The sequence below is a fragment of the Bidens hawaiensis genome, unplaced genomic scaffold (assembly GCF_021521415.1).
Source record: "Bidens hawaiensis isolate Kalapana, Puna unplaced genomic scaffold, B.hawaiensis_p1.1 tig00014335_1, whole genome shotgun sequence".
In the NCBI taxonomy this organism is placed as follows: Eukaryota; Viridiplantae; Streptophyta; class Magnoliopsida; order Asterales; family Asteraceae; genus Bidens; species Bidens hawaiensis.
Window position 1 is genome coordinate 212,245 of NW_027492233.1, and position 144,179 is coordinate 356,423.

At 34.5% G+C, this 144,179-nt stretch overlaps 11 protein-coding genes and 2 pseudogenes across 14 annotated transcripts; 8 read left to right on the top strand and 5 right to left on the bottom strand.

Moving 5' to 3' along the window:
* Positions 1-20,098: 20,098 nt before the first annotated feature.
* LOC143546365 (uncharacterized) lies at positions 20,099-24,001 on the top strand. Its single transcript, XM_077038045.1, has 8 exons — positions 20,099-21,022; positions 21,184-21,493; positions 21,625-21,702; positions 21,802-21,882; positions 22,248-22,313; positions 22,595-22,660; positions 22,811-22,879; positions 23,581-24,001. The coding sequence occupies exons 1-8, from the start codon at positions 20,742-20,744 to the stop codon at positions 23,719-23,721; spliced, it is 1,092 nt and encodes a 363-aa protein (XP_076894160.1). The 5' UTR covers positions 20,099-20,741; the 3' UTR covers positions 23,722-24,001.
* Positions 24,002-24,907: 906 nt separating this feature from the next.
* Positions 24,908-25,951, top strand: LOC143546377 (uncharacterized). The gene has a single exon (XM_077038059.1). It carries the CDS (start codon positions 24,908-24,910, stop codon positions 25,949-25,951), a length of 1,044 nt encoding a protein of 347 aa, XP_076894174.1.
* A 2,311-nt stretch (positions 25,952-28,262) lies between these two features.
* LOC143546378 (secreted RxLR effector protein 161-like) lies at positions 28,263-28,838 on the top strand. Its single transcript, XM_077038060.1, has 2 exons — positions 28,263-28,625; positions 28,698-28,838. Exons 1-2 carry the CDS (start codon positions 28,263-28,265, stop codon positions 28,836-28,838), a joined length of 504 nt encoding a protein of 167 aa, XP_076894175.1.
* A 32,225-nt stretch (positions 28,839-61,063) lies between these two features.
* Positions 61,064-64,868, top strand: LOC143546395 (protein NRT1/ PTR FAMILY 1.2-like). Its single transcript, XM_077038076.1, has 4 exons — positions 61,064-61,154; positions 61,309-61,526; positions 62,420-62,967; positions 63,697-64,868. Exons 1-4 carry the CDS (start codon positions 61,082-61,084, stop codon positions 64,637-64,639), a joined length of 1,782 nt encoding a protein of 593 aa, XP_076894191.1. The 5' UTR covers positions 61,064-61,081; the 3' UTR covers positions 64,640-64,868.
* A 1,067-nt stretch (positions 64,869-65,935) lies between these two features.
* LOC143546396 (putative CoA ligase CCL8) lies at positions 65,936-69,796 on the bottom strand (annotated as a pseudogene). The gene is made up of 13 exons (XR_013137583.1): positions 69,556-69,796; positions 68,798-68,967; positions 68,532-68,705; positions 68,368-68,443; positions 68,222-68,272; positions 68,029-68,136; positions 67,856-67,954; positions 67,096-67,188; positions 66,915-66,992; positions 66,735-66,830; positions 66,573-66,663; positions 66,414-66,487; positions 65,936-66,319 (listed from the first exon to the last, which is right to left on the bottom strand). The product of XR_013137583.1 is annotated as a putative CoA ligase CCL8 (transcript).
* Positions 69,797-71,396: 1,600 nt separating this feature from the next.
* Positions 71,397-75,607, bottom strand: LOC143546366 (putative plastidic glucose transporter 2). 2 transcript variants are annotated; one of them, XM_077038048.1, is made up of 14 exons: positions 75,499-75,607; positions 74,708-74,810; positions 74,538-74,605; positions 74,319-74,451; positions 73,956-74,055; positions 73,764-73,876; positions 73,587-73,680; positions 73,264-73,417; positions 72,612-72,755; positions 72,453-72,526; positions 72,132-72,220; positions 71,842-71,956; positions 71,556-71,745; positions 71,397-71,444 (listed from the first exon to the last, which is right to left on the bottom strand). In XM_077038048.1, the coding sequence occupies exons 1-13, from the start codon at positions 75,605-75,607 to the stop codon at positions 71,566-71,568; spliced, it is 1,476 nt and encodes a 491-aa protein (XP_076894163.1). In that variant the 3' UTR covers positions 71,397-71,444; positions 71,556-71,565. The 2 variants fall into 2 exon arrangements, with proteins under 2 accessions (XP_076894163.1, XP_076894161.1); XM_077038046.1 differs by having other exon boundaries at positions 71,398-71,745.
* Positions 75,608-78,064: 2,457 nt separating this feature from the next.
* On the bottom strand, positions 78,065-88,723 carry LOC143546397 (golgin candidate 5-like). The gene is made up of 17 exons (XM_077038077.1): positions 87,897-88,723; positions 87,741-87,812; positions 87,580-87,651; positions 87,362-87,476; positions 87,161-87,222; positions 87,018-87,065; positions 86,662-86,946; positions 86,289-86,348; positions 85,767-85,850; positions 85,635-85,700; positions 85,459-85,557; positions 79,773-79,991; positions 79,530-79,641; positions 78,988-79,151; positions 78,788-78,847; positions 78,367-78,480; positions 78,065-78,222 (listed from the first exon to the last, which is right to left on the bottom strand). Exons 1-17 carry the CDS (start codon positions 88,689-88,691, stop codon positions 78,112-78,114), a joined length of 2,538 nt encoding a protein of 845 aa, XP_076894192.1. The 5' UTR covers positions 88,692-88,723; the 3' UTR covers positions 78,065-78,111.
* A 1,507-nt stretch (positions 88,724-90,230) lies between these two features.
* Positions 90,231-92,296, top strand: LOC143546367 (glyoxylate/hydroxypyruvate/pyruvate reductase 2KGR-like; annotated as a pseudogene).
* Positions 92,297-93,171: 875 nt separating this feature from the next.
* LOC143546379 (uncharacterized) lies at positions 93,172-93,885 on the bottom strand. The gene has a single exon (XM_077038061.1). The coding sequence runs from the start codon at positions 93,883-93,885 to the stop codon at positions 93,172-93,174; it is 714 nt and encodes a 237-aa protein (XP_076894176.1).
* A 2,640-nt stretch (positions 93,886-96,525) lies between these two features.
* On the top strand, positions 96,526-97,245 carry LOC143546368 (dynein light chain 1, cytoplasmic-like). The gene is made up of 2 exons (XM_077038049.1): positions 96,526-96,746; positions 96,903-97,245. The coding sequence occupies exons 1-2, from the start codon at positions 96,609-96,611 to the stop codon at positions 97,050-97,052; spliced, it is 288 nt and encodes a 95-aa protein (XP_076894164.1). The 5' UTR covers positions 96,526-96,608; the 3' UTR covers positions 97,053-97,245.
* A 3,265-nt stretch (positions 97,246-100,510) lies between these two features.
* LOC143546398 (uncharacterized) lies at positions 100,511-103,119 on the top strand. The gene is made up of 3 exons (XM_077038078.1): positions 100,511-101,732; positions 102,278-102,463; positions 102,640-103,119. The coding sequence occupies exons 1-3, from the start codon at positions 101,268-101,270 to the stop codon at positions 102,919-102,921; spliced, it is 933 nt and encodes a 310-aa protein (XP_076894193.1). The 5' UTR covers positions 100,511-101,267; the 3' UTR covers positions 102,922-103,119.
* Positions 103,120-104,418: 1,299 nt separating this feature from the next.
* LOC143546400 (protein disulfide isomerase-like 1-6) lies at positions 104,419-109,004 on the top strand. The gene is made up of 12 exons (XM_077038079.1): positions 104,419-105,004; positions 105,405-105,534; positions 105,619-105,784; positions 106,486-106,601; positions 106,697-106,777; positions 106,864-106,953; positions 107,041-107,112; positions 107,198-107,266; positions 107,786-107,866; positions 107,954-108,088; positions 108,545-108,598; positions 108,686-109,004. Exons 1-12 carry the CDS (start codon positions 104,511-104,513, stop codon positions 108,791-108,793), a joined length of 1,596 nt encoding a protein of 531 aa, XP_076894194.1. The 5' UTR covers positions 104,419-104,510; the 3' UTR covers positions 108,794-109,004.
* A 1,408-nt stretch (positions 109,005-110,412) lies between these two features.
* Positions 110,413-112,713, bottom strand: LOC143546369 (staphylococcal-like nuclease CAN1). Of its 2 annotated transcripts, XM_077038051.1 has the most exons (8): positions 112,555-112,712; positions 112,401-112,456; positions 111,565-111,688; positions 111,356-111,466; positions 111,106-111,287; positions 110,963-111,022; positions 110,575-110,734; positions 110,413-110,502 (listed from the first exon to the last, which is right to left on the bottom strand). In XM_077038051.1, exons 1-8 carry the CDS (start codon positions 112,669-112,671, stop codon positions 110,455-110,457), a joined length of 858 nt encoding a protein of 285 aa, XP_076894166.1. In that variant the 5' UTR covers positions 112,672-112,712; the 3' UTR covers positions 110,413-110,454. The 2 variants fall into 2 exon arrangements, with proteins under 2 accessions (XP_076894166.1, XP_076894165.1); XM_077038050.1 differs by having other exon boundaries at positions 110,446-110,734; positions 112,555-112,713.
* Between the last annotated feature and the right edge of the window lie 31,466 nt (positions 112,714-144,179).

Here is a 144,179-nt window from a genome sequence, read left to right on the forward strand (position 1 = left end):
GCCTCTACACTAGGTCACCTCAGCAAACACCGCAACGTTCGACTTAATTAAGTACTCGTAAATATACACATAAGGTCGTACTCTCTGCAGGAGAGCGTCCTACGACCAAGGGTGGTGCGATCATGCCCATACATCGCATAGTACCACCTATGTAAGGATCCAGACATACGTATACCATAGCCTGAGGGCTAGGTTTATACCCATAGTTATAACGGTTTTAGGAACACATAGTTCATTGTAAACAATTTCACATAACAAGTTTGACTCATTTTGAAAACAAGTTTAAAATTTTGGGGCGTATTCACCTTGTCTCTTTAGGATCGGCTTCACTCACCGTCCAAGGGTCTTTCCCTTTCTTTATCTCGCACCTATAGTACGAGTATAAATATTTGTTAGTCGGATACACGATCCGGCTTAAGACCTTTAGTCTTATATCTCAATCCTCGATTGAACCTTTAGTTCAATTATTTGTTTACTTAAAAACTTCCAGTTTAAAAGTAAATTATAAACCTTTAGTTTATATTGAAAACCCGACGTTTCTTCTTCTCCAAGAAACGTAATCTTTTCCTTTATTATTTAATAATACTCTTTATTCATCAAATAATATTCTCATAACAAATAATATATACATATATACTTACACACATATATATGTTATCGCAATATTCAACAATCATACTTTCATTCGTTTCTTTGTTATGTTTTCTTTTCTTTTCTTTTATCGAGGTATCGAGTATAACCTCGACTTAAGGCTTAAGCCTTTAATATAATATTGTATTATATTGAATTCATTATTACGCCTAACCTTAGTGGTGTATAGAAACTCTAGGGACTTTGAGCAGCTCTTCAACACCGCTTGATCTCTTTGGTCGTCAACCGATAACACCAAACTTCAACTCTCGACAACACGCTTATCGAGATTCATTTCCATTTCAACAACACCTTCTTGGTATGTGGGTGGAGATAATACAAACTCAAAGGAAACGTCGGTACACAAACGGAATATTCGAGGCACGCTTATCGAGGAAATCGTGGCACGTTTTACGAGGATTTTTAGAGAGAGAGTGGTATTTGTAGAGAGAGGTTAGAGAACTGATTTTGGGATGCTTGGAATGAGATCCCATGGCCGCTATTTATAGGCATTTTCTGATGGCCCATCGCGGTACGCGATGGGCTCCTGGGCACCAGTCGCGTACCGCGACGTAGCCCAGGTGAGTCACAACTCACAACGTAGGTTTGCCACATGTCGCCACGTGGCAGACGTTGTGCCACGTGTTGACAGGTGGCGGACATTGCGCCACGTGTGGCCACGTGTCTCGTTGTCAGACGCCCCATCGCGGTACGCGATGGGTCTCTCTGATGACCTATCGCGTAGCGCGATGGGTAGAAAAATCAGAATTTTCATTTTAACCATCTAGTTTGGAATTTGGCAATTTCAGTCCCTAGACTTTGGAAAGTTGATACTTTGAACTCGAAATTTTCACGTTGTTACACTAACTTACTATCTTAGGCGTATAACTCATTTGCCATTCCTGTACCTGCATACACTTACTTTGCATATACAATAAATACATTGCAACATAAGAACACACTAAGCGTTCTTCACATCATTCACTTAACAATCATACTCCTTGTCGATACGCGAAATATCTGAAGATCGTTCACGCCCCGACAAGCATTCATTCATAACGTTCACACATCATCCATACATTACATATAATATTCATATATTTATTTATAACCTGACAGTACGCGCAATATCCGAAGATCGTTCACGTACCAACAAGCAATCATTCTTACCTTTCACATATATCACATATGGCATACACTTATCATATAGGATAAGTGTATTAACAATTCACATCGAGTATGCACACAGCCCTGAAAACATAACAAGGAAGTGGGGCTAGAAACTCACCTGAATGCGATTATTTCTTCTGTTAATGGTTATTCCTTCTTGAGCTGTGTGCGACTAACTGTATAATAATTACATGCATCAATTAACTATTACTAATCATATCGTCTTTCTAGTCTCAATTATTACCCACAACGAACGGGGGTCCGGGAGCAGCACCCCTGGCAGCAGGGTTCTAGGGGCGGCAGCCCCTAGCAGGGTCCAAGGGGCAGAGCCCCTAGCTGGGGTATTAACACATTTTCCATTATGATTTTAAATTATTATCTAATTCGTCATCTCATTTGCTATAACGAATTAAGCCTAATTCGTTATCTGATCACAGTCTATTTCGTTATCTGTTTCGTTGTCCTGATTCGTTAGCTTAATTCGTTATTCTGGTTCGTCATTTGGTTCGTCATTCTGATTCATTATCTGAACATAGCGAATTGGGCAAGTAACGAACCACTTGATTCGTCTGATTCGTTATCTCAGTTCGTTAGCCTAATTCGTTATATTGGCGTGACCTGATTCGTTATCTTAATGTAACGAATGGGTAGATAACGAATTAAAGGCTCATTCGTTATCAAGTCACACGAATGAGTCCCATTCGTTAAGAACGCGTAACAAATTGATCAATTATAACGAATCATCCCTTTTCTTATCCAGACTTTGACTCAGAGGTCAAAGTCAAAATTGATAAGAATAATAACAGTCAATCAGGTATTAGATCTGCAATATTCCTTCGTTTCTTAACCAAATATCATGATTTAGGTATCATTGGAATCGTCTATGCAGCGCCTACAAACCCCAAGGGTCCAATCATCCAAATATCCGCGTTTGCATGGTGCGATTTAAGCATCTATAATACAAGTTTCTTTAGGTTAACATTTAACCTATCAAACGTTAATCAATTTCAGTAAGTTTGGCTTCGTTGGGTTCGCTTTTACCTTACTAAAACAGATCTATGATTTCTAGACTAAATCCGAACCTAAACGAACAAGTTCTCGATATAAACGTACCTTAAACGAGTAGGCTTACGAACACGGTCTAGTCTTGATGTTGTTTTGGTTCGTCACAACGATCTAGCATCAACAAGCTCGGGTTTTAGGATGGTGTTCGTGTGTGTTTATCAAGGTGTATGCTATGATGTAGAGGATAAGATGGATACAATGGAAAATAAGTTTAAGGGTACTTATACTCCCTTAAGCCCATGGACCTAAGGTCCATCTTCCCTTTTGGTCCATATTTAATTCCATATGATTAGCCTACTTAAACCATCTTTATTATTTTATTATTTCTCTACTCATTTCAAGTAAACTTTTCCATCGTTAACGAATAATACATTAAATACCATTCTTGAAAATTTCGGGATGTTACACCAGCAGAAAACCCTCAGGTCTCAACTGGAAAAACTTCTTATCAATTAGCACAACTTGAAACAAATTGCTTCGCTTGCGACTAAAACCAATGACCTTTCATAAGAAAGTCACACGGCTCCTGCCCGATCATTTGCGCTTTGGTGACCTATTCCGATTGTGATAGTTGTTTATTAAATATAAAAGAATAGTCATATTAATATATATATATATATATATATATATATATATATATATATATATTACACTCTTTGGGTTTTTGGTCAAAGTGATTATTATGGATATGTCCATAAATTTAATGCAGTGTGTTATTTAATATGAGTTTGTATAATAATAATGATAATAAATAGATATAAAAAAGAAAATGAGTTTAGTGGAGTGGGGATAATGATGGAAGAATTGACGGAAGTTAGTCCGGGTCGGGTAAAAGCATTATAAGCATGTGAGCTTTATTGGAAAGAAGAAACCAATTAGTGTGCAGTGCAGGCAACATACACACACACTTCACCAACCAAAGTCCCCATCTCCTTGTTTTTTAAACAAGTTTTTTCCTACGACTTTCATTAATAACTAACAATTTTTGACAAGTGCATAATCTTTACTCTATAATTAAAGATTCCAGCACACTTATATATAGTGCATAAAAGATCGCATTGTGCATATATATTAATGGTCTCTTGACTTAGTGACATCAAGTTTAAGTTTCTATCCCTACCAACAATGGCGAAGCTTGGACTAAGACATCGAGGGGGCCGGACTCAAAATGTATAAAAAATTTCACAAACGAAGGCGGATGGGCTCAAATTTTTGGCCAAAAACGGCTAAATTTACACTACGTATAAAAAAATTCGCCCGAAAACTGCTAAAATTTACAATACGTATAAATTTTCGACCGAAAACGGCTAAATTTACACTACATATAAAAAATTTCGCCCGAAAACGGCTAAAATTTACACTACGAATTAAAAATTTCGACCGAAAACGGCTAAATTTTACACTACATATAAAAAATTTCGACCGAAAACGACTAAATTTTACACTACGTAAAAAAAATTTCGGCCGAAAACGACTAAATTTACACTACGCATAAAAATTTTCGGACGAAAACGGGTAAATTTACACTGCTGTGTAAAAAAACAGGGGGGCCGGGGCCACCCGGGCCCTTGAGAACCTTCGCCACTGCCTACCAAAGTGGTACGGTCGAGTTCACAAAGTGGGCATTAGATTGATTTAGAAGTAGATTTTAGGGGCAATGCGTGTTCGTTGTTAAAAAAACTAAACCGTATCATATATTGCAATTTATTCCTAAAAGTGAGCGTTAGATATTTACGAGAGAATAACAGTAAATATCCATTTTTATTAACGTAATATGTACAATTTTTTTTACTTATTTTATATATTTGTACGTCTGTAGTTCAAAAAATATTTATACGTACGTGTGGCTTTTAAATCATACAAAAGGGAAAACACATATGTAAAGATATATTATTTTGTTTTTTTCTAAATAACAAAGTTTACATAATAAACTTTTCATCTTGTTTCAAGCTAGCCACGGAATCATAGAAAATCAACAAAATATGGCATATGCTCAAATTAATACAACTTATATTTTGTAATATGTAAAATAGGGCTATTGATTTTGAACAAGGTAATCTTTTCGAACTTTATCTATGTTGTGAATGGGTTATGTATTCACGTTTGATAACCTAATCACATTTGACCTAGAATTACCAAGGTGCTCACTAAAGTTGCATCTGTAAAAAACAGTGATGATTGATTGGTTGGTTTATGTATTATGGTTGTTCAAAAATGTATAATTTATGTATAGAGTTTCAGTGTATATACGTTTGACAGATTGTAAATATACATCATGATGTGTAGGCCTTTACAATAAAATGATACTAGCTGATGGCTCTGCTAAACTTTGTAAATATAAACTTGTTTTCAAACAAGTGAATTTTGTAAACACTAGTGGTGTTTAAATATGGTCGGATTGTGAATGAAAAGTTTATAGCCCATTACAATATTACTAATTTACCTTATCTTAATTCTCTTTTTCATGTTGCTTTGAGGACATAATTGTAAAGTTACAAATTTTTTTCTATATTTTTCTTCCGATCAAACTCAAGAATGTAATTAACACTTTTTTTTTTCTTTTATTTTAACTTAAAAATGTTTCTTAAGTATATAATTTATTTTCTTATCTTCTCCTATTAAATCTTATTGTTTCTTGTTTCTTTTTCTTGTATTTTTAACTCAAGAAACATATCATTTTTGTTATTTTTTGTTTGTTACACACTTAACGAATGTAACCATTTTACCATAAATAATTGAGAAGAAAAGGATGAACCAGAGCAACGTGGGCCCACCTTCACGAGCGGCCTACCGTTGATACAGTTTAATCCATATTTTTCATGGAAATGAACCAACATTCTGAGGCTCCACACACTCCTTTCTATTTATATTCCTTTTCCACTTTCAACCTCTTTTTCTTGTAGCACATATTTATGTATAAATAATAATTCTCAATAACACTACATGTATATTCGAACCTTTCATAATTCTATCACTATATGCTAATTAGTTGATATGTGTAGTGTAAAGATGGCAGGTGTGGGTCAAATCAAACACGATTCAACCCACGATAAAATAATTATCTTGGGTATATGAGATGGGTTGGAAGTGTTCGTTCCACTTGTAGGTGTCGGGCGTGTCAATATGTCATTGAGCTTTCCACCCTTTCAGTTGATCTTCATCCTATGACAATTAGACTCGTCCTCCGTTCACCTACGTACTCATTCATGTGCATAACGGTAAAATGACCTACAACCGTCAAGTACAACACAAACACGTAGAAAACTTAGTATGTATCTTTCAAAACTATTCAAATTAGTAAATTACTCAAAAAACAACTATTTTGAACACATGGTGATCTAGTATCCTCCATGAAAGTTGATATTTGAATATCACTTGTACTTATCTCACCAATGACATCAAATGTCGTTGCAAAAATGATCCATCTAGTGTTTAAGGGAGTGGAATAAGTGTAATAGGCCTGTGTACATTCAAAGAGTATACCGATTAGCACGTTCTGAGATTGATACATGTTAAACCTACCTTTCACATCGAGTGAATTATTTTTAATGCGTATCATGACGTACTTTCATACGTTGTGGGAGTTTATGTCACCCTTAGTGGGACTCAATTTTTATTTTTTAAGCTTGAAGCTTCGGCCATAAGCTTGAATCCGTTATACACATTACATATAAAATAACTATAGCTTGGTTGACCCACACCATATATACTAGGTCCGTCAATAAACACACGTCGCAGTTCTTGACCGTATTAGTTGTACCACAATGTTCTAAATTTCTGCCTATAAAAATCTTGTTGCTGTAATCACATCATACACTGAATATAATTTAACTGAGGGTTTTTTCTAATCATCTTTCAGTTATTTTAATGTGTTCGTTTTTTGGTAAAAACATAATTTTCTATTAGAAAAACGCGACGATACTAAAAAAAAACGTTTAGTCGTGTAGGTTCGTTTGACATGGGCCTCGATAAGATGTTACAACGAAATCATCTTTTGGACACTTTTGGGCTTAATATGGATCAGTTAAATATGCTCGAGTGATTTAACCCATTAATAAACCCAAAATCTGTTGGGCTTTCATTGGGTCGTTCAAACACTTTCAAATTTTCAATCAAAAGAATTGAAATCTCTATACCTTCACGGCTTCACCAATGGTTGTGGGCCTGTTGCCACCTTTAAGTTGTAACTTGTAACTTCTTTAATAAATTTAGAAACCAAACATGATCATTTTGTCAACCAAACGAACTAACAAATTACAATTCCATCAAATTTCAATTTCAATGATAAAATCTAATTTACATACGCTTTAATGACATCCCGATCTTTCAAAAGATGTTGAACGTTTATTAATTTATTCACATTTTCGGCTAATAAGTGAATGAACTTAAGAAAGTATTAGGGCCTCAAGGAAGGTCATTAGTATAAATATATAGCCTTAAAATAAAGAAAAAACCCTTCATCATAATTCACCATTTTCAATACTTCATCTTTCAAGAAAAGCAAGTCATGAGAACACGGAATCAAGATCCAATCATACCAACGCAGGATCGTTTCATATGGATTCGGGTTTCATTAAAGGTATGGTCTTGTAAAAAACTTCACTTTTGAAGGTAGAATTGTATGGAAAGCTCTATAGTAACTAATCAAACTCCCTAGATTACTAAAGTACCAAATTTGATCCATAAGACTTGGGACATAGTTTCACAAAGAATCAAATCCGAGCAGACTTTGGATTCGCAAGTAGGTGACTTTGCATTCTTGAATGATTCGCAAAAAAGGCTGAGACACAGAATAAGTACTTTGCTTAGTGACTCGCATAAAAAGTAATATTTCGTATGTAGTAGTATTTCGCAAAAAAGTAGTAGTGCCTTTATAGTAGTTTGCATAGGTAGGTGATTCACATATATAGTGATTCGCATAACCATCCATGCAAAAGGATGTCCATGCGGATAGCCTTTATGCGAAGTACCTAACCATGCGAAGTGTCTAAAGTAATAAAGTATATCTGTGAAATGCATATCATGCGAAGTGTCTTAACATGCGAAGCATCCTTTATGCGAAGTGTGAATCATGCGAGGTATCTTATATGCGATAAAGTACTCCGTTTCTTAATTTATGTTAGTTTTAATATTTGAATCTGGCAGAGTTGTTCAAGAGTCCAATTCGCTCGAAGTAGCTAGACTAGTTGAAAAGTGTTAGCACCCCAGTTGAGTTCTAGATCCCCTCTTTTAAATGTTTTGGGGCTGATGTGCATGCGTAAATGTGTTGGTGTAAAGGTATAGTTAGTAAGTTTTTTGTGTTAAAAGCAATTAGTCTCTTTGTCATGTTTGGCCTTTATATGGGTACAATATAGACCCCTTGTATGGGTACCACAGTTAGGCCCTTGTATGTGCACAGTCTTGGCAGCACCTTAGTGGCGTGTGTCGGTAATTTCAATTTCATATGTGAGGGACGTATATACTTCGGTCATGTCACGATCAGTGAAGGTTAGTATGATTGACATATTAGATTGATTAACTTTAGACATGATATATGATAAGTTAAGTATCATTAGATACTTATGTTTTGTTTTTTTGGGCATGCACGTATGATATTGTTATCTTTATAATAACTATTAGTGTAAGGATAGTAAATATAGAACTCACTCAGCGATGCCGACTTTTAAATGCACATCAGGTTGATAGGTATATGTTGGAAATAAGGAATGGCTGGCCTTTGGATGGGTTATCTGAGCAAAAGATAAGCATCCAATTGAGTTGATTTTTATTTTAGAATTGAATGTTTATTTTAAGACAAAGTACTTTTGATGTTAAAGATTAACTTGTGTAGAAATTTACGCTGCATGTATGTTATATTCGAGGTTTAAGAACTATGTTGCATGAGACGTAAAGCTAACTTCAAAGACACCCTGGGTTCAAGGTGCTTCATTTGAATTTAAATTTATATAAGTTTTAATTAATTTTACATATTCCGGTTTCATAAAAAATTTTGTGAACCAAGCGCTTTTGTTGTTAGACTCAAATTTCTTAAATATTGCAATCACATTAGGAAAATCTTATGTTTAGCCTAGCTATTACAAATGCAATGTATTAATTAGAGGATAAAAGATGTTGAGGAAAAACTTGTGAGGCATTATGAAGAGCTGGACACAAGAAAACAACGATGTTGGATACCGACAAATGATGCTCGAACAATTTCCCAATTTAACAATGAGATGCCAAAGCTATTAAAAGAACACATAGGATGGTACAAATGTTTGAAGTCGACATTTTGCACATTTATTTTGCTTAGGTTTGGTGGTTGAATAACTGGAAAGTACACATTTCATTTAATGGTGGGACCTGTAAATGACTTTTATCACCTTCTTGGTTTCTAACAAGTTAAAGGTGTTACATCTGAATAAAGAGAATGATTACACTTACTAAACAAGGAATGTACCAATTGAACAAGAGTGGTACATGTTTTTCCAGGATGGACTGAAAATAAGAGACTGATATTAGTCAATAATGATGGAGTTCTTCTACTTTAGCTAGCAGCTAGCTTGATCTTTTAAATATGAACATATATTTGAAATGTCTTTTCAAATATTTGAAATTGACCACCACATAATTAACTTCTGAAGTTAAATATGTAAATAAGTGAGTAAATTAAGAAGATGAAGGATTTAGGCATTCTTACACCGAATGGGAAAGAAATGGATATTGCAAAACCGTACCAAGGAAAAAGTTTTAGTGATGAAATCAGAGTCCCATATGATGAAATTTTTGGTTTGACATTTGGGTCCCGTAACTCCACTTGTGGCCAATTTGTACTATCTTTATATTTTGCACCGTTCTGTCTAGTCGCTAGTTGCTTGTTATCAAACCAAAATAAATAAACCAACTAAATAGTCTATTGTTTTGACCAAAAGCCGTTTTGACATACTCGTTTTTTAACTTTTTAACTAACCACCCAACCCATCTTGCCATCTCTTGTCATGTTGCCTCAATGATTTTAAAGATATTTGAGGGTATGTTTGTTACAGTCTAAGAACAAGGTGAAACAATTGTTGTCATGCAAAGATCAGCACCACAAACTAACATTCAACAGAAAATGATACAGTGAAAAATAAAGGCAAGTGTAGTAGCAGCCTTTTTATTTAAAAAACATGAGAAAAGATAGTGGCATAAGGTGGCCTTATATTTATATACCAAGAAACAAATATTCCTTCTGTGAATTTATTTAGTGCGCTCATGATTAACATGTTACATTGTGCACATTTCAATTCAATAATAGTACTACTTATTACTTGTAGAAGTCAAACTCCCTCTTTCTTTTTGCTACTTAAAGGAACTAAAAGAAAGTGAAAAAAGTGTTTATCTTTTTCAGCATTTTGTGTGGATTGCTAGGTCTTATCAGGCTAACTAGACGCGTGCTAACACTACTCGGGTTTTTGTTTTACTTAACGCATCAAATGGGCAGAAAGTAACGTAGTTTGATTGTATTTATAACTCATACAAATTTCTATTATGGTTGTATTCAAAATAATTTGACAATTATATTGAATAATCCAATTTTTGTAATTATAACTAATTATTCTGAAAAAATATTTGAAAAAAAAAAAACAATTTGACCCGTTAACCAACCCGTATCACTGCTCCATAGTAAATCATGTTTTGGGTTTGTGTTTTATCTAATGGCTCAAGAATGGTAGCCTTTAGATGCTTCTTTGGTTCCTTTTTGGTTCTTTGGTTGTGTATGATGGGATAGGTAGGAGTGGGAGAGTGATGGTTTTAAATAATTTGGCTTTTTTGTTGCTTTATTTGGTCACCTTCCTCAAGTTGGAGTTATTTATAAACTATATGACAATACATTCAAGTGCCCCAACTTTTCTAGATATGTTCCACTTGTTGAAGATGGGTTTTATGAAACTCATGGGCGGTTTAACAGTTTTGAGGTTTCTTAATTATCGTATTTATGGGTGTGCACAAAACCGAAAACCCAAATTGAAATCGAAAAATTCAAATAAACTGAACCGAAAAACCAAAGCGAATTAGAAACTGGCTGTTCGGTTTTGAACTTTAACAAAAACATAAATATTGGTTTTGGTTCGGTTTTGTATATTGTTAAGAACCGAACAAAACTAACCGCACCAAAATACAAAAAAAATAAAATTCAAAATAACCATAATATCTTAATCGTAACCATTAAAACAAAACTATCAATGATATTTTTAGCATATGATTAATAACAAATATATTTGGTTTCTACATATGATTAATAACTAATAACACTAGTATTTTTAGTTTTGATTTTGAATTTAGATTTGTAATGCATCTTTTATTATCTTTTAATATTTGAAGTTCAAATATTCAATATTATATTAATTATCATGCCCAATTTCAGTGTTTTGGGTCAACTTTTTTTTTTCCCAAAAAGTTTTGACTCAAGTAGCAAAACCAAAAAAACCGAATCCAAAACCAATCCGAACCCCAAAAACCGAACCGAAAAAACCAAAACCAAACGGTTTTAAAATCCAAAAACTGAAAGTTTGGTTTTCAATTCGGTTTTAGTAAAAAACCGCATCGAACGGCACAACCCTAATCGTACCCCTTCGGACACAAAATAAATAAAACAATTTGTTGATTAGTATGCAAACCTGTGAAAGTGAGGAAACTTTGTCGATTCATTTCACTATAACTTTTAAACAAAGGGGAAGCATGGATGCAATGGAAAAGCTTTGACAAAGCATATTTATTCTTAGGAAATATGTCTAATTTTACACTATAAGAAATAAAGATACCTTTCTTATTTGTGTAAATATATAATTCAAACCTATGTCATCTGTTCCAAGAACCGAGCAAAATAAGAAGATTTAGTTGTTTGAGACGCTATGTCGTTTAAAATAGATTTTACTTCTCTAGAACATTTTATTTTATAATGTACAACAATCAGAACAGGGGTTACCGACGAATAAATTCATGAACGAATTAATCTGAGTTGTGTTGAAAACCCAGGATGTCTCCGTATGTTGTTTGATTATTCCTATGAACTATATAATTAACTCGCAAATTACAAGCAAGTGTTAAATGTAACGTAAGTTCTTTTTAGAACACACACGTAAGCATAATTCGGTTGTAAGATAACTAAATAAATATAAAAATATATTATACTTGAATGATTGATATGTTTTTGCGTTGTCATATAATATATTCGTACTAAAGATACAGATAAAGCATTCATATATAATATTTTAATAATTTCTTAAAAATAAATTTCCTTTTTCTCTATACTTTAATGTACAACTTTTGACCTTTTATAATGTGATAAAAGCTAGATAACGATTTTCTAAATTCTTTTTTTGATGACGATGTTTATGCATTGATTAATCCAATTTGTATACTTTTCACCATTATCGTTATAATTTATATATTTTAAACATTGTTTAAAACTCTCATTGCAAAACTTTTAGAGAATATTATGGAAATAAGTTGAAATGAACATCGTGGATATAAATTCTTATATATGTTCATGACTTGCCAAGATCACACGTTTCAGGTTTGTAGTAATGGTTGCGGATGAGACGAGAACTACACAATTAAGTATGCTCGGGTTGGAGTAATACCGTGGTATTTTCACTCCGGTCAACAAAAAACAAAATCTTTGAGCTTCTCGTGGGTATAACGAACAGTGTTAATTGGTTGATGTGTGCTAGATTTTATAAATGATGCTAAAGTCGATACTAATAGGCTATTTGCGATGGTTGGCAAACTTCATTGGGACGATGAGTCCCAAGGGGTGTTTGTAACACCTTAGGTAAATCTAATATCGTTTTATTTCTTTCTATACAGAAGAGATACTGGACCATAAGAAATTTCTACCCAAATATCATAACGTATTTTGGGTTACTAAATACGGATTAAAGAACTTCATAATTAAGCGTGCTCGAGTAAAAATAATACCATGATCATGATCTCCTAGGAAGTTTTTACCCTCTAAATAATAATAATAATAATAATATCCGTAACATTCTTACGGGTAAAAAAACATACAATATCGGCCTATGAGAGACCGGATCTTAGATCACATATGTACATATATATCGTGATCTATTTGATAAACAGATTAGTTGTTATTCCACTTAGCTACACATGGCATGTCAATATGGAGATATTTCTAACATGTCAGTATATTTTTTTTGTTATGTTTTTATCATCAACTTCTTTACGGTATTCAAGTGATCATGACTTTCATTTCGGTATTGAGATGTTTGGAAAAGGGGCAGTTGCTTATAGGCCAACCTTTCATAACCCAACTCTTTACAAAATTATTATAAAAATAAAAATAAATAAGTAGTCCCAACTTTTCTTTTGATAAATAGATATTAAAGAAACCAACCTTTTTTTTTTCTTTTACATAAGTTTGATAATAACAGTTTATTAGTTAAACAAGAATAATGATAAACGCAAAGAATAGATTAAAAGAAATCTGCCTTAAAAGAAGGTTTTGTACAAACCACTCACACATAAGTGGTTTGACAAAATAAATATGCGTGGTTTGCATAATAAATAGCAGATTTTCAAGGGCTGAAGTTTTCAGATGTTTAAAAATCACTCAAAATTCTTTTATTTCCATATAATTAGTCCGTTTTTATTGTCACTCTTCTTAATGTTTTATAAGTATTAATTAATTTAATAAAACTATATAGTCTTCTATATTGAAATATATATTAGTCGTCTTTGGAAGTGATTTTTTTTCTTTTTTCAAAATTAACTTAAATTAAACAATTATTAAGCTTTGTAAATTTTATTCGATCAGTATTACCTTCTACTTCAACCTAAAAATATAATAACTAAACATGCATTAACTATGTTTCATATAAGTTCCATTTAAATAACTTAATTTTTCTAATATTAACATTTGTAGAAAAAAACTTAAGACTAGGAGTGTCTTTAGATAACAAAAATGCCTTTTAGTTACTTTAGTAGACCTAGGTCCGTCCAAACCGCTCGTCGCTCGAAATCGCTCGCCGCTCGTTCGAAAATTGCTCGGAACTTGCTTGCTCGTTTTTTCGCTCGATTGTAAACGAGCCGCTCTGCTCGGTTCGGTTTCCAAACGAGCTAAGCAACGAGCAAAGGTCTGCTCGGTTCGGTTCGGCTCGAATATTTTTAATTTATTTGATATATAATATATATAAATATATAATTAGTTTCATAATTATCTTCTATTTAAATTTATATGAAAGATACACACCTTTCATATTTAGTCCTTTGTTTTTTAAAAGGTTTTGTTTTGGTCCTTGAATGTTTTTTACTCTGCGTATGTTTTGGTCCCTAAATATGTTATCTAGGTTTTCCTTTTCCACCCATCCACCTACCATTATTTTCTTCTACGATTCCCACCCCCACATAGACCCTAAAAATTCTCTTCAATTCAACCCTGAACAAATACAAGAAGTCAAGAACGAGGAAGATACTGCATATATGAACGCTTATTGGGCTACTGGAACTTCGTTCCCACATACCCCTCGAATCAACACTAGCTTGTGAACCCTTATATGTAATTAATCCTCTCAAATCGTCACTGATTACATCAGTTGTCTTTGCAGCAACAATGGCGCTAATTCTGGTCATGCCACATCTTCGGACTGGGTTTGGAATCAATGGTGGACGAGAGTCACCATTTTTCAGAAATCGTGAGCGAGCAAAAATGAGCAGAACCGAGCCGCTCGATTGTAAACCAAGCGAGTTCGAGCAAGGCTTTTCTGCTCGTTTCCCTATATTCGAACTGAACCGAGCCGCTCGATTTCAATACGAGCCGAGTTCGAGCAGACGCTCGCTCGGTTCGGCTCGGTTCGTGAACATCCCTAAGTAGACCACTTAATACTAAGAGTATGCGTAGTTAAAACTAAGCACAAGTGGATATTTTTTGTCATGTGGAGCCTATTCAGCTTTTGAGAAAATGGGTGTAGTGAGAAAATGTCCCTAAAAAGCCTCTCTCTTGTAACATTTCGGAACCTTTCATATTTGTTTACCCATTCGGGAATGTAATACGGATCCTTCGTATCAATAAAATCGTGCATGTTTTAGTAATTTATTGTGTTTAAGCTTTTATAACTTTTTATTATGTCAAATAGCCCGTAGTAACTCTTAAAATCGTTTAAAATGACTAAAATATGCATTTTTGGAACTTCCAAGGTTATTATGCCAAAAATCAAACTCTGGACAACAAGCACCCTACGCGTAGCGCGAAGGGGCACTCCCTGTTGGTTCGCGTAGCGCGAAGCACCATCATATTAGCCAGAATCGTTTAAGATCCTCGTTTAATGCTAAATTTTCCCTAATCAATCCAAAATCACAAAAATTGGGCTCCAAGAAAAATAATCTGATATGGAATAGTGTCTAGGTTCATTCCACCGTTTTTCTTTGTTATTACATTGATCCAAATGCTCGATTTTGTCATCAATGCAATATTCGTTAACTTGTCGAATCGTTTTCTTGTACAATAAGTTAAACTTCTAGTTATTTAAACAAACCACACCTCCAAACCCTAGAATGTTACTGAAATATCATCCCTCCACCATTTCCCTTAGTCACCATCCTCCATTTTTAGGATTTCGTCTTCAAGAACAAGCTGACGGTTGACTTTGATGTTTCATGAGCTTTGACTCAGCATTACTTATCATTCTAAACGTCTCCCGGGTAATTTGTCTTCTTTAAATACGTCCATAATTATCCACTAAACAATAAACCTCAATCAATTTCTGTGATTGAGGGGATTAAACGTATCAATTGGACTCCGACCCGTTTAAGGGCAATTTGGTCAACAACTTTGACTGATCAATTTCTATCACTTCTGGTCGGAACTTGCTTTCGATCCAGAAGGCTTTTAGACTCCGTTAAATTTTGAGTGTACTAACCAAAACCCGATTTCCGACTCGTTGTTCGGATTCTGGTCAGTACCCGCTTGCTTATTTACTGAAAATCTCATAACCAGAGTTCTGTACGTCTGTTTGGATTGATTATAGCGGCGGTATTCGCGGTTTTAATTTTAGTTTATTATCACTAAGTTTCAGGTCTGTTTAGATTATCTCAGTCAACGCATTAAAGTTCGATTCTTCGTTATCTTATTACTTTCTAATCTCGTTTAAGTGACAAGGTGATAAACCATTCCGCTTTTTATTTACTATTTTCAAACATATTTTGAGAACGTATGCGTACTTACAATATTTATGTATTATATTGTACACTAGCAAACTATCATATATTATGCGTGTATTCAATTAAATGACTAACTTTTATTTGATTACTTGATTCTAGCAATTCATAGGGGTCCAACATAATCACATTATAGTATGATTATATGACGGTCATAATAGCCATAGTCCGTGACACTTGGTCAACTGACGCTTTTATTGTCTCATTGTTTAATTGTTTTACATTCACAATAACAGTTTTGCCTTTTGTTATAGTTATCATTGATCTGATGATTTTCTCACTCAATCATGTGTTAACAAAACTATGTTATTTTTACGCATATGCAGGTTATCAGTTGGTGTGGAGCTAGGTGAAGAGACAACTAGCAAGACTTTAAGAATAAGATTACTAAAAGACTATTTAAGTTATTTATTTGTTTTGATATGTTTGGATAAAATATGGATTGTTTTGGTAATTTGCTCAAACTTGATGTACTCAAATGATGTTTTGGTTATTTAAAAATAATTAAATAGATATTGTCATTCTATATTGCATGATAGTATATTGTGGGGTGTGACATATCTTCTCCCCCCTCTCTCTCTCACAAAACCTCAAAACATGAGCAATCACAACATTATGTACATAACGTTGCACACCAAAACAACATGCCTGGATGGGTGATGTTCCCAAGCATTATGGCACCAAAATGACACCATAATGTTCCCACCAAGTATGGTCTAAGATAATTTTTGTCAAAGGAAATTTGAACAAAGGTAAACCAAAAGACAGATGGCAAACCGACCATTGCATTTAAGAAAAATACACCAGGCCATTGATAGAAATTCATTGTATTTAAGAGCATATTTTTTATTAAGACTAAGTTACAATTTCTGACCTCTCTCTCTCTCTCACAAAACCTCAAAACATGAGCCATCACAACATTATGTACATAACGTTGCACACCAAAACAACATGCCTGGATGGGCGATGTTCCCAAGCATTATGGCACCAAAATGACACCATAATGTTCCCACCACCTATGGTCTAAGATAATTTTTGTCAAAGGAAATTTGAACAAAGGTAAACCAAAAGACAGATGGCAAACCGACCATTGCATTTAAGAAAAATACACCAGGCCATTGATAGAAATTCATTGTATTTAAGAGCATACTTTTTATTAAGACTAAGTTACAATTTCTGACCTTTAGACTACTGAAATATTACGAAATTAATCCTTTAAAGAAATGATTTTCAGTAGTTATCCTTTATATGCAGAGTTGTCACCGTTACAATCATTTACACTTACATTCATAAAAAAACTCAGTTAAGTGACACCATGTACGAAACATGTGATAAGCTTACTGGGAATTTTAGACTGCATTTTTTTTAGAAATTCTGCTTTAACTAAAATCCGCATTCATCTATATACTTTTTTTTTTTTGAAGATTCTTGAAATGCAATACCAACTTAAAAATATTTTTAAAGTGATAGTATTTACCAACTTTGATGACACTTCATGAAGTAAATTGAAGTGGATACTACATTCTCATTGTATTATTCATTATAAGTTGACCAGAATCTCGCGTTTCATAAAAGAGACCAAATCTACACTCTAGATAAAAATTTTTATTTCTTATTCGGGTTATTTATTAAAATAAACTAAATTTTCAATTAAGAACAGTAGCAATCGCAAACCACAAACAATCAAACCTTATCAATTGATCATACTATGTATGATCATACCATATCAATCGAACAATCTCTCAGTTGGCAATACCCAATTAATTGATGACACACCCGGCTTCATGAATCTTGGTGTATAAGCAACATTGGTACATGTTTTGCAAATATATCAGAGTTTAAGGTTTTAAAACAAAAGTCTTTAATTAAATATTATTATATTCAAAATTTCATGAATTAGGTGCCCGACGTGATTACAAAAGAGTTAACTTGTAATGATAATATAATTTTTTTTACGTTATTAAAATATATCACCTGAGCCATCAGATCATCTAATGGCTATCCATCATATCCAATCACATATTCCCGATTACATGTAAAACAGTTTATAAAATACATTAGCAACACATGCTGGTGAATATGTTGACTTTAAAACATTTAATTCATACTCGAAACAACCAGCTGCCCTATAGACCGGGGTATCAATTATATCACATTAGTTAAGCCCACACGACCCTAAAGACTGGCTTAATGAGAGGGGAACATGTACCATGCATGGTGTGGTATGTATACATATGTAAGGATCTAAACACACATATGACTAGTCAAAATGCCAATAGATACTAAAATTTTAGGGATATATTATTCAATGTAAACTTTGGTTTATGGGTAATTGACTAGATTAATTAAAGAGATTCATAAATATGTGCGTATTCACCTTTGTTTTGATCAACGCTTTCACTGATTTATGCTTTGAGTTATCTCAGACCTAGAGTATGAGAATAACCTTTTGTAATAACTAGATCAACGATCTAACTTCAAACCTTTAGTCTATTTGCATAACTTTATCCTTATCAAATCATTCGTTTGTATAAAATATTTAGATCTTTGGTCTTTCTGTTTATTTACCAAGTATATGATACGTTTCTTCTTATAAAGAACATCAATTTCACTATACTCTTTGTATATAAAACTTTGTGTTTCTTAACTATAAAGAAACATTATTCTAACAATAACCTTGGCTTATGAAAATCTATGTTTAACTTATATTTGATCAAGGTATGAACTATACTCCTGACTATGGGTCTAAGCCGATATACTAAAATACTTAAGCGGAACCTACCTTGATACAAGTATATGGATGAAATGCCTAGGCTTTGAGCGGGCAACATTTCTACTAGTTGCGGGTGTCGAGGGAAAACAATGTTGGAACTTCTATTGCTTTGCACGTACGTACTTCGGGAAACTAGGCTCGTTGGATCGTCGAAACTTAATTGGCATGCAAACCAAGGTTAAATTTGTGTGTTTGTGCCTTTGTCGTGTGTTTGGGGATGTTGTTGAAACATGCCCGGGCTCCCCTTTTATAGGCAAAGTTTTGGACACATCGAATATTGCGATGGCCCTTTCTAGCGGCCATCACATAGCGCGATGAGTAAGATAATTTAGGGGTTTCCACGTAGTGACGCGTATCCTGGTTACTTAACCTTGTCACTGCGAATTATGGGGTTGGATCTCAACTTGCCCACGGTGATGCGTGCAAAGTGTGCCTGTCGCTTGTACCTGTGCGTTTCGGGTGCTTCGCACCCTCGCTAAGGCCTACAAGTGTCTTGTCAATAGACAACATGACTGATCTTCTTTATTGTGCAATGCACATGGTCTGAGTTAACGAGAAAAACTAACTGAGTTAAAGTCAAAGGATAAACGGTTGTAACATTTGGAAACGTAAAGTACAAATTAAAAATGTCAATTTTGAAGATAAATGACAAGCGATCGATGAAATCTGATACAAACATAAAGGACAATATATGTAATTCGGTTTAATTTGTTTTTATTCATCAACTTTTTTCATATCAATTTACCAAAGTATCCATCATGTGACTTGTGCATGGGAATGGTTAATAGCAGGAACTAATAGGGTTAAGTAGTGTTGCAAAAATTGGCCTAGGTGCCTAGCCTTTAATTCAGCGCCTCGATTTTAGCTAATCGGAGGCTTTAGGCGCTAATCGGTCAAAATTGGTCCTATTCGGTCAAAATCGGTTATAGTTGGTTAAATTGGTCCTAATTACCCAACTTGGTATTGGTCAAAATCGGTCTTAGTCTGGCCAACTCGTCTAATTCTTGACCCAATATGTCCGAAAGCTTTTTAGTGACATCCGGCCTAACAAAATCAGCCCAAATACGCCTTGACCTAGATGATTAGACCAGAAGATTTTCAGTACTTTATATGTTACGTTAAAGGTTAAATGTTTGAATTTTAAACTATACAACATTGTGTTAAGTGATTGAATGTAAGTGAGAATAAAACCAAACTAAATGACTAAAAAGATAATAAAAAAAATAATCCTTTGAACTAAAAATGAAAATCCAAGTAAATCGCTTAGACTAAAACGGTGCTTAGCTCGATCTGTAAATTATGAAAGAAACAAACAACATTCTACTAATAGTGCAATGAGGCTAACCCTAACCCTAATAATGCTATACTGAAAGAAAAGAAAAACCTCCTACTTAGTTTAACACCCTCAAATCAAGGAAACAACCAAACTGCATTTGTTTTGTACCAAAAACATTTTTCCCCACCTTTTTTTGTGCCCCACTTTTTTTGTAATACAGCTAAAAGCTAAAGAACAATATTGTATTTTATTATAGAAAACAAATAAATTATTAAACTAAAGAAAAGATATAGAACTTCCAACCCCACTGCTTCAAAATTTACTTTGTTGATAGAGACATATATTTAAGGGGTGGGGTATAGTGACCAATTTAATCTCATCTAATCTGATATGAATGATGACTTGAAAGTAAAACAAAAACCCTAAGGCTAACTTGTTAATTTTGATGCTAATTAAACAAGGAAATTATTAAAGATTTTATGACAAAAGTTTTTTCTTTAAAGCAATAAAGAAGTTTTGTTTTTTTGTTTTCTTTAGACAAGGCATGGGTTTAATCTGTTATGTTTGTAACATCTAGTTTTTAAGAGAAAAAAACAGACATAAAAAGACAAGAGAATCAGTGTGTTGGAGATGATGGGAGAAAACCCTAATTATTGGTGGAGCTTGAATGGGAAGCTGCAATTACCACCACCACCCTCTCAGCAGGCAGCTTATACCCCAGCAGCTGCTGCTACTTTCTTATCAACACCACCGTTACCGTTACCGTTACAGCTGCCACCTTCATCTTCTATCTTGAATCCTTCATATCTCTTTGGATCTTCTCTACTTGTGCCTGCTGCTGCTAACCCTAATGCTTTGTCTGACCATCATGAACACCAAGATTTTCCAGTCTCATGGAGCCAACTACTTATGTAACACATCTTTAAATTATTCTCCTTTTCATCATCATAATATTATTCATGCATGCTCCCCACCATATGTTTTTAAAAATTAGTTACTAACTAACTATGCAATGATTAAAAAAATATATTTTTTAAGTTTTAATTATTATTGATCCCTGACATGTTTTCAGGAATGGATTAGCTAATGATCAAGAACAACACAACCTAAGATCAGCTGCACATGTTGGTGATCAAGTAAAGTATGGATATTTGGATACTAATCAACAAAGCAGACAACTTTATAATTACAGTAATATTAAAAATGATAATCATGGCAACAATAACACTGAGGAAGATCTACAAGCTTGTAGTTCTTCTTGGTCATCTCAGCTTCCATCTGTTGGTTCATCTTCCACCATGAGTTTAAGCACCACCACTATGTTCGATTTCTCGAGTAAGATCGAAAGCCGAAACCAACATGCTAACCAATATTCATCTCAGGTAATTAATTGATTGATTACTAAACTTATATATAATTAATCTAACCAAAGAGTGTATGTCATGTCAGTTCTTAACATTTTTGATTTCTTTGTTAATTAATTTCTAATTATGTGGTCCTATATATATCAAAGTATGATGATACATCTACCAGCAGTGTATCGAAAAAGCCGAGGTTTCTATCATCTAATTTGACACGCCCTTCTTCCATGGTATGTAACATTCAACTTGTTTTTACTTTCATGATTTATTGTATACTACAAATATAGAAAGATAACTATTGATGAATTAATTTATTTCATGAAATTAAGGAGTGTAATGACACATTTACAAGTGGAACTTCTAAAAGAGTTAGACCTCAACACTCATCAATTACCCAAACCCCTCTAAAGGTGACAAATCTCTCTCTCTCTCTCTCTCTCATAGTTTCTAAAAATACATATAACTGCTTTTCATAGTGTTAATGTATTGATAGAGTTTTGTTATTCAAGGCTATATGTTATAATGCTTTTACCTCACAAGGTAGCATATTTTTGTAACTACAAATTGAATCTTCACCTACAATTAGATGTGTGGGACTGTGGTCCATGAACCTAGCTAGGCTTTTCTATAAAGAAAGAGTTACTTGATCCCAAGACTCTATATATCTATCTATCTATATATCCGTATAAAGATGAAAAATCTTTACAAGTTTGTTTGATTACATGAGGTGATTAAATAATCAAATAGCACTAACAATGGCTATACATATAATCAGGTAAGGAAGGAGAAATTAGGTGACAGAATATCAGCTTTGCACCAGCTTGTTTCTCCTTTCGGGAAGGTACATAAACTCTTCCACGCGTTAACCGGATATTTTTATTGTATGTTAGCGTAAAATAACCTATAAAATCTTGTTTAAAACAGATTTCTAGTTCCATTAAGCTTAGGACCTCTTATTTTGATAGCATAAAGTTATAAAAATACTATCTGCAGTCTAACCTGAGGACCATGTATGAAATGCAAGCATAAATGCTCTATTATTTAACTAATAAACAGTTAACTAAGTTTTAAAGATTCAAAGCTGAAAAAAGAGATAATTTTTATGGGTGGGACTTTTTGCAGACTGACACAGCTTCTGTGTTGTTAGAGGCCACAGCTCATATCAGATTCCTTGAGGGTCAAATTGAGGTGACATATTTTTTATCTTTTAACAAATTATTAATATTATTAATATTCATAGCAGTAGGTTATGTTTTTACAGACACCATTTTAGAGATGAGCGTGCACTTAAAAGTAGTTACTTTTTTCAACATTCCTTAACTGAAAAATAACATGCAGGCACTTAGCTCACCGTACATGAACTTGGCCAATAATGTTTCAGGAGGCACGAGACACCAACATTCTGCTGTAAGTTGCCCATGCTTTCATTTTCTCAAATACCAATGCACTCAAATTATCTCATATTAATTACAAATAATTTAATCAATGCCACCTTCTTAAACCAAATTACTAATTAGCAAGCTAATTTAAGTCTAGCCTTATACTCTTATGTACTCAACGCGTTTTGAGCACTAAATGGTTCTGGTTAATCTAACATGTTCACGGTTACACCCTTTAGGTATAATACGAACATATTTGTCTTATAAAGATTTGTATTTTATAGTAGTAGCATGTGAAAAATCAGCCTAAACAGTCATGTCCAGGTTCATTTTTATGTTCATGTTGATTTTGAGCTAGTTTAGAATTTTTGGATTTGTGTCAACAAATTAGCAATCCTTAATATTAAATGGATAAAGAAAAGGAAAAAGAAAGCAGCTATGTGTTTCGTGATGCTCTATTGGATCCATCACTTATTAGCCTATTTAAAGGATTATTCAACACAACGTGGCAGACATGATTCTCAACTTTAATTTGATGATTAATATATTGAGAGGTTTACTTAATTACCTCGGGATTGCATCAATAAAAGTTGTTAATTATTGCTTAATTAATATAAATTTTCAACCAAGTCTTTGGTTGATCATCATTACATGAAAAGAATGGAGCTTAATGTCTTGGTAACTTTGTACGAATCAAACGCACCCTAACTTTTATGTTTTTATGTATAGGATGGGAAGGCACTACCGAAGGATCTTGCGAGTAGAGGGCTATGCTTGGTTCCGGTAGCTTGTATGGATCATATTGACACCTCCAACATGACCACAAATGGTGCTGAATTCTGGACTCCAGCACTTGGTGGTGGATTCTAAGCTAGAACTTGGTGGTTTTTGAAGTCAAATACTGGTCAATTTGAAATGCCCGAAAAGGAAAGAACAGATCGAAGATTAACTATCGCATGTTAGTTATGTTGCGATTTTAGTTTCTTGTTCTTTTGTTTTCGGGCATTCCTGGTGAAGTTAGGGGAAAGCAAAGACTATATCTAGTACATGGATGTAAACTTGATTATGCAATATTTCTACAATCTGTGAAATTAATATGTGAAGTTTAGTGAGCAGAAATGACACATCCTTGTTACTAATTAACTTTGTTTAATCATCTTAATTAAGTTGATGTTTAGCATTTCCGATCTTTTTGGTGTAATGATATTATATTTATGTTGTTTAAATTCCAATGAAAGAACGAAAACCTTGAAAATATATAGAAACAAGTAGCGTTTTCTTATTTTGATAATAATATTGTCATGTTTATGATCTACTTTAAAATTATATTGTAATAATAATTAATTTAGTGATAGCATATGATTTACTTGAATGCTTCAATTCTAATTACACAATGTTGCACGTTAAATTATTTTGTATTTAATCCTAACAATATATATATTACATATTTACAAATATACACATTCATTGTTGGATTAATTTCTATTCCGGGTCACAAGTCGGTGAACCGGGCCTAAGAGGTTTTAACAAGTCGGTTAAAGTCTAAGGGGTATTATGAAACATTCCATATGCTTGGTGGCCAAGTTCACCTTGTTGGCCAAGTTGACCTTGATGCCCAAGTTCACCTTGGTGGCCAAGTTGAGTGGTAACCACATATTATGCTTTGTGACCAAGTTGGGTTACTAGTATAAATACATGTACAAAGTTAATGTTAAACACAACAACACAACAAACACAACAATCACCACCAAAGTTATTGTAATCAGTTTTTTGAGTTATATTTTCTGGTTATAATATAAGTCGGTTATTTCTAAGTTGTGCGTTAATTATCGTTTATCATTCTTGAATTGGTATCAGAGCCCGGTTCAAGAACGTGATAATTAACGGCCAACAAAGAAGGTGTCTCGATCGAACAAGTTGGTTTGATTTCCTGAAGAAGTTGTTATCGTGGTTGATCGAACAAGTTGGTTTGATCTCCCAAAGAAGTTGTTGTCATTGTCGATAGCATAGTTCGTTCAATTGTTACTTTATTCAAACAAGTTGGGTTTGAGTAGCCATGGGTGACACGACTCCACCGCCGCCGCCAAAGGGGAAAGAGAACGAGCCATCTTCCGTTCAATGTCCAATGTTAACTGCAACGAACTATACCGTGTGGGCTATGGGGATAAAAGTAGTCCTAAGAGTTCACAAAGTTTGGGACACCATCAACTCAGGTGTCCCCGATGAACACAAAAATGACATGGCTATGGCCTTGTTGTTTCAATCCATACCTGAAACCTTGATAATGCAAATTGGAGATCAAGAAACAGCTAAAGCCATGTGGGATTCGATTAAAACCCGGCACTTAGGTGCCGAACGGGTTAGAGAAGCACGTCTCCAAACCTTGTCAATGGAATTTGACAATATGAAGATGAACGAGCCAGATTCCATAGATAACTTTGCGGGCAAGCTATCAAGCATTGCCTCGAAATTAGCGGCTCTCGGCGAAGTTATAGATGAAGCAAGGTTGGTAAAGAAGTTTCTCAAAAGTCTCCCAAGATCGAATTATATTCAAATGGTTGCTTCGCTTGAGCAAATGGTGGATCTCAATAAAACAGGATTTGAAGATGCTGTAGGCCGACTCCGAGCCTATGAGGAGCAAATCCGAGAAGAAGAAATTCAAGGGGGTGACCAAGGTAAACTTTTATTCAGTAAATATGATTCATCAAGTCATAGAAGTTTTGAATCTAATGGGGGGCGAGGACGAGGAGGTCGAGGCCATTTTAACGACCAATACCGAACCCCTAGTACCGAACAAGGGTCATCAAGTCGGGGGAAAACAAAGGTGAAGAAAGATCGGTCAAAGATTTTATGTTACCGATGTGACAAGTTTGGTCACTTTGCATCAGGTTGCCCGGACCGAGTTCAAAAGGGTCAAGAAGCAAACCAAACCGAAGCCCGAGGAAATTTTGATGATGCGGCGTATATGCATCAAGTTGTGTTCTTAAATGAACAAAACCTAATACCAAAGAAATACGAGACCGAGCGGGTCGAAGATGATGTATGGTATTTGGATAATGGGGCAAGTAATCATATGAAGGGAAACCGATCATATTTTTAGAGTTAAACGAGAACATAACCGGGAGGGTTAAGTTCGGAGATGGGTCATTTGTTCAAATCAAGGGAAAAGGCTCAATTCTTTTCCAAGGAAAATCGGGTGACCAAGACTTGCTAACCGAGATTTATTATATTCCGGAGTTAAAAAATAATATAATAAGTCTCGGCCAAGCAACGGAGTCCGGATGTGACATTCGGATGAAACATGATCTTCTGACCATGTACGATGAGAACGGGAGGTTACTCATGAAGGTCAGGAGATCCGAAAACCGACTATACAAATTACGAATGAAAATTGGAGCTCCCGTGTGTTTGCAATCAAAGATTGAAGATGATGCATGGTGTTGGCACGCAAGACTTGGGCACATCAATTTTGAGTTAATGAAATCGATGGCTAAGAAGGATCTTGTACGAGGTTTACAACATGTTGAACACGGAAATCAGGTGTGTGAATTGTGTTTGGTGGGTAAACAAACGAGGCGTTCGTTTTTGGCTACATCCTCGTTTAGAGCATCCCAACCTTTGGGGTTAGTTCATGGTGACTTGTGCGGTCCAATAACCCCATCCACTATCTCGGGTAATAGGTATGTCTTTGTTATTATAAACGGTTACTCACGATACATGTGGACGTTTTTATTGAAAATAAAAGGTGAAGCGTTTGAAAGTTTTAAGAGGTTTAAAGCCCTGATCGAGACGGAGGCAGGTTTACCAATGAAAACTCTCCGAACCGATAGGGGAGGAGAATTCACTTCACGTGATTTCAATCGGTTCTGCGATAAAAGTGGAATTATTCGGCATTTAACCGCCCCGTACACGCCACAACAAAATGGCGTGGTAGAAAGGCGAAACCGGACTTTAATGGGGATGGTGCGGAGTATTCTAAAGACGATGCATGTACCGAATTATATGTGGGGAGAAGCGGTCCAACATTCAACCTTTTTAATCAATCGGGTCTCAACCCGGGCCTTGGTTGATCAAACTCCATATGAATGGTTCAAGAAAAAGAAACCGATTATTGAACACGTTCGAGTATTTGGGTGCATGGCGTATGCTAAAGTTGATAGTGTACATCTAAAGAAACTTGATGACAGGTCAAGACAACTCATTTATCTCGGGTCGGAGACGGGTTCAAAAGCATACCGTCTCTTCGATCCGAACACCCAAAAAATTGTTGTTAGTCGGGACGTTGTGTTTGACGAAAACAAATGGTGGAATTAGGAAAAGAAAGTCGATAAGAATGACTACGAGCCGGGTATGTTTTCTATTGTTTGGAGGGGTGCGGTTGACAATGGAACTGGTCAAATCGAACCCACCATTGAAGAAACGTCTGGAAGCAACCCGGGTAGCCCAAGCTCTGAACCTGCATCATCAGTTCAACCTGAGTCCAACGACTCAACCGAACCAAGTCATATCGGGCCTAATTCCTCAATCCGCTCTCAAGTTCAGTCAACGAGTAATGGGTCACAGGTACATTTGGGTGAAAATGAGGCCCAAATGGGTCTAACACGTTCAACCTGAGTCTCGGTTTTACCAAGAAGATTACAAGAATATTATGTGTTACATATTGACTCTGATTTTCTCACAGCAAGTGGTGAACCGAGTAGCTATTTTGAGGCTAAGTCGAACCAAGAATGGGTTCGTGCTATGAATACCGAGATCGATTCGATAAACAAGAATGAAACATGGAGGTTAGTCGAACTTTCAAAGGGTGCAAAATGTATCGGGTTGAAGTGGGTGTTCAAAATCAAACGAAATGCGGATGGAACGGTAAATAAGTACAAAGCTCGATTGGTTGCAAAGGGTTACGTGCAACAACCCAGGATTGACTTTGATGATGTTTTCGCTCCGATAGCCCGAATCGAGACCGTTCGGCTACTAATCGCATTGGCTGCATCTAACGGGTGGGAAATTCACCATCTTGATGGAAAGACGACATTTCTACATGGTACAAGCTCGAGTATAATTTCCGATTTCCAAAAGGGTATGGTGACCAAGTTTGAGATGTCGGATCTCGGGAAGTTGACCTACTATCTCGGAATCGAAGTAGTCCAACAAGAGGACGGAATAGTAATTACACAAGAAGGATATGCCAAAAGGATTCTAAAGGAGACCGGTATACAAAACTGTAATCCGTCTCAAGTCCCGATGGATCATGGTGTGAAATACTCAAAAGCCGAGAATTAAGTCGAACTCGATGCAACCAAGTATCGAAAGGTAGTGGGTTGCTTACGGTATTTATTACACACTCGTCCGGATATGGCATACTCTGTAGGTATTGTTAGTCGATATATGTAAAACCACGAGAATCTCATGGTATGGCAATACGACACCTATTGAGATATTTGAAGAAAACGACGAGTTATGGGATCAAGTACGGGAAGAATGGGTCCAAACGACTTGTCGGGTATAGTGATAGTAGTCACAACATAGATGAGGATGATGGTAGAAGTACCACGGGGCACGTGTTTTATTACGGGCAATCTCCAATTACATGGTGCTCACAAAAGCAAGCGACAGTTGCACTCTCATCGTGTGAAGCCGAGTACATGGCGGCTTCAGCAGCTGCATGTCAAGCTGTATGGCTCCGAGAGTTGTTGAGCGAGTTGACTGGAGAAGCATTACAGAAAGTTATGTTGAAAGTTGATAACACGTCTGCAATAGCCCTTGTGAAAAATCTGGTTTTTCACAACCGAACAAAGCATATAAAGTCTCGCTTTTATTTTATCTGAGATTGCTACAACGACGGCGAGGTCGATGTTGAGCATATCAGCGGGAAAGAGCAACGAGACGATATCCTCACTAAAGCACTCACAAGAATCAAGTTCACGGAGATGCGCGAGTTACTTGGAGTTGAAGACCTTTCTAATCAGAATCAGAAATTAGGGGGGTGAATGTTGGATTAATTTCTATTACGGGTCACAAGTCGGTGAACCGGGCCTAAGAGGTTTTAACAAGTCGGTTAAAGTCTAAGGCGTATTATGAAACATTCCATATGCTTAGTGGCCAAGTTCACCTTGTTGGCCAAGTTGACCTTGATGCCCAAGTTCACCTTGGTGGCCAAGTTGAGTGGTGAACACATATTATGCTTGGTGACCAAGTTGGGTTACTAGTATAAATACATGTACAAAGTTAGTGTTAAACACAACACAACAAACACAACAATCTCCACCAAAGTTATTGTAATCAGTTTTTTGAGTTATATTTTCTGGTTATAATATAAGTCGGTTATTTCTAAGTTGTGCGTTAATTATCGTTTATCATTTCATGATATGAAATTACTCATTCTTCGTATATAATTTGAAAATCAATAAGACACTAACAGAAGATCAAATGCAAGAACATGTTTCGGTTATGAAACCGGTTCCGGTTTTCGTGTATACTCTGCAAGTTCATACTCGTCTTAGGTGGCGGTGATGATTAATACATATACAAATGAGTGTTTATATGCAAGTTCACTGCCTCACACTCTCACTTAAATGATTTGTTAACAAGGTGAAGGTGATCATTATCAATTTAGACAAAAAGGCCAACTCACAAGTTGGTGAGTTTGGAGGCCCAAGCCCGAGTAATGTGTTATTTGTGTTAATGGATTTAAGGGGGTTTTAATATTAGTTTTCTTGTTCACCACGTTTAAAGAGTATAAATATGTGTGTACACATATTAGAAGAGAAATTATTATTAAACTTTCCCAAAGTTATATTTCCTTGATAATAAAAAATGAAAAAAACTCTATTTTCTGAGTTTTTTTCCGGGTATTGATTTGGTTTTTAAGAGGTTGCACTTTTTAGGGGTATTTTTTTAGGTATTGATCGAGTATTTGATAAACTCGGTTTCAAGTATTAGAAAAACCATGTTTAGGTTATGGAACCGGTTCCGGTTTTGTTGTATTACCGGGTACAAATCGGGTCCGGTTCCGAGTATGGGTTCTGGTACTTGCATACCCTATTGGTACCCTATGGGTAGAGTCGGGTAAGGGTTCAGGTATTAAAAACCAGGGTATGAAAAATCGGTTCCGGGTTTTATTATCGGGTTTGGTTCCGAGTTCGAGTTTTGTGTGCACCTCTAAATAAGTTGGTTTATTCATTTTGGTGAACAATCCAATTCTTATAATACGGCCTGATCTTAGGAAGCATCAGGCCCAATAGAAATTACTAAACAACAGGCCCAGTTCTTATAAAACTAGCCAGCTTATGGAGTTATTTAGTTCCTCAAAATAACACGAAAGTAACAAGTTTAGCAACCGAAATACCCACTACCTAGTAGTATAGGTGTATAAAACTGGTTTTTTTCCAAACCTAACTAGTTTGGGTTTTGCATAGAACTAGTCAAACTGATCCCAACAAGTTCTGTTCGGTTTAAATCGGTTTAAGAAAAAAAACGGTTTCAAGACCGGTCTGATTATGAAATACCCAAATCGCTATACCAACAGGCGGTTCGGTTTGGTTTGAGAACTGGTTTGACATAAACCGGTTTTAGAAACAACCGGTTTGATTCGGTTTCTGGTTAACTGGTTTTGTTAACACCTCTATCCATTAGACAATAACACCAATGCGTTAATTAATGGGTCTGGCCTAATGATATCTTTGTGTTATAGATCTAACTATCTAAGTATTTAATTGTAACTTTGTGACTTAGAACTTACCATACAAATCATATCACACTTAAGAAACTAAAACAATTTGACCGACTTGTCAGTTTGAGACCTTTCATATTCACCGATAAAACTTTTGAGTTTATTAATGAGTCAACACACCTTAGTATGATTCTTCTAAATTTCAAACATTCGTATGACTAAGGCTGAGCAAGATAAGGGTCGGACCCTTAAAACCCGGTTACCCGACTCTTAAAACCCTTAATTAGACCCAAATAAATAATATGGGTCGGGTCAACGGTGTTTAAATTTCACCTTAAAGGGTAAAAGGGTTTCAAGGGTCCGACTCTTTTTCAAACCCTTGACCCATTTACTAGATAGATATACATCAAATTCACGATTAATCTGAAATTTTATGAGATGTATTGTATTTCATATATGATTCATCAGAAATTTCCCAACTACTAAGAAAAATAAAATTAAAGAGCCATACAAATGGAAACATATATATGGAAATCATCGAATTGTTCTCTACATGTAATTTGTGAATGTGAATATTGTTTGCATCTGTTCAAATGTTTGATAAACTTTCGAAGTTAGATTTTATTATGTTATTAAATGAAAGTATAATTGTTTTAGGATTCAAATATTAAAGTCATATATGAGATATGCAACTAACAAATACAAAAAAGAAGATGCGACTAATGTCTTAAAGGGTAAAGGGTTGGACCTTTGAAACCCTTATTTATACCCGACCTTTTTATTGTTTAGAGGGTAGAGTCTCGGGTCCACATTTCTTCCTAAAAAGGTAAAGGGTTCGGGTAGGGTATTAGGTAAAAGGGTCGGGTCTTACTCTTTGAATAGTCCTACGTATGACTATGATGATTGTGTGACTACAACGATAAAACTGTAGTTTCGCAAATAAGAGCATTCTCAACCCATTCTCTAAAGTTGTCAAACCCATATAATTTAGGGTAAATTTTAAGAAAACCATCAAAATCACCTCTCCAATCCATTCCCTATTATATGGATGAGTTATATGGTAACTAAAGTAAAACCCCAAATATAGGGACTCATTTTTTATCCATACCATATAATATATCACCTATCTCCCAATCACCATTTACTATATAACAAGACAAAAGAGAAAAAAATAATAAAGAATTAATTCATGGATGTAGACGGGTGCCCGCGCGATGCAGCGAGAAACACATAATTTGATAAGCACGTAACAGATTTATGGCCGTTTATTGTTTTATTTGAAACAGTGAAATCGTTTGTTGGTATATGTAGACGAATAATTCTTATTTTAAACTCAATTTATTATCGAAATCGGAACCAAATCGTTGGTAATGATTCAGTTTGGTTTGTTTCAATTTCAACGATCTGGTTTCAGTTTTCAACAATAAAATACCATTACTAACGATGTGCCTCACATTTTAATTCAAAACCATCAAAAGCGGACCACAAACACCTATACATAAAATACTATTTTTAAAACTTAAACAAACTATGGCAATATCATACTCAAATTAAAGAGAATAAAATGCTCGTTTTTATAGTGTAATTTTTTTAAAAAATTATTAACGTACGAAAAAGTTATGCCCGTTTAAAAATCATGGGGAAAGTTGGGTTAAAAGTGAAATTTAAAAGAGTGGGTATATAAAAGATAGAGGTTGAATTTGTAACTATTCTTTACATTTGCATAAAGTTGATTAAAGTAGAGGGACTAAAATTGTAACTATATTGGTAAAATAAGAATACACGTGATATTTGTGTTTCAAATTACCACTTTGTCCCTCTTCAAACTTGTACCAAATGCTTAAGAATTGTAAAACCCTTAAAATAATCGTCTTAATTTGCCCTTCACTCGTATATTATATATAGTAAAAATGAATAGAGAATAGAATGTGAAATAATTTTGAAAAATGATAGACAAATTTATGAAATTGTGTTTTTTTGCTAAATTATATGGAAAAATATATAGAATGTGTTGTGAATGCTCTAATTGAATTAACTGAACTGAAAAGTCAACGATGTTATGGTTAACCGAAAATCATGGTTTGGTTTTGGTTTGTGTTTGCGGCATAACTAAATTAGTTGAATCAAACCAGTTGTACACTTAGCTATTGAAAATATGAAATATAGTAGTGCCATTTTAGTTTCGGAAATACCTTCTTATATTTTCATGACTTTTATACTTTTAATAGTTGTAACGGCAGCAAGATTTTATTATAACAATTACAATTTGTTAACTGAATGAACCGAACAACAATACCGACGCACATTTTAATAACAAATAGCCAAAACCGATCCGTTATCAATTTTCAATGAAAGTATTTGGTTATGGTTTCGGTTAATCAGTTTTAGATATTAACCTAATCGAATCAACCCATATTTACTGGATATATCAACCAGTAATAACAGTGTGTTCAAAACCAAAGGTGATTTAGTAGTTGCAATTAACAAAACTGATACAAATGTTCACATATAGACAAAGATACATGAATAAAGATCCTAATATTAATAGAAATTAAATTTGACTTTGTGATGACATCGTATATATTAAAGGATGCTTTTGTCATGGTTAGGCAGTCGAATCCTCCTTAACACTTTCTCAAGTCACATAAGCAATGATTAATATGCTAGTTAATTGGTAATGATTTGAATTAACCACCACATGATATGACGCAAATTAGAAGCTAAATGTCAATAATCAGTTGATGATGTCTAACCTATAAAATGCATAAGTGATCCAGTATGCATGCAATTGGAATGATTATTCAAGGACTTTTAATTGGACACTAATTGTGTTTAGGATTTTTGGATTATAATGATGGTAACTTGTAATGCACGTATGCATGCATAATAATAATTAGACTCAAACAACTTTTAAATAAATTGGAGCATGATTTAAAGTTGTTATATGATTTATTACAAATGTTTGTAGCTAAAGAATTTATTGTACTCCCATGTGGTCAAGTTTGATATTAATAGTTATATGACTTATATCTTTATGCCGGTGAGTTTAGTGTTTTTTTTATGGTTTATTATTTTTACTCTTCTTTTGTCTTCGAAGTGAATTCTATCCATTGAGTATTATGCCATGATCGCATGATTACAAAATTTGATTCTACCACTGTATAATTTTTCTCTCGGCAAAAATATTTGTTGAATAAGATTGACTAGTTATTTAGTTTGAGTTCACTTTTAATAGTTTTACATACACAAGATCTAAGTATATATATGGTCAAGCCGATAAAAAGGTTACAAGGACGAGTGTTTTTATCGCCAAATGTTACCATCGACAAAATGATATGGTTTTTTCTTTTAGCTGTCAAAATTGAATCCGAAGCCTCTAATATAAATGAGAGTCTTTATATCGGCATTCTACTTCTAACTATATGAACTAAATACACTCCAAATTCATTTATTCTCTTCTTGTGTTTTAATTTTTTAATTTTCTCTTAAGTTAATAACATAAACTTCTTTTATTCTTTCTAACACAATAACATAACAGTATACTTTTCTATTTATAAGACAACGAATTCATTTATCATTTAAGAAGGGCTAAAGAGTCTTAGGCTCACAAGTATACCTTAACGTCAAGTACGTTAAAGCTGAGTTGACAAGGGTTAAAAAGTGGCATATCACTCTCTTTATGAGTTAAGGGGCGTTAAAAGCAATGTCTGATAAAATGTTAGCAGATTTTAAAATCCTCTACACACGCACACAAAATAATTTAAGAATTAATTCACATTAAACAAAGAGAGGTAAACATGATAAGGTAGATGATATGATAACTATGTAAAGTGAATAAACGTGAATGTATACCCCATAACTTATGACACCGAGTTCATCTATCATATAAGAAACATTGGTTAAAGAGTAGTCTTAGTTTTGGTATGTTTTTCTCCCCTTATTAAATGCAGCCTGCGAAATTTAGGGAGTGAAAGTGGGCAATAATATAGAGAGAGAAGATTGAATAGACATTACTAATTGGAGACATGATTACAAATTGGAGCATAACTGGGGTGGTGTACGGCGACGACGGTGTGGTGGCTGAGGGTGGTGGGGGGCCATCATAAGTCATGATCGAGGTTGGCATCACTTTTGGTAGCAAAGCGTTTCGTCCCACCATGTGCACACACAACAACACGAATATTATCATTATTATCATTTTTAAACCAATGTTACTTAATAATTTGTTTATAGGAGCAATATAGCCTTTTAAACTGGTAGCAAAGAGTTTCGTCCCACCACCTCCCTCCTTTTGATTGCTTTTATAATTTTATATAATCTCCAAGAAGCCGCAAATACATTAGCCTCATCATTGATTTTCATATTAGAGCCGGATCAAAAAGAGAATTTAAGTAAGAAAAGTAAAAAGGACAATTTATGACTTTTTATCTAGTTTCATCTTTTTTTCAAATTACAACATTTTATATACTTCGTCGTTTAAAAGTACGGTATATATTTTTTAAGGGGCTGTTTGTTTACATCTGAATGGAATCATTCAGATGTAGACATCTGATTCTGATTCATTCAGACTTTAGTCTGTTTGGTTCCAAACAAAAAAACATCTGAATGGTTAAAATTAGGTCTGAATCATTTAGACTTGTTGTTGCCTCTGAATGGGACAGAAGTTCATTCAGACCTGACTCATTCAGATCTGAATAAACCAAACAGCCCCTAAGTATGACATGGTTATCCATTATAGTTAAAAGCGACATTTTTTTAAAAAGTTGTTATAAGTTGTAGTTATGGTGCGTGATTATTTATATAAGGTTGAATGATTATACATATATGGTTGCATGGTTGTAATAAATATCCAGACTAGACGAGAGCAATTAATCCCACTTAATTCAGATTAGTCGCTAGTCTTCACCTTATCACCCGACTATCGATTATTACAACATTGGTTATATGAATATTTTCTTTTTTAAAATAGAGAGGAAACCTTGTTACTATTTTATGAAGATTTTCTTTTTAAAATAGAGCAAATGTCATACAAAATATTCATAATTTTGTTCAAAATTACTAAATGAATTTTGATGTGCAAAAATCATTAAAGAACTCCTTGAGAAAAAAATAAAAAGTATGTCGTTCTCTTATGATATTTACCTTCTATTATTTGTTATGGAGTAAAAGTAAATTTGCAAATGTAGTGTGTGAGCTAGCTAGGGTGAGGGTAGAGGTATAGACTCTAGAGGAGGGTGGGCAAGGAAGGAATGCACCAAGGTGGGATAAAAAAGGTAACGTGAGGAGAAGGTCAAACAGGGAAAGACGATACATTATTATTATTGTGTATGGGCATGTCCCCCTTTTATCTACTTTTTCCTTTTTACTTAATTATAGTAAAAAAAAACTTATATTATTGTGACATCTTTCTGAGTTTGGATGTGATCGAATTTGTGTGTATATATTCGCACGTTTTAATATGCATGTATGAGTTTGTGTGTGTTCAGCAGATTTGTATTCATTTGTAAACATTTTTATGATATACTTGAAGTGGGTGTCGTATACTAGTATGATTGTAGAAGTCAATAGGTGTTTTCAAATCGATTGACGGGAAAGTCGCAACTATGTACTCAGTCTAGGGGGAGCAATCAGACATGAAAAACTATAAAAAATTTAATTTTCTGGAAATTATATATATATATATATGTGTGTCAAATATCATAAGTTTTATAATATTATAACAAAATTTATGAATATCAATATAAATAATAAAATATACTCCGTACATGTTTAAATAGTAAAGTTTTATAAACATTAATAATCTTTAATTAAAAAAATGATATTTTATTATTTAATATTATAAACATAAGGATCATATTGTATTTTTTAATGTCAAAATCGGTTCGATTTAACTGGCTAGCTAAATCCAATTCTGGCTGAGATTGAACCAATTTGAACAATTTCGAGTAAATAGATGGTGTTAAAGAAAGTCGTTTCGACACCATACCTTTTAGAAATTACTTGGCTAGTATCGGTCTTCTAAATCTACTTTTAGAAAAAAAAAAAACTGGGTGTAGTAAAAATCAAAATTATATATTGCAATAAAAATCAAGATTACATATTGCAAGTGAGTGTAGTAAAATCCTATATAAATCAAATTTGTTATATATATATAATTCAAGTTTCTTTTATCTTGCATCAAATAAGGTTGGTGGAGGGTTATTTTGAACCCTACAAGAAAGTGTGTACGAAAACCCTGAGTTACCTACGAAGAGATCGTGTCAGAAACAAAAATATATGTTTGAATTTGAGTGTGAACTCTGACAGACTACAATAGAATAGGGTAGATTTTGGAAATAATTGAAGACTTGTAGCAGTGTGAAAACCATGATAATCAACTTCTACTTTTACTTTTTTATACCCTCTATCTTTAGAGTGTGAAGTGTGAAAACCCCTCAATTATTCCCATTTTCTACATCCATAGATTCACTACACTGCTTGTTTCTCTTATTGGTCAAAACAAAAATAAATAAATTTTGATTTCACAATTTGTGTTCATTTAAACTTGTTGAAACCATGATCATATAATCAACATCAACATTTATGACTAGGGATAGAAATAGTCAAATTTATTTTATTGTATATTTACAAGTTCTTGACTTTTTAAGAAGAAAGAAAAATCAAACATTGACTTGTGGGTTTCTGGTTGTACGTACTTGTTCTTTGGGTAGCTACTTCCCGTGTTAATCTAGTTTGGTTATGTGATTCGTTGCTAGACTTGATCATCCGTGAGACTGATTCTTAGTAGTAACTGATCATCGGTTATAACCATGATCAATATATTATTTTGTTTAACATATCATGCAAATTACGTATTATACAAAGCATGGTGTAAAATATGCGTTTGAGGTATCGTGGAATATGTCATGGTGTGTTCGTATAATATTCGTTTATTTCTCATTAAAAAAAGTCAAAAAAATAATTAGGATAATAAAATAATTTATAGAATAGAGAGCATACATGCATTAAATATGGAGAATAAAGTTAAGGAACCGCCTCTTCAATACATATGTTAATTATACATCATCTAGTGGTATGGTGTTTGTGTCAATTCGAAAATAAGGTGGTTGGTTCAAACCCATATAATGCAAGGTTAAAGGGATTTCGGATGAAATAATTGCTCTAAATAGAAATAAAGATGTAAACTTCATTAAGCATTCACAAGGTTTGCTCTCATTGTAGCGTTATATATGTTGTTTGAACTTTGTCGGGAAAGGCAGGCTTGACTGGCATTGTTTAAGTGAAGATTAGCTTAGGCTTGTATGGAGATCGCAAAGGGTGGCCATGTATCTTTTTTGTTGAATGATCAGCTAACCCTAATATATAATATATGTTCATTTCTTGTACTATGTAATTCCTCACAAGTGAGACGAATAACAAAAAACGAATTACCCTAGTTGCAACTCATTGATGTAGGTCATCTAGCTAGACCAACCGTGTAATTCTCTCGTGTTCATTCTCTTGTTTATTTTCTTGAAATTGATTGTGTGTGTGTTTTTGATAATGGAACCCCTAACAAACTAACCTATTTAGAGATTATGACAAGCTTGGTAAATGTAATTCGATTAAAAATCTTTGATTTCTTTAAAAACACAACATATAACAACTTGTACCGAAGCAAGACCAAGAATATATAAATATGAAAGGCAACTAGGTAATGGGTCAAGTTATTCTACGTAAGGTAATAAAAATGAGAAGTGTGATAAGCCATAAATAATTGACATGTGTCAATTGGGGATAAAAAAAATGGTATAGAGGTAATTGTACACATTTTCTCTCTTCACATGCAAGACACATGTTAATACTCCCATCATTTTATATCATTTATAACTTTTTCGTATATATTTTTTTAAAAAAAATCATCATAATAACAAGCGTTTTTTTATCTTTAATATGAGTATGATTTTTGTTACATAATATTAAAACAAAATCACGTCATTGTGTCTTTTCGTTTATCTTGTGTCTTTTTTCGTCATTGTGTCTTTTCGCACACCATTATGTCTTTTCGCTTATCATTGTGTCTTTTTTCCTTATTGTGTTTTTTTGTCATTGTGTCTTTCAACTTATCATTATGTTTTTTAAATACTAATAACACCGTTGTGTAATAATAATATGTAAAATAATGATAAAATAACAACAAATTATCTAATACATAAAACACAATGATTAATACATGTTACACAATAACTTGAAACGTAAAACACAGTGGTGAATATGTATAACACAATGACCTAAAACGTAAGACACAATGGTGAATACGTATAACACAATGACCTAAAACGTAAGACACAATGGTGAATACGTATAACACAATGACCTAAAACGTAAGACACAATGGAAACAACATATTACACAACTGACTTGAACGTAATATACAATGAACGCAATGCTATTTTTCTCAAATTAAATGAATTTGTCATATGTCTATCCGAATAAAATACAACGAACGTATTACACAATGACTAAAAGTTAATGACGAACAAAACGACACAATGACGTAATCTTTGTTTTAATTTTTGTCTTTAATATGCGTACCAATTGAAAAATATAATGATCAAAATCTATAATACAATTCATATGAAAACTTAACTAAAAGACACAATGAACAACAAAAAAACATAATTAAAAAAACCCATTAAATTTTTTTATATAATAATATGATACTCATATTAAAGAAAAAAAAAAAGCTTATTATTATAGTGAATTTTTTCAAAAAAATAATGTCGTATGAAAAAGTTATTGACATTTTAAAATGATGGGGGATTTGACATGTGTTTTGCATGTGAAGAGAGAAAGTCAACAAATGTGGGTTATTACTTTCATGCCATTTTCATCAATTTTTATTTATTAAATTAATCTCAGTCATTCACATGTAAGATTAATAAACTAGATTCTTTATCACCTTTCTCATTTTTGTTGTCCTTTGTATTTTAACGTTACCCCTTGATAATTTCTTTAAAAAATCCAAAAAGAAGAACCGTTATTTATGTATTAAAAAGAAAACATACACGCATTTATTGCAAGAGAAGAAATACAAGTTTGATGACTTTGAACTATTTGTAAATGTACTTTGAAGGTGCTTGTGATAAAGATGTGAACTTAAGTCTTCACAAGGACTTCCCATAATTGTAGGGTCTATATCTTGGTTTTTTAATTACTAACAGGTAATTGACTCATTCGATCGTCTTTATTTTATATTTAGGAGGAAACCCATCATATACGAGAAAAGCTCATGGTCCAACCTGAAACCCCTTCTTATTATTCACATGTGGGACTCGAAATTAAGATCTCCCTCTCTTTAAATTGAAGTGTTTTGGTGTCTCAACTCAATGACTTGAAACGTGGATCATTGGCGTCTAATATATTAGTTGAACTAGGATAGTACCCGTGTTACACACGGGTTGAAAATCGATAAATAACAAAATCAATATAGACAACCGTAAAATTTCATAAATAGATAACCATATATTAAAATTAGGATGGCCTAAACAAAATCTTAGAGAGTAACATTGTCTACATAAAAAATTAATAATTACACAAACTTGTCTATATTAGCAAAGTCATGAAAATATTTAAATCGTATTGTCCCAGTATTAACTTAAAAAATTTTCATCCAAAAACAAAAACATTTTTTTATAGAACCTGAAAGGGAATATCTCATAGAATAGTAAATAAGTCTCAAAAGTGTTCCAACTAGGTCGCTTATGCATATTTTTCCCAAATCGGGTCACTAAATCTTCAAATAAAGTCTCACTGATTCTCCGCCACTCAACGTCAACATAAAAAAAAAGATAAAAAGAGTTCATATATGAAACAAAAAAGATAAAGGCTAAAAAACATGTTAAAACCTTTAATTTAATAAAATATAAAAGTTGAGTGGCTTAATTGAAACACTTTTTAAGTTGAGTGACTTAATTGGAACACTTTTGAAACTTTGTTACTATTCTATGAAAACAAAACAAACCATGCAACATGATTAAGTATTAAACTAAAATGTTAATGTATGTCATAATGAGTTTATTTAACATTAATGTCTAGAAGATTATGTAAAACTAAAAACAAAATGTGTGAATGTAATAATTATCATATAAATATAGAAAACCATAAAATTTCACATGAAAACATTAAGAAAATCATAAAATTTAACATAACTTTATAACCACAATCTTAGAAATTTAGATGTTTAAAAAAATGCAACAAACTGGTCATCATAATCATAATATTTTTTCACTGAACAATATATAAGACATTTCTTTTTTATAAGAATATACTAAAATTATGTAACAAAACAAACTGTTATGACAATCAAAAACTTAAATTTAGTCTTTCATAATACTATAATTAATTGATCTTTAAAATGAAGTTTTAATCAATATTCAATAACATGTTAATTTTCATTCAAGTGTTTGACATATAGTTGGTTCCTGATATATATCATTCAGGAATAAGCCAAAGTTTTCTCATCCATTTTTTATAACTCGTTTGTGGATAAATTATATTAATTATTATTGAATACATATAAATATAATAATAATCTAATATTGTTTTTATAGATTGTGCTATTTAGCTTTTATGTTTTTTTTTCAACGTGTATCCGTTTAACTCGTTTTCTTTGTAGCTATACTATTTTTTACCCATTTAGATAATTGAATCTACTTAGGAGATTAAACTTTTCGTCATATTTCGTACATGCTAATTTAGTAGTGATGAAAATAGAAATTTACTTTTATTAAACTTTAAACATAGAAATATTTAGAAAATGCTTATTTCCTTATGGGAATAATATGAATAATTAAATAAAACATTCCATGTTCACTAATAGTTATTTTACGAAAAAAAATGTATAAATTGAGGAGAAAACGTTTTTTTTATTTTTAGCAACCACTATTTGTTTGACAGTTATGCTAAAATCATTTTATGTCTCATTTTTCGGTGTTTAAAAATAAAATAATAAATGTAAATTAATAGTTGTCAACTTAAGAATGAATTTGAAGTAAAAACTTATATTATGCCAAGAAAAGTATTATCCTTTTGTACAATAAACATAATGATTACAATACAATTTAAAACATAAATTAGTATATGATACATATGAATATGGTTGATGACTATTAAATAAACTTTATAATTAATCTTATTTAAATAATTATAAGTTAAAAGTTACAAATAATTTTTATTTTTAGTTAGGAATAAGGTATTGATATAATTTTAATAACATAATTAAAAGTGTAACGGTTACTAAATAAAGAATTAATTAGTAATTGTATTTAATATATCAATAATTTTGGTAATATAATTATTATTGATATAAACTGAACAAATGAAAGATTAATATATTTAAGGGAACGATTATTATTGATATACTCGTTATTATTGATATCTAGATTAGAGCCCGTGTTACACACGGTTGCAAATATAAAATCAATAACATAAGAATTTGTAAAAAATATACTTAGTTTTTCAAACCTGGGTCATAGTTCAATATGGTTCCAAATGCTAGTATTTGAACTAAAAATATATTTCAAACCCGTGTCATATTTGAAACGAAAGTACGAAATAATTCGTAGTAGTTGTAGAGATTATAATTTTGAATTTAAAATTGAAATAGATTGGAAGATATTTTTGAATTTCGGTTTGTTAATATTAACAAAATTGTAACTTATAATTGACTGGTCAAGATTACTAAACTAAGAAAACTGTAATTATGCTAATTTTAGTTTTTTTTAAATATAGTCAAAGTCCAACTGTATAATATATTATTGTAAATTTCATATAAATGTTGAGAATTTGAATTTGAAAATTATTTAACTTTTTTTTTTTGTAAAATATCATATAAATAGAAATGAGAATAAATTATTATTATTAAAATTATAATAATTTCCAAATTTACCAAATTTAAAGTCAAATGATTAACCTATAAAAATTCGATTTTTGAAAATATGGTTAAAATCCAGCTGTATAACATATTATTGTAAACTTCATATAAGTGGTCAGAATTCGAATTTTAAAATGGTTTATATACATATATTTTATTATTCAAATTTAGGAATAAATATATTAAGTGATTTAGTTGAAATCGACATTAAATTCATAATAACTTGAAACATTTTGAAATGGTTATTAAAACTAAAATCTTATTTATTTTAGGCATGAATACTGAAAAATTATGAAATGGGTTTATAATTATGGATAATATTAAAAAAATTAAGAATGTTTTCAAAAAATTAGTCAAATTCGTAATAAGAATTAGGTTTAAATATATAAATGTTATTTAAACATATTTAATATAAATGGTCAAATTAAGTCAAATGGTTAATATGAAATTTAGTAAAATCCGGTTTTTAAAAATATAGTCAAAGTCAAACTGTATAACATATTTTTGAATTTGAGTCAAATAATTAATTATTAAATTATTAAAATTATAATAATGTACACATTGTTGCCAAAATTAGAGTCATCATTAATTATCAAATAAAACCCAAAATAATATACTAAAACTGTATAACCTAAAAAATAAAAAATAAAAAAGGGTTGAAATCATTATTATGGATCATTAAGTATAAAATAAAGGTTTAATTATACAACAATGATGTATACAATTACCGTAAAGTTAATTTGAATTTGAATTGGGGAAAATAAATTGAAATTATTTTATAATTCGTTAATCAAAGAACTTAATCTTTTATTAAGGAATTAATATAAAATGAACTAGCAAAATATAAAAACGATTTAGTATGAATGGTCAAATAGTAAATCCGGACGAAAATTTATTCAAGTTTTAACAAAAAAGTAAAGTATAACTATATAAATTGTAATAATGGGATAATTAAACTAAGTCAAACCATATAAAATAAAATATATATTTAATTATTTAGATTGGAAAGTTTAATTAATTGTTCATTCGATTATTTAAACAAATAAAGAAATTCAAACTATATAAATTGTATTAATGAGAAAATTAAATGTGTATATAATTTAAATTAATGTACATTATAATCTTACAAATATAGAATATACATGAATATTCAAAAAAGAAAAATACATCAAAATAAAAATTTATATATAAATCTTAAAAACTAATGATTAATCCAGAAAATAGGTCATATGAGTCGGGACAATAACCTGAAATGATAAAGTCGAATATTAATTCATATTATGCAAGATTTGAATTATAACTTATAACCGGAAAATTTGAATGGTCTTACCGGAAAAACGAAATGGTGAGAATGACCATGGTATCTCGGAATTTTTTTTAGAATTTAAAGTGAAATTAGTTTGTATCAGTCGGGACATTGACCTGAAATTATAAAGTAGAATATTAATGTTGATATTATAGAACATTTGATATTTAATTTATAACCGTAAAATTTGAATGTCTTACCGGAAAAAACAAATAATGATAATAACCATGGTATCTCAGATCTTGATTTAGAAGGTAAAATGAAATATCCCTTACATCAGTCGGGACAATAACCTGAAATAATAAAGTTTTGTTATAACATTGATATTATGGAAGATTTGAATAATAATTTCTAACCGGAAAATTTAAATGGTCTTACCGGAAAAACGAAATAGTGATAATGTCCATGGTTCTCCTATTTTTATTTAGAACCTAAAAGAACAACATGTATAACAAAAACACAGGAAAAATATAAAACAACAATTGTTATAGATATAACACAACACCGAAAAACTTACCGGAAAAACGTAATAACGTTCACATATCAATTACATCGTCGTTTTTTATTTACAACATAAACTAATTAAATAAAATCATATAACAATGAAATCAATATAAAGGTTAGAGGAAAACATTACCGGAAAGAAGTATAGTCTTGCCGGAAAAACATATATCAACAATCGGAAGTTTATTATAAAATATAACCTTACCGGAAAACGATTAATACAATATAGATCTAGATGAAAAGAATATATGAGATGGTGGAAGAAGAATCCGTCTGGTAGAGAAAGAGAGAAAATATGTTTAGGGTAAAAATTTGTTAATTGTTAAGGTTTAAATATAGGGTAGGGATGATTTGGCAAGAATATGAAAGGAAATTGGTGAGTTGGCAATGATGTAACATTCTATGTGGACACTCTAAAATGGTGACATGTGGAAATTACTCATTGCTTTAATAGTATATATAGATGCACTTGTTTAGATATTATTACAAAACTTTATTCACATCATTATATATATGACGACATGTATCTAAGCAAAATGAAGAATACAAGCACAAAAGACAACCTAAGGCTAGTTTGGATTTGTTAATTATATGATATTAAATCACCAACCTAATTAATCATTAGTTATCCGTGTAAGTTTAAATCGAATTATTAAACCTTAAATGCATATCATTATATTTTTTCCTCTTTCAAATCGCCTAGACTTTTGCTTTTAATTGAAAGGATCTACACATATTGGATTGGACTACTTGGACCCCATGACTTTGAGGCTATTTCTTATTCTTCTAAATCATGATCAATAATATATTATATGTAGTATATGTTATAATATTAGCTTTAATTATAACAAGATTATTGAAATGATAATTGATCTTTATTATATCTAATAGACAATAGAGTGAATAGATATATGAGTTGTTAATTCTACTGGAATGATATTTCATTTCCATCGTTGTAGTATTTATACTACACAAAAGGTAAATGTACAGGAGACGAACATGACCATTAATTACATCTTGAGTGTTCTTGTGGCTAATGTCTTTTGACAAAATTGAAATGTGTCATTCATAAATAGTGTCGGTGGTTCACAACACTCCCCATTGGATGACACATTTTCAAAACTTCGAGGTCTTGAAGTACTGCCTCATTAAAAACCTTGCTAAAGAAAAAACCCAATGGGATTTTGCTTTAGCTAAGGGAAAAAGAGTGCAGTATATAGCTCCCCCTCAAATTGCAGGTCGTTACATTGTTCGTACATGGTGCATGCCAATATCATGAACATGTTTCCTGAATGTTGCTGTGGGAAGTGCTTTTGTGAAAAGATCAGCTGAGTTGTTGTTGGACTGGACATATCTCATTTCAACCTGATTGTCTTTAATAAGGTCTCGAGTATACTCAAAGTATCTTGGTGGTATATGTTTTGTTCTGTCACTTTTGATATATCATTCATTCATTTGCGAGACACAAGCTGCATTATCTTCATAGATAGGAGTTGGAATTCGATCTTTCTCTAGTCCACAAGAAATCAATATGTGTCGTGTCATAGATCTTAACCATACACATTCTCTTGAAGCTTCATGCAATGCAATGACTTCAGCATGATTTGAAGATGTTGCAATGAGTGTTTGTTTCTGAGAACGCCATGAAATCGCAGTTCCTCCATTCTTAAATACATATCCAGTTTGAGATTTTGCTTTATGGGGATCAGATAAATAACCTGCATCTGCATAACCAACTAACCCTTCTTTTGAATCGTTAGGATAAAATAAACCTAAATCAACAGTTCCTTTTAAATACCGAAAAATATGTTTAATGTCATTCCAATGTCTTTTAGTAGGGGATGAACTGAATCTTGCCAATAAATTAACTGCAAAAGAAATGTCAGGTCTTGTACAGTTAGTAAGATACATAAGTGCTTCAATTGCACTGAGGTATGGTACTTCGGGACCAAGAATCTCTTCATTATCTTCGCAAGGACGAAATGGATCATTGTCAACATTGAGTGATCTAACAACCATCGGTGTGCTTAAAGGATTTGCTTTGTCCATATTGAAACGTTTTAAGAGTTTCTCAGTAAGTTGACTGATGCACAAGTATCCCATTATGCATATGCTCAATTTGTAAACCAAGACAATATTTGGTTTTTCCAAGATCTTTCATTTCGAATTCTTTCTTTAAAAGAGCAATTGCTTCATTAATTTCCTTTTGTGTCCCAATTAAATTTAGATCATCAACATACACAGCTATGATCACATATCCTGATGTTGTCTTCTTGATGAAGACACACGGACAAATAAGATTATTTGTGTATCATTTGTTTATCAAATAATCACTCAAACGATTGTACCACATCCTTCCAGATTGTTTCAGTCCATACAAGGATCTTTGTAATTTGATGGAATACATTTCCTTAGGCTTTGAGCTTATTGCATCGGGGAGTTTAAATCCTTCGGGAATTTTCATATAGATGTCACTATCTAGTGATCCATACAAGTAAGCTGTGACAACATCCATAAGGCGCATCTCTAAATTTTTAGAGACTGCTAAGCTGATTAAATATCTAAACGTAATAGCATCCATGACAGGAGAATACGTTTCTTCATAGTCAATTCCTGGCCTCTGAGAAAAACCTTGAGCTACAAGTCTTGCTTTATATCTTGTAACTTCATTTTTATCACTTCGTTTTCTCACAAAAACCCATTTATATCCTACAGGTTTCATTGATTTTGGTGTAATGACAATAGGTCCAAAAACCTTTCGATTGTTTAGTGAGTTTAATTCAGCTTGCATAGCATCTTTCCATTTGTTCCAATCTTGTCGATTTTTACAATCATTTACAGATTTTGGTTCAGGGTCATCATTTTCTTCCATGATATCGCTTGCCACAGAATAAGAAAATATATCATCAATATTTTCCATTTCATCTCGATCCCACATTATATGTAATTTACCATAGTTTATTGACAATTCTTTATTGGAATCATTTATTTCTTCCTGAGGAAATGTTATATCATTTATTCTTTCCTGAGGGAAGGTTTTGTCAATCATTCCTTCCTTAGGGTCAGTATCCTTCTCAGAACCCTTTCTTTTTCGAGGATTTTTATCCTTTGAACCGATTGGCCTTCCACGTTTTAAACGTTTTTGAGATTCATGAGGTGCATTATTATGGTTTTGCTTGCTTGGAATCTCAACTCGAGCTGGAGCATTAGCAGCTGGTATATGAGATTTAGTGACCCTGTTTATATCAGTAAATGCATCAGGTAACTGATTTGCAATTTCTTGTAGATGTATTATTTTTTGAACCTCTGTCTCACTTTGTTTTGATCTTGGGTCTAGGTGTAACAATGATGGCACACACCATGATATATCTCTTTCTTGCTTTTTCATTTCTCCCTCTAATGTCGGGAACATTGTCTCGTTAAAATGACAATAAGCAAAACGTGCTGTAAATACATCACCTGTTAAAGGTTCAAGGTATCTTATGATGGAAGATGTTTCATATCCAACATATATTCCCAACCTTCTTTGGGGACCCATTTTTGTGCGTTGTGGTGGTGCAATAGGAACATACACAGCACAACCAAAAATTCTAAGATGAGAGATATTTGGCTCATTTCCAGAAACAAATTGTGTGGGAGAGTATTTATGATTTGCACTTGGTCTCACGCAGATTAATGATCCAGCATGCATAATTGCATGACCCCAAATAGAAACAGGGAGTTTTGTCCTCATTATTAATGGTCTAGCTATTAGCTGTAGGCGTTTGATCAACGACTCGGCTAAGCCATTTTGTGTGTGTACATGAGCAACAGGGTGTTCTACAACAATCCCCACAGACATGCAATAATCATCAAAAGCATGTGATGTAAATTCTCCCGCATTATCAAGCCTTACTCTTTTAATGGTATAATCCGGAAAATGTGCACGTAATTTGATAATTTGAGCAAGAAATTTTGCAAAAGCAACATTACGAGTCGATAATAAAGAGATATTAGACCATCTGCTGGATGCGTCTATTAAGACCATGAAGTATCTAAATGGTCCACATGGTGGATGAATTGGTCCACATATGTCACCTTGAATTCTTTCAAGAAACATTGGTGTTTCTTTATCGACTTTTAATGGCGAAGGCCTTGTAATTAATTTTCCAAGAGAACAAGATGTACATTGAGGCATTTTATCTATTTTGTGGATCTTTTGACCTTTCAGTGGATGCCCATGTGTATTTTCAATGATCCTTTTCATCATTGTGGATCCTGGATGGCCTAATCTGTCATGCCATAAGTTTATGATACCAGAATCGCAACAATTTTCTTTGACTGCCATATGTGCTTGAGGCACATTTATATATGTATAATGCAAACCAGAATGGAGCATTGGCAATTTTTCCAATATTTGATCTTTGTTTATGATATGCAAATATTTTTCATTACTAACAGTCCTTGACTGAGTATCATATCCATTATGATATATGTTTCTGAAACTCAACAAATTTCTTGTTGATTTTGGGGAAAATAAAGCATTTTCTATTTTGAGCTTTGTACCATTTGGTAATGCTAAATTAGCTTTTCCCACTCCTTCTATCAAGTTTGTAGGACCTGATATTGTATTGATGATCCCTTTTGTTGGTTTCAGTTTATAAAAATATTTTTTAGATCTAAGTATAGTATGTGTGGCTCCACTATCCGCTATACATATATCTTCTTCATTTGTTTGATCTTGTGCTCCGGTGATTTTCATTTTAAATCTTGAAAAATATTAAGAAAAAAAAATAAGTGTATAACGAAGACATATGATATTTTAATAAGAACTTTATTTAATTGAAACACAAGTAGTACATGAAAGAGAAACTACATAATTAAAGATAATGAGAACACACTTAATAATTGCATCTAATTATAGTAGTCAAGTAACTTTGTTTCAAAGTTCCACCCCAAAGTCTTCAACGCTCAGCTCAGCATTGATATTATTAAAGTTATCAACATGGTTCACTTCTTTCTTTTTTCCTTTTAGAGAGGCTTGGTACAGTTCACACAGATGTGGAGCTGTGCGACAAGCCTTTGCCCAGTGGTTTGTACTTCCACATCTAAAACATGAAGTGCCATTGTTTTCGGACCTACCAGCTTCATTCCATTTATTTTGGTGGTTGGAATTGGTATTGTGTGGGACATGATAATTATTGGTTCTCTGGTTACGACCACGACCACGGCCACGACCACGACCGTAAGAGTTATTGTTCCATTTGAATGGATGCTTACGATCATTAAAATGCCTTTTGTCAAAATGACCACGTCCACGTCCACGGCCTCGTCCTCGACTTTGTTCCCATTTATGATCAGAATTTTTATGAGAACTTTTGTGAGCAACATGTGCTTCTGGTATTGCTAATGAACCCGTGGGACGAGATTGATGATTTTTCATCAATAATTCATTATTTTTCTCTGCTACAAGGAGTAATGCATTTAGATCAGAGTATCTCTTAAAATTCTGCAAACGATAATGTGTTTGCAAGTTTATATTTGATGCATGAAACGTGGAGAAAGTTTTCTCTAACTTTTCTTCCTCTGTTACGGGATACCCACAAAATTCTAGCTTTGAACAAATTCGGTATAAAACAGAGGTGTAATCATTTACCCTCTTAAAATCTTGGAACTTAAGACTGTTCCATTCATCTCTAGAAGTAGGAAGTAAAACTTCATTTAGATGACCGAATCTGCTTTTCAAATCTTCCCATATCATATATGGGTTATCATAATTAAAATACTCATGCTGTAGTAATTCATCAATATGTTTATGGATAAAAACATCAGCTCTTGCTTTATCCTGGTCAGAGCAATCATTGTATTCTTGGATTGCGTCTAACACATCCATAGATTTTAAATGTCTTTTGACATTTGCTGTCCATGACATATAATTTTCTCCAGAAATGTTGAGTGCAGGGAATTCGAGTTTTGCTATATTTGACATTTTGTTGCTAAACATAATAGAGCAAATAATAAGATAAATATTAGAATCCATATATATCAATCAACAATGAGATACAATACATTGGTAGAGCTATAAACATATAAAAGAAAAAGAAAATGCCGAAATCTTCAGATGGGAGATTAAAAATTAGAATGAGAAGTAGTATAAGCATTATAGTGACCAACATCAAAACCGGGTGAATCATTTTGAGAATTTTATCTTGGATAAATTTAATAAGAAGAATGTTTGTTGTAAATGAAATGGGGTTAATGATTGGTTATTTATAGTGAAAGTTTATAACCCATTTATAACGGTTATATTACCGTTTATAACGTTAACATTACCGTTTGTGTGTGTGTATATATATAATATATAATATTAATTATTTTAAAGTAAGATAATAAATAAGATATTAAATACAGTTTATTTTATAAAATATATATAATTAGTATGCACAATAATAAGAATAGAATTGTTAGTGTAAATAAATCTAACTTCTAAAATAGTTATCAAATTTTAATAACAATGTTTATACACATTATTGCTATTACTCAGTATATTAGTTAGTATATGTATATGCATAGATATATATCTAATGTACATAATTAAAGAAGTGTTTATGATGCTTATGTAGATACCTTTGTGTCTATTACTTTTCTTGGTTAGGATATAAGCGGCTCGTGCTGATAACGTGTTATAATATTAGCTCTAATTATAACAAGATTATTGAAATGATAATTGATCTTTATTATATCTAATAGACAAGAGAGTGAATAGATATATGAGTTGTTAATTCTACTGGAATGATATTTCATTTCCATCGTTGTAGTATTTATACTACACAAAAGGTAAATGTACAGGAGACGAACATGACCATTAATTACATCTTGAGTGTTCTTGTGGCCAATGTCTTTTGACAAAATTGAAATGTGTCATTCATAAATAGTGTCGGTGGTTCACAACAGTATACAATTATTACAACAATATTTTAAAATTCAAATAAAATAAGAGGACAAAAAGATAAAGACAATGGAGTCATCCTCATAGCATTTCACGTGTGCTTTGGGTCCTCTTTAACTTGGTAACCAACTTGATTGAATCCGTTCATTGTTTCTCTTTCATTTCATTATCGTTTATAATACATTAACTTTTAATAATTCTTGTTATTTTTATGAGTTCAACATTTTAAATTGTGCCCAACTATAAACCTTTTTTTATGGTTTATGATGGACATATAATCTTTAAGTGACTATGATAGAAAACCAGTTAGTGAAAATCAAATGTCATTACATCACCCTAGAAGGTGTATTAAAACGTCTACTTAAATAGTGCGCGATTTCTCTGAATCTTATAATATATTAGAGTTTAGACGATATAAAATTTTGGACTTTAATAACAGTATTTGTTAAAAATAGAGCGTTTAGTGACAACTGACAACATCTGGGCTGGACGACCCAAAGGATAAAAGGTTCAAAAGTTAATGGCATGCTTCATGTGTACTTCTCATGTCCCACTATTATACACTACTAAACTAGGAGTTCATTGAACGACACGAGTCTAGTTAGATGTACCAAACAAATACATATTATTCAATCTTATAGCGATAAATAGACAACAAATAGTATAAGATCACACAGAATCATTGTTGGCCCATCGTAGAACCTTAGTGATAGCAATGTATATGCAAATGGAAGTGCACGAGCGTATGATGTTCTCAGTTTGTGTGATCACAAGGGTTTGCGTGTAGTGTCGTTGTTATCGAGCCATACATCAGGATGTATACCAACAAATAACATAAAAGAAGTGGGATCCATGAAAAAGGATACGACTTCAATTGACCCAAGGATTGATGAGGGTTCAATAATGCAAGAATTGACCACGATGAGTCGTGACACTCTAAATATGAAGTGACACCTTACCTAATTCTAGTACTTTAGCATTTGTATCGAAGTGTTTGGTTTCATTTTCATTTCTTTTTACTCTTCATTTGGTAAATCTTTTATCATATACTTATATAAGTATACTGGTGTCAGGAGCCAAAGGTCCTATTTGGTTCAAATCTAAAAACTACCCAAGTAAGAAATGTGACATTTTATTTATTGCATAAATATGTTTGATACGTATAAGGCATCAAACTTTAAGAATAAACCATGTCTTTAGTGAGGTTATGAGATAGTGCATCACAAAATAGGAACATTCGACTAATCTTATTTGGATCGGGGGCATGGTTTTCCACACTCGCTAACTAATGCCTATCAAGATGTTGTCTCTCAAATCCGTATAGATTTTGCTAGAAGTCTAGAACGATAATTTAATTTGCTCGATCTTAACAATACTATACCAGTGTTTATTATGAGGCTTGAACTTTCGACCTTCAACGAAGAGAGCGCCTTATAATGAACCAATACATCACTAGGTCAAATACCCGTTGGTCGTCGAGATTGTCCTTAGCGATCTTGCCATGTTAATTTTCACCCAAAATGATTCCTAGCTAGGAGTGTTTTTCAGAAGGAAAAAAAAAAGAATAATTAAGGTTCTTTTGGGAGTAACATTTCTTAGGGCTCATAATATTGTTTAGTTATGATATATTCTACGTTTTCTTTTTTCCTTTTGCTACACCTGGCTAGATTTACAAGTGTCGAATATATGTCGTTAAAGTATTATTGGGCATCATCAACGACATTTTTGCGTAAGAATATTATATTACGGTTTACTGAAGAATAGCATTAAAATCTATTTTTTTTTCTATTTACGCAGTTGCTAATGATTTGTCGCTAACATACGTGTTAGCGCTGGATATTTGTCTCCATCAGCTGGATTGGATTTCCGATCAACTGTCCAAAAAGGGTTTCCAACGGCTCATCCGTTAGAAATCAGACACTTAAAAAATATACAACCCCTGTAAACAGATAACTTTCTAGAATGATATCCGGTTTTTGTCGGTAACATTGCCTGCATAAATTTATCGGTTATGTTCTCTATTAAAACCAATCTCAGTTTGTTTCTAAAAACCGTAAAGTCTGTAAGCATCCAACGTTGTACAAATCAAAGATTTGAAACCTATGAATGGCAAACTCTTCTTCTTTCAAAATATGGAAGGTTGTTGTTTGTGCCTATGTGTGCCTAATTGTAACATCCCCAAAATTCCAATTCAAAAATGACATATTAGTAAAACTAAAGGGGTTTAAAAATAAAAATCCTGATTTATTGACCCATCGCGGTACGCGATGGGCATAGCCAAAGAGGCCATCACGATACGCGATGGTCCTTGATGACACATCAACACGTGTCACCTGGATGTGACACGTGGCATACGTCACGACACGTGGCAGAGCGTGTCTTAGAAAATGACACGTGTCCGCCACGTGGCAACACGTGGCAGAGGCTGGTTAAGACAGTGACACGTGTCCGCCACGTGGCGACACGTGGCACTCTCTGAATAACGCGTGTCATCGCAGTACGCGATGACAAAAAAGAAAGGTTCCATCGCGGCAAATTTCAGCTATAAATAGGACGTCTCATGGCTCATTTCATTCACACAACTCCACACTCTCTCTAGAAATATTTTCTCTATCTAGAATACTTTTTCTCTCTACCTCGATTTCCATGCCACAGACTCGACAACTATAACATCGTAATCCGCACCATATACCAACGACGCCTCGAAGTTCGTACCAACAATCCCGACAACCGGCACACCTCGTTTTGCGTGCCGACCTCGAAACGCGTGATGACCCCGTAAACCGTGTCACCTCGAAACGACCCGACATTCCGCCTCGAAGTACGTGCACGAACCTGCGACTCCCGAACGTTGCCTCGATTTGCGTGCTGAGGAGTTGTTGATCAAGATTCTCAAAGTATGTGCAAGCGTCGAAATGCTGCCCGAGAATCTAGAAAATAATAACCTAAGCAAGGTATGGGTTCTGCCCAAATAAAATATTATTATTCCAAAGGCTTAGACTATCGGGGGTATAGCCTAGACCTTGATCAAAGAATTATAAAATACAATGAATAAATTAAAATAATGTTTCTTTGAGAAAGATGGAATTTTTAATATAGTTAGTACACTATTTCTTCATTAAGAAACATAAGATATTAACAAAGGATAGAGATAATTTACGTTTCTTCTTGAAGAAGAAACATAACATATACATTTCTTATTGAAGAAGAAACATAACACATAGTTAGCAAATATAGAGAAAGAAATTCATATCAAAATATTTCATTCAATTCAAACAAAAGATCAATCAAGGTTTAAGTTATCAAAACCAGACTAAAGGTCTGTAGCCGGATTAAGAGACGATCCGGGTATTTATATAAACCTATTTTATTATAGGTCAAGCATTCAATCATTCATTCATTCACAAAAGGTTTTCAAACGAGATCACCACATCATTCAGAACAGACAGTCACAGGTGAATACGTTAAACTTTTTTCAGTCGAGATAAACGGGTTGTTTATCTTAAACAAAGACAGTCAAATAAAGATTTAAGGGATTATATGATCCCTAATATTTACAAGATAGAAAATAAAAGCAACTCAGACTGAGTACACATGTGTCTGGATCCAAACATAATCAATCTAGTCTATCAGTCAAAGCTACGTGGCCGCAGACTAGAGGTCATAATAAAAGTTCTACAAAAAAGTATCAACTCCCGGAGAACCGTAATTGTGTGTGTATGGCAGTGGCACAATCCCAAAAATAATAGACGTGTCTGCTGAGATTGTTTCATGAAAACTATCTTGTCAGTCAAAGAAAGATTTATAAATGTTTTTAGAGTCAACGATTCACCAGCATATCGCTGACGTATTCCCCCCCCCCCCCCAATATTACAAAAAATAAAGTTAGCACGGGTAGCATGGAATTATAGCCAACTCATGGAGATAGATGCTCGCAAGGTAGAGATGGCTCAATATTTTAAATTATTAAAATATTGCAAACAATATTTAAACAAAGTTTTATAAATAAAACAAAGGTTTGAAAATCAAACTCTTGAATATTTATTATTCGAGAAGCTTTATATTAAATCAAATATTTTGTTATATTTTACAAATAAACTAAAGTTTCAAAATATAAATTAATATTTTATTATAAACTAAAGACTTCCGCTAAAACTCTGATATATTTTCAAAACAGGTACCAACTATTGGTCACACGCCTAGGCCCAAAGTGCGGGTGTGACACTAATCTCTTGATATGATGTTAGATTGGACTGAAATTGATGCCAAGCCGAACCCTGTGTGTCACTTTGAGCCATTGAAGTTCGTGGGAACAAAGAATGGAAATAACGTGAAAAAATTGCTAGGGTCCCCCCCCGATGTCTAGCCATGTGCACACGATTCTGTGTTACAGTTAACAACAATTTTCATCTTAATTAATTTGTAATGTATGTAAATGTAGGAGAAAGATCAAATACAAACAAGAAAACTGTTCTAAACGTGCAAACCAAGTAAAATCACGGTGGCAAACTCGTAATTAACATACAAAAGCTGAGAAGTGAAGGAAACACAAAAATTAAGCGATGGAGAAACCCAGTTTGTAATCAATTGTTATTCTTCTAACGAAATCGATCAAAACATATTTGTTTAGCTAACCTAATTGATTAAATCGGATTAACTGAAGCTTTTTATTGATGAATTGAAGCTTGCAAATTATATTTGATTATTCAACTAAGCCTTACAAATCAGATTTAACAATTATTTTGTAGTTACGGTGATTTTTGAAGACTGGACAAACCTAATTGATTTATTGAACTAACTAGATCTTGTGAATTAGACTAATCGAAAAGTTAAAGCTTATGAATCAAACTAATTAATCCATGGAAGCTTTGCGAATCGAATTAATTAATGACTAAAGCTTATAATAAAAAAAGAATGGAATTACAGAGTGTTTGTGACGGTTTTATATAACCCGTGTTTCAATAATTACTCTACTGATAATTACTCTAATTACAAACAACCATAGAGTAATTACATAGAGTAATTACATAATTACTCTATGGTTGTTTGTACTCTATGGTTGTTGTAATTAGAGTAATTATTGATACACAGGTAATTGCTTGTATAAGTAGAGTAATTACTTTTTGGTGTGTGATCAAATACTTTTTTTTGTAGCTTAATCAATTTATAACTACAATAGTTATTCTTATATCCGATTAGTCACCAATAGTTACATAATTACTCTACTTTTATATATAATTACTCTATTCTATAACTAAACTATTTATATTTGTTTAATAACCATATTTGTTGTAACAAAAGTTGATTTTTATAACTAGAGTAATTGTTCTTATAACTAGATTAATTTATATTGTTTAACAAGAACAATTCCAAGTATGTCCATAACTTTTAGATGTTAAATATGCAATATGTTCAACTTAAATATGTTTATGCAAATGAATAGACTTCTACGTTATGACAACGATCTAACAAGAAACACCAATATCAAATCTGGTTTTCAACCTACTTCATATTGTTTTTGAGTCAAAAGAAATTTATAAACATCAATTTACAGTTTTGAGTTTCAATCGGGTTCTTCTATAAACTATTATAAGTGAACAATAATTTACAATTTTTAACTTAACAATATTCTAATACAATTTTAATTTTAGATCAAACAATTTATACAAACTAATTACAATAAATAACCAGCTTGAAACATATTAATAATTACTGTACTTATACAGACTAATTACAGTAAATACAAAACAACTATCTATGATAATTTCTATAGTATTCAATGTAATTACACTATAACCACTTAACATAGTTACAAAAGCTAAATACAAACTTATTACACTACATATGAAACAACTTCTTTCCCACATCCTTCTTCACTATATTTGTCTTTTGTTTTTTTTTCTTCATCGTCATATCCTTCTTAACCTCCTTTTCTTTATCAACACCATTTTTTGGTTTTCTAGTAGAAACACTTTTGCTTCTTAACCTACATTTCTTCAACACCATATTCGTCTTTTGCTTTCTAACTTCCTTCACAACAATAGGTTCTTCTCCCCCATCGTCTAAAACAATAGGTGATGATTTATCACTGAAGTATCCACAAGCCATCGTTATTGTTATTCTTTCGCTCTCCATCCTTTTCACTATTAAATTAACATCACAAACAACTAATTAGAAACATATTAATAATTACCCTACTTATACATACTAATTACACTATATACGAAACAACTACTATAACTTTGATAATTACTCTAGCTGTGAAAATAATTACACGACAACCTTAGAACAAATTACAAACGCTATAAACATACAAATTAACATTTCAAACAGCTAATTAGAAACATGTTGATAATTACTCAACTTATACAAACTAATTACACTATGTACGAAACAACTATTATAACTTGGATAATTACTCTAGTTGTGCAATTGGCCTTCTGGCACAATGGCATGAGAGTGATGGTTAAGACTTGGGATCATTGAGGTCTCAGGTTCAAAACCTGACTCAAGGGGGTTTTCTCACAGTGGTGGGTTTCCTCCTTGGTGGTGTTCTTGAGTGAGTCAGGCCTTGAGCGCCAAAATCAGTATGGGCGGTTGACATCCCGTCTCAGGAAGGCTCACTCAGGTATTGGCGGTAGATGCAAACGCTATTAAAAAAAAATTACTCTAGGTTGTAAAAATAATTACACTAGAACCTTAGAACAGATTGCAAAATCTATAAACAGGGAAATAACATTACAAACAACTAATTATAAACATTAATAATTACTCTATTTATTCACACTAATTATACTATGTACGAAACAAATATGTAACTTTGATAATTACTCTAATTGTCAAAATAATTACACTACAATCTTGAACATATTACAAAAGCTATAAACAGACAAATTACACACATACAAAGTTAATTACTCTATTTAATTACACTATATCTAGTAAACAAAGTGACAAAGAAATTAAGCAGACTCGTTGAATTCAACTATGATAATTACACTACTTGACAAAATAATAAAAGCAATACACATACTAGTTATCTATTTTGGTTCGAAGCAAGGGTCTATCATGATTCTTTTTGTTATTTGTTCACCATAAACTGGTGTTCATTATTTGTATTTGTATGCATATGTTGAAATTGCGTTAAAATTGAGAGATTTGAAATCAATTTTTTTCGATTCAAACCCTAGTTATACGAGTATACCAAACAACACACACACAAGTGATATGAATAATGAAATTTACCTTCAATCACCCTTGTTAGTAGATGATGTAGCGTATGAATAGTGAAATTGATTGATGATCGTAGGTTTTGAGAGAATCGTTTGGAGGTTTGATGAAATGAATTTGGATTTAGACGATGAATTTAGGGGTTTATGTGAAAAAAGAGATTTCAACTTATTTACATAATTGCCACCGTAAAATTCTTTTATTCGCACGTTTAGTATGGATTTTTTATTTATATGTTAACCTCACCCTGTAAATGTAATGCAAGTTATTAATAATTTATGCTACGAGCTTGTCGGTATGATAATGAAATAGCCAAAGTAAAAGTTTTTGCCTAGTATGAGCTATATATAATTGGCTAGTGGCTAGAGGAGTAGTTTCCATGACTTGCAAGTGGAAACATGATATGATGATTTGTATTTCATGTATAACAAATAAACAACTTTTGTTATTGTGGTACTCCCTCCGTTCCATAAAAAGTGTCATGGTTTGAAAAAAATAAATTATAAGAAACTTTGAATTATTGTATTTTTTGCTTAACAAATGACTATAATGCCACTTACATATATAAAAAGACAACATTTAAAAAGTTTCAATGATTGTATTTGTGTAAGGGTAAACTTAGAAATTAGTTAATAAATTTTAAAAGTAAATGTTTGCAATGGACAAACTAAGATAGAAATATAGACACTTTCAAAGGGACAGAGATAGTATAAAGTTTTAGATGTCACAACGGTCTGTAAATGTAAGGCAATTTATCTGTCACCTTTTGAAATGCAATGTAATTAAATGTTACTTACATGAATTAATTCTATATTATCCATTTAAGCATAATTAAATTCCTTAAACCTAACCTGAAACATAATTATTTAATAATTAATTAATTATTCAATTAATTTAAAAGTAGCAGTGATGTGGAAATAATAAAGTTACGGGTTTGCAAGATGGATATGATAACGTCCTGGGTAAAACATATATGCGTGTGAAAGAATGTATAAAAAGCTGGCATGACATGCTGACAAATCTTCATAAAAAATGAATGATCGGTAGCGTTACGGATTATCTAAATTAAAAGCGTTTCTATCATAATTAAACAACAAAATTCTATTGTATTTATTAGTAGTTATTATATTTGAATTTGGAAACTAATTATTGAAGTGCAAATAACTGGAAATAAACCTAAAAGTACCAAAATAGTATTATCTAAATAGAAATATTTGGTTGAGTTCGAGGCATAAGGTGGTGGGGACTGAGTATACGTACATGCACATGGATTCAGGCCCATGTGTGACCCCACCAGTAAAATCTCATTTACATATTATATTATGAGAGGGATATTACTATTACTATACAATAATAAATCGTACATAAAATAGTAAAATCGATTTTATTCAGAACTCTTGCGCATATTTGTTACAACTTACAACAAAATCACATGAATGATCAAAAACATGTTCGACTTCTGATTGAGAATTTGTCTTTACAGAAAAAGTTTAGTACAATATGATAATATTTCATGACATTAACTGATTTCTCAATAAGTCTATCATTTTATTCGACGTTGGGTGTTACAACTTGGTTTTTATTATCAACACCATCGTTGAAAAAACATCTTGGTTTTTTATTCTGATTTCTTGAGTTTCAACCATTGGCCATTGAGTTCTTGAGTTTCAACTTGAGTTTGATTTGGCTTCTATAATTGAGTATTTGAGTTCTGATTCCTTAATTATATTTATCTTTTAATAACAATGGTACTTTGGTCAATTTACAAAAGGTTATCACAAAAAAATGTAACGGAATAAAAAAAAAGTTGTAACCAAATTAATTGCAATATTATTTTTGATAAACCATAGAAAAGATAATAATAATTAACTCCAAATAAAATTATAAAATTGTAACCAAATTACAATACTATTTCACTAAAGTTACCACTAAAGCTTCTTTTCTTATAAGAATCGTTTAAGCTACAACATTGTTTCATTGTCGTAACGTTTCTGAATGGTTAAAAACTTAAAGTAAATCAGAAACAATGTATTACTATTTATGGAATTTCTTTTTCGTACAAGTAAAAGGCTGAAAGCAATAAGTACTAGTTTTATACTTGTTTCATTCAAATTATTCACATTTATATAAAACTTCACATCAGTAAAACAATACTAAAATTATTACTTTTTTATATTTTTAAAAATTGAGTAATTTTCAATGATCTTTAGCTCGGTTGGCAATATTTAGTCAAGCTAAGTGTAAGGCAAGTCAATGTACCAAGGTTCGAACCATGCATGCGACAAGAATTTTGTGAGAACCTCTTACGAGCTCTAGTTTGATTCCAACAAATGCATGCCACTAATAGGGTAAAACACCAATCTACAAAGGTGATAAGCTTTTTAGAGTCTCCGACAACCAGTTACACTAAATCATTCAAAAATTATTTTATTTCATTAAAATAAAAAGAAAAATTGAATCTTGCATCTTCTTACTCTTAAAAGTAGCAAGTGTTACTTGAGATTGGACTTAAAGTTGAAAATGAAAACCAACTATTCTCTCATTGTTTTATAAACATTTTTTCAAATTAAAAAATAAACACTTTTTTCTCCATTTAATTAACCAAAATAAATTGACCCATATCTATCACCTGTATATATATATAAACTGAAAACCCACACATTCTTTGTCACAAGCAAAATGGGTGAGCAACAATTGAGCCATGAAACGACAAGAAAGAAAGGTGGTCTAGTCACCATGCCTTTCATCATAGGTATGTAACATTGTAATGTCATATTGTATATAATTATATATCAATCTTGAAACTTTATGTGATTTTACATCATGGGTTGTTTAAATCTTGAAGTTTTGAGCTTAATCTGATCTGGGTTTATAATCTTTTTGTTAAATCTTGAATCTTTTTGCAGCAAATGAGGCCTTTGAGAAGGTGGCCAGTTATGGGTTGGTGCCAAATATGATTCTTTATTTGATTAGTGATTACAAGATTAGTGTTGCTAAAGGCACAAACATACTGTTTCTTTGGACTGCAGCTTCCAATTTTGCCCCTGTGTTGGGTGCATTTCTTTCAGATTCATATCTGGGTCGGTTCCTCACCATTGGTTTGGGCTCTTGCTTTTCACTTCTGGTAAAAAAAAAATTCAAACTTTTTTATTATAAAGTTATCTTTTTTACCATCTGTTTGTAAATCTGAGCTAAAACCATCAAGAAACACAATCTTGATATACTTTGAATAGTGTATCTGACGTTGACTTGCATAAAGAATTAAGTATGACTAGGTTGCTGAATCAGTAAGGCAGTTTGATTAATTAATTAATTAGGTTACAAATATTCAGTGAACTTAGAAGTGCTTCTGCAGGCTACAGCTTGTGGTCCACATGCACTTCCTCTTAAGATCTTGATTTCTGCACTCTGGTTTTAAAGTTACTGCCTTAATTAATCTTTTACAGTTGTTACAGTTGATCCACATTAGAGCATAAAAAAATCTTGAAAATAGGTAATGGCTTAATGCCCATTTTTTTAGGTTTTGTGTTTCTTGAAATAAAGTATCAAGAATCTTGAACCTAGGGGAATGTTAGTCTTTCTTGAAATATAGTATCAAAAATCTTGAAATTAGGGGAAATTAGTCTTTTCTTCAACATAAAGTATTAAAAATCTTGAAATTAGGTGAAAGGTGAAAATTAGTCTTTCTTCACATAAAGTTTAAAAAATCAAGAAATTAGGAGAATTTTAGAATTTTGGCAATATTTTGTTGAATCTTGACTTTTCAAACATACTTTGCACTTTGCAGTGTTTTTACTTTTAGACTTTTACTTATTCTGTGGATTTCCATTAGCAGCAACTCTGTCTCTATGGGATAAAGGTAAGGTTGTCTATATCTTACCCTTCTTGGACCCTAAAATAGCTTTGCTATTGGTGGGATTTACTGAGTACGATGATGATGATGTGGATTTCCATTATGTATCATAATTATGATAGCAGTCATATAGCTTATTATCTTGTAAATTATTGTAACAACAGGGGATGTTCTTGCTTTGGTTAACAACAATGATCCCACATCTAAAACCACCTCAATGCAACCCGTTAACCGAAACGTGCAAAACGACGACACATTCGCAGTTCGCTTTCTTAATATTCGCTTTCGTATTCATCTCAATGGGTTCGGGTGGTGTAAGACCGTGTTCTTTGGCATTTGGTGCCGAACAAATAGACAATAAGAACAATGTTAACAATGAGCGAGCACTAGAGAGTTTTTTCGGGTGGTATTATGCAGCCGGTGCAAGTGCGGTTTTAATCGCGTTTACGGGCATTGTTTATATTCAAGATCATGCAGGATGGAAGGTGGGATTTGGGGTTCCTGTGATTCTTATGTTGTTATCAACAGTTTTGTTCTTTGTTGCTTCTAAACTTTATGTGAAAATGAAAGTTAAGAAGAGCATACTTACTAGCTTTCTGCAAGTGATTGTGGTTGCGTATAAGAACCGAAAACTCCCGTCTCAGCCACTGAATGCTGATGCGTGGCAGTATCATAAGGATTCGCCTGACGCTTTTCCTACCAAGAGATTAAGGTATCGTTTTTCTTTCGCTTGAGGTCGGTTCGGTCATACATTGATCGTATTGTAGGTTCGGGTCAAAGCGGGTCATGTCAAAAGTAACGAGTCTAATACTTACAGAGTTACAGTTACGCGAGTTTTGTTAAGATGTGATATTTAAATCTAGGGGTGCATAGGTCGGTTTTGGGCTTAAACTGAACCAAAAATCAAAATTTTGGTTTAAATCTTTCGGTTTTTATAACGAGGTCTATTATGTTTTATGTTTTGAATTTTTTCAGTTTTGCCATTTGGACTTGAATTTTTTTGGTTGAAAAAATAAATAATGAATTTGAGCCCACAATTTTGGGCAATAAAAATTTTGTTATTATATTATGATCCCCAAATTCAATAACAAAAGTTGGTTTTTATAGCTTTAAGGGGTACAGTTTAGTTATAAAAGTCGGTGTGGTTTTATGGTTCGGTCCGATATTTTTTAGTTTTCGGTACATGTAAAACCGAAACCAAACCGGAAATATGGTTTTTGAATAAAAACATACCAGATCTTCAGTTTTGGGTTGGGTTCAGTTATTTCGATTCGGTTATACAGTTCGGTTTGATTTTTACAGTTATATGCAAATCTGAAACCGAACTGAAAACTCACTATTTTTGAAAAAAATCATAAAACCTAACAGTTGGTTTTGGATTGGTTTCGGTTATTTCGGTTTCATGTACAAGCCTATATAAATGTTTATAATCTTTATGCAGGTTCTTGAACAAAGCTTGCATCATTCAGAACCCAAAAGACTTAACCCCAGATGGATTTGCATCAGACCCATGGAGTTTATGCACCGTAGAACAAACCGAAGAACTAAAAGCACTAATCCGGGTCCTGCCATTATGGTCATCGGGTATAATGATGTCGATAAACGTCAGCCAATCATCATTTCCAGTAATCCAAGCAAGCACCATGGACCGTCACATGGGCCCACATTTCCAAATCCCCGCCGGGTCCTTCGCATTCTTCACAATCGCAGTTATAGCCCTCTGGGTCGTGTTATACGATCGCGTCATAATCCCGTTGGCATCAAAGATTGTTGGAAAACCGGTTCATCTTGGTGTTAAGTTAAGAATGGGAATCGGGCTAGTTTTTTCCACGTTGGCAGTTGTGGTATCTGCGATAGTTGAACGAGCTAGAAGAGAACAAGCAGTTAAACAAGGGTTGTTAAACAACTCGCAAGCGGTTATTGCCATGTCAGCAATGTGGTTGGTCCCACAATACTGCTTACATGGACTAGCCGAGGCGTTTAGTGCTATCGGTCAAAACGAGTTTTATTATTCTGAGTTCCCAAAAAGCATGTCAAGCATTGCAGCCTCACTTTTCTTGTTGGGAATGGCGGTTGCTAACTTGTTAGCGAGTCTTATATTAAGCACGATTGAACGGGTTACAAAACATGGCGGGAAACAAGGGTGGATCACGGATAATATTAACCAAGGGCTATACGATAGTTATTATTGGGTCCTTGCTATTATGAGCTTTGTGAATTTGTTCTACTTTGCAGCGTGTAGTTGGGCTTACGGGCCGTGTGTTGATGAAATGGAGAAAAAGGGGCCGGAAACTAGTAACGGTGATGGCCCAATAGGCCCATTACAAAGAGCGAGATCGGTAGCGGATGAAAGGCGGAGTCTTTTTAAAAGCTCGCCTTCATAATCGAGTTCTTGAAAGGTTAATATTGTTATGGTGTAGGCAAAGGCAAAGATGATATGTTTAATTTCATTTGGTTTGATTTGTGGTGTAGATGGTGGGAGGTCATTTGTTTGTGGTGTTGATAGGTTTTTGTTTTTAGATTTATGTTACATTACATTGTCTTAATAGGTTGGAAGTTGAATGTATACTTGTAAACATATATATTAATATTATTAAGTGTGTTTTAAGGTTTTTTTTGGTACAATGTTATTTAGATGGTTGAAGTTGCAAAAAATGGCATTTTTGGATTGTATTATTAATTTATAACAAACAAATTACATCCAAAGAAAGCAATATACTCTTTTGCAATTTAGTAATTTAATTTTCTTTTACAATAACCCTACACAAAATAATTAAATTAAATTTAAAATATATAAATACATGTCCAATAATTGTGGGGTTAAGAAAGGGTGTTTATGTAAAAGAGAGAATGTGTGAAAGCTAATATTGTCCCCTTAAATTGGGGAGTTAACAGCTGTTTGAAAAACTTTATATGGAATTTTGTTTTTTTATTAGTATTAGTGAAAGGATTTATATACATCTGAATCTGAATTTGAATAATGTATAATGTAAGATAAGATAGGAGATAGATATATGGTTGTATATAATTTACGTTATCTTAATCCATAGGTAGTACTGTTTATTTATTTATTTATTTTTAAATATGGATAACTTCCCAGGTTTAAGCTTTAAATGTTAACCAAAAAACCTATTCCTTTTGTATTAAGATTCTGTTCATAATATTTTTTTTAATTACTTTTGGATATATTGCAAAATAAAATATAACTAGCCAAATCATTAAAAATTTAAAATAGAGTAGCGATATGTCTATTCCAAAAAGAAGAGTAGCAACATGTAAATTCATACATCAAATAGTAGAAATATGATAAGACTTGTTGCATATAACTACTGTATTGATAGAATGATCGGTTCATTGTCCTGTCCGGTTTTTGCGATGCACTATGGTTAATTGATTATACATCTCTCTGTATTCACCTATTGAAAATAGTTTTTGACAGGTAAAATACTGGAAACCTTTCCATGGAAATAAAATTAATATCTTAAATATGAATTAAAAATAATACCTTTGTAGCTTAATGCCACATTTGCCATATGATTTAAAATATTGTTTATAACCAAACATCAAATGCATGCATTGTTAATAATTGCAAGTGATTCCCTAATATGGGCTGGACATACTTCAAAGTTGAACCCACTTCTTTTGTCCCAAATAAAAACAAAACAAAACAAAAACATCCATTCCTAAATTTAGCATGTGTGTCTATATGCTCTAATTCTTATATTCCTAAAGTGTGTCGCATCGACTATGCCAAACACGGCTACACCATATATCATGGAAGTTGAAAGGTGCCTAACAGAGGCGAAAACAACAGGAAGTTTGTGCAGGTAGTGACCCTTCACTATCATCAAAGTTCTAAAAACAAATTATGGTTCAATAACAATTAAGATAATATAATAATAACATTTATAAAGTTATAACCAAAGTAAATAATATGAATTTTGAGACAAACAGAGACACTGGCTTATTGTTCTTGAGCAGCCAATTTTGTCTTCAGCTCCTTTTTGTTCTCCATAAGTTTTGTCCGGTAACCCTAACACACAACATTCTGAAATGGCGGGATGCTGCATACAGTTAACAATAAATTTAAATTATTTAAAATGCAGTCCCAATATTATATTATTATTTAATGAATACAAATTGCAGACGATAACTTACTTCTAGAAGAATTGCCTCAATTTCTAATGCTGATAACTTGTATCCACCTGCCTTCATTATATCAGCATTGGTACCTAAATTTAGGACATAAAATGATATCAGTGTCACATGAGTAATTAAAATGATACGAATAATAATTAGTAAGTATATGAATCTTACGTCCCAAAATTACATAATATCCATCTTCATCAACTTTAACAGCATCACCGGTTTTGAAAAACCCGCCATCTATAAACGATTCCTTGGTTACCTGACAGGTAAGTGAATTCAGCATAAATAATATTAAACTTTTTACTTATTCATACAAAGAAATAACAGTACCTCAGGACGTTTCCAGTATTCCTTAAACAACGAAGGGCTTTTGATACAAAGTTCACCAACACCCTCATTACCATCATTGTCTGCGAGAATCTTGGCCTATAATTTGAAAAAGGCAAACAATAATAACCGTATATGTTTTATTAATTTTCTAAAAATCCCTATTTTTTAGTATTTACTAACCTGCACGCCTGGAAAGGGTTTACCTACAGTGCCTCCTTTTCGTATTCCTCTTAATGGATTTGAAAGAGCCATGACAAACTAAAATGGTAATTAGTCATAATCATTAGAAAAATGACTACTAATTAACAACGATCTTTATAGTTCTTAAAAATTAGAATAATAAGAAAAACTTTCAGTTTACCTCTGTCATGCCATATCTTTCCAATAGTTTATGTCCTGTAATAGCTTCCCATTGTTGCATGACAGGCAGTGGTAGGGCTGAGGAGCCACACATCTATTCAAAACATTAAATTGCTATTGAGATAATACAAAATTTGGAAATAAGACGTCAAAACATTATATTCTTATGCACATTTTAAGGTAAATGAATCACACACACACAAACACATAGAGTCAGGATCGTATACAAAATATGTTAACCTAAAAAAGTGGAAAACAATATGGGTCCTTGACTCCTTGGTCAAATCAAGTCAATGGCTAAGATTAATTCAGTGGCAATCTCTAACTAATTGGAAGTTCGTAAAAGCTGTAAAGGGAAAAAGAGATGTTTTCCCCCTTATGTTGACTTTTTTCATTAAATACTAGTTCCACCAATTTTTTTTAAATTCAAATAACTTATATACTTCATCATTTAAAAAAAGAACTTTTTTTAAGTGTAACACACTGCGCGAATAACAGTGTTGATAATACCATTTTACAGTGTTGTTATGCTGTGCAAGTTTGGATCGAATTTTTATTATGATAAATATGGTCCTGTTATCTCAATTAACATGGTGTTGTTTGTAAATGGACGCAAATGCCCTTGCCTATAAAATACTCACGCTCACACATGCCTGCTCTTCATTGCTTCCAACGTTTTTAGGTTAACAAGTTATTGTACAGGAACCAGACTCTCTCTATATATAGACACAACTATATACACAAAATATCTGAGAAATTACCATTAGACGCAGCTGACTTCCAGCATAAGCAGACGCTGCTTGCAAGTCTGGATCCATAGCCTCATAGCCTTGTATCAGCCTGGTATACATTGTTGGAACCTAAAAATCAAAATGATTTTAGATAAGTAAACAGACATAAAAAGGTATATGAAATTTGTAAAAGAATGGCATACCCCTGTAAATACAGTTGTTGCATTTTTAAGTTCAACTCCGTCTTTGGGATATGATTCACGCCATCTTTTCCAGATACCGCTCACGCTAAACTTTGGCATGAATTCAACCTTAAAAACATAGATATAGAAACTCAAAACTTTGGCCAATAAACTTAATTCAACGAATAATAGCATAATAACTTTAATAACTAACCATGGAACCAGCATAAAGAGGAGCAAACAATGCATTAAAGAGTCCATGCACATGTACTGATAAAGTTAAGGATCAATCAAAAAAGTCTGATAAATTTTAATCAACAGGTATAACACATTAACATAATTTAATAAAATATTTAGGATATGGTGTAATGGCAGGCAATGCAATTTTTTGCATAAGCTCACTATGATCCTCAGTACTCAAAATCATCGACACGTCCTATGAAAACACGCTTCTTAAAAATCCATTTGATCACCAAAACCAATGTAGATAAGACAAGAAAGTAGAAGTTGTTTTCAGAGCAAACCGAATCAGTCATGACATGCAACAACTCAGCTTCCGGGTAGCTTAGTGCTAGTGGCACTGCTACACCGCCACTCAACCATACCGCTAGTACTCCTGCCAAAAACTACGCAGACGGTTTAGCCACCACGCCTATTCTAGCTCCATTCAGACTCTTATTCTCTGTGGTTCTGTCAACCTGCAAAAATGATAAGTGATGGTAGTTTAGACGGTTATAACTTATAGATATTCATTCTTAACACTCAAATCCTATAAATATTTTGAACTCACTGTTTTTTGGTCATGGTTGGATAACAAATGAGAGATATTCCAAGCAGAAGAAACTAGATGATTGTAGCCATAACTTTTGTTATCAGCTTTGAGAGCAAGATTGTCATGAGATGTAGACCCGTGACTCACAACCGCTTTAACAACCTCCATGAATGTTCTAGAACCTGAAGCTATGAATTTTATAAAACTCAATCGATTTATATAGCAATCAATTAGCAAGAAAGAATGATACAATTCGATGATCCCTAATGACCATCAACTCATTCATGGAAAACACTTCAAAAACCGAAGTATACCGAGTCAAGCATTTTAACGAACACTTGGTGGTCGAATTACAAATGCAACACGAAATCAACAATTTCCCATCTCAAACCCTAAATCTTTAACAATTACAATTGCAAGATGGTGTTGACCCTGAATCCATGTCAATTTTAATTCTAATGCTCATAATTAGAGTTCAATTTTGTATGTATAAAACTCGATCAATGTGAACGCGAAGGATCATTCATACACCAATCAATTAACAATAAAGAAAGAAACAATTCGATGATGTTCAGCTCATGCAAGGCAAGTACTTGAAAAAATTGAACTATCAAAGACACAAAACTGAGTGAGGCATTTGGTCGAACACTTGGCGGTCGAATTACAAATGTAACAGTAAAGACTACAGAAACAATAAGAATTCTGAGACCGTAAATAAATGATTAACAATTACACATGCAGCATCATGAAAACAAGAGGAAAAGGAAGCAACTTACTAGAGAATTGACGAAATTTGGGAAGTTTAGTAGAAGCAGTAAACAGAGGGTAGTAGTTGTGGGTGAAGAAGAGGGTGTGGTTATTGTGAGAGATGGTGGTAATAATAAATGAGAAGCATCTGTTCATCGCTATTTAGCGGTGAATTTATGGCACCACGACCTGGACAAAATTAATAAATTATTATTATTATTAAGTTATGAAGGATGGTTTCCCACGTTTGTTTCATTCAATCGGAACAGACAAAAAAGATCAATCAGCTACTAGTTACGAGCAAAAACCAATTTGAACTCTGGGCACTTTTATCAACACGACTCGTTGAAGTTGAAGCTTTACACCACGTGGTTTAAACTAATATGTCTTTTCTTTTCCTTTTTTCCTGGCCAATCTCAAAAAAAAACATAATAATAAAATAAAGAAAAATTGGTTTTTATTTGTTCCGACTATCATTTTTTGTCGCTGCCAGTCTCAACTAACGAATTGGCTGCTGACGGTCTCAACTTTTAACGTATTTGTTCCTAACGGTCCTCGACTAACAGAATTCTAACGTCGTTATTTCAGCTCACCGGAAAAACATTTTTGGCCGGAAAACACACATTTTTTTCCCGAAAACTCAACGATTTTGTCCCAAACATCATGGTAACTTTGTATCGTATCTTTAGGAACCTTTTTATAGTAAAAGCCCCAATTATTGAGGTCGTCTGAACCCTAGACTATCATCGGAATCAGTTGACGGTGCTTAAGTGATGGTGGTTGGTTGGCGGTGAGTCAATTGGTGATGGTGGCGGTGTTCAGGTGGTGTTTTCCGGCAAAAAAAATTGACTTTCCAAGCCAAAAACGTTTTTCCGGCGACTTGAAATTAACGCCGTTAGGATTCTGTTAGCCGCAGACTGTTAGAAACAAATACGTTAAAATTTGGGACCATCAGTGACCAATTCATGAGTTGGGACCAACAATGATCAAAAGGCAATAGTTGAGACCAATAAAAACCAATTTTTCTAAAATAAATATATAACTAATTTAAAACACAATGTAAACTATTTTATTTTTAAATGTTAATTAATATAAAAAAATTGAAATTCACTCAATTTAGTTAGGTTGTTTGTTGTTCAACAAAAAAAAGAAAAAAAGGTTAATTCATGGATACAATTAGTCCATCTAGTAATCGACTGGTTCAAATGAACTCAACCGATCATGTCATATAATCGGTTCCTTGTCCGACAAGTTGATTTTGATACTTTTTGGGTTTTTTACGTTTAAAGCTATGAAGGTATTTAGTCATATCCAACAAATCATAAATAGAACTTTTATAATCAACATATCTATGAATTAATTTTTAAACGACGGGCTTTACTATAAAAAAAAGTATAGAATTTAATAAAAGGTTTTCTTGATTGTAACATATATCCATATTCCACCCATTTCATTATCTGGGCACATATGAATAAATAGATTGTAACCAATTTGGTGCAGGAATAAATATGAATACAGAAAAATAAATGACGGATGACTCTAGTATACTCTATGGGTCCCAACCAATCTTACCCTTCAGTTCTCTTGTTACATACCAACCAAAATCCATAGTAACCTAGCAAATAATTATCACTAAACAAACCTCTATATTGGTAGAAAACAAGTCTTCACCTAGGCACCTTATTACTCATGGTTGTGAACAAAACTAACTTTGCTCATAGCATCGCGACATTAGGTTTTAAACATAAATACTTACAAGCCCGTGTAGCTGTTTGTCCATACATTTTATATAAAACAATATTTAATTAAAAAAATTGCGAGTAAAGTGTGAGATCCCTTGTTCCTCGAAGATTTTTTCCACCGAGAAGAAAGCCCAACTCCGTAACTACATGATATCAATACCCACGAGCATATCGACCTGTATATAAAAACTTTTAGCCCGTTTGGCCCATATGAGATAAAGATAACCAAAAAAACCAATTATAAAGTAAACGGGTCGAAACTGTCACCAACAAAAAAAACAATATACCATTAACTAATTATGCTGCAAGAAGTGCCATCTCAATCTCTTGCAATGTTTTCCCCTTTGTTTCCACCACATTATTTCTCACAAACAAAAATCCCACCACACAAAAGCTTGCAAAAATTGTGTACAGAATCAGTGGCCCAAGTTGCTCTAACATTTTCAAAAATAGCAAACCGACAAAGAAATTTATAACCTGTAATATATTAAATGAAAAGTAACTGTAAAATACATAATTGCACATATATAAAACAATAAAACTGAATATTGATTTGAAGAACTATGAATTTACCCAATGTACAGCCATGCAGATTGCCATAGCCTTAGCCCTTGTTCGGCTCGGGAAAATTTCTGACAAAAGAAGTCCGGGTACGGGCCCCACACCCATGGCAAACGACAAGACAAATCTGCATTTTCATGGTTATGATCCAAATGCCACATGTCAGTCAATTCAATTTTCCACGTTTCTCTTTATATTCTTTTATTTTGTTTTCCATTCATGTAACTCCATTTAAGTTGGGGTATACGGCTCGTAAATTTACTGTGAATACTGAATAGATAGTAAAGCGGTTGACTACTTACAGAAGCACGCCACCCACAGAAAGGTACACCACTGAAGACCCTGAAACTACGGTACTTCCAGCAAGTGCTTGCATGGCCATTGACATTGCCTGAATCAATCAATAATAACAATAAAAATATAAACAAACGTGCCCAATAAAATGCCACTCCTAGCAAGATATTGGTAGGGCCTGGTTATGAATTATAAGGCTGTGTTGCAACACGAGGACTTCCCAAGGAAGTTAACCATCCTAGTATTACTCTCAAGCACGCTTAACTATGGAGTTCTAATGAGATCCAATGCATTATATATGAAATGAAAAGCATGAATAATTTAGATACCATGCCCAAGAAACTGCCAAGAAGAAGACCCTTTCTTCCCAATTTATCCATCAGAACCATCGCGACAACCGAACCTGTAAGGATTAAAAATAAATGTCAATAAAGTATCTATCAGTAGCCTCTTGACGAAGAATATGATGTCACTTTGTGCCATATAACCTGATAAGTTAACTACTCCAACAGACATATTGGCAATATCTGAAGGTACTCCAGCACTCTTGAAGACAGTTGATGAGAAATAAAAAACAGCATTTATGCCAGATAATTGTTGCAGAGCAAGCAGAGCAGACCCGATGAAAACCACTGTATCATGATAAGAGAATAAAAGATAGCTTATTATTAAAAACGAATTATGTATTTCATTGGGGTAAAAGTAAGTAGAAAAAAGTTTCTTGGGTAAATAAATCATTTTTTCAATCTTAAATTTATGATATGAGAAATTGGTTGAAATGCGATGTGTATTCATCTTTTCTGAAATTTAAAAAACATATGAACAAATTCTGTTTATGTATAGATACAACACCTGCAAGTTATGTGTAGGTTATATTAATCACACATAGCCTATACATGTGTAGGCAAACGATTAGAAATTTACAAAAACGAATGAGCAAATCAGTTTGATGGTTTTGATGAACGAAACATACACATTTGTATTTAACGAATGCGAAATTAAAACTATATGAACCATTGATAAAAAGATTAAACGATTTAGGTTTCTTCTTTTTGTTCTTGCAAAAATTTAGTGCTCTGTAATGAACTTCGCCCTGTATAGGACATATATATACGCACACACTGACACACACGCACACACCTTTGAAATGACGTCCATATAATAACTCCGAAAGCTTTACTCCGTCTACTTCATCCCCTCTGTCCGACTTGGATAATTCCGCCATTGATGATTTGACATGTAAGCTTCCTAGAAGCTTTGCAAACTCTGCTTCAGCTTCGGCACTTCTTCCTCTCTAAATTAGCTCAAAGAACAAAACAATACTATAAAATAAACAAAATCATACAAAATATTGGCACATATAAGCTAAACAACATCAGTAACATCAAGATCAAGAAGCTTGTTTGAGATTTTGTTGACTGTGATCATATATGATATTGTAGCGATACACAAACAATTCTTACCTTCATAAGCCAATGGGGACTTTCTGCACAGAACTCCATTAAAAGAGCAAGCAAAGCTGCAGGAACCGTAGATACCCAAAAGCAAACTCGCCACCTAATCCAATAACCAATTTAACATTATTTCAAATCCAACTCAGCATGTCACGTTCCAGTAATCAGTTTGACATTATTTCCTACCAACGAGTAACATCCTTTGCTGGGATCCCAATGAAGAAAGAAGAAATAAGCCCAAGACATGTTGCAATCTGAGTGAAGCTTCCGTAAGTGCCCCTCACAAAAGCCGGTGAAACCTAACTTTTAATAATAGAAAGTCAGCAACAAGATAACATATTATAAAAAAGAAAAAAATTTATACAAATCAAATCATACCTCTGTAATGTACAGAGCTGCAACAGGAGGACATACGCCCATTGCAGTTCCAACAAGAAACCTTCCAAGAAGCATACCTCCAAGATCATCTGATGTGGCACTACATATTATAACTTAAAAGCATTATGCAAGATGTCAAATAGCATTTTGAGGATCAAACAAGTAGAATATCGTGTAACATAACATTTAAAAATATTAAAAGAAGTTAATTATAATTTTATTTTGTTACTAGCCATTATTAATGTTTAGTTGTCTTTAGACCACAGGCCCGTAATAGGTTTGTCTAGGGTTTCCGGTCTCCATAGTAATCACGGTACTCAGATATTTATTTTCCGTTTTTTTTTACATAAGTAATATCAATACCTCATTGCCGCACCAACTATAAACGGTATGGAACATAATTGGAAAGACCTTCGGCGTCCAACCCCATCAGCAATACAGCCACTGACAGTAGATCCAACAAAAGCACCTCCTAAGCATGTACTTACCACCAAACCTTCATTTGATAAATAATAAAATCAGTAAAGCAAAAAGAAACAATAAGAATTAGGGTTATGATACAAGTCTGTTTTGAATACATACCTTCAGCCATTGTGTTCCCATGAAAGCCAAGGTCCAAAGAAATACTTTCTAGCGTGTCATTAACCACCCTGGATTCAAAAATATATTCAAAAAACCGTATAAACTTAATCTGTCACCTGTCAAGAACCTATTGAAATTTGAAATAACTTAGAATAATAAGTGGTCCATACCCAAGGTGGTAGCCAAATAGGAATGATGAAAGAGCTGCGACAATGACGTGTGGCAATGAACGAATCCAAGGGGAGTTAGCGGATCCTTTACCTATATCATTCCCTACATACATACAAGTTTATTATCATAAATCCACATGAAACACCAACTGCATAAAGAAGACATATTAGACTAGCTATATAATTATCATATTTAAAATGTAATTAGACACAAAAAAAAAAAAAAAAAAAAAAAAAAACTAGAAAAATGTCTTTATATTCCATTTCCAAGCTACAGTTGGTTACATTCTTAGGTTGCGAGTGAATATAAAACTAGTCATATAAATATCCTAGACATCAAAGTGTAGTATTATTATACATTGAATAATCGACTTTAGTCCACATAGATATATGAATATTATAGTGTAAACACAAAATTTCCTACCAACATAATACAAGATCCATAAAGGATTCATATTATTAGACTAGTTATATAATAATAATAATAATAATAATAATAATAATAATATCTAGAATGTATAATATTAGACAAGAAGAACAGTAAAATCTCTCACTCTCTCTCTATGTTCATCCTTAGGTTGTGAGGTAATATCAGACTAGTCATATAATAATCATAATAATATCATAAACTCTTAACTGTATTAGTATTGTTACTATACATATAACTCTATATTAACACATTGAATAAGACTTTAATTAACTAAAGTATATGATGAAAACTATTATTATTATAAAGACAAGTTACACAAATTGAATAAGATGCAGAAATTAAATAGTATGAATAGAAATACCTGCTAAACCGTCTTCTCTATCCTGGCCATTAAGACGATCTCTGGAAGAAGCACGCTTGTGGGTACTCGTAGTCGTACTGTGTGTATGTTCCCGTTGCCGTCCTCTCATATTCACTTACCATCAATGAATGTAGATATATCAGATTAGATACAATGCGATTCAATTAATAAATCGAATCTCGTTACCTGAATGAAATGAAAATGCGGTGGAATAGTGACGGCAGATCGGTCAAAGGTGAGAAGTGATAACGTGCGCCGAGTAGTTAGCTTCACACCCATTAAAATTGGGAAAGAAGCAACCAACCAACCAACCGTGTATGTATGTATATGTATAATACGTGTGTGGGTTGTTGAAGGAACAAGGAAAAGAAAGGAGGATGAGTAGCACACTGACACGTATTTAGATCTGGTTACTTTGTGTTCATATTTATTAATAATTTCAATTATTTACGCTTATGCTCCTTATAATTTTACTTAAACTCATTTTTTTTTAAATCTAAGTAAAGTTCACGACAGGCCCGGCTCTAGCCCAAAGCAACCAAGGCGGTGGACTTAGGCCTGCACCTTTGAAAGGCCTCATATTTGAAAACAAATGTGGATTTAGTTATCTATTCTATTATGTATCTTTCTTTTTAGTTTTTACTTATTTTATTATATGTTTTTCTTAATTTGATTTTTTATTGACATGTTGGTTTTGATTGAATATAAGATTTATAATTTCGGCTCCTGCTTAATTAATATTGCTTATTCTTTTCAACTTCAAATGAATATTTCTGGTTCTTCTTGTAGTTAGGGAATTATTGCAAGGTAAATTACAATTACAAGTTGTTGTTTTTTATAAAAAAAAGGCCTAAAATTACTATCATGTTTAAGGCCTCTAATGAAGTTGAGCCGGCTCTGGTTCACGACAATAATATAATCAAAAATTAAAACAATTGACTGGGGAGATATGAAAGGTACTAAGAGTTATACATATGGTAAGGAAAGAAATCAAGATGATGTTTATTTAGATCTAGTATTGTGTATGAAGTTGTAAGAACACATTTCAAAGGTCGTCGCTATAAAAGTTTGATGGAGGCGGATATAGTCACCAGTTGATTTAGTGAGGTACAAGAATTGTCACATTGGTTTTTAAAATCGTCATAATACACATAGTTAACTGATGTTTTTGACAAAAAAACATAAAAACTGAAACCATAACACTAAAACATGAAACTTTTAAACTTACATGATTCATTCAAACTACAGGGACTATTTGTGTAACTAACTTTTTAAACCTTTTTATCCATGGCTTATAGACGAATGACACTTTAAAAAATCCAATAAATGCTGCCCCCCATTCAATTTGTTTTTGTTTTCATAAGTTGGGTCAGTATGAACTAATTAGTTTGTTGCAATACAATGGTTATATATAATAATTTAAAATTTCTTATTATTTGACTCTTTTTTTTATCATACCCGTTTTAACAGTGAGGGATTATATGTGTGAATTTTCCAATATCGGGCAGTCATAATTAAAAATAATCTTGTATTTTTTTTAGTTTATTATACCTTGAAGTCACAAATATACTTATATAATTATAAAAATAGTTATGATTTGTTGTAATCTCATTTTAAAAATGGGGTAATACAACATACTTTTACAATTTTTAAAATAGATTAAAACTTAACACGAACTTTATAGCACGGAAGAATGATCATACGTGTCATATGACTTTGTCAGTAGTCACATTAGTCATTATGTGTCGGTTAAAATACATCATATTAGTCTCACATGAGCCTTCATATGACTCATATGACCATTTTTTGTTGTCATGTGACATCATACAACCCGTATGACACATCATTGTTGTCTCTAAATAGTGTGTTAGTTGTGTTTCTTTAATCCATCCTATGAAGAAAGAAAAGTTGAAAAGCTTTTTCAATATTTGGGAAAAGTAATTTGTATAGCAAACGCTAGATATGCTTCATGCCACGACGGATTTGAGTTTTTTCATGCATACATGATACTAATTTTCAGGCTAAAAAGTTTTTATAATCTCACTTTATAAAAGATTAACGTCATATTTCATCTCAGACAAGTATTATTTTCTCTTAAGGTTTTAAGTGTTCAAAATGACACTTTTAGATCATATTCAAGTCATTCAAGCTCCTGAATCAAGTTCAAATTGACAACATTGCCGTCTAGCCGAAGGATGCTACAAGCTAGCAGAGCTTTAAAATCGAGCTCAAATATTCATAAAGCTGAAGCTCGAGTCTACATTATCAAGACTCATGTCTATCAAACCAGGTTCAAGCCTAGTCAAACAACCATCATCATGTCAAGAAGTGTGTTGTAATGCAAATTTATGTGCAGAAATATATATCAAATATAAACAGGTGACAAATATATTATCGATTATATGATGACATGATGTGTTGCAAGATATACATTATACAACAACTGAAGATGTACTATGAATATGGTCTTCAATTAGAAGAAATCATTTCGTTTAGTGGCGTACTGAGGAGACATGAACTGATGAGCCCTTCTGGATCTGCAAGGATTTACATTTAAACAAACGATCAAGCTTAAATCGTTTTATGTTGTTTAGAATATATCGCATTTCTTATTTACAGCTTCAAGGCTGTTTGTGGAGGATTTATTACCTTATCTACAAGCATGTCTACTTGTTCTCGGTACATTTCCTTCAAGTCGACAATATCCGCACGAAGTTCTTCAAGCTACACAAGACAAAAAGATGTTTTGTAAAGTTCTTTATACCTTTTTCATTAGTGTGTAAAATATTCATTAAAAAATACACTTTGGTTAACTTTTGACCTGTTAAACCCATCTGACCCGTTCATAAGTAAATGGATCAAAATTACCTCTTCATCTCGTTCACCCATCAACTCTAGTGCAGCTGTGTGTCTGAATCTTAGCGCCTCTAGCTCTGCTTTAATGCTAGGTAACAAAGCCGCTTCTGACCGTAATTTTTTACACTGCAACAAAAGTTATATGCGTGTCAAAGATTAGTAAATATAAACATGGTGGTTTGTTATGGTAAATACCACAAAGAAAACCAACATAATTTCTTAATTTGTACAAAATGGCATGTTAAAAAGTCACTTCAACTCAGTTCTGTATATTAAAGTCTTTACTTGTCAAAATTTGATGCACAAAACAATTCTATACCATCTTATTCTGACCAATTTAAGAGGTAACAAATTATTATTTATTCTAAACTTTGTTGACAAATACATGTAATTTAGAAAAGTTAGGTGAATTTAATATACCAAAAAAAGATACCTCCTTAGTCATTTTAACCAACTCCTCAGATAGAGAGTCACGAATTGTTTCCATGGACGCCTAAAATGAATGAAGAAACAAAAACATACGGAATTAGACACATGGAAGAGGGTGAAAGTAAAATTAAATGTGTTGTCAATATAATATAACCACATCATGAATGCTATAAGCAATGTTTATGGTTTAACATAGTGTCATACTAATCTAGACATGTAAGATGCAACTTCACCCTCCTTTTGACGCAGAGCGGCTTGAAAAGCACTTGGGGTCATGCTCTTTAGATAAAACGAGTTTACTGTGGGCTCACGGTGGCTATACTCCATACTACTCAAATTGCTAGCACTTGAAAGTCTGCGGGTCAACCCTGTATAACAATTAGGTATGCTAAGGAAATCATTAGATGTGCAAAAAAAAAAAGAAAAAAACAAGTCGTGTAGGTTGTGTAATAGGTCAAAACGGTTAATTTATATACGGGTAAGGTAGGTTGAGCCAAAATTCATATACCGCCATTGTATGTAGAAAAAGTGTATTTTTTTTCTATTACATGTAACATGACTTTTATTTATCTTTTTTTTTAGCATTGTATGTATGGTTGTATGCATTAAAGATACAACTCTTGAAGTGTTTGACATGTTTCGTTTTTAGCAACTTTTTATACCTTTACATACGAGAGTCAACTTCAAATGGGTCGAAATTGTCACTTGTAGGAAATTTATTTATAAATAAAAGGAGTTATGCTCACCATTTGCAGAGACAAACTTGGTTGTGGGTATAGAACTTTGACCACGAACAGGAGAACGAACTTGCGTTGTCCTTTCTAGTTCTATACGTGCAACCTTTTCACGTTCTATATCCTGTATGATTATCAACAACATAATCTATAAAGAAAGAATGCAGGGTGGTCAAACAGGTCAAATCAGGAAGGAAAAAAAAGTGTATGGATCAGCCCGGCCCGTTTTAATACAATGCTAAAATGTTGATGTACCTGTTGGAGAAGTTTGTGTTGTGTCAATGCTTCTTGCATTTCTAACTTATGTTTCCTTTTGAGTTTCTTCATTTCTTCTTCGAGTTGGTTCACATGACATTTATGAGTATCGGCTTCTTCCTTCAAAGCCAGGTAATCCTGCCTATGTTCTGATGCTCTTTGTCTTTCCTTCTCGAGAGACCGAGTTAGTTGTGTTTGCTCAGCTTTCAAACATGATATCTGCAACAAAGTTTGCTTGTGTTAGACGCGGTTTAATCGATTATTAATATGGACATTAATATTATTTGTTATATGCTATGTAGGTATATTTTAGTTAAATAGGTAACATAGTTACATTAAGATATGAATCCATAGCCTTTAAAATCTACATATAGAGATTGGATAAAGTGTTTATTGGTTCGGTTTTCAATTTATTCAGGTTGGTTGCTAACATTAACTAAGTTATGTTCTTTTATTTTACTTGATTTGAGTTATGTGCTAACTCGGATCTGTAATGTGTCAAACAGGTCAAAAGTCCCTTAAGTGTATTTTTTTATAATCTATCCTAAATAATTTTAGTCACAGCACAATATTTTTATTGGAAAAATATAACTTTTTTTCGTATTTAAAACATTAGTTATTATAAATAACTAAGGATTTTATATAAGAAGTGTTCGGGTCAACCCACCACTACCCGTACTTTGACTTGTGACCCAATCCGTCCAATTTTTGTTAGGAACAAAAGGCACACACGAACAAGAAATCAAAGCGATAAAGAACACGAGAATTTTACGTGGTTCGGTTGCGGTGTACAACCTACGTCCACGGGGTAATTAGGTTTGTATTATTTTGGTGATGTATAATAACAAGTACAAGAGACTATTTATAGACCGCATATTAGGGCTACTCCCTTGCTAAACAAGCTAGAACCCAATTGGGCCCAATAGGGTTAGGGCCGGCTAAAAAAAATAACCTCCCTAACTCCTTTAATATGCAGTTGTCTAAATGTGGGTCCGGGGATACCACATCGCCCAACAATCTCCCACTTGGTGTCTTCGGACCTAGAAATGCACCATCTCTTCTGTACTTCTGTAAATGAAAATCCCTCCTGATCTTCAAACCATCCTAATTACCCTTGTCTCCTCAACATTATTCCTGGAGACCAGCTGAAGCTATGCAAAGCTTCAGCTTATCCAGCACCACACACTTGGTAAACATATCAGCTGGATTTTTAGCACCTGGGATGTTCTTCAGACTGATTGTTCCTTCACTGATCAACCCCCTCACGAAGTGATATCTCATCCCTATATGCTTTGTCTTTCCGTGATACACTGGATTCTTTGCAAGTTTAACTGCACTCTCATTGTCACAGTACAATGAGTAGTCGGGTTGTTGTTTTCCTAATTCTTCAAGAAAAGTCTTCAACCAAACTAGTTCTTTGCTGGCCTCTGCAACAGCCATGTATTCTGCTTCTGTAGTTGACAGAGCCACACTTTTCTGAAGTCTAGACATCCAGCTAACTGCTGTCCCTCCCACTGTGAAAACATACCCGGTAGTGCTCTTGAACGTCCCTTTACAACCACCCAGATCAGCATCTGTGTAACCTCTGAGTATGGCATCCTTTTTTCTGAAACATAACCCCATCTTCTGAGTACCCTTCAAGTATCTAAGTATCCATTTGACAGCCTCCCAATGTTTTTCTCCTGGATCTGACATAAACCGACTAACAACCCCAACGGCATGAGCAACATCTGGTCGAGTGCAAACCATTGCATACATTAAACTCCCGACTGCTGATGCATATGGGACTTTGGTCATCTTCGATCTTTCTTCTTCAGTTTTAGGAGACTGATCTTTGGTGAGCTTCAAATGACTTCCCAATGGAGTATTCCTAGGCTTGGTTCTTTCATCATTCATCTTGAACCTTTCTAACACTTTCCCTATGTATTTTTCCTGGGATAGTGTTAGAGTACCTGCCTTCTTGTTTCTAGTGATGTTCATTCCCAGTATCTGTTTTGCTGCACCCAAGTCTTTCATTTCAAACTCTTGGGACATCTGTTTCTTCAACTTGCTTATTTCCTTCATATCAGATCCTGCAATCAACATATCATCAACATACAACAGTAATATGATATAAGAGTTGTTGAATTTCTTCAGATAACAACAATGATCCATCTGGCATCTTTTAAACCCCGACCTCTCCATGAAATTATCAAACTTCATGTACCACTGTCTAGGCGCCTGTTTCAGACCATACAAGCTCTTCTTTAGTTTGCAGACCCAATTTTCTTTCCCCACAACCCGAAACCCTTCAGGTTGCATCATATAAATGTCTTCTTCAAGATCACCGTGTAGGAATGCCGTTTTCACATCTAGTTGCTCTAGATGTAAATCTTCTGCTGCTACAAGACTTAAAACAAGTCTGATGGTAGTCATTTTCACCACGGGAGAGAAGATTTCATCATAATCAACTCCTCTCTTTTGTTGAAAACCCTTGACCACTAAACGGGCTTTATATCGTTTAGACCCATCATGTTCTTCTTTGACCCTGAAGACCCATTTATTTTGCAACGCTCTCTTATCCTGCGGAAGCTTGACTAAGTCCCATGTCTTGTTCTTTTCTAGAGAGCTCATTTCATCCTTCATAGCATTCTCCCACTGGCGAGAATCCTTCATCTTGACTGCTTCAGAGTAGCTTTCGGGTTCACCGTTTTCTGTCAAAAGAATATAGTTAACTGAAGGATTGGAATGACCGGGACTATACCTTTCTGGCTGTTTAGTAACTCTGGTGGATCTCCTGACCCAATTTTCAGTCTGGTCAGGCTGTTGTGGGATCTCCTCGTCTTCAGACTCTGAACTCCCACTGTCAGAAGTTTCTTCTGACTCATTATTTCCACCAGCTTCAAACTCAGGAACTGTGTCGACTTCAGTTTCTGTAGCGGGTTCCTGAACCGGTTCGGGGATCGGTTCAGATCTCTGGTTTTCAATTTTGAATTCAACCTGTTGCTTCTGAACCCTAGAGTTTGGATTTATCACATCTTTGTACAACTCAGCCTCATTAAATGTAGCATGTTTGCCGCGGACTACTTTTCTGCTTTTCGAGTCCCAAAGCTTGTAGCCCATCTTGTCTGACCCGTAACCAATGAAAACATACTTCTTGGCTTTTGAATCTATCTTGTCAGCATTCGGATCTAGGTCATATGCACTGCACCCAAAAACCTTTAAGTGCTCATAATTAACCGCTTTCCCCTTCCATTCTTCTTGAGGTGTTTTGTAACCCAACGGAACTGATAGACCTCGGTTGATAAGATAGGCAGCAGTTTTAACAGCGTCTGCCCAGAACATTTTAGGGAGCCCTGCATTTATCCTCATACTTCTGGCTCTTTCATTTAACGTTCTATTCATCCTTTCTGCGACTCCATTTTGCTGAGGAGTACCTGGAACTGTATTTATCATCCGAATGCCATGCTCAGCACAAAAGCTAGTGAACTCTGAGCTAATGTACTCCCCTCCATTGTCTGACTTCAAGCACTTTACCTTCAGATCAGATTCAAGTTCAACAGCAGTTTTCCATTTCTTAAAAACATCAAATACTTCAAATTTATTTTTAAGAAAGTAAACCCATACCTTGCGTGTGGCGTCGTCTATGAAAGTCACATAGAATCTCGAGCCTCCCAAGGATTCAACACGTGTTGGTCCGAAAACATCTGAATGGATAAGCTCTAATTTCTGAGCTTTAGGTGCTTTCCCTGTCTTCACAAAAGATACCCTCTTCTTTTTTCCAAAAACACATGGTTCACAGAATTCAGATTCAACCCTTTTAAGATCTGGAAGCTTTCCTCTGGCGACAAGCATCTTCATGCCCTTCTCACTCATGTGGCCGAGTCGTTGATGCCACAACTTTGATAGACTCGGTCCACTCGTTACTGCATTAGCACTACCTGCAGAAACCTCAACCATATACAAAGTACCCCGTTTCTTTCCCTTGGCAATTACCATGCTACCCTTGACGACCTTCCATTGTCCTCCCCCGAATGTTACATCATAACCCTGGTCGTCTAATTGCCCAATGGAAATTAACATTTTTTTCAATTTTGGAATTACCCTGACATCTTTCAATGTCCAAATTGTTCCAAAACTTGTTTTCAAGTCAATATCTCCCAACCCAGTAATTTCCAAGATTTGGTTATTAGCAAGACTTACAGTACCAAAATTGCCCCGTCTGAAATTCTTCATCTTTCTCGAGCTTGAGATAGCATGAAACGACGCACCTGAGTCCATAATCCAGGACTCGACTATATCCTCAATACAGCAGATCAATGCATCATCAGAATCTGATGCTGTTGAGGAGGCAACATTCACTTCTTTCTTGTCTCTGGGTGGTTCCGTACATTGACTTCTGAAATGACCATTCTCATTACAGTTCCAACACTTTATGTCGTTTCTTGTTTTTGAACTCCCCTTTCTGTCTCTTGATTTTGATCTTCCCCTGTTACTTACCCTCTTATCTTTCTTTCTACCTCTTCCCTCAGTACTTAGCAAAGTACTGGATGATTCACCTGCATTCTTTCTCCTGATATCCTCTCCTAGGATCAAGTCACGAATACCCTCGAACGTGAGTTTGGTGGTTCCGGCTGAACCACTAACGGCAGTGACTGTTCCTGACCAACTTTCAGGTAACGAGGACAATAATAGCAAAGCTTGCACTTCATCATCAAATTTAATATCAACAGATAATAACCGGGATATGATAGAATTGAACTCATTTATATGAGAGGTAACAGACGCACCTTCCCGCATACGCGTATTCACCAATTGTCTAATTAAGAATACCTTATTAGACGCGGAAGGTTTCTCGTACATGTTTGACAACGCGGTCATCAAACCCTTAGCAGTGGTCTCATTCACTATATTGAAAGCAACGTTCTTAGCCAACGTGCATCTGATGACTGCTAGGGCTTTCCTGTCTAGATCGGCCCATTCTTCATCCTTCATATTCTCGGGTTTTTGACCTCTCAAACATGGAAGCAAATCTTTCTGGCATAACAAGTCCTCGACTTGCATCTTCCACCATCCAAAATCCTGCCCATCAAACTTCTCGATTCTGATCTTACCGTCCTCAGTCATTATCTTTACCGAGTTTCTAACGGAAGCAACCTGCAATACTGATCAGAACTGTTTGACCTCTTCTGGTCAAAAGACAGATTGTACTGTAGCGCGCACTGTTCACACGCCGGAAACACTGTAGCGGCGGCGGTACTGTAGCGGCGGCTAGGGTTTCTGATTAGGGTTTGGTGGCGACTGGCGGCTGGGGTTTATAGTGTGATCCTTGCTCTGATACCAGATGTTAGGAACAAAAGGCACACACGAACAAGAAATCAAAGCGATAAAGAACACGAGAATTTTACGTGGTTCGGTTGCGGTGTACAACCTACGTCCACGGGGTAATTAGGTTTGTATTATTTTGGTGATGTATAATAACAAGTACAAGAGACTATATATAGACCGCATATTAGGGCTACTCCCTTGCTAAACAAGCTAGAACCCAATTGGGCCCAATAGGGTTAGGGCCGGCTAAAAAAAATAACCTCCCTAACTCCTTTAATATGCAGTTGTCTAAATGTGGGTCCGGGGATACCACATCGCCCAACAATTTTTTCTTCTAACCAATTAAAAAAGATAATTAAAAAGATGAAAACAAAAGCACCTGAGCTTCAAGAACGTTAACTCGAGATAATGTTTGGGATAAATGTTCATTTACAGAACGGTCTCTTTCCTCTGCAGCTGCAACTTTGGCCTCTGCATCCTGCAAATTGAGCTATCAGGATGTTTATGAATATAAATATTTCATACACTAAATAATATATATAAATTTTATGGGACCTGAAGCTGAATGTTTAGTGAACTCTCTGCTGCAGCCCAAGCTTCTGCTTTTCTAGTAGTTGCTTCCTGTTACAAAAATATCAGTGTACAGCAAACCAAGCTCAAGGTACAATGTGTCAAACGAAATAATACCTGCATAGCTTCCATCTGCCTCAAAAGAGGCCTGGTAGATTCAGGGACTTGCATAACCAGCTCTTCACTTCTACGTTCACTTTCCTGAACATATGATAAAGGTAGTTTATGTTAAGAAAATAAGAAGTAATAAATAAGGCAGAAATTTCAACGTGTTTACTTACAAATGGGTCAATGTGGGTTATGTTTAATCCCAAGTGGGTCAAATGGTCTAATCAAAAGATTTAGCTAAACATGAAACTCGTGAAACTGGTTGATAAAGTAACCCATAGTGTATTTAACACGTACAACCTCCTAAACTATTTTATTCAAAGGTTTGGATTATTGTTATTTTGTTTAGTTTTTGACTTTTTGTAAACGTACTTAAAGCATATATTATTGATAAATAAACTAATAATAAGTGTTTGTGGGTCAACTCTACCCATTTTAACTTGTACTAAAATTGTTGGTTTTGATCTGGGCCAACATTGACCCATTAGCCCAGTCCTCCTGGCCAGCCTAAATGCTACATCGATAACATACTTGATATCGTTTTTGTAGGTCGTCAATGTCTTTCCTAAGCACATCTTCTCTATAAACTGCCTGCAACAAGGAAATATTACATTAAAAATGTCCCGTTGACCCGTCTGACACAAACTAACCTGGCTTGTTTGACCCGTCTACCCACCCATATTTATAACTTGATAACCTCCTAACTAGCTCTATTCACACATTATAGGTGACTTTTGTAATAACACTGTTTTCAATTATAATTAACAAATTCAGTAATCATATAAATTTAAATAGACAGGCAAAAAACTGTTTACGGGTCAACACAGAGCCAAACTTGCCCGTTTTGACCCGTACCAAAAATGAGACACCTTTTATATTGACTTAAGTAAATTTAGATGGAAACCTGTTGTTCCTTTCTGCTCAGAGTTGTCCTTAGTTCTTCTAAAGTTTGAACTAGCATTACTTCGCGTTCTTTAGCCTCTCTTAAGCGACTCTCGAGTGCGGTTCTGGCTTCATTGTTGCCACGTGCTTCAGCTAGTGATGTTTCTTCCTTGGCTGCATTCAGTATATTCATAAAGTGTTCTTTTTGTGCTGCAATTTCAGTTTTGTTCTTATCAATTGTTTCTTGCAGTAGCTTCTCTGTCGCTGTGTTCTCTTTTTTCAAACTCTCCACTCTGTTCTCTTCAATCTAGAAGTTATTTAAAAATATATCTTGTAAAACATCTTGGAAACATATTATCAGTCTAGAGAAGTAGTTACCTGTAGCTTGTTTATCAACCCTTTCTTCTCTTCTTCAAACTCTTTAATCTAGGGTACTTAAAAATCAAAACATAAACAAAAAGAACATGCGAGGCAAAACAGTTTTAACTTCTAAAGGAAAAACGGTATATTATATCGCGTACCTGTGCCCGTAGTTTCCTAATTGTAGATTCTTGAACAGCTTGTTTCTTTGAAAGCTCTTCACCTATATAAATTACAAGGAACGATGGTCCTTAGATAATGCTAATACTGTTTTAGCATGTAGTAGAGGTCAAAATCATATCTTTTAAACATAAATAATTGAAACAGATTAGATTAATGCACATAAACAACATATATAATACCTTCTGCCATAACTTGAGTGATTATCTCATCTTTTTCCTTTAAAAGAGCCGTAGAATCACTTCTTTTATTTTGCTCTCTACGCAGTGTCTCTCTTTCCCTCTTGAGAGCGTAAACCTTAGTTAAAATATAGCAACAATATATTAGAAACATTAAGGATTTTTATATTAAGTTTCCATACGTTAAAGGATTTAACCTGTAGAAATATAAAACAATTTACCTTTCTTTCGAGGGCCGACACCCTTTGATGATACTCCTCCTGTAGAGACTCAATATCAGCACTTGATTTTCTCTGCATAGAAACTGAGAATTAATAGCGAAGAAAGGACAGATGAGTTAATCAAGAAGGACATACTACTTTGGTTAATACGGGTACTATACCTTCTGTTCATAATTTATAGATTTCAGCTGCTCGTTCTCATTCATCAGCTTCTCAATTTCATCAGCTTTTGCCTGTAACAAATAACTATAATGATTGTGGACAACTGAACATACAAAATAATACAAATATTGTGGTTCTTTTAATTAAATAACTACCTGAGCTTGTCTAGCAGCACCTAGAAGTGCAGTCTCCATCTTTTTCAATTCCATCTTCAATGTCTCTAATTCAACCGTAGAATCTGAACTCGCGTTATGTTCATCACCAGCAAACTGGTTCACAATATGAACTTTGGCATTTTCATTCTCGTCCTTGGAAACTGCATTAGGAACCATCTCAGAAGCATCATCTGAGCTTGGCAATAACTGTGGTTCGCTTTCTTTAACACTTTCACGCACTTTAGGTTCATGAGACTGATACCGAGACTCAGTTGCATCTTGGTCTGCAAAACTTACCACATCATCTTCTATTGATGCTAAATCTTTTCTGGAACCAATTTTTGAGTTTTCTCCCTGGTCTGATTCTTCAGCATCATCAGCACTTGGCTTTGTTTGTGAATCCGTTTCAACTTCAATGCGGTTGTCAGAAGTGACAGCCGCCTCATCAGATGTTGCAATACTAGTTTCTTCTTGTTTTTCAGGAATGTTTTCTGCCTCCTCAGGAAATACAACAATCCCATCTGTTCTATCACGAATAACAACGTCTGATTCCTCATGAATTTCAAATTTTGTTTCCACACGGTGATCCTGATGCTCTTCAAGATTTACGGTTCCAACACTTGTCTTATCCTCAGCAGAGTTGGTTGAGTCATCAGCTTCAGCTCCCTCCTTCGGACGGTGTCTCGAAGATTCACGTTTTTCTAAAGAACCATCATGTTTTTGTGAAGATTCTGATTCTTTTGAAGAAGATTGAATTGTTTTGGGAGTATGATCTGCTTGTCCCACAAAGGGCATGAACTCAGGAGACCATGAGTGTGAAGCAGCTAAAACCAGTTAAGCAATTAATTAAAACTCTAATCAATGAAATTACCATCACTATGAAGTTATTTTATAAAATAACGAAACCAGCTACATGTTATGTTATGTATTATCAATCAACTATACCAAAACATTTGCATCAAGTACGTACGAACCATCAATGGTGGAATCAGAAGCAGCTGCAGGCTGGTCTAATTCTAAACCAAGAGCATTATCGAAATTCTTCTCAATGTTCTTGACGCTCTCGCTGATCTTGTTAACGGCTCCAGCTAGATCCGGTAACGCCACCTTCCCACGCAACCACGCCATCTCCAAATTTATAACTCAGATTCCTCAAACTGCATGAATCAAACCCAATAATTTGTAACGATGGTTTCGCACAACGAAAATGCAATCAAATCGAGATTGTGAATGTTATGGATTATGATACCGTGCGTACTTGTTTGATTTCATCCGCGGATCATTGACGTTCGAATGCTGTAGTGAATCAAATTGAGCTTGTGGATCATTATTGAGAACGTGAATCTGACAGACCGTTATGGAATGATTTCATGCAATAAGATCGTTAATTTGGATTTCGGTTGCATGAATTTAACCTAGCTAATTATCCCCCTTAATATTATTGCTATAATAATCCGTATTATTATTTATATGAAGATTTTGTATTTTCAAAATGTAAAGTTTGTCTAATCATTTTTAAAATGAAGTATCTGTTTATACTTTTGTATTAACTAATTAAAATCAATAACATGACACGGAAATATAATATAAACCGGCATGAGATACAAATATCGTGGATGGGGTTAGGCTTGTAAACAGGTTAACACAACTAGCTCGTTTTTATTTACGATTTGAAATTTATATTTTTTTTTCTCTTTATTTAAATTTTGAACTCTTTTTGTGCGTGACTGTTTGTATACATATGAACCAACCAACTAATATTCGACACAAATTTTTCCCGGTCAATAACATCATGTAAATGACAAATTATTTGAAAGATGTTGCAAACCTAATACCATAAAACTAAACTTGTAATTTTTTAAACTATCTTAAAGCAAAGTTGGACCATTTATTTAGTTAACTCAAGTTATCCCTCACTTGTGACCCAGTAACATGAGGCTTGATGAAGACTCAAATTCAAACTAAAACTGTATTATATGTTTAACTAAGGGTTTCAAGTATTTTATAGTTTTCATGTATCAAGAAAATAGTTAATAAATATTTTCCTAATAAACACACTATCAACAATTTTTTTCATTAAAACAACTGTTAAGTGACATTCGACGTTATGATTTCGATGGAAACACTCGAGGCAAATTCTAAAGTCGATAACATAATCTAGCCAACGTGACACAAAAGGACTCTCTAATTAAAAAAGTGGGGTGATAAGTTCATTCATTTGTTTCATTTAAGAACCGAACAAACCCAAAGGATAATAAAAAATAGTATATAATCGAATCTAAAAAAAACATGTGAAGGAGAACCAAAACTTATTATATTTCCTTACGAACGAACACTCAGGTGAAGCATTTCATCGAACAGTTGATGGACAAGATGCAAGGCATCTGGCTAACCTGCCCACTGTCCAAATACCTCCAAGACGAGCTCACCAAACGATTCACCCTTATCAAATCATGGGAGATCCCATCCAAACCCGACTTCTTCAACCACGGAGCAGACTCCGGGTTAGATAAGATCGATTTGGTGAAATGTAAGGAACGAGGGATTAGGGTTACGTCCACTCCTGATTCATTGACTGATGAAGTGGCTGATTTGGCTGTGTTGTTGGTCTTGGCTACTCTTAGAAAGATTTGTGCTGGTGATCGGTATGTGAGGAAGGGGTTGTGGTGATTTCGAGTTAACAACAAAAGTACTTTCCTTTTATGTTCCCAACATTAGGGGCGAAAACGAGCCGAGCTTTTTCGAGTTTGAGCCTGGCTCGTTTAGTTATCGAGCTTGAGCTCCATCGTTGTATAGGAAGCTCGTTTAGGCGCGTCGAGCCTTGCGTGCTTTTAAGTTTTACATTTTTATCTCTTTTGAACTTGTGTGTTAATTTCATACTGCATGGCAGAGCTTGAGCCGAGCTTTGGCTTGTTTAAGGTTTTTTTTTTAAGTATTTCAAAATATATTAATTAGCTAATAAATAGTAATAAACAAGTGGAGCACGAGCTTGAAAAAATACTTACGAACCGAGCTCAAGTTTTAGAAAAAAGGTTCGAAACTAGCCAAGACAGAGCTCTCGTAAGTCAAAATGAGTTGAGATCGAGCTTGAAAAAACAACTCACGAGCCGAACTCGAGTTTTAGAAATAAAGCTCGAAACTAGCCAAGCTCGAGCTTGAGCTCTTGTAAGAAACCAATCTCGAAATGAGCCAAGCTCGAGCTCTTTTAAGTAAAAAAACCGAGCTCGAGCTTGAAAAAAGGACTCACGAACCAAGCTCAAGTTTTAGAAAAAGAGCTCGAAACGAGCCGAGCTCGAGCTCGCGTAAGTCAAAACAGTACGAGCTCGAGTTTTAGAAATAAAGCTCCAAACGAGCCAAGCTCGAGCTTGAGCTCTCTACTAAGTTAAAAAACTGATCTCGAAACGAGCCAAGCTCGTGCTAGAGCTTGAAAAAAGGACTCACGAACCGAGCTCAAGTTTTAGAAAAAGAGCTCAAAACAAGCCGAGCTCGAGCTTGCATAAGTCAAAACAGTACGGGCTTGAGCTTGAAAAAACAACTCAAGAACCAACTCGAGTTTTAGAAAAAGAACTTAAAACTAGCCCAGCTTTCGTAAGTCAAAATGAGCCTAGCTGAAGCCTAGTCAAGCTCAACTCACTTACACAATTCCACCTGTTCAATTTCATGATTCTTAAATAGCTGATTGTAAATTTTTACTTGCAAACAGTGGGGATTATAGGACTGGGAAGAATCGGGTCAGCCATTGCCAAAAGATTGGAGGGGTTTAATTCCCGAATCTGTTACTACTCGAGAACCAGAAACCGAATTCGCATTACAAGTATTATCCAAATGTGATTGAATTGGCTTCAAATTGTGAAATCCTAGTAATTGCTTGTTCATTGACTAAACAAACTCATCATATAGTCAACCGTCAAGTCATTGACGCTTTGGGGCCAAACGGGTTTGTTATAAACATTGCACATGGGGCTCACATTGATGAACCGGAGCTCGTGGCAGCTCTTGTTGAAGGTAGGCTCGGTGGTGCAGGGCTCGATGTGTTGGAACATGAACCTGAGGTGCCTGTGGAGCTCATTGATCTTGATAATGTGGTTCTGTCACCTCATGTTGGGGCTTGCACGGTCGAAACCCGCAAGGCGATGGCTGACCTTGTTGTGGCAAATTTGGTGGCTTACTTCTCTGATGAACCGTTGTTAACGCCTGTGGTTTAAAGGGTTGATTTATATTAAGGTAATTTGAACAAAGATTGAATCTTTTGAAAGCCCAAGTGTCACTTCCATACTGATAACTGATTTGTTAACAGATTGCTTAGTTTTATTTTTCATTATTCCACTGTTTTGGTAACCTGACCAGTTGTTCACTGCTCATGTATTTTAGTGTATAGAATGACGCCCTAACATTATCTATTGCTCGTTTTTATCGAACGCTTAGAATGTCCAGTTTGTTTTAATCTTTGAATGTTAAAAAGCTCAAATCTCGCTCAAAATCGATTCAGTTGTAAACGAGCCGCTCAGCTTGATTTGTAAACCAACCGAGTACGAGCCAATCCTGACTTGGTTGGCACGCGAAACACGTAATTAAGATGAAAAATGATTTTTAACAATTTGATAACTCAATTTTGTAAAAGTAAAAAAACAAATGTTATTTGCAAAATTTGCAATAGTAGATATATAGGATTCTATGTATCCATGTTTATACTTGATCCGTGATAGGTTTTATATATTTATGTACTTCATTAGTAAATATGGAGGATTATTCATATCAAGATAGTAATCTGTATAGATATATTTATGTTCACTGTGTTTTCACAGTTTCAAGTTAAAACTGTTATTAGCAGCTTTTACCATTGTAAATCAAAACTAAACCAATGATAATGAAAACCGAACCAAATAAAACCGTTACTAAGTGTTTGGTTGTGATTTGGTTTCACATAGCTTATTGAGCTTTTATAGAAAAAAACAGTAGAGAGAAATGAAGATTTGGTGGTGGAAGCGGGATGGCAGTGCCAATTTAAAGAAGATGCAAGAGGAGAGGAAGCCGAAGCGGCATAAAAACGTGATGTGGTCATGGTGGTACCTTTGGTACCCTCCAAAAAGGTAAAGCTAAAGATATTCCGTGTACACTCTCTTGCCCTAAAAAATATGATAGCGGTCATGTTACAATAAAGGTAGTCACCCCAAGAAACTATTAAAAGATTATTAATGAGTTAGATTGTAAATAAAAGTGTTGATGGTATCAGTATTTGTGAGATTTTATTAATTTTTTTTGGGCGCTATTCAGATTACATCAAAAACAAATTACACCAAGAATTCCAATCGCTAACCGAAGCCTTGTGTCTATTCTTATACCACAGAAAACCATACGCCTTAATATCCGCTACAATGTCAACAACTTTGCATCTCTTATTGTTAAAAATATGTTCATTCCTTGCTTTCCATATTCGCCAACAACAAATCATAACCACACCTTTAAGAAACTCCTTTTTCACTAACGAAATCCCCTTCGACTTATGCAACTCCATCAAATCTTTCACGCTAAACGCAAAGAAATTAGGGAGCCCGCACCATCTTAAAACCCCCTCCCACACCCCGGTAGCAAACCCACAAGCCGTAAAAATGTGATCAACCGTCTCCTCACCATCATCACAAAAAACACAAGCACTATTATCGGTGTTTATATTCCTTCTACGCAAGGCCGTCTTAGTAGGAAGACGATCTAATAAGGCTCTCCACATAAAAATATTACACTTATCTGGAATCCATTTACACCACTCTATAGCCAACTCAGTATTACTTAGGCGTCTACCAGCCAGCCAACCTCTAACAGCTGCAACCGAGAAGGATCCCCTTGGGTCACCGTCCCAACTCCACGAATCCGCCGAATTCTTTATAGCCACCTGCTTTACAACATCGATCAACTCTTGCAAATGTATCAATTCAGAAAAAGTCGGGTCTTTCTTCCAAGACCACATCAATAATAGCACCGAACCCTCCATCTTTAATCTATCTTTCACCACGCATCTTTTATCATTGTCCAAAGCAAAAAGATCTGGAAATCTATCCCTTAAACAACCCCCCGGCACCCCACCGGTCTAACCAAAAACGCACTGATGACCCGTCTCCCACGGAACAATTTATAAGATCATTGAAATAGAGATTGTCCACCTTCAACTTGTTGCATTCCTTAATTATATTTGACCAAACACTAGGCAGACTACACTTCACAGAATATACCTCCCATTTTCTACTAGAATTATGAATGACCTCTACAGTTCTCTTCCACAGTGAGTTCATCTCTGTCCTATAACGCCAAAGCCATTTAGAGATTAAAGCTCTGTTAATATGAAACAAACTCGACAAACCCAAACCACCGTTTTCCTTTGGACGAGTAATGACATTCCAGGCAACCCAATGTAGCTTCCGAATATCTTCATTACCTCCCCATAAGAAATTCTTCATCAACGCTTCCAAATCATGAAGCACTTTCTTAGAGGCCTTATACAACGAGAAATAGTATGTTAGAAGAGATTCAAAGACCGATTTAATAAGAACCAATCTCCCTCCTATTGACAAATTGTTGGCCTTCCATTTACTAATTAATAAATCCAATTATTAATTAATAATTGATAAATCCAATTATATAGTGGGTAATACGGGCATAACTTTATGGAGCCTCGAGGGGTTTTTGACGCCTCCATCTTGGTCCAAGGTTCGTCACTGATGGGAAATGATCATAGTTGGTACCAACTCTACACAAAGATAAATATATACACAATAATTCAAATTCAAGTGATAAATATCTTATAAATATCTTCCAAATATATCTCTTCTAATATAAAATATGAAGCATGTTCTTTTCAAAACTACAATATTGATAACGACTTGAAAAATAATTAATGCAGTAAATATATACGTATCATACGGATTAACACATGTCATTTGTTCTGAAAATAACGTCTCTTATGCTCCAAACTATCAAACTCTAATAGTTAATAATACATTCTAAAAATGATAAATAAATACTCCTAAAAGATATATTTTATGAAGAAGCTGAATGTATGTTTTCTATATATAAAATAAAATATAAGTTTGAAATAGCATGACACTCGTTCTTATGGTGTTACCACGTGTCTTATATTTTAGGAAATGACGTGCGAAAAGATTTATGGTACTGTCCAACCTACGTTTGCAATAAATGTGGGTTTAAACTTTAAATGCATCACACAAGCAACTCAATATATATACGGGTTTCAACAAAGAGTATTTTATACCTAATAAAAATGATATATTCGCTTTTCAAAAAAAAAATGATATATTCATTATGACACATAATTATATAGAAAAAAAGTCACAAGAGAGAAACTTTTGGATGTAAGCAGTTAAAACTGGCAGCCTAATTGAGGATGAGTTATGTAGATTGCCATAATTTATGGTGATTATGCTAGCTTTCTGTTATGCATTAGTATGCTCGTTGAAGTATATTATACTTTCAAAGTGTATTGATTAATTTATTAAATTGAATAGAAACGTCAAATATACTCATAACTAAACTAAATCCGTAATAACATGCAATCCAAAACAAAATCTAAATAGTTACCTGATAACATAAAACCAAATAATACAAAAATCAGCAAGAAGAAAACTTTGATGCTAAGATGCTTGACGAAGTTACAGAAGAATACAAAGAATCAAGAACGATTTTAGGGTTGTATGAATACCGATTTGAATCGATCAATTAGTTGGTTTTGGTTTTCTAAAGAACGGATTGTATTTCGGGAAATAAGGTTTTAGAAAACTGGGCAAGGTGAGACGGTGGCTATGGAAACGTGGCTGTGAAGATTAAGCGGTAGATAGAAAACACTGATTGTCTAAAAAAACGGTCCAATGAGGTATCTGTGGTGCCAAATTTGTGTTTTACTCTATTTAGATAATATACTATACTTATAAAAACAATGAATTTATCTTGATAACAAATATTAAGGTATTGATATAATAAAAAGAATACAAAGATTGTTATTTTTTTAACCTACATATATATTAAGTAGTAATAAACAAGGGGTATGTTTAACATAGAATAACTTTTGATTTCAATTAAAAAAACATAAGAATCAAGTAAGTAGTAACACATGTATAAAGTCTTTCTTTATTTAAATAGTAAGAGTTTCTTTTGTTTGAAATCGCTGGTTTAATTCCACTTATGTATCATATTTCCGGATTTAAGTCTAGACAAAACACCACTAGGTGAATAGACCTCACGGCATCAAATCTTCTCCGAGAGCTTTCTATGAGTTTAGCCAGCATTCGCCATTAAAAATAAATAAATAAGAATAAAAAAGTAGTAGATACCACGTGGTCGGTCTTATGGGTCACAGTTAAATAATAAGTAAATTACCAATTTACCATACTCAAATTTCTAACTTTTGTATTTAAAATTGATTAAGGGCTGTTCTAGTCATTATAAAATAGTCTTCCCTTAATTCTTAAATTAGAAAGTAATTGTGATCAATTTCAACACTTGGATGACTACGAAATAAGTCATTTCATTATTCTAAAAAAAGGAGACACCGAAATCACGTCAGCATCTATTAATCACTTTCCTCAATTTCTATCATCTTCTTCATCCTTCCTCATCATATACATATATATATATAAACACCGACTGCAAAATAAGGTTCATTGTACATCATTTTCCTTCCATCTTTCTAAAAAAATAAAAAAAATGTTGGAAGGAAAGGCCCTTGTGGAAGACACAGACATGCCCATCAAGATGCAGATCCAAGCCATGGCTTATGCTTCTCAAGCTCTGGATCTCTTTGATGTTCTTGACTGCAAATCCATTGCTGCCCATATCAAAAAGGTTCTTTTTTTACCATCTTTTTTGCTATATATATCTATCTTTTCATGTTTGTATGGTGTATATGCATGTGGGTATTGTAGATCTTGAAGAAAGATTGAATCTTTTTAATGTTTTGATTAAATTTTGTTTTATTGAAATGAATAAATGGTGTGACAGGAGTTTGACAACAAGTATGGAAATGGATGGCAGTGTGTGGTGGGATCAAATTTTGGATGTTTTTTTACTCACACCAAAGGAACTTTTATTTACTTCACATTGGAGACACTTAATTTCCTTATCTTCAAAGGGGCTGCTTCTCTTTCATAACAACATCATCTAAAAATTAAAAAAGTTAGGTAGAGTTTGTGTTCATATGTTATGTTATCTTATCTAGTAGTCGCAGATAAATTTGTGGTTTGTTTGGCAGAATGTAATCTTTTTACTTGTCTTTTATGGGTTATCCATATCTAATATTAATTTCCATGTTTTATCCTATATAGACTAGTGTTTGGTGTATTTTGTTTTATGCAATTAGCTCAAATCTATCAAAATTAATTTAAGCTGATTAATTTTTTATAATAATGTACATTTTAGGATTAATAAACATGAGAAGTACATAAAATGTGTTGGACTGTGTTGGTAAAAGTTTAAAGAGACTTCAAGATCTTTTCATTTTAGTTTCTTGATTTGCCTTTGTATCTAATCTCTTAGTGACTTCATTAGTAAAAGCATATGGCTTTGTGTTTATAGTGCCTTCACAAGTTCAAATATCTGCTTTTGTATCAATTTTATTTAAACTGAATCTTTCTTTTTTATATTAAAGTAACCTTGACAATATTAAATTACTCATAAAACCCTTGTGGATCCATTTCCCACATTTCTAAGTCATATTTTCTTCAACATAGATAAGCCTAAGTGGGCCTTTGCACCGATAAAACACTCAACGTCCACATGGCCTGTTTACATGTATTGGGCCTAAAATGCTATTATGGATCATGATCACATGATGTATGATCGTTTATTTAATTGCTTAGGATTTGAAGAGGTGAATTTGGTTATTTGTTTTTTGTAACTATTGTGGCATTATTAGGTTAACTATCTATTTGTTAATGATCATTTTAGTTAAAACTGTTTTCGGGAATATACCTAATTTGTCAGAATTGATTTTAATTAAACTACTTTTATTTATTAATGTTATACCATCTTTTATCAATTCTTGATTCGTTGTTATTTTAATTATTATCAAACCTAACATTATATCAACTAGTTTATAACAATTAACATTAAGCACAAATTATTTGAATTTATTTATAAATTTGGTGGCATGTTGGATCACCATTGAAAATCTCTGACCACCATCTTCACCACCCTTGGCTGTAGGTTGGCCAAACACGAAAATAAACACACAACTGTATAAAACATAGTGTCAACTGTCAAATGCATACATAAATCACACATAAATAAAATCTAAATTAGATGCACAGATAAGTACACTCCAAAATCAAAACACATATATCACATGCACAATTCAAAACCACAACCATACACGGCCCCACGTTGACATAACTACACACATACTTGGTGAAATATGTATGCTTTTTAACAAAAAAAACATTTTTTTATTTAATATTTTTTCATATTAGCCTTTGCTATTATATGGTATTTTTCTATCTATCGCTCAACACGGTAAACCATAAGTGTTTATACTCCTATAACATCATGCATAATAGACATTGTTATGCACACAACACGTGTTAAAACTTCTTACACATGACTTCTTAGATTATTTAGTTTTTTTTTTAATTTATACATGTAAGTCAATCTATTTATAAATGTAAATGTTATATAAGAGTATTTAGCTATTTGCATGTTCTATAAGTGTTCATGTTCTTTTTTTTTTAATAAAAAATTCTCAAACCAAAGAGATTAATTCGATCTTGTAAAATCCGGGAATTTGCAAGTTAATCACTTACATATGTGTAAATGTTCAACAATTTGGGTATACTTTGTTTGAGTTTATCGTTCTGCGTTTAAAAATATTGATTTTGACGAACTTATTTAATATTCTGAAACACAAAACTAATAATTTAGCTAACGAGTTATACAACATGGACATCTTTCTAGATTATTTAAAAAAAACGCTTCATTTGACTTTCAAGGGGTCGCAAGAATAAACAAAAATGTTCAGTAACTTTGTTTACTCAAAACTAACCCAAACATTAAATCAGGTTACCGTTTAACCGTCACTTGTTGAAAATTGACCTGTCCAACCAGAACCATTTTAACCTATATCAAATTACCAACTGAACAAATACGAGTCTAATTCCTATTCAGACCCAAAACGGTTATATTTTGACAACATTGTTTTTTTCATAACATTGAATGTGAGATGTATGATGATTGCCATATCCAAACTTTATAAAGGTAATCCTCAATTATTAGAGCACTATTTTGTAGAGAAAAGAAAAGGGAAACATTCATTTTCTCAATGATTGTAACATTTTATTTTATTTAATTAGATTTTCTTGTAGTTCTCTTATGATCTATCCACACATACATATTCCAATTTCCAAAATGTCATTTGTATTTTAATAGTGTCTAATTACCCAAATAGGTAAGGACACTAAATGATCATAAAAACATTATTCAACTTCTACCAGCTACATTAAATATTATAGATTCACCCTACCCTATTCCTAACAACTTTGAAGCACGATATTCTTGTTATTATTATATAGAGTAATTTTATATACAAATTTAAAAACTTGTATAATGTTATATTCATCAATAGAAAATCATAATTTTAAATATACCCGTGTAAATACTTGAACATATATACATATTAACGCGTTCAAAACCGTCGATGAAGATATGTGTCAAGTATCGATTGTGTTTTGGCCTTTGGGCACCATCATAATTGCTTCTTATGCCACATGGTTTATGTCTCATGTTTAAAGCAAAGCAATGAATTCAATCATCTACTTGAAACAAGAAGAAAGCCAAAGTACATATAGGTCCCCAAGGAAGAGACCATAAACAACAAAGCAATATGTACTAGACATACGGTAACCCAACCCGGAGGGCCGGAATAAGTCCCGTAACAAGCTAAACCACACTAAAGATAGTTGTAGGGTTACATGACCAACTCTCCCAACAAAAAAAACTTATGTTCTCCTTCATATTAATTCGTCATCAAAAGATAAAATCAACATGTAATCAAGGGTCTCAATTCATAATGTACCACAAGGTTTGTTAGCGTTTTATTTCAATCATCCAAGATAGTGGCTCCGATATAATTTGTATATCGGATATTTGAAATTTTTGAATTTTCGAATATCCAAAATTAATCATGCATGTTTCATAACTGGTATGATAAATGACAAATGGACAATCCCACTGCACGAGGCTCTCGTATGTATGGACCCGAGAGTGTGAAGTCAACTTGGACATCGTATACATATCACCACTCGACATTTTTACAATAAAATGTACTTCGGACTCGAACCCATGATCTTCAGGTCATTTATTATCTGTGATTGGTATATTAATTCATAATCATTCATGAATAAAATAAAGCATTAGGTCCATATATATTCTACCAAAATATCAATGGATGTTATGCTGCCGACACTACACATTGTTTTTTTGGAAGCAAGACTCCTAGTAGGCTTGGAAGCAGCCTCGGATATAGGTTCGGTAATGATTTGTTTGGTGATGGTTAGTTCTGCCTCCTTTAAACCTACTCACAGCTCATTGTTTGGTCCTACCATGCACACAGCAGCAAATACATTACATTACACCCCCACTTCAATATTTTCAGTCACAAACACACACCATTTGAAAGCTCCATAAAGGAAGATAAACACACACTAACTGTGTGTTTTGAGTGTTCAAGATAAACACTAGCTAAGTTCTTACTTCTCACTCTTCTTTCATTAATCTTTGCTCACAAACTGGTATTTATTTCAATCCGTTACTGGGTTCTTCAATATACTCAATTCCCATATACCCTGCAAATTTTCTCTGAATTATATTAAGTAAAGCTTAAAACTTTATCTGTTTAAACATTTTCTTGAAAATAACAATATATTTTAAGAAACTGGTTTTTGTTTGAGTTAATTTGTGGGTTCTTCTGTATTGTCACTTCCCATATACCCTGCAAAATTTCAATAAATTTCATTAAGGCTTAAAACTTTATCTGTTTTATCATTTTCTTGAAATATAGTTATTTTTTCAAGAAATTGGTATTTGTTTCAGTTCATTTGTTTGTTCTTCAATATTATCACTTCCCATATACCCTGCAAAATTTCAATAAATTTCATTGAGTAAAGCTTAAAACTTTATCTGTTTAAAAATTTTCTTGAAAAATAGTTATTTTTTCAAGAAGCTGGTTTTTGTGTAAGTTAATTTGTCTGTTCTTTAATATCATCACTTCCCATATACCCTGCAAATTTTCTCTAAATTTCATTGAATAAATCTTTATCTGTTAAAACACTTTCTTGAAAACCACCTGTTATTTTCAAGAAACACATATAAACAAACATGCTGCACACAAAATCCGAGTCTGATATCACCAGTTTAACCCCATCATCACCATCAAGATCACCGCAACGACCGGTTTACTTCGTGCAAAGCCCATCAAGGGACTCACAAGATGGTGACAAATCATCATCAATACAAGCCACACCTAATTTCAGGAGCCCAATGGAGTCACCTTCACACCCTTCAGTGGGTAGGCACTCCAGGAACTCATCATCCAGTAGGTTTTCGGGTATTTTTCGGTCGCATTCGGGCAGGAAAGGTCACCGGAAAAGGAATGATAAAGGGTGGCCAGAGTGTAATGTGATAGTGGAAGAAGGGAAGTATGATGAGTATGATGATGAAATGAGGTTTACTAGAAGATTACAAGCTTTATTAGCTCTTTTGAGCTTTATTGTCTTGTTTACTATTTTGTGCTTGATCATATGGGGTGCTGCTAGACCTTATAAAGCTGAGGTTACTGTTAAGGTTTGTTGAATTCACTTCAGTTTTGTTTAAATTTTAGTATTATGATTATTCGAATCATACTCGAATAACTCAAAATTTGAACCGAACTGAATTCCATTAACAAATTCAACTCGAGTTATTTGAATCGGATCTTTATCTGTACCAAATTATGAATTGGATTTTAGTTTGAATTTTAGTAATCTCAGTTCAAACCGACCCGAGTAACCTGAATTTTAATAATATATATTTTTATAAATTTTACTTTTTTTATATTTTCTGTAGTTTTTTAAACGATTCCCTAGTTCGGTTTATTCGAATAGAACTATTCGAATAAACTTATATGATTTTCATTTTTAGTTTTGTATATTATTTGTAGTCTCATGCCAAATCGGTTTATTCGAACCTTATTCGAATTGGACTTCATTTTCAAATATTGAAAACACGAATAATCCTACTAGAATAACCTGAATAAACCGAAAATGGACTTGATGAACACCTGTAACTCCAAGTATATAAACTTATTCATGGTTTGTTATACTCACTTTTATTTAACTTTTTTGTTACAGAGTTTGGCTGTGAATAGTTTGTTCATTGGGGAGGGTTCAGACGCGTCTGGGGTCATAACCAAGATGTTGACAATCAACGGCACATTGCGGCTCGGTGTTCGTAACCCGGCTACATTCTTTGGCATTCATGTTAGCTCCAAACCAGTGAACCTAATCTATTCTGAGATTGTGATTGCAACTGGTCAGGTTAGAACAACTAGTATTCACATGTTGTATGTCATAGACTCATAATACACTCAACTATTGGTTAGTTAATTACAACTAATCTATATATGTAGGAAGAATAATAAAAATAAAATTTGGATTCGTCTAATTCGACCTATGTGACATGCATACTAATTTGGTTATTGTCATCTTATCAGTTAAAGAAGTATTTTCAACCAAGAAAAAGTCGAAGGACCGCCATTGTGAGCTTGGAAGCAACAAAAGTACCATTGTATGGTGCGGGTGCAAGTCTAGTGGTTGCTGATAATGGGATTTTTGAAATCCCGTTGAAGTTAGAGTTCGACGTTCGGTCAAAAGGGGAAGTTGTTGGTAAATTGGTGACCACGAAGCACCGAAGGCAAATTTCTTGCAATATGACATTGCCGTCGAATATTGTCAAGCCAGTCAGATTCAGAAAGAGTTCTTGCATCTACAGATGAATGATGGTTTCAAAGAGTTGGTTGTAAAAATGGAGTTGGTTTTATTTTATTGTTCCTTTGGAGAAATGGTAAAAATGTGTATGGATTTGTGAAGTCAAGACATTCCATTTTTGGTATGTTGAAAAATGTATAAATGTTGGTTGGTGTGGTAATAAAATGTGGTATGAGTTGGGTTTATGATGTCTTGGGAGAGGTATTAATGGTAGTGTCACAGTAGTAGTTATCGCTTATCAGTACCGCACTTAGCTAGCATAGCGATCGATCATGCATTGATTAAGTTGTTACTTGGCCGCGTCGTCTAGATTCTAAACCAAACCAAAGTTGTAAACATACAATCGGATTCAATGACCTTAGTAACTGAAAAAAAAAAGACATTCTACATAGTATTATCATTATTGGAATTTCCTAATTCAAGATGGATAAACGTTAGACAAAAAGACATTCTACATGGTATTATCATTATTGGCTGTTGGTGTATATGGAAGACAATGAATGGTGTTTAATTCTCAAAAAAAAGAAGCCCAAGTGACAAAAATATTGGAAGACATTAAAGCGCTCGGTTTTATATGGATAAAGAATAGATCGAAACAGAAACACAAATCTATTCTTTAAAAAGATTGACATAACTTCTCCTTTTTGTAATTTTCCTTCATGTGGTAATTTGTTGTGTGTTTGCCTTGCTCCGTCTTGGTATTTGTCTAATAAAACTTGCCTTTTGGAAAAAAAAAAGTTTAATTAACTAAAATAATTGGAAGGGCAGTAATGTGGTATAGTCACTTTTGGGTGTATTTTACCCAAATTCATAAATTGTGTGCGCAAGGTTGTCAGTCTATATTCTGAGTTTACTTATGTTTTCATCCCATTTTGTGTTATGTCAGAGAATTCTGCTCTTATGGTGGCACAACGACTGTCAAGCGACAATCGACGATATGGTTTCTCGAGAAACGTCAAGCCAAACTCTGAAGCTTTGTAGGCCCGATTAAAACAACTTTAGTCTGGACATCGTTTGAATAATTATTCTCCAATTAGTCAACTTCTAAAATAATACTTACTTTCTAGAAACACACACAGGAATCTCGCATTACTACATTAGTCACTGCACGTCTCACGGGATCTTGATTTTCATTGATTCTTTTAGAACCCTTAAAACCTTATTATTAGGTTATGCGTAGTGGAGGGGCTACAAATTGAGGCGTTTTGCAACGTGTGGCGTCCAGTCAGCAAGAGATGAGAATTTGTTTTTGAGGTGTAATGGTGTAGGGGCTAGAATAGTAATATAATAATATATATATATACATATATATATATATATATATATATATCTGTTACACACAAATATATATAATAATAATAATAATAACAAACAACACAACAGACATGTTGGGGGAGAAATAAAACCCGCCCCCGCCCCTTTTCGCCCCAATATCGCCCGAGTGACTGTGTTCCTTCAGCTTGTAGCCTCTTTTCGCTCAAATTATAGCCCCACTACAAAGTCTTCATCTTTCTTGATCAATCCACTTGTATATTTACACAGATCTTACATTCCCACAAGACCCACTTCACAGATCAATCAAATCTTTACAATTACAATGCTTTCTCCAAAACCCACTTCAAAATTCATCTCACTCACCATACTCCTCCTAATTTCAACATCTTTATTCATCAATTCAACCATTTCTCAACAAGATTCAGACGAAATTGAAATCGACGATCTAATCGCACTAGACGAAGAAGAACAATCAGAATCAGACACCCAATCAACCCCAAAACCCTCAGATGTGTTAACCAAAGCTCAAAGAATCGTTCTTGAGCTCAATAATGATAACACCCAGAAAGCAATTGATGGGAATGAGTATGTTTTCGTTCTGGGTTATGCGCCGTGGGACGTTAGGAGTGCTGAATTGATGCCCAGGTTTGCAGAGGCTGCTGGGGCTTTGAGGGAGTTAAAAAGTCAGGTTTTGATGGCTAAAATTGATGCTGAGAGGTACCCGAAACCCGCTTCGGGTCTCGGGGTTAAAGGGTATCCGACTTTGCTTCTGTTTGTTAATGGGACTGCTCAACCCTATACCGGTGGATTCTCATCGTAAGATTTGGTTTTAATTATGAATTTTGTATTGAGGGTCTGCACAATTCGGTTTGGGTCGGTTTTTTTGAATATTTGAGAACCGTTCTGTTTCAGTTTAAGTTCGGTTTGGTTTCGGTTTAGCATTTGAGCTTGAAAATTTAGGGGCGATAAATTTTTTTAAATTATGGTTTTTGTTATGATTTTAGTATTGGGGGTGTTTGGGATTGGTTATTAGAAATTTTTTGAGTGTTTGGGTGATGGAAAGTTTTAATCTTGGTGGATTCAAGATTAAAGTTTTCGACTTTAAGTGAAATTAAGTTGTTTTGTGATATTGTGATGCAATAGTTATTTTTAAACACATATCCAAACACCCCCATAGGCCGGTGAAAATTTTGTTAATTTTGTTGGTGTGAATTAGGGAAGAAATTGTGATTTGGGTGAGGAAGAAGACAGGTGCGCCAATTATCAGGATCGAGTCTGTCGATGAAGCGAATGATTTCCTTAAAAAACATTCTACGTTTGCAGTTGGTTTATTTGATAAGTTTGAGGTATGTGTTTCTTGTGCTCTTTGTTTATTTATTATAACAATTAATTTGCGGAAACCAGTGATCACTCGTGTCTAAATTTTTCAGGGCCCGGATTATGATGAATTCGTAAAAGCAGCAACTGCTGATAATGAGATTCAGTTTGTCGAGACGTGTTCTTCCCAGATTGCCAATATTCTGTTTGAAAATGTTAAGTCTACTGGCCCGTTTTTTGGAATTGTGAAAAGTGAACCCGAAAGATACACTTCGTATGGTAAGCTGAAGATTTGGTAGTGTAAACTTCATTTGTTTGATATATGTGAAATGTAGAGGTGACAAGATAGCCTGGGTGGGTGGGTCAACCGGGCTAGTGCTTAAACGGGCCATTTTTTAGTACGGGTCAAAATGTGATGAGCAAATTGTAGGGGTGTAAACAAGCCGATCCCGAGCTCGACTTATTTAACTTACAAGAGGACGAGCTCAGCTCGTTTACCTTACGAGAGCTCAAACTTGAGCTATGCTTGTTTGAGCTTTATTTCTAAAGCGCAAGCTGGGCTAGTGAGTAGATTTTTAAGCTCGAGTTCAGCTCGTGTATTATTTACTAATTAATTTATATGTATATATAATTATTTTTTATACATATTTAATTATCGTTTTTATGTATTACAAACCCTAGTTATTTATATCGTAATTTTATATATGCTACTATTAATTATTATTATATAATATATTCATATATTAAATAAAATAATATAAATAATAGTCTTGTTTAGGCTTGCGAGCCAGCTCGGGCTCGTTTATTAAACAAACTTATTTTAGGCTCAAGATCTTGAATAGCTCAGAGCATCTTGGTTCATTTACACCCCTAGTGGATTAGGTTGATCCCTTTTATATTTTATAAATAGTTAATGACAATTTCTACAATCTTTTAACTCTCTTATCTTAAGAATGCTATTCTCTTCGGCTTTTTTGCAGAAGGTGCTTTTGAGAAGGACAAGATTCTGCAATTTTTGAACGATAACAAGTTTCCATTGGTCACGTTTCTAACTGAAGTCAATTCTGTTAAAGTTTACGCCAGCGATAAACTTCAGGTTTTCACTGCCTTAATTTGCATTATAAGTTCGTTTTGTGCTCTTTATTTCATTGTTGATTCGTTAAACATGATAATTTGTGTATGTTTTCTTAGGTTTATGTCTTTGCAGAAGCTGATGAGTTCCAGAAACTTCTAGAAACATTTCAAAATGCTGCCAGAAAATTCAAATCAAAGGTGGTTAACTTAGATATTTTTACATCTAGACCAATGTTAAACCTTATTGTATTATCAAATTAAATGATGATACTTTATGAATGCAGATAATGTTTGTATTTGTTGACATCAAAGACGACAATCTTGCAAAACCGTTCCTAACTTTATTTGGGCTTGAAGATTCAGAAGACACTCTTGTTAGTTTCATAAATCAACATCTCCGAAACTAATTGAACATATTTTTTTCTAAGATTAAAGTTTATGATTTTTGATTTGTTTGATAGGTAACTGCTTTTGATTACCAAACTGGTGCCAAGTATATATTAGAGTCGGATCCAACACCTGCAAATATAGAAGTATTGATTCAATCATTATTGTCTTTTAATGTTACTTTTATAAGTGTGAATCTGACAGTGTTTGATTTTTAATTTCTTTCTCTAGGAGTTCGGTTCGGGGCTCCTAAAGGGCGTTTTACCTCTGTATTACAAGTCCCAAGCAATACCAGATAATGTGAGATTCTTATATCTTGTTGTTTCAGTGTCATTTATATATATATAAGTGTGTGTGTGTGTGTGTGTGTGTGTATAAACAGACACACACACTAGGTTAGAAACTCATGTATTACACTGGTTCAGTAAAGGAAATATTAAATTATTAGTAATGAAGATGAAGGAGTTATAAAATGATATTTTGAGATAAGATATGATTGAATTATGTTTTCAAGTTACAAACTATTAATAGTTTACTATATTTGAAGTCAAATATCTCACATAAGTTACTATATTTATTATAATATATTTTATATATTATGTTTTATTTCTACAAATACAAAAGGATGAAATAAGAGAAGCAAGAAAAAAAATTTGGGTTCATAGAGTTGTGACACATGGTGCAACCAGTTACTTTTATGTCTGTGTGTGTGTGTGTATTTGACCTGTTAAAAAGTTATTAGATTTTACGTAAACGGATTACAGCTCTTATTATTTCTCATGTTACCAATAATCATTATCTTGAATTGTCTAATAACAGAAAGAGGCAGACATTCTAACTGTTGTCGGAAAGACGTTTGATGACTTGGTCCTAAGCAGCTCCAAGAACATATTTTTAGAGGTTTGCATGCTACTTTAATAGCTTAAATATACCATTATTCATTTATACAAATCTTGATTTAATTTTTCGATGTTGATCATATTCAAGGTACATACACCATGGTGTCTGAACTGTGAAACCACAAGCAAGCAAGTGGAGAGGCTGGCTAAACACTTTAAAGGGTTGGAAAATCTGGTTTTTGCAAGAATAGATGCTTCTGTAAACGAGCACCCGAAATTGGAGGTTAGTGTTCTATTTAAGTAGTAGAAATTTTGAACAGGTCAAATTGCCTAATGTTTTAGTGGGTCAAATGGGTAAATTTAAAATATTGTTAAAAAGGAAACGGGTCAATGGGTTGACCGGTCCGAAGTCACCCAAATAAAACAAAAACTAGTAGAATTGATGTGACAATTTCAACTCGTTTATGCATTAATGGGGGGTCAAATTGCCCGATGTTTTGTCATTAAGGGGTCAAACGCGTCAATTTTAAAATAATTAGTTAAATTGGGTCAAAAGGGTTGAAGTTTGAACGGCTCAGAAGTCACCCAAATAATATTTTTAACCCAATAGTTTTGGATAAAATATGTTTTCGGGTCAAGCTAAACCGACCCATATTCATGTGTTACCCAACCCGCCCAACCCACCTATAAAATGGGCACCAAACATGTATATGACTTGTCATTTGTTATTGTTCTACAGGTTGAAGACTATCCGACACTTTTGTTCTACCCAGTCAACAACAAGTCAAACCCGGCGAGTCATTTATTTCACACCATTATGTATGGTCAGGATTTGATTTTTACGGCTAATCTTGTGTCATGTTGCTGCTACTTTTTGCAGATTAAACTGCCTACAAAGTCAAGCCCGAAAGATGTGGCAATACTGATCAACAAATATTTAAAAGAACAGACACACGATGAGCATAATGTAACGAAAGATGAGCTTTAGATTGATTAGGATGATGTTATAGAGAGCTTGAGGGTTAAAAAGGTAATTTACCAAAAACCCGATACCGGGATGGATGATTACAGATGGGTTAACACGAATATGGACTATCGGCGTCCTCGTGTATAACTAACTATAATTTATTTTGAGTATGGATTCCATAAGTTAAATTTGGTATTGTGTGTGTTTTATGTGCGCAAGTAAAGAAATCAAGTTTCTTGTCATTGTCTTTTATTATTATTATTATTATTATTATTAGTGTACTAAATTTTGTTAATTTGTCGTTTTCTAGTCTTGAATAGTTTGTTGTTAACAGTAACTTTTAGTAAATTTGCTTGCAAGTTAAGTTGTTTCTTACTTCTTACTTTAATAACTTTTCTGAACGTCCAAACCAAACACCGAAACCAGCGTGAGCCTGGTTATGACAATATATATTTGCCAGAGTGTGCCAACGGGGCTATTCAAATTTGGTGGCCTAAACACAAAAATGAAAGTCGCCGTCTAAAGAAAAATAATAAAAGAACTTATTTGATTTAAAACATAAATATATGACATTTTCTTTGATAGTTCTATTTATTTATATTTATAACTTATTTTATTTGATTTAGGGTTTAATATTTAACAAAATGCAACATATTATAACTTATTTTATTTGTATTTTAACTTTTAAATGATGTGAAAAAGACCAATTTACTCTCATTTGTGTGTCTCGAAAGTTCATCTCACTCTGGGCCTTCATAGTTGTTGGTTAGCCCGGTTTCTTGATCTGCCTCTGCCTTACACATACAACCAACTTACTAAATTACTAACGAATGTACACATTTGTCACGCGGTGCTACTTACAAGATAACTAGCGTGGGTACATGTTGGTTAAACATACCGAGAAAACGATTAAAGATAACATCATAATTGACATTGATGGGTTAAAACAAAAACTAGAAATTGATGGGTTAAAACAAAAACAAATGACAATAAGAAGATATTGAGACAATGGGGCCTATTTATAAATTGTAAGTCATAATATGTATGTGCACATCTCAGATTTTAGAATGAATTCATAATTTAAGTGTTATTTTTACGGTATATCATTTGGAATTTGCAATATTAGTACATACCAAAACTATGATGTAAGAGCATTCACATCTCATCCCTTAAATTTATGCGAGGAGATTATGTAAGGTTTCAAGTGGCTTTGAGTGTAAATTATAGGGTGAAGAGAAAAATATAATGATTTTCTATAAATTTGGAGAAATATTTGGGGAACATTGTTTGCCCCTATTTATTTTTTAATATTTGTTGGATTGGTTGCGAGTAGATGTGAATTGGTTGTGAGTAGATGAGAAAGAAAACTGTAATGATAAATGTATAATAAATATTATTTAATTGAACAGGAGAAAAAAATGTAGTGTTTTTTAGTGTAATTATAGGGATAAGGATGGGGAATGGGATGAGAATGCTCTAATACTGCTTTGCAATTGCATCCTCTTAACATATATTTTGTTCAATCACAGACTTTCCACTCCAATTGGATTAAAATCCAAAATCTTTTAAAGCATTCTTAAACTGATTCTACTTCACCAACATCTTTGTACGAACAATAAACATGGATGTGGCTTAAACCGTGGTCAAGTACGAACAATAAACCAAGAATCGAGCCCTAAACTCTATCTACAAGTTAATGCCCATGCACATCCGTTCTCCGCCAATCTAGCCTGCGTGATCAAGTTTTACAAATTAGCCGTGATACATTTGTATGTTAGTACACAACCAACAGAAGAGCATACCTGTACAAAGGTGTTTTCACAGTAAGCATCTGCAACACAACGCCTGTGGACATCTATATAGAAGACCGAAATTGTCAAGCACTTGCCACCAATCATCTTTCTGAGTTCGTCCCTAGCCTCAGGCCCATAATCCTGTGCAATTTCGGGCGGAGCTATACCCCTGTTTCCATTAAAATGGGTTACACTATGTTACTAAATTAGAACAGATAGAACATTTGTAATCACATATTTAACATCTCATATGTTGATGTTGCTTTTTGAAAAATCTTTAAATGTTTGTTTCTTTACAGTATGTTAATCAAATTGTTTTGCAGTAGAACATCTTTATATACATTTTAACATAGCATCTCATCTCCACTTGAACCTGAAGATTTAATCTTTAACATACCGTAGCCTGATCTGGTACTTTTTGGTCACAAGTTCCTCATTCCACGTACTTTTCACTATCCTGTGACAACAAGCAGACGTATGATTAAGAAACATTTTTCACAAACTTCAACACTAAAAATAAGACATGAACAGTGTATATACTCATAGTCCCGCGAAGAATTAATTTGTTTCAGCAGTTCACTTGCCCGACTACCATCCCCCTTCCTCAGTGCTTCGCGACGCTCACATATCATAGATTGCGTATCCGAGGGTAAAAGACGGAGGTCCTTAACTGCAACAGAGACAGTGAAATTACCAGCATCTTTTACTCTGTTCTTAATCACCTGATTGGCAAAACTAATAAGAAATCGGATTTTAAAAAAGCGTGAGTGTTGTAAAATTATCTACTTACAGGCAGTGTATTCAACCGGAACGGGAAGAAGGTAGCATTCTCAACACGTTCACGCAGCCGGTTTTTTACTAGTGGGTAATACTGGGGAAGCCCGTAAAAGCGCAAGCAGCCCTTATAACAAATAAATTTATTTTAAATTAATATATTTAAACCGGTAATCCTATAGTGCATACTGCATACATATGAAACGTTTGGATTAGAGAAGAAACCTCAAGGTGAGTAATGTCGATGACGTTTGGGTGGACTTCGTGTAGGGCGTCAAACACAAGTACAGTAGCATCTTCCAGAGTATTTGGTGGAGCTTTTTTCCATGCCTTCATCAGTTCATTGTACCTTCAATTCAGTGTTTGTTTACTAGAGTAAGATATTTTTGACATATTTCACGCTACACAGGTCCTGGAGGTGCAAACGAGCCGAACCGAGCCCTCGAGCTCGACTAGCTCGTTTAACTTACACAAAGCTCGAGCTCGGCTAGCTCGTTTAACTTACACAGAGCTCGAGCTCGGCTCGTTTTGAGCTCTATTTTCAAAGCTCGAGCTCAGCTCACGATATTTTCAAGCTCGAGCTCAGCTCGTTTACTACTTATCAATTAATTTTTATATAATTATAATTAATTTTATATATTAATTATGAATTATATATCTTTTATATTAATTATTAACTATTAAATATATATTTTAAAAAATTATATAAATAACAGGCTTGTTTAGGCTCGCGAGCCGGCCTGAGCTCGATAAGTGAAGCCCGGGCTCGTTTAATAAACAAGCTTACTTTTAGGCTCGGGCTCGATTAAGCTCAGCTCAAACGAGCTTTTTAACGAGTCGATCACGAGTAACTCGCGAGCAGCTCGGCTCGTTTGCATTTAAGGCCCTCTATTAAACTATAATAATTTTTAATTATAAGTAAAAGTCAATAATATGGCTTAGAAAATTAGTTAAGAGTCAAACATGACCTAGCATTTCTAGTGCTTTAATTGTTTATTATTATTTTATCCATATCCTTAAACCCTAAACCCTAGTGGTTGGAAATTAATTAATTAATATACCATGGGGCTATAGATTCTTCCGGCGCAGATATAAGCCAGCACAGGCCTTCAGGAACCTGTAGTAAATCATAAAACAATACAATATTATATAATTTAATTAGGGTTTAGAAGAATCAAGTGATTGAAAGTGAGTGTGAGAGTGAAGGCCTACTACCTTGGAGTCCGATTCAAACCTACGGATGTCTTTATCAAGAGCGGCGAACCAACTGTGGTGTTCATCACCAGCGCCGCCGCTTGTGGCGGTGATGGTTGGTGGTTGTGGGTTTGCCATTATTTTGAGTCAGGGTTTACCGCAAGTAACGACGACAAGGGTAATGTGTAAAAAAAATAGGCCCAATTACAAATTTTGTCCTTTAAAAAAAGCCAAATTACGGTTCGTGTCCTTTACTTGCAGGCGGTGTCCTTTAAACTTTTTTTTCCTACAAGTTTTGTCCTTTACGCTAACTGGGTTAGAAAAAGTCAGTTAAATGCCCTCACGTGAGACGCATGTGAGGGCATTTTTGTCCTTTCTTATATCTCCGCAACTAAGCCTCTGTATCACTCTTCCCCCTCCCTGTCGATCGAATCAATTCCCGGCGATCAGAAACCTTAAACCCTCGTGTGTCCGACGCGACTAATCAATTAGGGCTTCAATCAATTGCACATCATTCTCAGAACTTAAACACGTAAGATGGATGATCCTCCTCATCCTCCATTCTACATTCGTGAAGCTGATGAACAATCAAATGCTGATGCGTTTTATGGTAAGTTAAAACTTTAGGGTTTATAATTGGGTTTATTTAACTAACAGCTGTTTAATCTTGTTTGTATAGTAAATAATCCACATTTGTTCACGATTAAGATGCACCATGGTGGCAGTTTCACTAAATTTCCAGGACGGGTTTATAAGAGAGCCGTTGTCCATTATGTTGACATGCTAGATATTGACAAGTTTTCAGTTCACGAGCTTGATCGAATCTTGCTTGAATTATCCTATCCTACAGATAAGGTTAGATTCTACCATTATGTAGTACCGGGTTCAGATTTGGATTGGGGGCTTAGAGCTTTGGGAAGTGATGATGATGTTAGGGGATTTGCTAAGTATATTGGAGCTTTTAATCAGTTAATGAATGTGTATGTTGAGCATGAGTTCACCTCTGTACACACATACTTCTGCTCAACCTCAAAGTTTACCATTGAAGAGATAACAAATGAGGAGTTTCTTGCAAGCGAGGTCGTACTAGATAAAGCAAACTCAGTTAAGAAAATGTTGTTGTTGGAATGGCAAGATAGCACAAATGAGGTAGTTGTGGAACAAGACAAACAGGATGCAAATGTGAATGTTCAAGAAGAGAATAATGTTGGTGTTGTTGAACAACAAGACCAGATTGATATATGTCATGAGGATCCAGAATTTGACCCTATGTTTGGAGAGGATGCTTTTGGTGTGCAACCTACAAATGAGGTGGAGATTGATTACAATGGTGATGTAGATGGAGGTGGGGATGGAGGTGGATATGGTGTGCAGCCTACAAATGAGGTGGATATGGATTACAATGGAGGTGGGGATGGAGGTGGGGATGGAGGTGGATATGGTGTGCAGCCTACAAATGAGGTGGATATGGATTACAATGGAGGTGGGGATGGAGGTGGGGATGGAGGTGGGGATGAAGATAGTGAAGATTCTTCAATTTCAGATGAAGAAAGTGGAGATGAGTCTTCAAGTTCAGATGAAAGTGGAACTGATGATAGTAGGGATTCTAACTATGAAATGAGAGATGAGAGTTCTGATGATGATGAACATCTAGAGGGTTGTCCAGTTAAGAAACCAAAGAATGTGAAGAAATCTAAGAACAAAAAGAAATCTAAAAATGTTAAGAAAACTAGGGATGGTGATGAAGATTCAGAAAGTGATTCAGATAGTGACTTCAACTATGAAGATGGTGAAATACATGATGTAGATGTAGATATGAGGGATTTCAGACTGCATACTGATTTTGAAGTTGAACAGCAGGATGCAAATTGTGTTTTGGACATAGAAACGGATGATGTGATGTTGGATAATGATAGGATGTATAATGAGAAACAAAGAAATGAGGGGGACATGGATTATCTTTTCCATGTGGGACAAGTTTTTGGTACAAAAGCAGAGGTGAAGGATATGATCAAGGCACATGCAGTTGAAACAAGAAGACAAATTAGGATAAGAAAAGATGATTTGGTAAGGGTCAGGGCTGTGTGTGAAGGAGATATGGAAGTGCAGGGGGGTGGATCTAGCAGTGCTAATAAAGATGAGGGACCAGTCCAGAAAAGTATTGGGGGTAGGGGAAAAAGGAAAGACCCACTTGCTATTAGATGCCCTTGGTTACTGTTGTTGTCATACCAAAAGAGAACAGCTTCATGGAAAATTACAAGGTTGATAAATGAACATAAATGCCTTCAATCTAGGGAAATTTATGCTTGCACAGCCGGGTTCCTCTCAAACCATTTGGTTACTGATCTTCAAGATGACCCAAAGCTGAAAGTTAAATCCATCAAAGAAAGGTTTCAAAGGAGGTTTGAAGTTGGTGTGTCTGAGATGAAAGCTTATAGGGCAAAGATGTTGGCCAGGGAACATATAATTGGAAATTTCAAAGGCCAATATGGGTTATTGAGGGATTATATTGAAGAGTTGAAGAGGACTAATCCAGATACAACAGTGAAGCTTGAATTAGAAGAATGCTCAGATCCAACATCTGAGACAAGACAATTCAAGAGGATATACATCTGTTTGGGGTCTTTGAAAAAGGGGTTCAAAGCAATAGGTAGGGATCTGTTGGGACTGGATGGGGCTTTCCTTAAAAGTGCTTGGCCTGGTCAACTTTTAACAGCAGTTGCTCTAGATCCAAACAATGGATACTACCCTGTTGCATATGCTGTAGTTGAAGCTGAAACATTGAACTCTTGGGAATGGTTCTTGGAATGCCTTGGTGATGACTTGGATATAAACAACAGATCCAAGTTTACCTTTATGAGTGACAGGCAAAAGGGTCTTATACAGGCTGTAGATAAGTTGTTTCCTTCTGCAGAGCATAGGTTTTGTGTGAGGCACATTGAAGATAACCTAAGAACACTCTTCAAAGGAAAGCTTTTAAGGGATGCTCTTTGGAAGCTGGCTAGATGTACATCACCTACACAATATGAGAGAGAGATGAACAACCTAAAAAACTTGAACAAAAGGTGTCATCTTTGGGTATCTAAGATCCCACCAGAAACATGGTCAAGGTCACACTTCTCTGGTAAGTTTTTAATTTTGTATCCTTTATTCTCTCATAACTTTCAAGTTTTGTCCTTTATCTTTTGTGTTTTGTTATAATAGGTAGAGCAATGTCTGATGTGTTGACCAACAACATGTGTGAATGTTTCAATTCAAAGCTGGTAGATGGAAGGGACAAGCCTATTATCACATTGCTGGAATACATCAGAGAATATGTGATGAGGAAGATTGTTACTGTGTTGAAGGTAATTGATAGGTCATCAGGGTTACTAACACCATATGCTACACAAATTATGGAGTCAGTGAAGAAGGAAGCAAGCAGGTGAGTTGTATGTGAATATTTACTTGTCTTGTAAATGATGTGAATGGTTTACATATTTGGATGATAGGTACTCTGTGCATTGGAACGGTGAGGATCATTATCAGGTAACAGGTCCATATGGTGATCAGTGTGTAGTGAACATGAGCACAAGTACATGTGCATGTAGGAGATGGGAGATAACTGGGATACCTTGTAGACATGTGGTGGCATGTATTTGGTTGAAGGGTGCACATGACAGATCTGTTGGCAGGCCAGAAACATTTGTCAAACCAATTTACACAATGGATAGGTGGAAGGCAGTGTATAGCTACAAGGTGTATCCCATCAATGGTATGAGTATGTGGCCCACATCACAAGTCCCAATCCAGATCACAGCTCCTAAATTAAAAAAGCAAACTGGAAGGCCAAAGAAATCAAGGAAAAAGTCAGCAGTGGAAAGGGAAGATGGTGGTTCAAGGAAAAAGTCAAAGGTTGATGCAAAGGGCAAGGGAAAGGCTGTGGAGGGTGAAGGCCAGAAAGTGAAGGCAGTGAGAAAGACAAAGCCAAAAGGATCAAACACTTGTGGGACATGTGGTCAAAAGGGTCACAACAAGAGATCATGCATGAAAAATTTTGCAGATTAATGTGCCTACTGTTTGACTGTTTTTGTAGTTTTTATGACTTTATGGTATGGATATTTTTATGACTGTTTTTGCAGATTAAGTTGTTAGACTTTTTTTGAAGTTTTTCATGGTATGGATGTATTAAGTTGTTGTCTGGACTTATTTTAAGTTTTTCAAACACTTGTATGGATGTATTAAGTTGTTATGGATGTATTAAGTTGTTCATGTAATGGTTTGGCAGTTTTTACTTATTTGCAGATTGTGCATGATGTGCAGATAGATGGATGTGTAGATAGATAGTGCACAATGTGCAGATAGATGGATGTGTAGATAGATAGTGCACAATGTGCTAGATAGATAGTGCACAATGTGCAGATAGATGGATGTGTAGATAGATAGTGCACAATGTGCAGATTGTGCATGATGTGCAGATAGATGGATGTGCAGATTGCAGATTGTGCATGATGTGCAGATAGATGGATGTGCAGATTGTGTATGATGTGCAGATTGTGCATAATGTGCAGATTCTGCATAATGTGTAGATTGTGCATAATGTGTAGATAGTGCACAATGTGCAGATTGTGCATCATGTGTAGATAGTGCACAATGTGCAGATTGTGTATTCAATCCATCCAAAAGTCCAAAATAAACTAACCAAAGATTCAAAATAAACTGATGATACATTGCTTAAAAGGGATCCAAAATTACATCCAAAATAAAGTCAAAATACATAATACTTAAACTGCATAAAGTCCTAAATTAACTAATAAAGTCAAAATACAAATAGTCAACAACTTCAAATTCAGTCAACTAGTTACATTTTCATTGCAATTACAATTGCAATGAAAATGATCCAACTAATGACCAATCTGTTCTTCATCTTCCTTGCTTGTTCTTTATAACTCTCTAAACTTTGTTCAACCTTGTTTTTCGACTTCAATAAGCCCGGGATAATCTCCAATGCCCGTTCACACATTGGTGGGTCACGCCATCCAAGAAAGGGGCAATCCGATGTCTGGAAAAGAGGAGAAACATGAAGTATAAACAATTGACTGGAACTTAAATCGAATTACACACTTACCATGTCCGGACAAGAGAAAAACCGACGACCTGGATTTCTATCAGTCCATGAAGTTCGAACAACTGCTACCTTGCCACAAACACAGTAAGCCATCATCAATTGAGCCCTGGTATTTGAATTTCGCATCGAGCCCTAATTGATTGAAGCCCTAATTGAGTCGCGTCGGACACGAGCCCTAATTGAAGCCCTGATTGAAGCCCTAATTGAGTCGCGTCGCCGGAGAATTGAATCGATTGAAGGACACACTGATGGAAAAGAGGGGGAAGAGTGATACAGAGGCTTAGTTGCAGAGATATAAGAAAGGACAAAAGTACCCTCACATGCGACTCACGTGATGGGATTTAACTGACTTTTTCTAACCCAGTTAGCGTAAAGGACAAAACTTGTAGGAAAAAAAAGTTTAAAGTACACCGCCTGCAAGGAAACTTAGAAAAGGACACGAACCGAAATTTGGCTTATTTTAAAGGACAAAATTTGTAATTCTGTCTTGTTATTATTAATACATAACGAGTTAACGACAACACCATGACAACAACAACAGAAAAACGCATAAAACATGACCTATATTTATGTACAAATTTACAGTAAGTCATGCAAAGGACTATGCATTATTAATTAAATAATAAGGATAACTAGGTTTGAAACCCGCCGTGTTGCGGCGACGGTTTGACGCAAATTCGGTCAGTATCGGTTAAGTTCGTCACGACACCTACACTAAATCAAAAAATATATGTGAACGCTCGAAATAGTGTCGGCACACGTACAACTTAGATTAAGGCGGCGCATATACGGTCGATATCGGTTAGGTTCATACCGGTACAGACGTTAAATTAAAAATATAAATTATTAAACGTATAGTGTATGATATAAAAAAGTAATATATTTAAAACGACGTTTATTCGTTTCTCAAAATACGGGTTTTATGGCGGAAAATTCGGTCGGTATCGATAGGTTTGTCACGGCACTAGAACTAAATCCGAAAAATATTTAAAAAATTAACAAATTTAAAACAAAAAAAACTGACAAACCACGAACATTGCAGCGGTGAGTTGACACACATTTGGTTGGTACCGGTTAAGTTCGTTATCGTACCAGAATAAACATAAAAATAATTTTGTTATTGACTAGATTTCTTACGATACGATACTAAAACTAAATATAAACTTAATTTCCTAAAATTATAATACGTAAAACCAAAAATAAAAGAAAAAGAAAAATAAAAACTTTCCAAAAAAAAATACAATTCAAAACAGCCCACCACACCAAAATTAAATCAACTAACGAAAACGGTAACAATGCATGAATTCGAACACGGGCAGCTTTGATGCAAAGATGTTTGGCTGATTGCCAACTTGCTACAACAAACAAATACGTTGAAACAAAGAAACCAATAACATAAATAATATATCAGTAGATTTCTATAAAGGAGTTGTGACCACTATCCAAAATATATATATATATATATAATATAACCTTAAAAACCAATAGTATATCTACAATAAGAACCATGCTTTTAACGAATATGACTGCTGGCTCAACTGGTTAAAACCCGTGACCTGAATCAGAGAGACCCTGGTCAAAATATTATTTTTTTGGAATTCTTTTTAATTATCTATGTATTCATTATTCAATTATTTAATCATTTAAAAATCATTATAAAATCATAAAAACCATCTTAAATTAAATAAAAATTATATAAATTAAATATAAAATATATTTAACCATTTTACTCTTAAAAACCGAACTCTCGTTTTTGTAAGCCATGAATTAAAAATCATTCGTTACTATTAAAAGTAAACTTTAATAATCTTTTTGCTAAACCATTAATTATAATTGCGACTTATAAACCTTAGTCCAAGACTTTCGAACATATAAACTTCGTGCCTTTGCCATTAAAATAATTATATCGTAGTAACAAATGGAGAATTTCATTAAAACATAAATAATAATATAATAATCAAAGGTCATAAAATTAATAAATTATTACCCATTCAATATAAGTTATACAATAAAATAACCCCGTAAGATTATCGATTAAGCCTCGTATTCTTTTATCATAGTGAGTGCGGATCGCCCATTTCGGTTTTTGTGACGCTTTCGGTTCTTTTGCCATTATCAATCTTTTCGACGCTTTCGGATTCCCGTTTTACCTCAATTTATAAGGTGAGTTTTCACAACCCATTTTTAAATGTTTTCATGTTTTGGGGTAGCATATGTATCAATTATTAAATTTCAAGATTTACAACTTTGCTTACAAACTACAATTCATATCATGGACTTGTATGCTTACTTGCTTATTTGTTATATACGTGGATTTCAAGTGGTTGCCTCAACAAGTATGATCATACGCCCCCCTTTGCACTCAGGTCCATTTGTATCGAGTGGAAAAGGGACATCATATTCGAGTACGTTGGTAGCCCCAACTGAAAAGAACCTTCGTTTGTTCTTTACACTCAGATCCATTGCATCAAGTGTAAAGAACCCTTGCGCATTTTACGAGTTCATGGAATTGTATGGTTTTTACGTAGTATATCAAACTGTGGAAATCTCACCAGCTATATTTATAGCTGACCATATTTTATACATATGTTACAGGTACCGTGATTAGAGGTTGAAGTATTGAAGACGTTTAGTTTATTTAGGGTATTTAGGGTACTCAAATAAACAGATTATTATTGTTTATCTTTGATTTGGATGTACTTGTTTACTTTGGAATTTTGTGTTACATGATGTTTGAAATGAATTAATGTTATTATTGTCACCAAATGGTGCCACGTGTGTTTGAACAATCTGTACGTCATACTCGGGCGTTTCCGCTTAAGCCGGGGTGTTACATCATGTGGAGAATTTACCCATTTGAAATACACACCACATTAGGTTTGCCAAACTCAATATATATATATATATATATATATATATATATATATATGTATGTATATATTTATAAACATTAATCACAATCCAAGTAGCATAACCTAAAGGCAATGAAAACAACAAAGACCAAAAACATGGTTAGATCATTCTAATAAATAATTTGACCGTTTTGTAACTAAAGCCATTTACAACACCCGACAACACGCATCTTTTACTCGATAACCCTGCATTGAACACCAACCCTATTAACAGATTATGTTGGCTTTCTTACTATACGGTTGACTATTTTGCCTCTATCATCAAGATTATTATTTCAGATTCCTGACCGTCATCATAAGTTTTTGTCTCTCCCCTTCAAAATCTGCAAGTTACATGTTTAATTGCATGTAGTGTGTATGCATTTCACTCAACTCGGTTTCCACATTTACATATTCACCCTTGATCTCCCATGTGATACTTTTGTTCACCGGACCGAATAGATCATATGAAGACGTTCGAAAGGTAAGTTAATGGAGTTGACAATTTTCTTCGGATGTGGTTTCTTTGTCTGTTTTCCCTTTTTACAGTCCAAACACTCTTCATGTAACTGAAAATTTCTCACATTAACTCCTTCAACCAAGTTCTTATGAATCAGATGATTGATCTTCCTCACACTTATATGTCCCATCCTCCGATGCCATAAAATTGACTCCCGTTCAGATGCTCTTAAGATGAAACATTGAGCAGATCCCGAAGATGTTGATGCAGTGCTCATATTCATGACATAAAGATCATTTTCTTGAGGAGCACGCATAAGAATCCACTCTTTAGGAATTTTGAAACACGGTTTCAATATTAAACATTCTCGATCAGTGAAATGTGTAGAGAAGTTTTGATCACTAATTTGTGATATGCTTAGCAGATTATTCTCCATCTCTGAAATGTAGTTGAAATTCTCAAATGTAACTTTTCCATTCGTCAAGGTACCTTCACCAACAATTTGTCCTCTTTGATTTCCCGCAAAACCGACATACCCTCCTCTTATTGATTTAACATCATTCAGCAGGCAGAGAGTACCTGTCATGTGTATAGAGGCTCCACTATCCATTATCCAATGAGAATCGTGAGATCTTGGAAGCCCCTGCACATACAGTTAACAGTTTTAGTGAAACAAGAAAACCCAAGCCTTCTTGGTCTTGGGCTGTTTAAAGTTCTTATACAATAACATTTCATCATCAAAGTCTGATTCACAAGATAATAGATCTTCACTAGTTATTTGTGCTTCAGATTCAGTTATTACTTTTTCAACAACCTCTGGTGGTTTAACAACATTTTTCGCCACCCAATTTTGACCAGCAGCTTGCGTTTTGTTGTAAAAAGATGTTTGAATTGTCTTTGAAACTTTTGATTTTGAAACATCAGTTTTAACAATTTTTTCAACATCAATTTTAACAGATTCATCACGTTTTAAAATTTTTACATTTTCAAAAACACTCACCGGTATCTTCTCAATCAAATATCCTAAATCAGGTTTCTTGGTAACTGGTTTTTGACATGGAGCATGATCATTCTTAAAACGATTTGGACATGTATAGAAAACATGCCCAATTTCATTCGATCACCACCAAACCAGCGTTTGGTCTTTCGTACTCATAAATAATACCCACGAGTACCTTGAGTAGTCGTTAATCACCACCAAACAGTAGAGGTCTCGCACGCTACTCGGACGATTCACAGGACCAAACAAGTCCAAATGAAGCCGTTCAAGTGGAGTATCTATCGAATTCAGCATTTTACTCGGGTGAGACTTCTTTTTCTATTTTCCCTTCTTACAGGCAATACAATGGTCATTCAGCGTGAAATTCTTAAGGGATACACCATCCAACAAGTTATTCGCAATCAAATGATTCATCTTGCGAATGTGGATGTGTCCCATATGCCTGTGCCAGAGAATCGTATCTTTCTTGGTTGCTTTCGAGATAAAATACATCTCAGAAATTGTGGTAGATACCTTAAGTCCCATATCAAGACATAAATGTCATTCGATCGAGGTGATCCCATGACAACCATGTCTTTAGGAATCGTGAATCCCGGTTGAAGAATTACACATTCCTTGTCGGTGTACAAGGTAGTATACTTCTTATCACAAATCTGAGAAACACTCAGTAAATTGTGATATACCTTTTCACAATAATTTACCTTTTCAAACATAATACACCCATTTGAAACCTCTCCTTCCTTAGTAATCATTCCACCCTGATTACCCGCAAAAGCCACCTATCCCCCCTGAATATCTTTAACGTTCGATAGGAGATCGAGATTGCCGGTAATATGCTAAAAACATCCATTGTCGAGAATCCATTGATCTACTGAAATCATTCTCGATAAACTCTGCACATAAAGTAAAATGATTAGTTCAAAAAGGCAGCCCAAACCTCAGCCTTGGGCTCTCCCTTTGAAACTTTCGGAGAAACATTAAACGTTGGCTTCAATTGTGATTGAGGAACTTGAGAATAATTTATGGGTTTCTTTGACTATCTTTTCAAATACCCTTCCTGAATCACACCTGAATCTGTGTTCTTACAAATCGGTTGAGCAAGCTCAAATGGTTTGTTAGATACGTTAATATCATCTACTCGAATAACTTTTCGAGGATTGACATTTGAATACATTATAAGCAACTCATCGATTTGTGATTTCAACGATTGTTAGTTTTTAATGTTAACCTTAGGAGTTGTATCCTGAGTCACATGTTTAGCATTTGAAGCCTGTGCCTTACATTTCTTGGCTATATGACCATGTTCCCCACATTTGAAACATAATCGAGAATCAATGACTTTGTGTGGTGAAACATGAGCCAAGTGAATAGGCTCAGGTTGAGAAATAACAACCTTTGGGATCATAATGGGAACTAAGTTTGACATGCTGTTCTTAATTCCCTTTTTATTTTTATAAAACTCAAGATTGGTTGTGTTCGAAACATTTTTCAATTTGAAAGAATTTAAATTGTGTTTCACTAGAGGTTTAGCTAATTTTGATTTCATGAACGTGTCCTCAAGCTCAGTTACCTTTGATGTATCATCGTTGAAAACACTTTCTATCAATTTCGGTTTTACCAAGCTCAATGGTACTTCTTTGTCAAAAAATACTTTGCTCAAACCTTTAAGCTTGTAAACTCGTCCTTGATTTAATTTAGACTCTTTTGAAGGATTAATGAATTTAATTAAATTCTCATTAGAAATTTTAGGTTTTTCTGATGTGTTTACTTTAATAGAAGTCTTGTCTCAATTTTAGAACTGTTAAAAGATTATGAACCACAAACCGAATTTTCAAACTCTTCCAGTTCACATAGAATGTGATTTTTGGTAGCAATGTTATCATTTTTAAAAATCACCTCTGGTTCTTCAGTTTTTCAATCGATCCATCGATTTCATTTTCGGTAAAGACCGAATTGCTTTTGATATGAACTTTATCATCAACTGATTTATCAGAACAACCAGTGTTCACTTTCACCTCAACGTTTTCTTGTTTTTCTGATACTGTTGGTTTAGCTTGTGATACAGAATCAGATTCAACATGTTTGATTTTAACACTCTCAGTGATACAAGAATAGTCATTCTTGAATGAAGGTGGAGTTTCATCAAATCCCAAACCAGCTTTCCCGTTCTTCTGATGAGAGTTATTGACCCCAATAATCTCATTTAGAAGGAATAACGAATCTCTAAACTTTCTAATTTTGTTTTTCAACTCTAAGATTTCATTTTCAAGTTTAGTGACACTGGTTCTTAGTTTGATGATTTCTTGAAAGTGTTGTTCGATAATTACCAGTTTACAATTAACTTCTGCTTTCATATCATGATTTCTCATAGACAAGTTCTTGATTTTCGAAGATGATTGATCTAACGACTTAGATAATTGTCTATGGCATTCTCGAAGCATAGTAAGTTCATTCACTAGTTGATCATTGTGGTGTAAGGCAGACTCAAGTTTGCACTTAAGTTAACCACACTGATCAAAACTTAGTGCTTACTACTGAAGTAATTGTTTCATGGCTTTCATTCATTGATACCTTAAAACTTGAGTTAGTACAAACCTCTTCAATTTTGGCCATGCAAGCAAAAGATTTAGTTTGTCCAACACATGAGTCATCAGATTCAGTCTCTGACTCAGACGATTCACTCTCGTTTTTTAAGTTATCACCCCGTGCATCTTGAAACTACTCATTTGTTTCAACCATTGCCAAATTTTCTGATTAACTAGAAGTTTTTGTGACCAGTCAATTCCATCATTCATAATCAATGCTTGTGAACTATGAGTCTTCACCTGCTCCCCTTCAGTTTTAGTCTTCTTCTCAGGTACATTTGGACTTTTGCCTAAGTTTCTGTCTGGTATTCTGGAACTGGTGTACTCCTTCTTGTGTTTGCCACATTCCTTTGCGAAGTAACCGAACTCCTGGCAATTGTAGCACTTTACATTAATTTTATCGAAACCAACCTGTTTGTTCAACGTGGGTAGGTCTTTCCAAGTTCGTTGCATGAACCGTTTTACTTTACGGACTATCATAGCCATGTTCCACTTGAGATCCATCAGGTCTAGATCATCCGGGTCTATTTGTTCATATGATGTCATAAATGCGCACATGAAAGCAAATTGTTTTTTTGCTTCTTTCATGTTCACATTTAGATAGAGGTACGGTGTGCCTACATCCCACCCTCCCCAGACCCTACCTATAGCTCTGCTGTCGGTGGGATTTTACTGGGTATGATTGATTGATTGATTGATATATATCATGTTCACATTTAGCAGTGAACTCGACGAACTAGCACCCGTTGTGGAAGATCCCGAGGCCATGAAACAAACATTAGGGAGTTGATTACCACCTTGATTACCTTCAGCATCATTCTGCGTGTAGAAGGAGGTAATCTTAACAGAACCGCTATTGCTGCTTGCTGGTAAAGCTCCACCATATAAGGTAGGATCTTGGCTGCCCTTCAACGAGCTTTGGCACTTCATATCATACTCACGCTCTTCTAACTTGTTGATAACTTCTTCAGCAGTGAAGTTCTCTTTCTTGAAGTAGCCATTTTCTTTCAATACCAGTAAGAACGTTGAATAAGTAGCAGGCAATGCATTCTTGATCTTATCGATCTTGTCTACCTCACTTGGCTCCATCTTAACTGTAGACATTTCCGCCATCAAATGACAAAAACGGTTTATCATCTCCTCAATTGTTTCATTCTTGTGTAGGGTAAAGTTTCTGAATTGAAACTTGACCATAGTCTTTTTGCTCTCTAACGTGTTTCCCAAACTTCTTGCTTTAAATTGCGCAAACAACGTTGCACACAGTTTGATATGGCTAAATTGATAGAAGATATTTTCAAGTAAAGCCATAGTGAGGGTAGAATATGACTTGGTCTCATTGTCTAGGTCTTTCTTGTCATCAGCACTGTACATACTGAATTCCATGTCAGTGTACCCGCTAGCAGGACTTCCCACTTGAGGAGGTAGGTAAACATTCTCCAAGTTTCTAACACACTTCGGGTTTAAAGAACCCAAATGTGCTCGAAAACGAGGCTCCCATTGAGCAAAGTCACTCAATCTCAACAACTTGGGACACTTGTTATGTGAACCGATTTCATTTTCCATCGTCAACATCTGCTGCACCATGGCATTCTGACATGTTAATGCATAATAATTTGCAATATTTAGAATGATTTAGACAATCTTTGAAACACCAGGGACTAAACTTGGCAAGAGATGAAAATGATTTTAACGAATGAGACTTGACACTGTAGACACGAATGACTCATGACGAATGAGACAAGATACGAATGAGATTATTTCAATTGAACGAATGAATATACTGTTTACACGAATGAAGGATATAATGAATGATGGTACTGTTTATGCGAATGAGTGATACGAATAAAAGGCGAATGACTCAGATAACGAATGAGTTTTCGGTAGCGAATGAGTGTGACGAATGAGTTAGTAAGAGAATGTTGGGACTTATATTTTAGACCGACGCATCGAATTATTACTATTATGGGTGAAAATAATTAATATTTTTGGTCTCAACCAAGGGTGGATGGCTTGAAGACCAAGACATGCTAGACTAGTATAAATAGATGTATTTGTTAATTTGTCTAGCATGAGTGTATTGTTTATTGTGTGAGATATAGGGTTTTATCTCTTGGAGAGAGCCGCACCCTCCAGGATGAGCTCTCCTCGAGGTGGCTAATCTTTATTGTATGTATGTCTGTATGTATGAGTGCTCTGTATGACAATCTTTTGACTAATGAAATCATATTACCACTTTTTTATTTGTGTTTTGATTACATATATTTGTTCATCCAGTCTATTGTTCATTGTAATCGATTTAGGCTCACTCCCAAACACCACTCATCTGTCCAAAACACCTTTCAAGAGTGAATACGATTCGATTCCAGCTCAGATCCGAGCTCCACCGTTAATAACGACCATTATTCACGCTCCCGCACTGGGGCTCTGGTCTTGTCAGTTGGTATCAGAGCAGGGTTGTCGAATCGTTCAGACTAACCGCTGAATCTGATTCATCTCGCTCTTGAATCCACCATGGATGTTAAACCGATGAAGTTTGTTGAAAAATTTTTAGGGTTTTGAAAATTATTTGATGATTTGGGTAAAATTTTTGTGGATTGATGTTTGGGTTGATGACTCGTTCGAAGATTCAACATCAATTTCATGTTTGTTTGGTCATATCGGTCCAGATCTGATGTAACAATGTTTTTAGCTCGATTTGGGGCAAAACTGTTATTGAAGATGATTTTCAGATCTGTAACGGCTGTTGATAGATTGAAGATAGACGGTTGATATCGAGATGACTGGGATATTGCTACAACGATTAATTTCAGATGAAGAAGCTTGGTTCTTGATTTGAAAATTAGGGTTTTATGTGCTCGTAATTGTTTCTGATATGAGTGTGCTGCTTGAACAGTAAAGGGAATATTGAAGAATATTGCTTCTGGTACAATCTGATTTGTATAAGTCAAGAATGAACAGGTATTAGGAGCAATGTAATCATTGTTTGTAGCAGCAGATGAAAGATGCAAAGGGAATATTCAATTAGTTTATGTATTGGAAAATCATTGATTAATGATGCAGAAAAGAAGTCTGGATGTCTCAAACATGATAAGAATGGTCTTGAGTATGTAAAATGACTATGTGTTGCTTCGAGCACAAACTAACCATTAGTATTTCGTGCACAAAGAAAGGTCTGTTGTTCGAGCATCGATATTTTTACCCGAAAGGTATCTTAACTATTGCTCGAGCACAATGGACAAGTCTGTCATGAAGTATTACGAGCACAAGAAAATGTTTCTGTTGTTCGGGCATCGATATGTTTACCCGAAAGGTATCTTATCTATTGCTCGAGCATAGTGAACAAGTTCTGGATTTTCATGAAGTCTTTCGAGCACAACGGAATGATTCTGCTGTTCGAGCATCGAGATCTTTACTCGAAAGGTAGCTTATCGATTGCTCGAGCATGCAAAGTCGAGCACAAATGTCATGACAGGTCCTCGAGCTCAGTCATGTCTTGAAAAACTTTCCAAGTATTTCGAGCATGAAACTGTACTTGGTGTGTTTGTTATTCTTCGAGCACACTTTTGCTCTTGAGCATGCTCATGAGCACACTTTGTCTTCGAGCACACTTCTATGTATTCCTCTATCCGTAGAGTACATTGAATGTACAGAAATGGCTATAACAGAGGTGTGAAGTTTTTTATCATCCTGGCGTCGAGCTATTTTTCCGCAGGACCTCCCCTACAGTATCGTCACCGCAGTAGAGTTTAACCACCAAGTTCGGGATGGGTTGGTGTGGTTCCTCTACTCCTAGGACACCAGAATATCGAACCATGAACGAAGAAAGGTATGAGATTAAATGTGATTGCGAGGGCCCAATTCTCGACTGGGGGGGACACCAAAGGACTCTGCCCTTCCATCCCTTGGATAGATAGAGTGGGAGGGCAGAGCTTTTGGTTTTTCATGTTGTCAAAGAGTTGAACAATGAAAATAGATGGCGAGTGCCCGATCGAATTGATCGGGTCATGTAGGAACAAGGTTCATTTTGCTTTTGTGCATGCTCAGGAAAAGAAAAGAAAAACTAAGTATTTTCGAGCAAGGTCTCGAGCATGGTCTCGAGCATGCTCGAGTAAAGACAGAAGCATGCTCGAATAACGACAGAAAAATACAAGTGTTTTCTCGAGCAAGGTTTCGAGCAAGCCCTCGAGCAAGCTCTCCAGCATGCTCGTTGAAAGAAAAACACAAGTGTTTTCGAGCAAGCCCTCGAGCAAGCTCCCTAGCATGCTTGATGAAAGACACAAAAAAAAACACAAGTGTTTTCAAGCATGCTTGAGTAAAAACTGAGTATGCTCATGGACTGAATCCATGCTCGTAAATGAATTACACTTGAGATTTTTTGGTGCCGTTGACCGTTTGACCAAGGTGACCTTTACGGAAGATATATACCAGGGGTATTTTGGTAAATGTTATCCAATCATCAACAAGCAAAAGGAAATCAAAGCCGTATCAATTTTTCACAAACTTCATCAAAGAGCTTTACAAGAACAAGTGTTGACCAAGCTTACGGATTTAATCACTTATGAGCATCAACCAACATAATGTTTTGTTTATATTTGTTTATTACAGAATCAACAATCATGATAAGGATGGTCTAGGTTGTTTCACCCATACTTGATTTGAAGACACAATTTTCAAAGACAATTGCAACGAAATTGGGAGAGTAAAAATTCTTGAATTTCATTGCAAATTGCTTGCTTCAAATCAAGTGAAAAGACTCAATTTAAGGAACAGTTGATCAAGATCAATAATCCAAGATTCTTTAGAGATGTTTCATTGTTTGTGAGTCTTCAGATTTCCTAGTACAACTGAGAAGATAGAGTCATCACTAGTAACATGGTGAACGGATGATCAGTAGAGTTTAACCTTCTATGAAAACAGTCATTTGACAATCAAGAACGGGTTAGGGTTGACTTGAATGCCATCTTGATTCAGGGAATGGTTTGAAGATGATTTACAAGGGAAGAAACAGATTTGAAGAATGGAACATTATTTGATGATCACATTGAGTTTGTTTCTTTTTGTGATGACCTTGATACTTAAAGTTGATCTTTGAAGTTCAAAGCCTCGTTCATATGCCCATACAAATGTATCTGAATGTGATATAGGAGAAATGATCTAAAATGAACAACGGGAGAAGCTTAACGTGAGGGGGAGTATTTCAACGAAAGACAACGAGTTTTTGAGGTGATCATCGAAGAAATTCGATGGCATCGGTCTAAGGGGGAGATTGTTGGGACTTATATTTTAGACCGACGCATCGAATTATTATTATTATGGGTGAAAAATAATTAATATTTTTGGTCTCAACCAAGGGTGGATGGCTTGAAGATCAAGACATGCTAGACTAGTATAAATAGATGTATTTGTTAATTTGTCTAGCATGATTGTATTATTTATTGTGTGAGATCTAGGGTTTTATCTCTTAGAGAGAGCCACCGCCTCCAGGATGAGCTCTCCTAGAGGCGGCTGATCTTTATTGTATGTATGTGTGTATGTATGAGTGCTCTGTATGACAATATTTTGACTAATGAAATCATCCTACCACTTTTTTATTTGTGTTTCGATTACATATATTTGTTCATCTAGTCTATTGTTCATTGTAATCGATTTAGGCTCTCTCCCAAACACCACTCATCCGTCCAAAACACCTTTCAAGAGTGAATACGATTCGATTCCAGCTCATATCCGAGCTCTACCGTTAATAACGACCATTATTCATGCTTCCGCATCGGGGCTCGGGTCTTGTCAGCGAATAAGGACACGAATAACATTATAACGAATGACATTATTAATAACGAATAGGCAGTTATGAGTAGATGACAGCTGTCAGATTCTGTTACAACCGTTTAACGAATGAACACACACGAATGAGCATTCAAGATAATGAATGAACATTCATATCTTCAAATCAAGTCCAGAAATCCAAACTAATCACCAAACCTAATCAAATCCACAGAAACCAACACTAAACCACTCGCAAACTTAATCCAAACCAATCCGTACTCATCCGAATCCACAAACCAAACCAATTCCAATCCAATTCAACATTCAAACTCAAACCTCGTTCCCGCCATAACCTCAATCCTTCAATCCAAACAATTCACTCAAATCTGACACAATTAATCCAGATAAACCTCAATAACATACACTGCTCATCAATCCTTATCCAGATTAGATTCAATTAGACTCTAATAATAGTTCAACTGTCCAATTACAGTTACGGTTTGGTTCGAATACTAATTAATAAATCAATTGATGAATTAACTGATCAATTGAATACAAAACGATACTACTTAGACACAAATCAATCACATGTCTGAACGAATTGGCTCTTATACCAATTGAGAATCCATATCGTTCATACGATCTAGTTCAATGATGACAGTGATTGATTCATTTATACAATTACAGATATGATTATACGGACGAAGTGTGTGTTTGTGTCTGTGTGTGTGTGTTTCTGGAGAGATTTCTGCAGAGTAACGTGGATTCAGTAAAAACTAACTTTAATTACTTTAGAATACGGTTAGAGGGGTATAAATAGACAATGAGGTCATTTGTTAAACATACCTTAACGAATGACACTCATTCGTTACATAATACATTATAAGACACGAATGGCCCACATCTGTTCATCTCATTCGTTAACAAGCTTAACGAATGAGGTTATATTTAGCGAATGGGTCACATTCGTTAATACATAACGAATGTGCCCTACATATTGTAACGAATGGGCTTACAATTACCAAAACTACCCCTATACATTAAATTCTAAGATAATAATACTTTACAAAGACGGAGACGTAAAACTGTGTACTAACAAAAATCCTATCTACTTCATCATCATGCAAACCAAATCGATTTAGCTCAGCCAATAAGTGACAGTATGCTATCAACATTTCTCCAACTGTCTCATTAAGCATGATATTGGAAATTTTATACTAAAACTTCAGCATTAACTTTTTGCTTTCATGAGTATTACCCCGACTCCTTGCTTTTAAAGCAGCATACAATGGTGTAGTAACTTTAATATGATTAAATTGATGAAAGATATGTACAGGTAAAGCCATTGTCAAAGTAGAATATGTCTTCACTTCAAGATGATAATCTTTCTTCTCAATAGCAGGCATTGTATCAGGAGATTTGAAAGTTTAACCAAGACCAGGAGCATCAACAACTAGTCTCACATATGTACTATCTAACTTTATTAAACAATCTGGGCCAAATGAGATCTGAATCTCAAATCTCATCTCTGAAAATCATCAAGACTATTAAGCTTCGAGGATTTTGCATGAGAACCAACTCAGTATCGTAGTTAAGCATTGTTTTCATGGGAGCGTTCTGAGAAACAAAGGCATAATAACTTGCCATATTGAATTTTTTGGGTTTATTTTGTCAAAAATGAAAGTTTAAGGATGAAAATGAACAAATCTTGAAAGTATAAGAGCGAACGAAGAGTAACGAATGAGAATGATGAACAATTTAACGACTGAGATGATGAATTCTAGCAAATGAAAAATGAGAATGATTACGCATGAGTGTGATGAATAACAATAATGAATGGCAATAACGAATGAGTATGACGAATGAAGATAGCAAATGAATATGACAAATGAAGGTAGCGAATGAGTCTATCAATAAGCGAATGAGCAGTTTAAATAGTTGTAACAAACTTCTAACTAGCTAGCGAATGAGCTCATATCTTCAAACTCAAACCTTGACAATATACCAAACCAAAATTGCACCAATTCAATACCAAATCAACACCAAACCACTCGCAATCACAATACAACCAATCCAAACCAATTCTGAACACAATTCAAGTCACAATTCAGTAAAAAATGTCAGGACCGTGAGTCAGGTGAAACCTTAGAAAGGTTGACAAGAACACAACGACTCTGTAACCCAAAGGCCTATTGAATATCCCGGCGGAATCAGGATATCCAACAAGTGGGAACGAAGGTGTGATATAGCAAACACGAAACAATAATGGATAATCTATAAAAGCACAATCAAGACAAAGATTCATTGCATTTAATATATCATTTAATACAACAGTGAAAGGAATATCTAGGGTTTCGTGTATGACGGCGGCGGCGGCGGTACGAAGAAACAATAGAATACTCTTTGGAATGTTTTTCGTATTGCGTGCGTCGTTACCGTGCCCTAAATGGAAACCTAGGACCCTATTTATAGACCCTGACATTCCTTCTAGAATCCCTAATCATTACATAATGAAAGACAAAATAAATACAAGCGTAATCGTCTTCGAGCAAGGTTTGTCTCTTGCTCGAGCAGACTCAGTATGCAGGGTATGCTCGATGAATGTCCTCAAGCATACTTTACTTAGAATTTCTTCAGAGAAGATATTCTCCTCCAGCAAGCTTCATTCCTCTTAACCAATCCTTGCTTTGCTCGAGCTAGTCCATCGAGCAAGCTCATTCTTCTTGATGTCTTCAGTTTTGTCCTTAGACTTATTGAACAATCTTTAGCATGATCAGATGTAAATCTTGCTTGGGGAACTGAACTGTGCTCGAAGTCCTTGCTTTGATCACATGACATCTTCTTATTGCATCCATCCTTGTTTCCATGTGCTCGACCATCCTGTGCTCGTAACACTTGGTTAAAACCTGTATGATCAAACTGTTTGCTCGATTGGCAATCCATGCTCGATAGAAGAATACTCTTGCTCGTTGAAGTGTAGCTTGCTCGAAGCTTTAACACTTAGAAGAATTAACCATTTAAGGTTCTGAAGACCTTACTCGAAATAGTAAACCCATGCTTGATCGTCTAGGCTTGCTCGAAGTCCATACTTAGCCATTTTCTGAGGTGGTTGAGAAGATTCCAATCTTCCTTATTAAAAATCCGACCCAACAATCTCCCCCTAGGTTGGAACAAGCTCAGATGCACCAAAATATACCTGCATAGAGTTACACGTGTATCAGACATCAAAGATATATCATTCAAGAACATGTCATTTCATTACATAAATAGGAATTCTGTCACTTGGGCATTACACATTAAAAATTTACATCAAAAATACGACTTAAACAAAATTACAAAGAAGATAAACATAAATCAAATAATCATCATTAAGTGTCTTTTCTGCTATCTCCTCCTCTGGCTCTTTGTGTCAGATTTTTCTTTCTTCAGTTTGACAAGGGCTGCTTTTTGTTTAATCATATCAAGCTCCACAGCGTCAGAGGAGTCAATTGGGAATTCTGCATCAATTATGTCTTGGAGATCTTGAGGATGCATAAATTGAAGATCCCCATCATGCCTGATTACTGCAATGGGTATACCCGACTCATTCCTCAAGGAGATTGAGTCGTTGTGCTGGTTGTAGGTGATGAAAGTGATTCTTCCGTTATGCTGCACCCTGAATTTGGTTCTCGCATCTCCTCCCTCATAGCCAAGCACTCCTTTAAAGTCTTCCTTTTGCCATGTGAGCTGCTTGCCTGGGATTTCCTTCTGCTGGTGTCAAAGAGAGAGAGTTCAAGGGTGTGAACTTCATTGATTCTTTTGTGCCTTCTCTCTTTCTCTGCTTGACTGTGTACTGTTCTTCTCCTTTGATCTAGGAATGCGAATCCTCTTTCTGATTGTTCCTTAATGAATTTTGAGAGGTCATTCCTTTGTTGTCCAGATAATTGGCTTCTAATTTGATTGTCATGCAGTTTCAATTCAGCCATCTTTCTTAGTTGATCTTTGGTAAAATTTCTCAGGTCATCCCTGAAAATAATCAGAGTTTCTTCTTTATCTTCAGTGATCACCCTTAAGGCCTTGGATCTTTTATCATAATAGAGATTTGTGGGAATATTTAAATTCCTTGGTTGCTCAGGCCTCACAATCACATACCTTAAGGGTGTTCGGCTTGTGCCTCCTTGCTGTGTCTTTTGTGTCTTGTCAAGCCCCTCCTCTTCATACCATCTCTTAATAGTTTCATCATTTTGAGTAATCAATCTTCCCATACTAACACCTTTCTTGTATAAGGCACTAAGCATCTCAGCTCTAACTAACTCCTCCATTCTTCTCTTTTCTTCCTCCAATCTTCTTTGTGTTTCAATATATAATTTTTGCTCTCGATTGTATATTTCCAAAAGTTGTTCATGAGGCATGTTATTGAACTGTTCTTTTGTCATACCTTTACCCAACACTATTTCCTTCAAAGTTTGAACTTTCAGAGGATCTTGAAACCATTCTTTAGCCTCAACTTTCTTCTTTTCAGTCTCAATACTCTCTTTCTCCTTCTGCTCTTTCAGCTTTTTCTCTCTTTCAACATCAGCAGAGCTCTTTTTACTTTGATGAGAGTCTTTTACATCTTGCACCTTTCTTCTTAATTCATCCAGAGAAAGCTTGATCAGAGTGTTGTACTCAAAACCATGGACTTGCAGAAATTGAATATCCTTGTGTTTAGACTTCATAGATTCATATTCAGCATCAACACTTGTTCTCTTTCTCTTATTTGCCTTTTCAACCAGATTAGCCATGTCATCCACAAGGGCTCTCTTGTATAGTTTATCAATTGCTTCAAATGGTTGTAGGTTTAGAAATGCAGGCTTATTACCAACTATAATCAAGAACTCTCTTCCTGGTTTTTCTTTTTCTCCAACCATCAACTTCTTCGGCTATAGCTTTCCTTGAAAGTCTTTGTAGATACTTCAAGTCATAGTCAAGACTTATCAAGTAATCTCTATCTTCTTTTTCTTTCTTGATATCTTTTGATCCCCCTTCATCCACTTCATCATTTTCATCAGATTGTTCATCAAGGTTGTGAAGTGCTCATATCATTTGTTCTTCATCATTCATGGATTGAGCCTTTTTCCTTTCTTCAAGTTTAGCTTGTCTTCTTTTATACACCATCACTTTCACTGATTTTTGTCTCTTTGATTTTGGTGTTTCAAGTTCAGTTTTATCTTTTCTTTTCAGTGATTCTCTCACTTCAGGTTCTGGTTCAGATGGTTCAGAAGATTCAGAAGGTTCAGATGGTTCGGATGGGATAGGTGAGGTAGGTTGTGTTACTTGAATTTCTGGTTCTTCATCAACCATTTCTTCAACAACAGGTTCATCAGTCTTTGGTTCTTCATAAAAAATTCTCTGTAACTGGCTCCTTTTCATGAGTATCTTTAGCTTCTTCATTAACTTCATGGATAGCAGGTTCAGTGGTCTCAACTGGTTCTTCAACCACTGGTTCTCTTTCTTTGCTCATTTCAATAAAATCTCTTTGTGCCTTTCTAGCAGCCATTACTATCTCAGGATGATGCCCTTCTGGCTTGTTTAGAATATCTATCAGATCCTTCATTATAACCAGTTTCACCATTGTGCTGGCAGATACTTCAATAGTCTCATCCTCTTCTTGATTAACTGGACCCAATCCAAGTTCTTGTTCTTTATCTGTCTCCACCTCTGGATTTGTAGTTTCAGTTTCAGTTTCGGTTATCACTGGTTCAGATATGATTGGCTGTTCAGGCTCGGTTACCACTGACTCATCAGTTTGTGTATGCTCTTGATCATCAATATTCTGTTTTCCTTTCAGAGCTTCCAGTGTGGCCTTGATAGCATTATCTGCCTCCTTCCTTAGTTTCTCATTCTCCTCTTCTTTTTCTTTCATTTTAATCAGTGCTTCGAGCACTTCTTGAGGAATTTCATCATTTTCCTCTTGAGCCTTTTGGTTTAAGGTATCCAGATCTTCATTCATTAGTCTCATTGCCGTTTTAACAGATTCCACCTCAGCAATGTCAAGATCAATTACATTATCCTTTTCTAGGATCTCATCACCAGATTTATCTTTGTGGGTTGGAATAGGTTGAAGATCTTCTTCAGATAGAGCCACCCCTTTGCCTTTGATATTTCGTTTGGCTATTTGCTTAAGTATCTCTTCTTTCATATCTGCATCCTTTTCCTCTACCTCCCCCTCAACTTCAGACTCTCCATCCTGATACTCTTGATTTATCATGTTAAGTGCATTTGATGTTCCAACTTCTGTAGCCTCTTCATTAGTACTGGCATACACATCTTTAATTATTTTTAGGCCCTCTACATCTTCACATTCATTTTTCTCCCCCTGTTTTGGTGCATCTGAGGTCTTCTCAACCTCATAATGCCCCTCTAGGGTTCGAATCTTCAGTAGAGCTTCCTGCAGTGCAGCCTCCAATGCCCTGTTCCTTGTTTGTAAAACTGCATTCTTTTCTTTTAACAAGATATTTTCAAATTCTAGGTTCATGTTCTCATTGATTAGATCATAGATGTCTGGACTGGATGGTGGTGTTTCTTGGGTAGGCTTGAAGTCAGGTTCAGAGAAAGGTTTAGATTCAGCTGTTTCCGGGGATGGTAACTTATATGGCTCAGGGTCTATGGGGGTGAGTGAGTTAGTTGAGCAACTGTAGTAGCAGGTTGGTCTTGTACTGGGGAGGATGGTGGTGTTGGAATGTGTGTGTCGTGAGTAGGTTGGGAAACTGGTGGTGAGGTAGTAAATGGATTATGTAGTGGGGATGTTGGTGGGGTAGGGACATATGTGTCTTGAGCTGGTTCATTGTTAGATAAGGCTGGTTCACTGGCAGCAGGTGAGGAAGGGGTATTGTCATTAGCATCATTAAGCCCAATTGAGTCAGTTTTATCATAATATTCCTCCAGAGGTGGTAAGTCTGGTGGAGTAATTTGTTGGATGGTTTCAGCAACAATGGATACTACATTTGCCACAAAGTCATCATTATCCATAGGCTCACCCTCAACAGGTTCACTAGTTCCTTCATTTACCCTCATCTCTGCATCACCTCCTTCAAGAGTAGGTTTTTCAATCATAGGTGCATCACCAACAACAACTTCTTGGGCATGATCAACATCACATTCAACAATAACATTATTACCCTCTGGACCATTGTCCCCATCATCATTTTGATCATCATCATCATCTACAACGTCATCCTCTTCATCATCACTGTTTCCCGGGGTTCTAGGCACATCAATTGCACCTAGATCTTGTACAAGAAACCATGGGAGAACATCCCAATCATCATTGTCTGCAAATTTACTTTGAGAATCTTTCATTCTTTTGCAGATGTTGGGATCTTGTAATCTCAAAATTTCTCCTGTCCTTTGAAGATCTAGTAATAATCTGTTAATCAAAATCTGCAGAAATCGAGGATACGTTAGAAACCTCTGATTTACTTCCTTTTCAGCGTTTGACACCAATCCTTGAAAGATGAATCTTGATATATTGAAAGGCTGCTGGTATAGAATCGCCATAGTGAGAGTCCCAAGCTCTCTGCTTAGTAGTGTCCAAGTCCCTCTCCTTGGAGATAAGGACTGGATGGCATGATGGATCAGAAAACGGTATATCAGTGGAAAACTTCCCTTTTGGAACTGTCCCTCCTTCACACCTCCTTGGTAACCCATAGTCTCTTGAAAGACTCTTAATAATCTTGGGACTGAGTAGGATGGTTGGGCATCAAAATTGTCATTCAAGTCCAATGCAGCTCTTATTGAGGCTTCTGTAATCTCAACATCATGATTTAGGATAGAGGCCTCAATCCTCTTGCCATTAACATCATTGATATAAGTAGCTGACCCCCAAAAATCTAAGATATGGTTCCTGTAAATTATGGGGCTTTCGGTAAGAGCTACTCGTAGGTTGGAGTTCCTTAGAAAATTAATCATTAGCTCCAACTCTCGATTTTCATCGTCAAGCTCCAATTGAGCGCACATATTGTACCTCTTTTCAAATTTTAGGGCCAGTTTTGTTCCGTAGTAATATGCGTCCCTGCAAAAACAAGTAAACAATCAGTAATTGATTCCAATAAGAAACCCTAGTTCGAATTCGGTGTGACGATTATCGAGTAACGATGTCTTACCGAAGTCGAAACAGAGCTAATGGTTGTATTTGAAGTATAATCGAGCAAGTAACAGAGTTTTCAAGTAAACAGGGAAAGCACGAACAAGAGTGGTTTTGCGTCTAGGTTTAAGGGAAAGAGGAAGAAATATGTGAAAAAGTTTCTAGGTCCCCCTTTGGGTAGTATAGTACCTTCGTTTGTCGTCTAGTGCACGACAGGTGTCATTTAATTTCAAATTTAATGTACCTCCCTTGCTCGAGCATACAGCCAAAACAATAGCTGGCTCCCCCTGTACTCGAGTACATGGTACAATCCTTGATCGATGTACTTATGTTTGTAAGGCTCGAGCACTAGTATACTTGAGACAGTTTGCTCAAATAAACTTGTGCTCGAAGTCTTAGCCAAAAGTTAGTGAATATTAGTTTGCTTGCTCGAGTATAGGATCATGCTCAACATGCTTATTGCTGACCCTTACTCGAAAATGCATCATGCTCGACATTACTTATCTATCATGACCAAACATATGCTCGAGATACAACTCCACTAAGGATAACCTTTGCTCGACTTACTTAAGTACTATAGCTTAATGTGCTCGAGTCACATCCATGCTTGAAAGCCTTAGTGGATTTAATCCTTCCTATGCCTGTACTCGAACAATCAACCTAAGAGTCTAGCATACAAGTTTACTCGAACTACTTAACAAATTGATCCATTAAGTTCTCAAGCTCGAATCCTCATACCTAAGTGTCTAGCACACCTCTATGCTCGAATCACTTAGTAGTTTTGTCATAGCCTTGCTAAGGTCGAAACTTACAGACCAAAATGCCTAGCACACAACTATGCTCGAAACACTTAAATGTTTCCTATCAATCATTTCTTTGTGCTCAACGACTTTGGTCTGACATCCTACCATGTAATCATGTTCGAAACACATAACATCAATTTTCATATCATAGTAGATGCTCGAAAGTACGAAGCATGCTCGAAATACATAAGTAAAGTATGCTCGAAATACATAAATGAACATTTCAAAACATATAGCATACTCGAAACACTTAAATGGATGAGTCAGTTCAGATTTTGAATCCAACACCTCTTATGTCCATAAATTTTGGACATGTTCACATACCTCCTTTGCTCAACTTGCAATCTGCATAAAATATAGTCATTTCAGAACAGTGAGACGACTTAAGCAATTTGTTTAAGGTGAAATAAGAGATCAAATTGCAGTTGAATATCTTATTGAAAACAATTTTATAGAAAAATCTCAACATGGGATCAGACTATTTAAGGCAATGTCACACCACTTCATGGTCAGTGTTATTATGACTTGAGTCAGGTTGACAGCAGGTAAACTTAGCATAATTGTCATTGCTTTTTGTGATACACTTAAGGTTAAATTAAAGCATAAGTTAGGAATGGTCATCACTATATTTTCAGGTTGCTTCTAATCTCTTCTCAAAGCTTCTTTAGCTTTCTCTAAATCACCCCGAATTGACTTCAACCCCCTGATGCCTTGGTCAAAATTGTTTTAGCATAGTGAGCAGTTTATATATATATATATATATATATATATATATATATTATATTTGTTTAGATAACAGACTATAAGGTTGAACATTGGACTTACATGCCATCCGGATTTACATGCCTTACGTTCAGGGTGTTTAGGACTTATTTGAATGCCCTACCCCTGTAGTTCCCTTGGTGCCCCTTAAGTCCTGATATCAGATAACTTATTTCTTTATACTATTTTTGAGCGTTTTATTTTTCAATAACTTTGTTTTTCTTTTCTTTTGATAAATTTGCTATATAGCAATAATTTATATATGCTCAAATACATCGTAAATATTTTTTTAGACCAGAAACACCAACAGGCTCGTGTATGATTGGATATTAACCTTTCTGCGTATCATTCGGAGAGATATGCCAGAGAGCATACCTTATCTTCTAACGGTTCACCACATCAGACTTAGCAGATTAAGATTTATATCACATATGACAACTATAGATTATGGAAAGCTACCATACAATGCCAATGATTGTACTCAAAGCCTTTTAAACTTATAATCCATGGGTTAGTTATCTTAAACAGTTTTCTATCACTTCCCAATATGTTGGATACATTTTCTATCCAAAAACCTTTAAGCTTCTGTAAAGCTCATAACTGAATAATCTTATCATATCTCTTATGAGATCACCAAAAACAGTGCTGCTTAGTTAAAAATATTTCACAGTTTCAAAACCATTTCTTTTGAAAAATTCATTTTAAGGATTTATTTTGAAAACAGTGATGTCAGTTAAGCACATTTAACAAGCACACACTTCACCAATGTTAAACACATTCATTCAGAGAGCATAGAACAAACAGAAACATATTAAGTCTGTCGAGCATGCTCAAACATTCATCGAGCATACTCGAAAGTCTACCGAGCAACCTTAAGTTCTATCATATCAGTGCTTGTGCTCGAAAGACTTAACTGCGTGCTCGAGCAGTAGACTTGTGCTTGGAATCCTTAGCAAGTTTTCTAGAACACATGTCCATGCTCGACCAGTAGTAACAAAACATTTGTTCTCGAATTACTTGAGAAATCTCAAGTAAAGGTTGTTTGTGCTCGAAGAACATCAAACATACCTTTAAACACAGAGTCATGCTCGAAATACTTGGAAAGTTTTCAAGACAAGAATCTATGCTCGAGCAACTGAGCTATGACATCTGTGCTCGAAAGACTTAGAGAAATCTTCCAAGTGCTCCTGCTTGTGCTCGAGGAGCAACAAGCACGGAATTAAGCACAGATTCATGCTCGAAGTACTTAGATCACAGAAATACATCATGCAAGCACATATCAAAGTACTGAAAGTTGTAATCAACAATTATAACACATTTTTCACACAAGGACAGTCACATCCATGATTCATGCAATTGGAATGATCAAATAAGCATAGCAAATCATCATGCAAACATTCAGAGTGAGTAACAAAGATAATCAGTAAGCATCTCACTTAAGCACACATCCTTAATTAAACTTCATCAGCATTTATCATTCCTAGGCATTTTAACAGAAAATGAAACCTGGTTCTATCTAAAGGTTTGGTGAATAAATAAGCCAAATTATCATATGTGTCTACCCTTTTCATTTCTATTAATCCTTTTTTTGACAGTCCCTAATGAAATGATGTCTAATTTCAATGTGCTTAGTCTTAGAATGTTGGACTCGATTCTTAACAATGAACATAGCAGCAGTATTATCAATTAAAAAAGGAGCAAGTAAGAAATTCAGACCATAATCCAGCAGTTGATTTTGAATCCATAAAACCTGTGCACAGCAGGCAGAAGCAGTAATGTACTCAGCTTCAGCCGTAGAGATGGACACTGTAGTTTGCTTCTTGCATTGCCATGACACCAGCCTGTTCCCTAGAAACTGGCATCCACCTGAGGTTGATTTTCTACCCATGTTGCAGCCATCATAGTTACTATCTGTGTAGACCATCAAGTCAAAGGAAGGGTTCTTTGGATACCAAATCCCCAAATCTGGTTTTCCTTTGAGATATCTGAAGATCCTCTTGACTGCTAGCATATGTGAGACCTTGGGGTTAGCTTGGAATCTTGCATAGACACACACAGCAAACATAATATCTGGCCTAGATGATGTAAGATACATCAGTGATCCTGTCTTGGCCCTATATTCATGCTGGTCTACCGGCTCCCCCTTCTCATCAGGTACCATTTTCTCATGTGTGTCCATTGGTGTAGACACTGTCTTGAAGTCTTGGCACTTGAACTTGTTAAGAATCTCTTGAACATACTTTGATTGGTTAATAAATATTCCATCAGCCTTCTGTTGCACTTGAAATCCAAGGAAGAAATTCATTTCCCCTATTGAGCTCATCTTGTATTTGGATTTCATAGCTTGCTCAAACTCCTTGCACATTTGTTCATTTGTAGAGCCAAAGATAATGTCATCCACATATACTTGCAACAGCAGCAGATCCTTGTTCCATCTTTCGTAGAAAAGGGTCTTGTCAATAGCTCCTCTGCAGAAACCATTATCCAACAGATGATTTGACAACTCATCATACCAAGCCCTTGGTGCTTGATGCAGTCTATACAATGCTTTGCTGAGTTTGTAGACCTTGTTAGGATGAACTAGATCTTCAAATCCTGGAGGTTGAGTGACATAAACTTCCTCATAAATCTTTCCATTTAAGAATGTAGACTTCACATCAAGTTGATAGACTTTTATGTTCATTGATGCTGCATATGCCAAAAAGATCCTGATAGCCTCTAGTCTTGCAACTGGAGCAAAAACTTCTTCAAAATCCACTCCTTCTTCTTGTAAGCATCCTAGAGCTACCAATCTTGCTTTGTTTTTTATCACTATTCCCCTCTCATCTTTCTTGTTTCTAAACACCCATTTGGTTCCAATAGCATACTTGCCTCTGGGCTTGTCAACTAAGTCCCATACATGTAAGTCTCTGAATTGAGCCAACTCTTCCTACATAGCCTCTACCCAGCTGTTGTCTTTTAAAGCTTGATTGATGTTCTTTGGTTTAACTTGGGATAGAAAGCTTGCATACAGGCAGATGTTTGCCTTTTCAGATGAACTTCTTGTCACTCTTTCATGCAAGTCTCCTATGATATTCTCTGCAGGGTGATTTCTTTTAACAGAATTAGTCTGCACAATTTGTTGTGCAGACACTTTTGTCTCAAGATTGGTCATGTTTAACTCAGCAGTTTCACTTTCAATTCTTTCTTGACTTTCATCAGCTTCTTGAATTTGGTTAATCTCAGATGATGATGCTTCATTTGACCCAATTTGTAGAGAATCAAACAAAGGCTTAAACCTGTCTTCAAATTGATTTGTCCCTTTAGGTTGAGCAGGTTGTTGACTTTGAATTGGTTCACTCTCCACATCACTTGGACCTTCATTAGAAACTTCAACTGCAGCATCCTGTCCATTCATCTCAATTTCAGCTGCTCCTTGGTTGCTTCTCTCAAAGTTAAATCCATTTGGTTCAGGAGCAACAGATGACCATAGCCTGTCCAGAGCAACTTGTTTTTGCTTTCCATTATCTTCAAAGCTAGTTCTGTACATACTGTCATCCATGTCTTCATTATAAATTTTGAAAGACTTGATCATCTTTCCAAGTCAAAAATCCATTTGGGGCATTCAACATTATTGAAGTGGTTTTCATTGAATATTATGCCTGAAGACTCAATAACCACCATGTGCTCATTCATATAGAATCTGTAAGCCATTGAATGAGATGAGTATCCCACAAAGAAACATTCCAGAGATTTTGACTGGAATTTGTTCAAATAGTCCTTTGTATTTAACAGTGAGCATCTGCATCCAAAAGGCTTTAAGAACTTCATATAAGGTTTTCTTTTGAAGATAACCTCATATAGAGTCTTATTTTGAGCCTTGTTTAGTAGAACCCTGTTCTGCACATAGCATGGAATGTTGATTGCTTCTGCGCAGAAAGTGACTGGTAAGCTTGCATCGGCAATCATGGTCCTTGCAGCTTCAATTAGTGTTATGTTCCTTCTTTCTGCAACACCATTTTGCTCAGGAGTTCTAAGTGCACTATATTGTTGAAATATCCCCTTAGAAGTGCAGAATTCTTCCATTGTTCCATTCTTGAATTCTGTCCCATTGTCACTTCTAATAACTTTCACCTTCCTTTCAAGATGATTTTCCATTTTCAGCACATAGGTTCTGATCAATTCTGGGGTT

What these genes read in the sequence shown, in the direction of transcription:
- LOC143546365 (XM_077038045.1), top strand. Translation starts at nt 20,742, where the DNA reads ATGATGGGAGAAAACCCTAATTATTGGTGGAGCTTGAATGGGAAGCTG. An exon ending in TCATGGAGCCAACTACTTAT is followed by an intron (nt 21,023 to 21,183) that starts GTAACACATCTT and finishes ACATGTTTTCAG; the next exon opens with GAATGGATTAGCTAATGATC. An exon ending in CTAACCAATATTCATCTCAG is followed by an intron (nt 21,494 to 21,624) that starts GTAATTAATTGA and finishes TATATATCAAAG; the next exon opens with TATGATGATACATCTACCAG.
- LOC143546377 (XM_077038059.1), top strand. Translation starts at nt 24,908, where the DNA reads ATGGGTGACACGACTCCACCGCCGCCGCCAAAGGGGAAAGAGAACGAG.
- LOC143546378 (XM_077038060.1), top strand. Translation starts at nt 28,263, where the DNA reads ATGGCAATACGACACCTATTGAGATATTTGAAGAAAACGACGAGTTAT. An exon ending in TAGCCCTTGTGAAAAATCTG is followed by an intron (nt 28,626 to 28,697) that starts GTTTTTCACAAC and finishes AACGACGGCGAG; the next exon opens with GTCGATGTTGAGCATATCAG.
- LOC143546395 (XM_077038076.1), top strand. Translation starts at nt 61,082, where the DNA reads ATGGGTGAGCAACAATTGAGCCATGAAACGACAAGAAAGAAAGGTGGT. An exon ending in CACCATGCCTTTCATCATAG is followed by an intron (nt 61,155 to 61,308) that starts GTATGTAACATT and finishes ATCTTTTTGCAG; the next exon opens with CAAATGAGGCCTTTGAGAAG. An exon ending in GCTCTTGCTTTTCACTTCTG is followed by an intron (nt 61,527 to 62,419) that starts GTAAAAAAAAAA and finishes TTGTAACAACAG; the next exon opens with GGGATGTTCTTGCTTTGGTT.
- LOC143546366 (XM_077038048.1), bottom strand. Translation starts at nt 75,607, where the DNA reads ATGAGAGGACGGCAACGGGAACATACACACAGTACGACTACGAGTACC. An exon ending in CTATTTGGCTACCACCTTGG is followed by an intron (nt 74,606 to 74,707) that starts GTATGGACCACT and finishes TTTTGAATCCAG; the next exon opens with GGTGGTTAATGACACGCTAG. An exon ending in GCAAAGGATGTTACTCGTTG is followed by an intron (nt 73,681 to 73,763) that starts GTAGGAAATAAT and finishes TTATTGGATTAG; the next exon opens with GTGGCGAGTTTGCTTTTGGG.
- LOC143546397 (XM_077038077.1), bottom strand. Translation starts at nt 88,691, where the DNA reads ATGCCCTTTGTGGGACAAGCAGATCATACTCCCAAAACAATTCAATCT. An exon ending in CTATAAATTATGAACAGAAG is followed by an intron (nt 87,652 to 87,740) that starts GTATAGTACCCG and finishes GTTTCTATGCAG; the next exon opens with AGAAAATCAAGTGCTGATAT. An exon ending in TGGGTGAACGAGATGAAGAG is followed by an intron (nt 78,223 to 78,366) that starts GTAATTTTGATC and finishes TGTCTTGTGTAG; the next exon opens with CTTGAAGAACTTCGTGCGGA.
- LOC143546379 (XM_077038061.1), bottom strand. Translation starts at nt 93,885, where the DNA reads ATGGAGGGTTCGGTGCTATTATTGATGTGGTCTTGGAAGAAAGACCCG.
- LOC143546368 (XM_077038049.1), top strand. Translation starts at nt 96,609, where the DNA reads ATGTTGGAAGGAAAGGCCCTTGTGGAAGACACAGACATGCCCATCAAG. An exon ending in TTGCTGCCCATATCAAAAAG is followed by an intron (nt 96,747 to 96,902) that starts GTTCTTTTTTTA and finishes ATGGTGTGACAG; the next exon opens with GAGTTTGACAACAAGTATGG.
- LOC143546398 (XM_077038078.1), top strand. Translation starts at nt 101,268, where the DNA reads ATGCTGCACACAAAATCCGAGTCTGATATCACCAGTTTAACCCCATCA. An exon ending in AAGCTGAGGTTACTGTTAAG is followed by an intron (nt 101,733 to 102,277) that starts GTTTGTTGAATT and finishes TTTTTGTTACAG; the next exon opens with AGTTTGGCTGTGAATAGTTT. An exon ending in TTGTGATTGCAACTGGTCAG is followed by an intron (nt 102,464 to 102,639) that starts GTTAGAACAACT and finishes TCATCTTATCAG; the next exon opens with TTAAAGAAGTATTTTCAACC.
- LOC143546400 (XM_077038079.1), top strand. Translation starts at nt 104,511, where the DNA reads ATGCTTTCTCCAAAACCCACTTCAAAATTCATCTCACTCACCATACTC. An exon ending in TATACCGGTGGATTCTCATC is followed by an intron (nt 105,005 to 105,404) that starts GTAAGATTTGGT and finishes GGTGTGAATTAG; the next exon opens with GGAAGAAATTGTGATTTGGG. An exon ending in ACGAGCACCCGAAATTGGAG is followed by an intron (nt 108,089 to 108,544) that starts GTTAGTGTTCTA and finishes ATTGTTCTACAG; the next exon opens with GTTGAAGACTATCCGACACT.
- LOC143546369 (XM_077038050.1), bottom strand. Translation starts at nt 112,671, where the DNA reads ATGGCAAACCCACAACCACCAACCATCACCGCCACAAGCGGCGGCGCT. An exon ending in GGTTTGAATCGGACTCCAAG is followed by an intron (nt 112,457 to 112,554) that starts GTAGTAGGCCTT and finishes GATTTACTACAG; the next exon opens with GTTCCTGAAGGCCTGTGCTG. An exon ending in GAAGAATCTATAGCCCCATG is followed by an intron (nt 111,689 to 112,400) that starts GTATATTAATTA and finishes ACTGAATTGAAG; the next exon opens with GTACAATGAACTGATGAAGG.